This window comes from Mya arenaria, chromosome 9 (genome assembly GCF_026914265.1).
Source record: "Mya arenaria isolate MELC-2E11 chromosome 9, ASM2691426v1".
In the NCBI taxonomy this organism is placed as follows: Eukaryota; Metazoa; Mollusca; class Bivalvia; order Myida; family Myidae; genus Mya; species Mya arenaria.
In genome coordinates, this window is record NC_069130.1 from 71,016,715 (window position 1) to 71,160,893 (window position 144,179).

General features: G+C 33.5%; 2 protein-coding genes across 4 annotated transcripts; one reads left to right on the forward strand and one right to left on the reverse strand.

Annotated features, from left to right (window-relative positions):
* Window positions 1-32,766: 32,766 nt before the first annotated feature.
* On the forward strand, window positions 32,767-46,722 carry LOC128203186 (blue-sensitive opsin-like). 2 transcript variants are annotated; one of them, XM_052904485.1, is made up of 6 exons: window positions 32,767-32,998; window positions 38,772-38,913; window positions 41,012-41,227; window positions 41,526-41,671; window positions 43,273-43,756; window positions 45,670-46,722. In XM_052904485.1, the coding sequence occupies exons 1-5, from the start codon at window positions 32,903-32,905 to the stop codon at window positions 43,441-43,443; spliced, it is 771 nt and encodes a 256-aa protein (XP_052760445.1). In that variant the 5' UTR covers window positions 32,767-32,902; the 3' UTR covers window positions 43,444-43,756; window positions 45,670-46,722. The 2 variants fall into 2 exon arrangements, with proteins under 2 accessions (XP_052760445.1, XP_052760446.1); XM_052904486.1 differs by having other exon boundaries at window positions 41,526-41,570.
* Window positions 46,723-55,532: 8,810 nt separating this feature from the next.
* LOC128203208 (gonadotropin-releasing hormone receptor-like) lies at window positions 55,533-109,916 on the reverse strand. 2 transcript variants are annotated; one of them, XR_008255894.1, is made up of 8 exons: window positions 109,593-109,916; window positions 108,400-108,541; window positions 102,968-103,183; window positions 101,790-101,941; window positions 99,549-99,666; window positions 99,176-99,268; window positions 95,462-96,280; window positions 55,533-55,616 (listed from the first exon to the last, which is right to left on the reverse strand). XR_008255894.1 is itself a non-coding variant. In XM_052904517.1 (7 exons), the coding sequence occupies exons 1-7, from the start codon at window positions 109,677-109,679 to the stop codon at window positions 96,009-96,011; spliced, it is 1,080 nt and encodes a 359-aa protein (XP_052760477.1). In that variant the 5' UTR covers window positions 109,680-109,916; the 3' UTR covers window positions 95,013-96,008. The 2 variants fall into 2 exon arrangements, 1 of the variants encoding a protein (XP_052760477.1); XM_052904517.1 differs by lacking the exon at window positions 55,533-55,616 and having other exon boundaries at window positions 95,013-96,280.
* Between the last annotated feature and the right edge of the window lie 34,263 nt (window positions 109,917-144,179).

A 144,179-nucleotide genomic window follows, 5' to 3' on the forward strand; every position in this document is an offset into this window, starting at 1 on the left:
TAGGTGTATATACCCCATTCATTCATCTGTTTCACATACTTCCTAAAAATGGCACTACCAAATCAAGTACTTCAAATACAAATGTAAAGAATGTATGCTCTTTTACATGTATGATTAAACTAATAAACATTTACAAATTTACCACGTAATTATTTATTTCTGATAAATGAATAGTGTAATACGTTTTGAAGTGACGTCTTGAATGATCAGACTGTCTATGTCGACGGTTTTTGTTTTTGGTGATGTAAAACATCAAATTAGTAATTAAAATATAAATAGGATATCAATAAGAAAATAAATAAATTCGAATAGCGTGTCAAATAAAGCATGTTTGTGTTGCATACATAAATATTTCTATGGTATACCTTGTGATATCTGCTTTAAATTGTCATCAACGTATTTCGAAATGGAGACATGAGCGTTAGTAATGGCGAATGGGTTTTGCAACATCGGTGGCGGGAGAGGATGTGACGGCAATTGCGCTTTGTAACAATGGCGACGGGAGAGGAAGCAAAGGCCAAGGGCTTTGTAATAATGGTTAAGGGAGGGTTTGTGATCGCGAATGGGCTTTGTAACAATTGCGATTTTAGAGGATGTGACGGCGAATCAGGTTAGTAACAACGGCGATTGGATGAGTAGTTACGGTGAATTGGCTTTGTAACAATGAAGACGGTATGGGAAGTTACGGCGTTACTTGTGAGTAACAACGGCAACGAGAGGGGCATTTATAGCGAATGGGCTTTGTAACAATGGCAATGGGAGGCTGTCTAAGACAAATGGGCTTTTTATATTGGCGACGGGAGGGGAAGTGACGGCGAATTAGCTTTGTAACAATGAAAATGGGAGTTTTTAATAAAGCGAATCAGCTTTCTTGGAATTCAGACGGGTGGGAAAGTAACGGCGAATAGGCTTTGAACTAATGCCTAACTTTATCGGCTTTGTCAATTCTATGACGTTTTGAAAGGCACTGCTTAAACACATTTTACAATGCTTTCGAAACAAATCAAAAATGATAATACATGTGAAGCATAACTCCGTAGAGTTTAATAGCTTCCTACTTACGGTGTTATAGTTATTTGTTTGATATGGTCATTGCTTATAATTGCATAAAAATGGGCCCTCAAAATTCCAAAACTGTGATTTGAGATTGGATCAAAATACAGGATGTTGTCATAAACTACCAGTATATGAACTATTAATCATTTAAGCAATACAAACTCTCGTGGGTATTTTATCAGCTGGTTTTAATGGTGAAATGCATTAAGTTATTGTGAAAATTGGCTTGAAGCAATTTGTTTATCAAGAACGGTGTCATCAACTCAATGTTGTTAAGTGACCAGTTATTCCAGCTATTGACTTTTATAAACCCATTGTCTTAGTGTTCATTATTTATGGTTATAATGGTATTTTAATATTACTATACGAAGGATACAAATACTCCGGGAAATGAAGCCGAAAGTTCATTTGCATTTTTATCACACGCCGAGGCGGATTTACAAAGGACTTTTCGGAATTATGAGTGAACATGTATTGACACAATTATATTTCTTTTAAAAAGTTACCTGTGAATAATGACAAACAAGTTGAGAAAATGGAATACAACTACTGTTAAGCGATTAAACTAAAGTAGGAATGCAAATACTGTTTCAATTTTGAGAATATATGTATTTATAAGATTTTTTATTATCAATAAATCATTTTCCGAAAAAAAAATGAAAATCGAAGTTTCTGGCGTTAAATTTGATTTAGACAAGACTCTTATCAAGCACAAACGAGGACACAGACTGCATGATCTTTGTCATTTTGACGCTGATCAGGGCACCACATCGACCTTGAACATACAGAGGTCACCAGCTTGCTTTGAGGCCATTCTTGGGCTATACCAAACCGGAAGCCTGCATATTCCACTCTCAGTATGTCCCGGGGCATTTAAGGAAGAACTCGATTACTGGAGAATCGATATATCAGAACTTTCAGAATGTTGTTCCTTTCGGTAAGTATATATAAAAGACCTTTACTGTCTAGCGTTTAACATGATTTTGATCATTTACACGTGATCATTTATCGAGACTTAAAAAGGACAATACGTTTATTATTAGCTTGGTTTCGAGAAAGTGAAATGTGTTTGATATTTCAATTATTGACACATTTGTGGATAATATAAACATGTGATCGGTTTCAGTTACTTTTCATTTCTGGAGAAGCAGCACACCAGGAGGAGCTTTCTTCAGCGGACGAACGTGTCAAATGATGAGACAAACAAGAAGATGTATAAAGGGTTGTTCTCGTTTCTGAATCAGACACAGAAAAAGAAAAAAGAACTCGAACCACCAGTTTTAAAATGCTTGCAATCTGTTGGACGAAATGTTTGGAGAGTGGTCAGTTTAAACACAAATACCTTTCCTGCTAAGGTAAGCTATAATCAATGGTCGAAGACAAAAAAATGTACGACGTACTAGATAATTTAAGAAGCTTCACCTACTTTAAATGAGGAAGGGTAAAAACAAGTAGCAGTTTGAAATTTTGAAATGAGCTGGTAGAAACACGTCCTTCTTGTTTTGTACATGTATGCTTGAATTTTATCATTTATATTTTATAGCTGTATTTTTATTGATTTTTATTGTAGAAACGGATAAAACAACTGCTTAAACTACAACATTCAATACAATGTAAACGGTTACTTTAATCTGATTTTTTATATGTATATATTATTTCGTAATAAGCTCTTACACAATTTGTACTATGTGTATAAGGTGTACTGCGGATTGGTGTTTTTGATGGTTATGGTGTCGATAGCAGCTCTTGCTCTAAGTACTGAACCAAGTTGGCGACGGAATGTATCTGACTGTGAGCTGCTGGAATACATGGAACATACAAGTAGGTTGTAACGTGTCCAGGGTAGAATCTGTTTTAATTGGATTGGATTTAAGTCACATACAATCTTCTTAATAAAAAATAATTTGAAACAAAATTGCTATTTATGTACATGCAGTGTGGCATAACTGTCGCTTTCATTGTAATATTACGTATAAACCATACCGTACAGTATCAAATAACACATACAAACTCATTTATATAGACTTGATCGAAATTGCAATAAAACTTACTCAATCATATTGGTTATATTTAGGTAGCAACCAGACTGATTTGCTGCGCACGCATCTCGGTAATCCTGATTGCAGTGGACATTCGAGGTTTTTATCAATCTTTGAACGCAATGATAGGACTTCCACTAACGTCTTAAAAACAGCTGCGAAATCCGCATTGATTGTGTCTTGGTGGAGTAAACAATTAGAAAATGGAGCAGATGATGAGGCAGACAACAGCGAACATAATACTGTAAGTGCAGAAGATAAAACCAAATTAAATCATACAAAAAGTATGTGGGATCGGGACAAGTTGTTTGGGTTTGCACGTTCAACAGAGCCAACAGAGGATACTACGGACATATCAACGCAGCAGGAACCTTTAATGAGAAAGAAAAGATTCGAGAGAGATACATATTTGCATGTCCCCGAAGCTGAAAGCGATACGTCCACGAGCGTTACACATGCGTACACAGCTTTAAACAATCTACTGTCCGAAACAAATAACACTTCTGGAAACCATTCAGAAGAATATCTAATAAAAAGCAGACAAATTCGAGCGACACACTCATCATCAAATCAAGCTAGGAACTTTTCCGATTCAATAACACCCACAACGTTTCATGAGCCGAATGATGGAACAGCACCTTTAAACAGCACGGTGGCAACTGCAAGTCTCCTGCGCGATTCAAATCCCAAGGAAGACATCATATTTACTGTTGAAAATGTTACGACAACAAAAAAGTTTCATCCTAATATTAATCCGAATTTGTCTTTTCGTGAGATACCTGGACAACCACAGGTACAAGACGTTGAAAGCATAGAGATCAGTAATGGAACACAATTGCAGATTCCTGTTATAACTGTTCCCATGTTATCTATCAAAATCCTTGAACTATTGGTCATCGTATTTTTCACCCTGGATTTGATATTACGACTGTTGTCCTGTCCATCCATTGTGCTTTACTTTTGCCGTTTTACAAATATCTTAGACGCATTTGCACTTTTGGCAAGCCTTGCATACTTCATGATCGTAGAACTATTTAGGCAGTATAAGTATACCGAAACCACGTGGTTATCAGTAATAAGCTACGTTCAGGTTTTTCGTGCATTCAGACTTTTTGGAATAGTAAAGAATCTTAAAACATGCAAGGTCCTGATATATTCACTCTCGAAAGGCGTACATGACATGGTTTTAATTGCACTTCTCTTGGGGGTTTGCATTGGTACGTTTGCTTGCCTTTTTTACTTCGCTGAATCTGGAAAGAGTGTTGGCTCTATACCGCATGCCTGGTACTGGGCCGTGATCACCATGACGACGGTAGGCTATGGTGATGTGACACCAACAACAGGTCTAGGACATTTCATAGCTGGTCTTTGTGCAATAACGGGTGTCGCATTGTTTGCCATCACTCTACCGCTTTTTGTAAACAATTTCATACTGTTCTATAAATACGCGTGTGTAAATGACCGTGCTGCTTATTTGTCTGATCGGTTCGATAATAGTAAAGTTGAACGTGCCGACCAGGATGAGACTGAAGACGTCGCAATTCACATATAGGCAGGAAATAAGTTATCATACCCCTATTAATATTGTGTGTTTATATAATGTCCATTTTAATGGGCATCATTAAGTAAATTTGACTTTAATTTAGCAAATGACAATGTATGTATTACCTTAAATACAAAGCGAGATTGTATTACAAATTACATATTGTTTTGCTATCTTAGAAGTATAGTACTATTGTTATTATTTTGCATTCGTTAACGTTTTCCTACGGGTCTTAGTGTGCGGCACATGGTTCGTTATAATCTACAACTTATGCTTGAAACGTTGTGTTTTTTTTTGGAATGCACTAAGCTGTCGAATTGAAATTTTCCAAAATTATTCAACGTTCCGAATGCAGAAGTGAACTAGATTTATAATTTAGTATTTTATTTCGCATTAGACATATACACAGCAAAAGGAGTACTTTTTCCCCGGTATATGTCAAATTTCCTAAACGATTTAGTAATATAAATACTGGTGAATTTTTTATAATCGTTCAGTTTTTGGTCAACACTTTTCTGTAAATAATAAGGTCAATTGAGTATAGTTGATGGGTCAAGCTATGATACATCACAAATATGAATACCGACTTATTCAATATGTCGAAGAAAGACGTACAACTTTAGAATCAGTCGGCTAATTTTACAACAGCATGTTATCTAAACAAATGAATAGTTTTACAATCTGTTTATTCCCATTTTGTTCAATTCATTACTTTACATTTTTTTGCCTCAAAAGATGGTCATGTTGTTTATGTTAATACATATTGTAGATTGTTGTTCACATAGGCAGATACTCACAAAATCGATGCCGCATAATACACAATATAAAGTAATAGTTCTATTGAGAATGTCGGACATCATTAAGTTAACGTTTTCTTATGTTAAAAGAAAGGGTACGCATATCGTTGTTATACATTGCGTATGTGATGAAATGAAAAGATAAGAAGCTTTGAATGCATATGTACACTGTGAAATATTCATGCCAGCTCTCAACTTTCTGGCAATTGTAATATAAAGGTAAACAATCTCCGTATACCTTAAATACTAGATTTTAATATGTTTTTGTTATTCAAACGTATAAGCTGTATTTTCTTATTCATTTACTTGAAACCAAAATTGTTTCACCAAGATCTATTGTCAATATAATCATGTACACATATTGGTATAAATAAATGCTAAAAAAAGGAATTAGATTTATTATTAAGGTTACATTTGTTTACAGTTGTTTGAAAGAAGTAGAAAATCACTGTGCTATTGTTTAATAGCTATGGAAGAAGCGCTTAGTGGTCTTTCATATGTCCACTTCATGCTTATAATGTTGTGTGTTTAAACGTGTATGTCGACAAACAATGACATAACGAAACGGCATGGTTGCATTATTATTAGGACAGCATTTTTATAATTGTGTTTCACATAACAGAAAAATGTTCACATAACATTTGTAGTACATTCCTTTCATTAGGTGTTAAAAAACAAAAAGTTGGAATCAAAGATGTTTCATCAAAACATGTTATCAATAAACAATATAATGTCAGCGTTAAGATTGTTATCAACAGCGTTGCTGACCATGCTATGCCTCTCTGGAACTGTGTCTGGAATTGTCATCTATGGAATTTATGCGTATTTTCTAAGTCATCGTCGAATAATGAGCGCTTTAAGAGGATATACCGATTTTCTCAGGATTTTCTCTTGATGCCGCGGTGGTTTATACCCCATTTGCAATGTCGTGTTTGTCGCTTAGTAGAAGTGCTTTTTTCAAGCATACACATATTACTAATGCAGTAAATAAACATTCCAGCAAATACCGCACTTCTGTTACCATTGGCCGCAACAAAGTAGATTGAAAAATGTGTATACAAATTGTGAATATACTAACTTTTATGAATCAGTAGGATGCGCTGTTTTTAGTAAGAATTTTGGACCAAAATAATACTGACAAACGATATGCGTGTGGATTGTTCGTACAGCGGACGAAACTAGCCGATGGTTCCATATCGATAGCTAACTGAAATATGTCAATGAAATATTAATCATATACATGAACAACTTTCTTTAAAACCTCAAGTTTCTTTATATATTTTAGCATCCTTTATTAAGCCGTTCCAATTGTGAACACTTGATAGCAGATTTTTATATCTAATATGATAATATACTACTTCTTTCAAAATAATAACAGTCTCCATATTTGTCCATATTTCAGTTTGAACACCCCTACGCCTTCAATGCTTTCAGCTTATTTTAAAAAATGGTCATATAGCAATTTTATTATCGGTCATTTATTTAACATACTAAGACACGGTACGTTGAAGAATGTATAACATGTCTGATCAAACAATCTCGCAGTTCAGTCTTAAAACCAACACATTCATATACATATCCATACACACATGGATGAATGGATGGAATAAATTATGTGGTTCTAAATCACTTTCATATTTTTCTCACATTCTGATTTTTCCATTGTTTCACAGACACATGCAACTATTTCTTGAGCTGAATTCAAAGTGTAGTTTACAGTATGTGAATATGCCAAAAGAACATTTCAATTAATATGATAATAAATGACAGATTTAAGAAGACTGTAGTAAGGTTTGAGAAAATAAAGAAAAACAAGACATAAGTCAATAATTAATATCTAATTATCCTACTTATAAAATTCAACCCTTATATCTTATGATGGTAAACAAGTTTATTTACATTTGGTATTATTAAGTGAATCTTTCTATTGATTTAACTTCGTGAAAACACAGTGGTAATTATTTTTTTATATTCACACATTGTCCTATAAGTTCCTTTAAGTTAAGTAAAAAAAACATTCGCACTAACGGACTAACATGTATAAACGAAACGGATCTGCTGTAATTTAAATAGAATAAACGTTATTGCAACAGACGTGTTCGAAGGTTCAACTATTCATACAAAAATTGACATTCAGTCACTCAAAACTGTTGCTTTGTGTAGTATGTATGGAGAACGCTCGATATAGACAACATGACAGGCATAAGGTTAGGTCATGCACTAATGCAATACACAACTCTCTGATGTTCTACATTCGGATATTGTAGACCAGTTTAAAATAAGTGTACGTACACTTCAAAAATACAAATATTGATCAGGCCCAAATAGCACGAACATGAGTAATTCTGTTTCAATTGAGAATAATAATATTTATGCAAAAAGCTCCAGAAACAAGCTCAGTAGCAAAAGTTTAAACATAAACCCGGTTTAGTGGCACTGGGCAAACGCCAAAAACATAGAACACAAAATCACAAACAAGAAACATAGAAGAACAGCACAAAATCCACAAACAGCACAGTACATACATACATACTATATATATATATATATATATATATATATATATATATATATATATATATATATATATATAAAATTGGTATGTTTATCAAGAATTGTTAGGTACCGCCTTGGAAAGGTCAGTAAAATGTAAATTTACTGGGGGTTTAAACCAGTTTATGTGCACAAACCTCACTCTTATCCCAACAATCCTAATTAAAGATAAAACGCAAAAGTAAATCTTTTCAAAGTATGCATTAACTTGAAGAAACTTATCAATAAAACAAATAATAATAAACGTATAGGTAAACCCCAAGTATTTCTATGATTAGAGACCCCAACTCTATCTGCAGACGGAGGGATACAATTCAGGGCACCTAATGCAAAAACTTTTCAAAAATACGATGCAGTCATTGTTTAAAAACAATAAACATCCCACACAGTTTGGCTTATAAAATAAAAGTTTTAAAATTGTGTGATCATAGAGTTTCATAATAAAAAGCATCATTGTACTAAGTCAATTTACTCTGATTAGAAATTCATTTTATTATTTTCGCGACATTTAAGTCCATGTTTTTGTTAACGTTGCTAAACAATCGAACTAGTTGGTTGTTATCGTGAAAACTAATACGGATTCGTTGACGATTTTGAAATTCATAATTTTGAACAAAAACTAACCGGTCTATGAGCTGGGAATCTCTCTTTTTCTTGAAAAACTATGCTGGCAGATCCAAGCAATAAATCAATTTGGGTATAACAGAATAATTCTTCATAGTTGCCTTGGTGATATAAGGCAACCGACGCAGATACACCTGCCGCCGCAGATACCACTGCCAAACGTGGAGGGAAAAAATTTGGAGGGTAATATCATTGATTTTGTAATTGACAGGTCCCATATTTTGCCCGCTCCATCTACAGAAAATGTTGTTCCAACCCACAGAATGTGGGTGTCACTTGGCGAGGCCGGGACAAGGGGAACTTACCATTACCGATATTACTAGTTAAGGTGATAAAGATTTGCATAGCTCAATAGAAACTGGTTGTGGTATGATGGTGTCTGGTCATTGTGGAACCATTCCCCTATTTGCAAATTTTGGTGATGGTGACATGGACATGTATAGGTGGTCGAATGACAATTTGTCTACACATGTACCAACACAATTGAAACGGTAAATGGGGGGGGGGAGTATGTAAATTTGGCCCTTTTGTAAATGGTGCAATAGAATTGAACAACATGTGCAAATGTCGGTATTGCCAATATCAATATAAGGCTCCATTGAGTCCAAACCAAAAAGTGACGAAAAAATCATTTTTTTACAATGGACGGATGTTTCGTTGGGTTTCATCCGCAACAACCGACCCTTTTGGGACAGAGGGAGAAATTTCAGATTTCAGAGCCGTTAACAATCAAGACATGATATCTATGTTAACAAATAAAAGCAATATTGAAGCACACCCAACTCACAATGTTGAGAAACGTTTTTTGTTTAGACTATTATTCATTTGAGGCAGACAACTCGACAAACGGTTTCCGCTTCGAATTTTATTTACAGTATAATGGTCAAAGGGAGGGTAGAGCTTCCAGATACCGAAAGTCCGCCATTGAGCGACCGGAAATTATCATGCAAAACTCAAAACTAAAATTCAAGTAGGCTGTGTAAATGATAAGCCTTTTAACAATTTACCATTTTGGCTTTGACCTTAAGGAACAACTCTGGAGATATTCGGTTAATACATCACCTATCGTACCCAGATGGAAAAGCGATCAATGATTTCATTAACCCAACGCTGACTTCGGAAAAATACACACAATTTTGAGGCTATTAACTTGTTTCAAAAGTTTGGACATAATTGCAAGTTGTTCAAATTGATCTTAAATCAGCATTTAGAATGATACCAGTGTCTCTGTCGTGCTTTTTCGGTATTTACACTTACCTGTTTTAATTTCGACATGGCTTTTGCCTTCGGGGTAAGCATTTGATGCTCGTTTTTTGAACTCTTTGCAAAATATATATTTTGTTGTATTAGATAGTGCTTGGGTTTGGTTGATTTTCTGAGGGCTACCGAACAAAATGGAATATGTCCAAAATATGCAAAATTCATCAGCGGGTTTAGTATTCTTGGGACTTCAACTTTGAAGTATTAAGATTTTTACTAGAAAAGATACAAGAAATTGGAATAAAGAATATAGTCATGCTAACAAAAGAAGCACAAAACTGTAAAAGAAATGGGGTCTCTAATTGATGCGTTAAATTGCTGTTGTCGTGCTGTTCGAATGGGCAGACCATTTGCAGGCGCCATTTGATCGACAAAACATGTGGTTTGTCAAAACATTACCATCATTTTAGAATCACCAGGGATTTGTCTGGTATCCCGGGCTTTTTACACTTCTGATGATCGAGTGCAACTGTTTACTTATAGCTTGGGTAATGCAATTCTTGGCTTAGGGGTGACATTTCAGTCTCATTGGTGGCAAGCCGTTTGGCATGCCCGCTTGGTTTTTGTTTGATATTACTGTCCTTGTGTAATTTTGTTTCAGGAAACATTTTTCAAAACAAAAATATCCGTTTCAACTGCGATAATATCACAGTGGAACACATTCTTAATAAATTCATATCAAAGTATAAAAAAATGTTATAAAACTAGTGATAAAAGTTTGAACATACTGTGTCGAATGCATTGCTCTTAAGTCGGTATAACAGTCTTATCCCGATTTGCCAACAAAAATCATATCCTTTTGTTAAGTGAGCACATATACATAAATTTTATAACATGTTGTGTTATAACACGTCATGCACACAAGATAAAAACTATAATATTATTTGATTACAGTATTACTACTCTACTTATTGAGCGTCAAACCTTATTATCGAAATATTGACACAACCGTAATATATGGTGTCCTGTGATAAAATAATCTTACTTTCTTAAACCTCTACTACGATGGGTGTTTGTTTAAACTCGTAACTGTTATATAGCTCACCAAAGGCTCACTTTATCACTTTTTTTCTAAACTCATGTATTCTATATTCCGTGTTAATTTGCCACGCACGTGCCAGATACTAAATATTCGATATGTTCACCATCCTAATGCGATAATGAACGATGACGCTAGAACATTCGTACTGTTAAAAATAGTACTAAAATAGTTTACAAAAGACACACCTGCTGCTGCACCGACCCGTGCTAGATGTGTGCATATTCTATAGATGTGGTGTAAATATGAAGATGTCATACTAGTAATAAACCAATAACATATCAATGTATAATTAACATAAACATTTGAGATGCACTGCTGTGCGCATGTGAGGGAAGCTATAGTGTAAAATAAAATAAAATGAATACAGCAATTAGGTTCAACGTTTTTTTAATATTTATGCGAAAAACTACAGAAACAAGCTCAGTAGCAAATAGTTTAAACATAAACCCGGTTTAATGGCACTGGGCAAACGCCAAAGACATAGAACATAAAAACAAAAAATCACAAACAAGAAACATGGAAGAACAAATGAAGTTTTACTTAATTTCGTTTTGCTTAAGAAAGAGGTTAAATTCGAGAAAAATTCAAATTTATCCCTGTCAAAAAAGAATGCGTTTTTGTAAAAGGATAAAATAGTAATACTTTTGAAGTCCCACAAAAAGTGTTGTGGACAATAAAATTAATCCGTTTTTGAGACATGACGTACGAAAATGGTGTTTTTGAGTCACGTATTGATTGGCATGGAACTTTGAAAAAAACAAATTATACAACCATGTGTCAATCAATCAAAGCATATTTTAATATATTGAACATAATACATGTATAATGGATTCGTTTGGTTTGGTTTGATGCCTTTCGAATATTACAAAGTGAAACAGTTGCTTGAAATGGTGTGACTGACATGTGATAGCTACACTCTTTCATAAAAGAAGGTTTGCATTCTGGTATCATTTTACATTAATAATAGAAAGCGCTTTTGTGAAATACGAGTATATAAATCAGTGAAGTTCAATTGATCATTAAATTGTAAATGATCACACTGATGGAAATTCACCAGGGAATTTAATACTAATGACAAATTATTTATATTACTTGGATAGGTTAAATTTAGAACAATTTGTACTATTGTAGACATATATCGGCTGAAGAATATATATATTATATACCTGTTAAGGGCAATGATTTTCGGTTCGGTTGTCTTGTAACAGTCACCACGTTGTATTTAATTATCTGTAAAATACTTTAAAACAGAATAGCGCTAACAACAATGCTTATGGGTGTTGGGTCAGACTAGGGTCTTTAAGAGAATTGTAAGGGGATTTATGGTTGAGTACTTATAAACTACTTTAAAATCAAAGCAGCTCCCGTTTCACATACCTCTCCAAAACGATAACACCTATAATCGCTGATAAACTAAATGATGATGCATGTGTGGTATGTCGGTGTTGTGTCTCTCGTTAAATGTCTGACAGCCTTTGACCTAGTGTCGTTATAGATGTCTGATTGCCTTTAACGTTGTGCTATTATAGTGGGTCATTGTTAAATCTCTGATAGTCTTTGACCATTATACAGAATTTTGGTTAAATGTCTAATGGCCTTTGACATTGTGCCATTATACAGTGTTTTTGTTAAATGTCTAATGGCCTCTGACCTTTTGCCATTATACAGTGTTTTTGTAAAATGTCTAATGACCTTCGACATTTTGCCATTATACTGTGTTTTTGTTAAATGTCTAATGACCTCTGACCTTTTGCCATTATACAGTGTTTTTGATAAATGTCTAATGGCCTCTGACCGTTTGCCATTATACAGTGTCTTTGTAAAATGTATAATGGCCTTTGACCTTGTGCCATTATACAGTGTGTTTTTTAAATGTCTAATGGCCGTTGACCTTGTGACATTATACAGGGTTTTTGTAAAATGTCGCATGGCCTTTGACCTTGTGCCATTATACAGGGCTTTTGTAAAATGTATCATGGCCGTTGACCGTGTGCCATTATACAGTGTTTTTGTTAAATGTCAAATGGCCTTTGACCTTGTGCCATTATATAGTGTTAGATCTCTGATAGTCTTTGACCATTATACAGTATTTTGGTTAAATGTCTAATGGCTTTTGACCTTGTGACATTATAGACGGTTTCTATCAAATGTATAATGGCCTTTGACCTTGTGCCATTATAGAGGTCATCGTTAAATGCATGCTTGTTACTGGGCTTGTACCTTTAGTTTTTATTTTAATATTTCAAAGTGCTCTAATCTTGTACGCATACTAGTATTTAATGCTTCAGTCATTTGATTCTTTTAATCGTATGTTGCTCGACCCAACTGTGTGTGTTTCTTCGGATTGAGCTCGTTAAATTATTGTTTTTAAAACATTATTGTTTGTAAAATACATTACGATCGTACACTGAAACAAAACATTATCCTCAATATATTAAGAAATATTCCAATGAAAACTCTTTTTTGACAGTGTAAAAAGAGTGCAACTTATTTCAACCTTTATGCAATGATCATATTATAGTGCAGTTTAATGCAGATCTACTCTAATAACGCTATTTGTTTGCCATTTCAGCTCATTCCATGATATTCTTGATATCAGTTTGTCATTGGACTTCAAACTAGTTAGCCATAATACTTCTTTACCAGTTAGCCACAATACTACTCTCCCAGTTATCCATTACACTAATACACCAGTTAGCCATTATACTACTTTACCAGTTAGCCATCATACTATTATACCAGCTAGCAATGAGACTATTATAATTAAGTAAGCTTTAAGATAACTATACCAGTTAGCATTTATACAAATATCCCTATTAACCATTTGACTACTGTACAAGTTAGCTATTAGACTAGTATTTCAGTTTGCCATTAGACTACTATACCAGTTAGCTGTTAGACTACTAAACCAGCATGACAGCAGACTACTATACCGTTAAGCCATAAGACTACTATAAACGTAAGCCATTATATTACTTAACGAGTTAGTCATAAGCCTAGTATACTAGTTAGCCATTATATTACTGTACCTGTCAGCCATTAGACTACTTTACCAGTTAGCCATTACACTAATTTACCAATTATTAATTATAAACTTATACTAGTTAGTCATAAGATTAATGTATCAGTTAGCCATGGTATTAATATACCAGTAAGCCATTAAACTACTTTACCAGTGAGTCATGAAACTACTACACAAGTAAATCATTAGACTACTCTACCAGTTAGCCATTAGACTAACATACTAGTTAGCCATTATATTATCATACCAGCAATGCATTTAAATACTTTACCAGTGAGCCATCATACTACTGTACCAGCCATTAGACAACCATACAAGTAAGTCATTAGAATAGTTACCAGCTATTAGACTTCTAGACCAGTTTGCCATTAGACTGCTATACCAGTTAGCCTTTATACTTTGGTAACAAATAGCCATTAGACCACTATACCAGTAAGCCATTAGACGTCTTAACCAGTTAGCCATCATACTACTGTACCGGTTACCAATTAGGTAAGTGAGTGGCTTATATGTAATAAACTTTCATTGCACTTAGGCAAGACAGAAACAATTCTATTTAGGTCTAAGCAAAGGCTGAAATCACAAGGTGGTCTCAATGCCACCTGTAAAGGAGTTCCCATTGTAGCTAAAAGTTCAGTAAAGTACCTTGGTGCAACTATTGATAACTGCTGATCTTTTGAAGACATGGCTATGTCAGTCATCAAAAAGGCTAATGCAAGACTCAAGTTTCTGTATAGAAAACGAGAATTCCTTAACGAACACACTAAACGGCTGCTAGTTATGTCCATTATTCAATGCCATTTTGATTTTGCGTCTACTGTCTGGCTTAATTCCATTACCCAGGACTTGCGAAACAAGCTACAGGTTACCCAGAACAAAATTATGAGGTTTATTTTGATTTAGATTTTAGATCCCATATTGGCAAGGAACAGTTCACCTCTTTAAACTGGTTACCCGTAGCAAAAAGAGTTGACTTTATAACACTCTGTCATGTTTTTAAAATACATACTAAAACAGCCCTTTTCTATATGATGGAACATTTTATTCCCGTAAGTACTGCACACAATTATAGTATTGGGTTTAGAGTGTCAGGTACGACCAATAGTGAAGATACATGTACTTTCGTTGATAGTTGACGCTATTCCTACCCAAAGGGCAACAGTTTTGGTAAAAAGTCATTTGCCTACCGTGGGTGTTCATTATGGAACAATTTACCACACGATTTAAGAAAGATCAAAACCTTGAATAAGTTTAAGTCCTCTATTAAGACACACTTGTTGGACTAGGACTGTTCCTCTTTTATTCCAATATCAGTTTTGTAATCATGTCTTAGATAGATTTATCAGAGTACATACTCTTATGTTTTTCATTATAAAGCAAATTTTATGTAAGAGTCCATAGATTGTTGTTGTTTTTTTAATATATAACTTGTACTACTGTGATATATTTATGTGATAACCATGTCTTTCAAGCTTGTGCTATTTGCTGAAAGTATTATATCTATTAGTTATTTTACCTATGAATCATAAAAGTGGTATAATATTTCATTTTATAATGCTCTAAAATGTCTTCCTATGTCAACCAATTAATATAAAAAGGACCACAATGGAAATAAGGGATTTATAATCTCTTGTTTGTGTTATCCTTAGCAATATAATGTGGTTTTAACATGGATGCATTTATTTATTTGTATTTTTATCATGTATTTAAATGCCATGTTGTGTACATTGTATTTCTGAAATAAATCTATCTATCTAACCATACGAGTTCGCCATTGGATTAGTATATCAGTTCTTACCATACGATTGCCTAGTAAAAAACTAAACCTGATTTTTCATGTCTATAAACAGCAGTAGTCGGATAATTTAAAATTAAATCTGTATTATAGAACTGCCTGTAATATTAATAGCTGCTCTCAATCTAGGATCGACTTGTAATCCGATATAATAATAATGAAAATGAAATATGATAATATCGAAATTTTCTGCAACCAATTACAGTTACAGTTATTCTGAGATTTGTCCCACACACAGTGCTCCAAAAAACAAAGAAATACCAGAAGCAAGGGTAAGCTAAACATGAAGACAATCAGGAATTTGATAATGCGGAATGGCTTTCCTTAAGTAGGAAATAAGTTATTTTTTTGACGAAACAAATATGATAGTATATATTATTAATGTAGAAAACATGACGGTGAAATATTCACATACGATTGCCATGTGTACCATTTGAGACATGAATGTCCTCGTGATGTCTTATGTAATTTCTATGGCGAAGGAGGTCCTGTCCAGACTAAATGAGGAAAGGCACAATATATATAACGGACGTCATTGCGTGATTAGAGTTGTCTGAGTGTGAGACAATCGAATTATTATCGGAGGATGGGTTTCACATATCCTATGAGCCCAATATCAACATGGTAGATCCCTAACCAGAACGCCAATCTATTGACAACGATTTGGCAGAAGAACAAGAAAACGCGTGCCAAAATACCGAAACCAAACCTACAGTTACCATTACAGAAGTTGACCTTGTCTACCACTTCTGTGTACGTCAGCTGATCAAGCAGATCAAGGCAATTGGGTCTGGGGTGGCCGCATCCAGCCGTCAGAGACATACCGACAGCTACGCGAGATTCCAGGCAGTGGGCGGAGACAGGTGAAATCGGAAGTCAGTGCTCCGTTCCGGACACTGCGAACACGTCATTTCAAGATTGGAATCCACTAAATTTACCAAAACTAGTAATTGGTGCCTCAATGACCTGCCGATTGAACATTAAAGACGGTATTTGTTTGATATTATCCAAATGCTGAGCGTTATATCATATACAAGGTATTAAACAGCAGTAAAGCATGTATCGTTGTATATAAGCGGCTGTTAATTTGAATACTGAATACATGAAACGTGAAAACGACGTACCGTTTTTAAATATCCTAAGTATTGATGAAAAAGTAGGCTACGAGCTAGTGTAGCGAAGCATCATACCGACAGCTCTCCCATCAAACGTTACAATGCACAATTGAGCGACACGTTTAATACTAGAATACTAGAAGATTTCACTGCGTCGATGGAGACAAATTATTCCCTCCAGACAAAGAATTACTGTATGATGCAACAGATCTTGATTCATGTTTACGACGTCCGTATTGAATGTCTCTGAGACAACTCGGATTTAATGTTTGATGATCTAACCTCAGAAGCAATTCATCGAAATATAAAATATTAAGCAACTCATAGCAGATTATTATGATACAGAATAAGAAGCCTATTCATTACGGTAAAGAGCTCATTCAGTGCAACGAAACAAAATCGTCATACTTTTTTTTCTAATTAAGACCTGCGAAAATATAAACTATGACATCACATAAATTCGGAGCAAAGATAAATATTGTATAGTTACGATATAAGAAGAGCAATCGCAAATAAAAAGTTCTTATTTATTTTTAAACAGGTTATTAAATCTTGAAGGTGGACTTTCTTAGAAACAATATACCAACAAAACTATTGTAATCAGATACATAAAACAACATAATCTACTATTGACATAACCAAGTTTGATCAAGTTATCAACAAATATAAACATGGAGAAATTTCAGGGGGTGAAGCCGAATGAAACCATTGTTACTGGTATATTATAAACTGTCCTTATACTATTAATACTATGTGCGATAAGGAAAATCTTACTGCCACTCAATATAAGAGAAATATGTCATTGATGTATAAACTAATTGGATTCATTTATCAGAACGCCTTAAGCCGGCGCTTCCAAAATTTATTTACACTGTTCAGAACAGTTATTTAAAGGGTAGATACATAAGCGAGCTAAATCGATTTATATCAATATAATTTTAATAAAGAAGGAATAATAAAACCTGTCGACCAAACCAAAGCCTTTGATTGGCTTGTGTGGTTGTAGTTGGGAAAAGCCCAATCAAGTTTGGTATACATTTGAGGTCATACGTCATACTGATGTATTACAGCTCCGCAATAAAAACAAACGCGTTTGTGTCGGGGTATTTTATTCTGTCTCGCGCTCTTATGGAGCGTTCCCGCTCGAGCCTCGGATCTATATTCTGCAAGCAAAAGCCTTGGCAATCGTAATTCTAGAAGCATATGTATTGTTGTGAGTTAAGGCATATTTGAGTTTGAATCGGTACACAAATCTTCTAATCGCAACTGTTGTTTTTTCATTTGTAATTTTGAAAGGTTTTACAATTAAAGAGAAAATAATGACTTTGCCTTCAGCAATCCTAACATAGTATGAATAATTATTTACAAATGTAGTACAGTGTAAGCGAAAGCAATAATAACATTCACTCAGGTAAATCAATTGACACTTGTGCCATGTAATTGCTAATTACTGGGTGTGTTTGCAAGACAAAAACACATACAAATCGCATAAGTTTAGATTCTGGTCTTGGCATCATTTATGATAGTTACCTATTTCTGGAAGAGAGATACGTCGAAAACCTAAAAACAGATTATCGATTAGATCTGGGTCGACTTTCATTATGCAAACATTGGTTGGAATAGTATGCTAAGAGTGTTTTATTTTTCTTTATTTATGTAGAAAGAGACATCTATCCTTTGTTTCTTGCACTTTGGATGACAGTTGAAGTCACAATGACAAAATGATAACTTATAAATGTAGATCCCTTCCTATGATAGTTAACTCCTGCTCTCTCCACCGTTCAAGTTACAATTATGTTTCTGAGATAATAAGATATACCGCTTTTTTACGCTATATCATCCGTCTTTAACGTTGAAATCGGTAATCGTGTAATCCCATTGATGTCAACTAGAATTTTACGTCTTTCTGTAGTTCAAATATTCATGAAAAACAAAAAAAATCAACAATTCACTACATCTCTGAACTAGTTGCTTTTGTTTCCAATCAGAATATTTGATCAATGAAAAAAATATACATACTGGCAAATTGAACTTTACACACAATTTTCCGCTAAATTAAAACATTAAACTGGCTTGGAAGCTATATTTTATCAAATTGGTACTAAATATTCTGAAAACGATATAGTGGATATAAATATTGAATTTCTATAATACTATATATAGAGATTGTTAGAAGGGGAGCAGCCGGACGAGATGTGGGAGCGCAGTCAAAACGAGGCCTTTTTGAATTATAAAAACACTAATCTTAAATAAAGTTCGACTCTCAGAAAACACCAGAAAACAATTATATTACTTAACTTTGCTTTAAAATAATAAAAAGGAGAATGTTGTAAGTCAAATTAATCTATAAAACCTACACACCGGCCGAACAACACGTAGAACCATTTGTTTATTAAAATGAAAGATATATGTTTCGTAAACGGTTAATGAATTGTTCCGGCTGTTAGTGATGATTAATTTTGTCGGACAATGAACGGATGAACGGTTGTCCGGTTAGCGCTGTGGTTCGAATCCCGGATCGGGCGCATGTGAGTTTGGTTCGTGGTCACCAAGCCGGTGGTTTTCTCCGGGTTTTCCGGTTCCCCCCACAACACAAGATCACACTCTCGCGTAAAATCGTGCCAACGAGAGTGATTAATATAATGTTGCATCCATACTTACTTCTCTTTACATTATTCCATGGGTCCAATATGTATATGAACAACTACAGAAACAAGTACAGTAGACGTAAGTTTAAACATAAACCATGTTTAATGGCACCGGGTCAACGCCAAAGACATAGGACCCAAAAACAAACAATCATAAACTTGAAACATGGAACAACAGCACAAAACTCCACAAACAATACACTACATATATAATATATAAAAATATATGATGTTTATCAAGGATTGTTAAGTACCGCCTTGGAACGGTCAGTAAAATGTAAATTTACTGGGGGTTTAGACTAGTTTGTGTGCACAAACCTCACTCTTATCCCAACAATCCTGAATACATTAAAAATGTAAAAACGTAAATGGTAAGTCTTATCAAAGTATACATTAACTTAAGGAAACTTAATAATAAAACAACTAATAATACACTAATAGGTAAACCCAAAGTACTTGTATGATAAGGTATGACTATTACTGAAAACACAATAAAACAATAAAAAATGTATAAATGCAGTATAATATCCTTTCTAGATATAAAAACGAAATGAATCGAAAACTTTCGAACAGTCACTTTTATACAATGTATGTGGCAACATCGGAAGTCTAAACCTTGATACAGATAACTTTCAAAAACCTATCGCTGACTTCAACGCTTACCTCATTCGAAAACAGTGTTGAGAACATTAGTATAATATAGGAAAAAAGTAACTTAAGCAAAGGTCTATTGAAGCTATAGCCAGACTTTAACTTAAAACTAGGGACCACTTGGCGATATAAATGTTGGGCAATGAATGTCATCGCAAGGAGCCAAGATCAACATTGATTTTATCTTCACTTTTTTCGAATACTAGAAGACATGTAAAATAGCACCTTTATACCATTGGTTTAAATAAGTATTTAAAAGGTCATTGAGTTGATCAGTTAGTCGTTTTGGATGAAATATTTCAATTTAACTCATCTTTATAAGAGTCACTTTAGAAACACGGATGATTAATACAATTAACAATCAGAGATTTAAGACTGTAATTGTATCTTAAATGTCTGACATAAAGCTTACTGAAAAACTGAGAGAAGGTTTTTTACTCAGTGTATGATATTAAACCCCTTGTTTGACAATTCATCTGTCATTAATGTACTACGGGAACAAAACTCATCCACGTCCCCACATACTTTAGCGTATCGAACCAATTAAGGAATGAATTGCGGGGTTGATGTCATTATCGGGGTATGAACGCAATTGGGTTGGTCAAAGTGTGTGGAGTCCGAAGGATATATATTTACACCAATAGTTCATTATTTCATTCAAGAATGAAAAAAAATCTTTATTTCATTTAAGAATTTTTTTAGTTATCCTTTCTTACCCATTCTGTAAATAGAACAACCCGTAACAACAATTGTAACCGGAAACATTTTTTTCAAATGACGTCACAACAACGCGGGAAAAGATCAACCACTTAAAATCACTTTCAAACGTAAAATTGAAACACTTATGGCAACAAAACATTTAAAATATAATAAATTAACACTTTCTAAAATGTTGATTTATATTTTACCGGACATGCTGACATAATTCAAACAATAACAAGATCAATAGTTTTCATGTATATTGTTATGCAATGAATTGCGATCCGAACATATCCGAAGATGTTGCATTCATCGATTGATGAACGCAATTGCCGAAAGGCAGTTCATTTAAGGAATGGAAGTTGAGGTGTAAATATTTGCGAAATGAATACACCGTAAGATTGGGACATTGGATTATCGCCATCAAAAGACGGATAATTAACGATTTCAAAGTTAAAATCATCCCTCTTGTCATTACGTTTTTCTATTTGCCATCTGTGACTCCAAGTTGAAGATCTAGAAACGAAGCATTTTCATTGAAAGATGCATCTTCGCTTAATATTGTGTGTGGTATTTTACTGGAAATTATTGTTTATAAATACAATCGCTTCAATGTACGCCAACCATGCAAATATTGTCAAATGGGCTGGAACATGCCAATGTACATACTTCAGATTAACTTAAATCTAGTTATGCCTTAAGTCCCTACCGACATTCAACAAGTACAATCGTGCGAATGTTGAATGTTAACCCTACAGTCTGTCGATATTCTTGCTATTTAAAATGGCATAAACCTGTCAATAGAACATAACATTTAGTCATTTATATTATTCTACTGATTAAATAATTCGTTCTTGGTCGATTTTCCTGATGCAAAGATTGTTTCATAATTTATATTACATTTGTATTTCATATCGAGGCAAATCATACATGCTTAACACTTTTTTTATTTCTGTGCACCTTCTTTTCGAAGGAAAACAATTTAAACACCTTTTCAAAGAAAAAACATCAAAATTAATAGATGCACATTTGTACCCATAGCATTTAATGCTGATCTTGACAGTAACGTTTTTATAAAAGGAATTTCTGTTATAGTACTTGTCGACTTGGTTGCTGTAGGCGTAATTTATTTTTCGAAATTCTCCGTTAAAATACTAATATTTTTGGTTTATCGGACGTTAACGGTGTTCGATATCCTCTGTAGTAATACTTACAGGCTCGGCTTTTTGTGGGTTAGTGGTGTTCGACATATTCTGATACAATATGAATGAGAATCTGAAAGGTCAAATGTTTTAGCAAAACAAATGCAGATATTCATTGGATTTTAAACATTTTTCTTAGTTTTAGACTGTTTTTTATGATATATAGATATTCAGTCTTACTGTCTTACTGTTACTTACCAGTCTGTTTCGCTTGAAAACAGGTTTGTTTTCCAGGTAGATTGAATGCCACGTTAGTTTGTTGACAAATTTTGAGGCGTTGGTGGGATAAAAATAGATCAGATTATCTGTAAATTGTTATGTGAATTTTCCGGGAAGTTCGTTTTACGTATTACAACGACAAACAGTTCAAAATACATTTGAACGATGATAAACATTTTATTTATGTTCGAACAGTTGTTTTCGTCTGTAATTTGTTTGGTACGAAAGCAAATGTTCGAACATTCGATCAGCTTCAAGAAAATGTTCTTAAAAACGGGATTACCGGTAATATGGTAATAATCGGTGAGTGTTAATTTCCAAATATATATAATTTATTTAAATTCATTAAACATTTCTTCAAATTTTAAACATTTTTTGCCAACATTTTCTGGTTCAAAGTGAAGTGATCTGTTTTGATCAAGGGGAAGTTACGACAAAGGATTTTAAAAGTAGTTCTGGAAGTTGATATTTTCACTCCTTATTTTGCAGTGAAAATATCAAATTGTTATTTCACTGACAAAACCCCATATTTCATCGAAAAGCCTGAAAGAAATTCGGATATAAAACAGTCAACCCGGCTTTAGTGAGCGTTAATGGCTTTGGAAATCCTCTGTTATAATAACTTTAAAAGATATATTGGTTTATTGAGCGTTAACTATGTTGGAAATTACAGACTCAGGTAAAGTTGGGGATCCAATATTGCATCTTAATATGAAAAACTGCAACTTATAAAATGTTGTTTTATCCGTAAACGTTTAAGGCGTAGTTACAAACGAAAACAGTGTGAATATTATCCTTTGTTGATGATATTGATTTACAACGGTTCGTTAATTAACCGTTCGAGGATTTCGATGTAAATAATTTACCGAAGCGTATTTCATATCATAATAACTCTAATACATTCGGTAATAAGTTGTTGACCTTATGCAAAGAATAGTGTCTGTATTGTAAATGGGCGTATTGAGCCAAGCCTTTTCAATTTTTAGAAATAGTGTAAAAACAGAGTTGGTGATATATCCTTGTAGATTATGAGTTATAATGTGTTTATAATGTATTTTCATTGTTAGCAGAATGCTTGTTCCGGTTTAGACCGATTTCTCATACCATTGTTTGATCGAAAGGAAAATGACTTTGAATGAACAATCGCGTACTAGAGAGCGTGAAAATGCAGCCAAAATAATATGGGATGAAAATAAGCACACTGATTTCTATAATAGATTAATTGCAAAATAATATTTAGATAATATTATTCAGTCATGATTAAATAATGGAACGGATTTAAATTCTTGCATAGACAATTTATCAGATATCAATCATGATATTTTAATTAGGCACATGACAATACCATTTATGTAAAGGAAATTATACGGCTATTAAATATATATATCAATTTAAATTGATTGATAGTAATGCCGTTCAACACATTAAATAATACAAAATGTAGTTATGCATAAATAATATGTGATATTGCAGAACACACACTAGCTTACATGCATACAAGAAGTACAATCAAATGAGCCGCTTAAGTTTAAGCGTAACACCTAGCACATGCAACCATTACATCACAATTATCTAAGCAATCGTAAATATTTTTGCCGAGGAAAAAAACACGTACTAAAACTTGAGAGCATAGGGCATTGGCATAAATATGCTAAATTTGCCATAATTCCTTTTGCCATTTCTGTCTCATATAACGAGAACAGATATATAGCATGTTCAGTCATGTTTTCAGTCAATTAATTGTATAAGTTACATCGCTGTGGATAAGAACGTAAAACAACGTTTGCGATAGAATTTAGGATTTTTACACATAATGGGCGAACATTTGGACTGTTTCTGGTGATTTTCCAAAGGGAGGAGGACTCATTTTCATGCACAGCAATTTAAGTGCTAGGCTACCTACTTCACTCATTATATTCCCAAATAATATCACGTGTTACCGGTCGAGTTACGTTTTTGTTCAGTTATTCCTTCCATGCAACATTTCTACGGAAATATGGCATCATTTACATATGTTTTAAATAGCACAGCAGGTTATATTTTGTCAATAGTTTGAAAACCTTAGGTATTATCCAAACTGTTTATGAAATTTCAGAAATCGCATTAGTCAATTCAGAAATATCTATTTGGCTAAAATCCTGCACGGGAGCCGACATATCTGACCAAATAGATGAAGTTTTTGATAATCTATCACAGTTTCAATATCCGTCTTATTCAATGTGCACAGAAAAAAGTACAAACTTTAGAAGACTTTAATCGCACTGATCTTTTCTGTCTACCAATACACATGCTGAAATTAGTCGCTCTTAGTCTTAGTTTCACACACGCCGCGCGCATTGCTTCTGTAGCACATGTTTTTCCACATACTACACCCAAGTGCGTGTATTTATCAAGGGCGAAAACTAAATTCTGACCAAGTGAAAATGTTTGCTGAAGTGTTCTGGTAATTGTCCTTGACAGTTTACACACAATGACTGAGCATTTATTTGGGTTGAAAAAATATCGCCACCGTCTAGAGTAGTCCCAAAGTATGTCTATCATGTTATCCAATCCAGTTTTCAAAAAAAGACCATGTCGTCCGACACGAATTCCTTCGTTAAATCCATGATACATACGCAGAAGACAGAAAGTTTTTACGCTTCATATGCAAATCAAACTGTCTTAAGTTTAGGTAGATTATTAACAAGTAATAAAAAATGAAACCAATTGTCAACAATGTAGATATAACATAATTGGTAAATCATTTTACGAATATGGGTTCTACGTTCTATAGTGTTGATATTGATTGTTAAGATTGTTCGATTGCTGTTGATAAAATAATTAAAACAAGACACAAGAGCCCTGACTTAACAGGAAATGTTGCAGATTGTGTAATTTAATGCAAAGATTGTATTACGCCATATCTTTATAATATTTTAACTATATCTTTGACAGCCAGGCCAGCCCGATTCATGGCAGAAGGTGTTAATGTTATAATGTATAAGGGGGGGCAAACACTAGATAACATTATGGCTAAAGTACAATCTGGCATTAGAAGTATAATGTCAGTTATGTGAAAATCTATATACCGGAATGTTTAAACGTGTGTAAAAGATATATATAGTGTCAACTTCGAATTTCCTGGATAAATCACTAGGGATGAAACAAGGTGAACCACTTTCCCTACTCTTGTTTATCTATTTTATCAACGATATTAGAGATAGTTTGATTTTAATAACCACACTACTAAGGATATTGAAAGGCTGTCCTTTTATATGATACTCTTTGCTGATGGCTGATACTACAGATCCCCAAAGTCCATAGTCTCAGCTCATTTGTATAAACAATATTCACATAAGTTGGGTTTGAAAATCAATGTTAAAGAAGATAATAAAAAATGTGTTCTCCAGAAAAGGAAGACAAGAGAGGATTTTGTGTCGTTGAATAATGATTTCATAAAAATTGTTGACCTATTTACGGACTTAAATTTAGCTACAGTGGTACTCTCAGTGATACTGTTAAAGCACTCAGTGTGCAAGCTTTTAACATTGTCTTACCAAAACATTGAAAGCTGCTGATATGGGGGAACTTGGTCGATTCCAAACAGTTGTTCTTTGTATAAAGAGAGCTTAAATGTTGGGTTAAAGTTCTGAATTACTCGAACTCTTTAATTGTGCCAGTTTATTATAAAACTAACAACTTCTTAGTAAACGTAAATTTAAAACAGAGCTGGCTGGGTAAACGCGCTTAAAGGTCTAATTAATTAGTCTTTAATAATATTAGGTTAAATTAAAACAACTGTTTCTTATGCTAAAACAAAGAATACGTCTAGAAATAACAGTCAGGATATTGGAAATATTTCCAAATTTATATTAAATGCTATGACAAAACATACTTATGCTCTCGCTATTGATGTTTATTGATGTGATGCAATGTATTGCTTTATTTATTTGATTTGTATGTATTTTGTATATACCGCCAGATATAAATATGTTTGTATTTTTCTGTGGTTATCTATGTATATATTATAATGTTTGCGTTTGGCCAAAGGCATGTATCTGCTGATATTGCAAATAAACTTAAACTGAAACTGTTATACAAATATGTCAATTTCAAAACGCTCCCAAAATCTGCTAGAAAATCGTGTAATAAAAAAACTATTAAAATGGCTTTATGTATCTGTCGTTTAATTTAGTATTGAAGAACAATCAGAAGCTGATCGATACTATAGATACACATTGAAGAATGTTTAAACATTCGTTTTCTATTGTTTACAATACAATTCTCCGTTACCTTAATATCCTAATGCTGAAACAGTAAAAGGAACTTTTAATCTGGTAATAGAAAGCAGGCATCGATTGCCTTTAAAATAATCATAAATATTTCAAGAATTATGCATTAGATAAATTGATGACATTTCTGAGAGTAATCGATACTTTTTCAAATTGGCAATATCAAGCTTAATATTGTATTCAAACGACCTTATATCACTTTGCGAATCGTGACGCACTCGTAAAAATGCTGCATGTTCCATGTGATACAAATTTCATGATAAAAGGCATGCAATCAATGTAAATGGATGTTTGGCGATGACATGTGTCCTATCAACACTTGTGGTCGCAAGTTTAAAATATGACTTTTTCGCAAAAGCGTTGACATATCTTCATATCTGAGCGATCTTTCTGTTGCGTTGACAAACTGTCCAATATTTCCGCCAATAAATCTGAACATAAACCGTCGGTAAGATGAGATACTAACAAATGATAGAAACACGAACGAAAACATGCTCTTTATCGTTATTGCCTAATGGTGAATTTTACATGTAGCATTTTAAACTTGTTTAAAGATGCTGATAAATATCGTATGTTTTAGAAAATGACCCCTTGTACTTGTATTTATAACAATGAGCTATATTCGATTTAAAAAGTTAAAAAAAAAACTATTGTTTTTTTTTCTAAAATTAAGTTATTGTCCTTTCGTTCATTTAATATGCTCGTTATTTCCCAGAAAGAATTGCTGTACTGTTTAACATTTCACAATCAGAGAGTCATGTTTGCATGCGATATCTTATTTCAATGTTCCACTCTTCAATGGGGATTATTTCTTTTACAGGGATGCTTATTGTAGTTCTAGGTATATAACATCATTTTATAGGTACCTTTAGCTGTCTTTTCTCTTACGTCTCAAAGTACTTATGTTCTATGATAATCGATGTATAGCACACTGTTCCATTTTATTTTAAGGTATATAGCAAGTAGTGTATTTCCACACGGTAACAAAACACTTTTTCACTTTACTGTTTTCAATCGAAGCCCATAACCCGTTACTGAATACCGCATGATATTTGCATGATACATAGATCCTTAGGGGTACTCGTGAGACTATCGATAGGTTAAATTCTGATTTAGTATAATGTGTTTCGTTTATTTTCCAATGTGTTTGTCAATCTTATCAATTGTATATTTGTATTTCAACTGTGTTCCTATGTTTCCAGCATCGACTGCACCAGAATAAGCAACATGAACCCGTCCGATAAAATCTTCGTAATATGATATACGACATATGTAGATAATTGAACCCCTTAAAAACCTCTCAGAAATATGTGTATGATAACCACAAATCATGCTATCATGTCAAGATTTCTGATCAAATTCCATAGATTGTTTTACATATTTGTAGGTGGTTTTACGAGGAACCATACCGGTGTGCAGTTATCTGAAAATGTTTCTAACATCTACCTGTTCCAAGTTAATTTTCTTATCAAATGTATGTCGAATTAATGAGGAGCGCGTCTATATTAACCATAAGAAACAAAACTATCTTGAAATCTGAGAAAACCTCCAGACCATTTTATTATGTACCATAGCATTGTGTTAAAATTAATATGTCAATCAAGGGTTTTATAAAACCGCAGTGTATACAAAAGTAGATTCAAATTTCCAAATATGAGACGTATGTTGATGTAACAATTTATCTGTTAGTAGATGTCCAAGAAAGGTCGTGAGAATTTACAATAGTATTAACTTGTTGTAGACACAGTAGACACAAGTGCTTCTTTCGGTCATGTGTAATGCATTGATGATCCATTTCACCTATCCTTACGAGCACTCACATCAAGTAGATTATTAAACCTTTGACATATCATAGCCCCTAACAAAAAGGCTTTATTGTAGTATATGTCGTATACCCTTTGTTTATATTAAATATCGTTTGATAGTAAACTACACACAAGGACAAATGCCTAATAGGCACTTAATGAGAGACACACAAACTACAATATAAATGTATAACATAAACATTTGAATATGTTTATGAAACACTGTTTCGGTCACCGCCTTTGAGTGTACAGCGAAACAGACATTTTCAGACGTTTGTTTTATCTTTTACAATAGTTGCTCACACTGTTCGTACCTGCGACGGCCATGTTCAGCAGCAGAAAGTACAATCTGGACTTCTTCTTGTGTCTACAAATATACAAAATCACCGCGATGTTCAGGGTGATCGTCAAAATGGCAAACAGCCATGTCAAGACAAGGGATGCCTGACACCACTCCTAAACTATAAAGAACATGCACGGAATACAGAAGGGAACATAACCATATCTGCATTAAACATGCCCGAAACACGCAACGTCCGGAAACAAAAGCCGCTTAACCACCACTTATAAATACAAAGTTTCCAAAACCTCATTTATCAAAAAAAGAGCAAAAATCAAAGTGTTTACAATAATTGAAACAAGTCCCTTTACATCCGGTTAACGACAATGATCACGCAATTCATTCTTTTATTGCGAGTATTTTAGATGATTTTTATTTCGCACGATGTAAATCAAATGTTCTTTAAAATAGAACAGTAATAATTTCATATAAATTTCACGTCCCTAAAGGATCGTGTATGCACTGTTTATACCTTACTAGAATATGAATACCACTTTCTCCTAGAATTAACATGGTATAATTAACTAAGGGTTAAGTATATACCTAGGTATTATAGACAACATCCCTGTATAAATAAGATGCATTGTTAAATGCAGAAAATCGAATTATTTCAATTTCATCAAATTATCAGCAAAATCAAGAAACACTAATTATTTTAAAAAACACTTTGTTCATGTTTACTTTATAAACTATGATGTACATTAAGTTTGTGTGTTACAATATGTATCTTTGAGCGTTTTAAACAATATCAGAAACGCTGGAAACACTCATATTTTAATATTTAAAAAAAATTAAAGTTAAATATTAGAAAACTCATATCAAATCTCATTTTGAAGTAACCTTTTCATTTCGGATTGATCATCACAGGATCTCCAAAACCGATCTAATCTATATTTACCTTGAAGATAACTATCGTATACTACTTGTTAAAAGCACTTCATAACACTGGCATCCTCCGATCTTTATTTTGACAAACCCTCTGACACTCTGTTGTTGTTTGAGAAGAATTGGATTCAATCCAGATGCGGCGTTTCTTCCTATGATCACGTACTATTCGCACATTTCCTCTTTTCTTAAACATGACGATGTGTGCTGATATGTGTTCATAAAACTTTCAATTTTTTTCAATAATACTAATACCCGATTAAGCCATTTTACAATCTATACTATGCACTATTACAGTCAAACTGTCATGATACATCGTAAAAAGGATAATCATTTCGTTAAATGAAATATGTAGAAAATGATAGAAAAAATTGTGTGTTTTACACACCTGTTGAGGGACCGTCAACCGTTTTTCTTGTATGTGCGAACACACATGTGGCATGAAGTTACTCTGTGGTATCGGAAACGCCGCAGAACATACTGTTTATACTTACTCGGATCCTTTCTGTTACATTATTAGCCTTATTCAATTTAGACATCATTGCGATACTTTAAGCCGTATTAGAACACCAACTATGTAAGTGATGCATGTTCAAGAGGTAGAAGACAATATTGGCAGTGTTGTAGTTTCAGTTGATAGTATTTCTAGTAGCGTTGGGTACCGCGGTATTTGTACTATTCATACTATTTTATCTTTCAAGTACCGTAATGTCTGTACTTGCACTTTCATACTCACTCGGGGTGTTTTGCTTTAAAATGCCTAATCTAAACAACAAACACATCGTTAAAGTTGCATCTGCTATTATTATAAACAAAATAAGTGTCCCTTTTGAAGTCTCACTCAAGTGTATTTTAAAAAATGCATTTTAAATTTGGTCGTCATGAAAAGGAATTTTATTTTGAGATATTTGTATATTCCAATACAAGGAAAATGCATAAAACAAGTTATACGGTTAGACTTTAGGAGAGTGAATATAACACTTACATACTGAGATGAAACATTCATGAATCCTCCCCCAACTTACCCTACAACCGCGCGGCGTAAATAAGAAGAGTGAATACAAATTCAAGTACATTAGCATTGGGTATACATAAAGGATATGTTATCGTTAATATTTAGTCGTATATAAGTTTAAGATAAAAGCAATATGAGAACCAGCACCTTACATACTAATGTCTCTGTTAAAAGACCGCGGTAACAAATCAATTCGCCTTCAAGAACATAAGTATATTTATTGACATTTACCTAAATTTTACAATATCAACATCATACAAGTAAATTTGAATCTTAAGATCCACAAAAAACCTAATTGTATGACATAGGAGTTTTCGTGATTTTGGACAAATTGAACTGAAAGATAAGATAGTATACATCAATGTGTTACGTTAATACAATCATCGTCTAAAACATATTTAAATATATTTCACATAGTAAATATATAATTATGTTTGTTTTGGATTTGATGTCTTTTGAAGGTTACAAAGTGAAGCTGCTGCACTAGGACGGTGTTACAGAGTATAATAAAAATCATACTTTATCTTGAGAGAAAGCCACATGGTTTCATCATTATGCTACATTAATAATGTAGATTGCTTTGTGAAATGTGAGTATATAAAACAATCAAGTTCTACTACTGGTTAAACTTGATGTAATGACAGAGGTGACTCAACGTATATGGCTTATTGGTAATATGTGTGGCGAAAGAAGAACTCTTCAAATCTTATTCCGTAAGTGAAATATATCGGTTCAATAATATATATATTCATTATTTACAACAAATGCTGCGAAAGGTATTTAGTTTTGTTCAGTGGTCTAAAATGCCAGTCACAACATTGTATCGAACGCTGTCCAACGGACATTCTTAAAACCGACTGCCGCTCACATGAATTAGTATAGTTTTTTAAATATATTTTTATGCTTGCGTGGTATGTCTGTGTTGTATATACCGTTAAATGTCTGATGACCTGTCAGCTTGTGCCCTTAAGAGGGGCATGATTGAATGTTTGTCTAATTGTCTCGTTCCCGTTTTTAAACCCAACAGTGACTGTTTCCTGCTTTTGAACTCGTGAAATATAGCTTTAGATTGTCCTTCTTGATCAATATACTGCGAGCTTAAATAAATAATCAGCCTGTATGAACAACACATCATGTTTCAACAGCGTAAGAAACATGCAACTTCATTTCATCCCCCATGCAATCAATATAAAGGAGTAATGGTCTGTCAGTTCAATGCAGTTTTACTCCAATAACGTGCACTATCTGTTACAAAAATAGATCTTTGAACGTGTCCTAGTGAATGCATTCATAGGGACTATACAGCTTATTGGTAATATGAGTGGCGAAGAAAGAATTATTCACAATCTTTACCGTGAGTGAAATCTATCGGTTCAAGAATATATATATATATATATATATATATATATATATATATATATATATATATATATATATATATATATATATATATATATATATATAAATATATATATATATATATATATTGTTTACAACGTTTGTTAACAATGCTGTAAAGGATATTGAATGACGTTCAGTGGTCCAAAACGTCAGACACAGAATTGCATTCAACGCAATTAATTGCATTGAAAAAATAATACCGCTGACGTCAATGCTAACAATTCTTGTAATGCATTTTGACGCATGTGTGATATGTCTATGCTGTATTCCTCGTTAAATGTCTGATGACCTGTCACCTTGTGCCCTTTAAGACCGTTAAATGTGTGTCTACTAGGCTTGTCCATGAAGTCTCATTTCACTAATTCAAAGTGCTTTTAAGTAAATAATTTAATTTTCGTCAAATGTAAGTTGCTCAACCCAACGCTTGGGCGTTTTCTGCTATTGAACTCGTGAACTAGAGTTCCAGATTCTCATTCTGATTCAATATTCTGTGATCTAAAACAAAGAATTATCCTACACATCTTAAAAAAGTACTCTAAATGAAGAACACATATTGTTTCAACAGTGTGAGAAGCATGTTACTTCATTTCTTCCTCCATGCAATCGATTAAACAAGTTATGATCTTACAGCTTAATGCAGTTTTACTCTAATAACGCAAAATATCTCGTAAATAAGATGAAAGAACATATGTCCTCTTGCATGCATTCAATATTGCAGCACTTTACTGAAGCCAGATTGCCATTAGACAACTATACGTTTGCCTAGGAGAACTAAATCTGATTATTCATGTCTGCCATTCACAGTGGAAGGAATATCTAAGTGAACCTGTGTTATATAACGCTTGTAGAAAACAAGTTGTATTCAATTTCGGATTTAAAAAATTTCCTTCATTCGCTTTTAGTTTAAAAAAGTGATAAGTATGAATGTATCGAACATTTCCGAAAGTAATAATAATTATTCCAAGGTATTTCCGACACATATTGGACTAAACTACAAGGAAAAACCAGGAGCAAGGGTAAGCTCACTTATAAACATGTACATTATTCAGAAAAATAATACCAGTTGATATTTCTGGTTGTCTTTTATGCGCTGAGTCAGAAAAAAAACAGATAAGAAGGATGGCTTCAATTTTTAATATAAACATATTCAATACATAACTTACATTGATTTTTACTGTAATAAGTGACAGGTTAATTTGGGGACAGTGAGATCTTTGTTGGAAGCTGTTTCAACAAATTTCATCTAGCCTTTTCCCAACGTACACCTAAAGTTTCCCTTTGTATTGCATTTCTGTCTGTGGGTGCTGTCGCTTTCTTTATGCGTGAGGCCAGTCTTGACCTCCCCTTGTGAACAAACGAATGCTCACTGAACACTTCTTTTGTTTTGTTGTATCGCTGCCATTTGTTTTGGTTGGCTGTTTAGATATCCTGCATTCATTTCGTTAAGCTTGATGAAGGGAAAGACTCTTATTCGTGTCATTGGTCTAAAAGATAAAAATCCATTCCATATGATATATCGAAAATTGCAAAACATCGATTGACACGTCATACAATAAAAGTATACTGGTGTGCCGATTTTATCACAGATAATGGTTTAACAATTCAACTCTAAACGTGTAATACATCAATTTGTCACAGAAAACAAATCATTAATGATGGTAACCTTATAAATTTGTAAGCAGAAAAAACGAAAGTATAAAAACAGCAGTCTCGATGTGATTTTCAATGATTTTATCATTTTAGATGATGTTATAACTATGTAAAAAGAGCAATGGTATAGAAAAATATCAGTTGAGTTTTATGGGAACCTATATGTTTGGTTAACACTAAAACTAAGTCAAAGAATCTGCAGTCCTGACGGCAACCTAAATATGGAACTGCATACTATCTCTTCAAAAATCGGAGCTGCAACCTATCATTTTCTTTTCGTGCTCATATCTTTTAAAATCATTAAAATATTCGTTCCTAAATGCTTGTGCCTGTTGTGTTTAAACAAAACTTAAGTGTTTTATGCGATTTTCCCAAATTATAACCTCATTTTCCGCTAAATCCGAGCCAAAATGATAAATGGAACTGTAAGCTACCAGTCGGATTTCGTACATTTTGGAAACATTGCAGAAGTGTTCTCGAGAACGGTTAAAGTTTCAAGGAAATCATGGATATGCTAATACAAACTAGGTAGGTGGGCATATGATAGGCTATGTTAAAAATTAAAGAAACTATTATAATTAAATGTATTACCTTGATTTTCGGCTCGAGTCGAGCGTTTTGGTGACCCCATCTTGCACTGAAACCTACCATTTGGTCAAGTTGATTCCCCGCCGTGCAATTCAAAGTTAGCTGCCCAAACATTATAGTCGAGTGCTTTTTCTATTTCGATGAAGCGAAACTCGTCAGATTTCTTTTTAAACTTTAGAGAATTAACGCGGTTAAAAAAAACGACAGTAAAACGGACTAGACAAAGAGCCCGAAACACGCAACATCCGGAAACCAAAGCCGCTTAACAACCATTTATGAAACAAAGTTTCCAAAACTTATCTAATAGAAAAGAAGAGAAAAATCAAAAAATATTTTTTAGAATAATCAAATCAAGTCAGTTTCTGCTCCGATAATAGCACAAATCTATTCATTCCTTTATTGCGAGCAGTTTTAAATCAGTTATGTTTTAAACAATGTAAATCAAAATACTACAGTGAAACGGACTAGGTAAAGACTAAATATGGTATATATTTGATATGCGAAGAACACACCAAAAAATATTTCTGAAGGTACCGACACCATCTCAATCAATATACTTATAAACAAAATACCAACAGCATTTCATTATCCGATTAGTATAAACTTGAATATTATATTGACATAAACGAACATGATAAAGTTATCAAAACTTTTAAACATTGGAAATCCTCTGGTTTGAATGGAATCAATGCCGAACGCTTCCATTTTTGTGGAATTTCATAAAGGAAGACCTCCTGAAGGTAGTTAACAAAGTTTGCGCTAAGAACAAAACTGACCGCTTCTCACTTTAAGGGTATTATATCATTCATGTAAACACTATTCATGAAGATCTCTCACATTATTCACACCGATCACAACAGTTACTTAGAAGGGGGAGGGGAGTTGAAACATAAGAGAGTTAAAGGGATTTACAGGTCTTAGAGATGAATCGAAAGAAAATGGCATTATAAACGTTCTCAAACAAACCAAAGCCGTTAACTTTGACGAATTGGGTGGCTATTGGTGGAAAAAATTATATTCATTTTAGGTTTCATTTCAAAATGTAAATAAGCTCCAAACCTAAAAAGATCAGTTTTGTTTCCGGGTTTTAGTCTGTCAAGCCCTATTAAGTAGGGGTGACCGGTCGACCCTCTAGTCTTTACCCTCCATATCTTCAATTCGCCAGGAAACTCAACCTTAGAGCAGAAGTGGCACACTCTTCAGCATATATGTCAACCATAATTAGACTTTCAACATATATGTCAAACATAATTAGATCAAGCACCTTGGTTTAAACTAAATAAATAAAAAAACAATCGGTCTACATTAAATACAAAACAATATCAAATTTCCTATATTTCAAGATATATCGTCGACAAAACGTTTTAAATAAACTCTTAGAATGCACAGCTGGTATAGCATTTACCTCATTATAACTCATTCAAAAATACATTCTTGTATTAGCACTTCGAAATCAGAGCAAGGGCAAGTGATATTAGTTAAAACCGTATTATTTCAAGGCTTCTTTGTGAAAATTTAAATTGATCTGTTAACCAGAGAACTTCTCACAAATGATCTTAGGAATAAAAAGTCAATCTATATAAAACAAAAATAGAAAAGGATAGTTTTACCTCAAATTATACGATGAAAATTATTTTCTATGTAAATGCTCGGCACTAAAATATTTTATGACTGATACTCTGAAACAATCTCGTCCAATTAAAGGCTATTAGGGACTTGATTTTGTCCACTTATTGACTAATAATGGAACAACATGCATACATCGCTGTTCGTTTATCATTAATTAGCCACTAGCAGCAATACAATATTGTTCTTCGATCCATCGAAAAAGTGGAGTACAGAACAAGAACAATTTCTAGATGATCACGCTTTATTCAGAAAACAAAAAGAAAGTGCTATCAGAATTGATTGCAAATTAAACGGCAGTTACAAATGTCTTACAGACATTGAAGCAAACATGACATAATTGATTTCTGGCTTTTCTTTAGAGCTAAACAAGCGAACAAATATTCGAAATAATATTCTTTTAAAAACGACCACTACTTTGGGGAAGTCAAGAGTTGACAATAAAATTAAAAAACCTCGCTGAAAACCAGACATTTGCTATTTAAATGAATGCATCACACGACTTTCACTCAGCAAAATTTGAAAATGTGCACAAGAATTGTCTTTTATATTAGAAATATAATCACGTGCAAACCATTTGCAAAACAAATCATAGAACATATAGCAGCAACAAGCATGTATATATATATATATATATATATATATATATATATATATATATATATATATATATATATATATATATATATATATATATATATATATATATGCCATCGATATATTATTTTAGCTGTTATCTATTCATATATTGTAAATATTGAATACATTAAAACTCGAAGAAAATGAATACTAAGTGAAGTGATACATAGGGAAATTATGACAGGACGCTTTTCTGACGTCCTGTATCACGTCGAGTTCGGAATGTAAACGCGTATTCATCGAGACCGCGAATAAGGCGTGAAACCGGTCGTCAATAGAGCGTCCTATCGTTAATAAATAAAACAATGTCTCCTTTGCTATTTCAATGTTTCATCGCACCGCTTACAGCTTACTGAGACAAACACATTCTATCCGTTGCTATTTTGTTAGCGTTTTGCTTTCAATGGTTAGAATAGTATCTTCTTTCGGATATAACTCGCATTTTAGTTTGATTGAGAGCCCTAAAGTACAACAAGTATTCAATTCGACCTCAATATTGTAAGTAGTTAATAAATGCACATCGTCACGTCTGTGGCTGTGTGTTATCTTGTTACATCAATATGTACTAGCAACATATATTGTCTATAATTATGGGAAATTTATATCAAGGGAACTGTTTATAAATTAAGTTTCCTAATAATGGTATTTGATCACGAAACATCGCCAAAGAATGATATATGTATGTGATTTTAGTTATTGTGGCTTGTTTCTGCGAGTCTCCGTTTTCGTTATGGCCCGTGACAAACACGAAAGGATGACATTTTGCGTGTTGTTGTCTGACAGTACTGTCACGGCTTCACGATCCATATAACCAGAACAAAATAAAACACCGGATATTTGACGTTTATTTTTCAGATGCTAAGTATCGCAATCATTCCGATAGATTGATGCTTTCGAATTTATTTCCAATATACACTGATTATATATTATTGTTTTTGCCTTCTTTGTTTTATATTGATAATTTTAAAAGTGTTTTGGAACGACAATAATTCTGCATGAAAACAATACATTAACCAAATTTTACGAAGAAGCATTGCCTAGTTCATAATACAATCTGAACCTACCCCAATGGTGGTATCGTTTAAGTGATCTGCGAATGTTAGGGGACCCAACCCCATGGTGGTCTCCTACATATACTTTCGTGACACAACAAACTGTAAGAGCAAAGTGTCTTATTTGTGAAATAATGTGAAAGTTGTTGGACCTGAAAATGGTTATTTAAAGTTAATATTTTATATATGGTTTCCTTAAATACCATGTTATCTATTCATATAGATGTGGTGTGTACCACGTATTAATATTGGAAAATGCATGAGAGATGGGTAAACTATCATTAGTATGGAACATATTTATAGCCTTTAATGAGTCGGGTTATATTATCCGTCCATTTTTGTCAAATTTCTAATCAAGATCATGATTGAGGGCAAATTGCCAGTTATATTTCTATAAAATTTTCTAAATTATATAATGTTTTTTTCTTTTTTTTAATTAAGTAAAATCAAGGTGAATGCATGAAGGCTATTTGAGTTGTATATATGTTTAATCTTATACCGATATATTTTATAAATTCACTCAAACATACATGGGAGAATTATGTACTTTCTTAAAAGTAATATATCGTGGAATTAAGATCAGACTTTCTTTATTCTTAAAACTTCTTTTAGACTAAATTTGGAGCTGGATTGTCTTATTGTAGAACATATTTACGATTAAATTGTAAAAAAGTACTAAGAAATATTTGGGTCAAATTACCCCAGCCAATTATCGTTTTATTTTTATATAAATATATATTGAAGAATTTTATGAATAAATAAGTCATCCTATTTTTCTTATTATATCAAGCAAATTAAAACATAAGCATGCTTATTACCTTACACACTTTAACACAGAGGGTTATAATATGCCTAGGGTTAACAGCATTAAATAATTCACACCCTGACTATTAAAAAAAAACGTAGCATATAAAGTTATAATGTTTGAACACCTTTTTCTAACTTTTCCCATCTTTGGTCCCTACTAGTATGAATAGTATGTCATTTGTAAATGGAGCTTAGAAACAGTATGATTAAATGAGGATTGTTGCTGTTGTTGGCGTAACACATCAGGCATTTTATACAAAGATTATGTAAAATATGAAAAGTCGCTGGTCTTAACTTAATGTTTGTTTTTTTTTCTTTCGAATGTGCAATTTAAATGTCAAAAATGCATAAAAAAAGTTATGTTTTTGAACTCCTTGTCATTTTAAATCATTACATTTACCAAAATTTGTTGGCTTTGTTTTTCTAGGATTGGTTTCATGCATCCCTGGTCTTGGCGTGGCTGTTTGCCATTTTGACGATCACCCTGAACATCGCCGTGATTATGTGTATTTGTAGACAGAAGAAGATGTCTAGATTGTACTTTCTGCTGCTAAACATGGCCGTTGCAGGTAAGAATACTGTATCCTCCTATTGGATAATGATTAATTTGCCTATGAATTGTTATTGCATCTAAATTGGTTCATGGAAGATGATTGAAATATTGCATCAAACGCGTTTAGAAGTAATTAATATGAGTATATAATAATCAATGTATTTTTTAATTTAAACAATTGTTATGCAATATTGATGTTGTATTTTTATCGAAACTATGTTATGTTCATAAACAAGTTGATGCCTTAGGCCTGCTATGATAAAAAATATATTTCAGTCTGTGTTTGTATGACTGTAACTGCAATAATTTAAACTAAATTTCTTCAAAAGAGGCATTGATTGGAATATGTTATGATTTCAAACCAACTTGATAAATCAGATGAGGTTTTGTTATTGTATTGATATTCAGACAAATTTTCATAAAAGCCAAATTGTTTCGGATTCACAACGGGAAATGAAAAACATGACCAATCATTCAGGAAACCATTTGAAATATCATCTCACAACTTAACTGCATGCGTTAGATATTAATTGAGTCCATTGTGCAAACCCGAGATATTTGTTGTACTATACGTTCTCTGGAATGAAGTAAATGGCGATTTAACAGTAGGCAAATTTGTAAAAAGCAAGATTCAGTTTCTGTAGCAACAATTATTAACATCATTCAGCCAGCTTGCTGTTGCAGAGACATGCAGGAAATCGTAATTTCATAATATAATACAAATTTCGAATGCAAACCATGTGTTGTATTTAATATACGATAATAATGTTCAGAAAATGAATGTAGATATAAAAAATACGCCGGTTGATCTACTGTGTTAATAAACGCATGTTTTATGTGTGAAGAAATTTAAACATTAAAATGCAGACATGGCTTCATGTTGAGAAAATTGGTGGGACAGAACGGAGCAAAATAATTCTTGCACTTTGAGAAACACTTTTATTTCTCCAGTAAAATATATCCGGTAAAAAAATGCCACTTATATTGCTCAGTGAAAATATAATGATGTAGACAACCCCATACGTTTGACGTGCCATATCTCCCAAGTGTCAGTCTTGTGTCTGTCTGCATAGCCTTTATCGCCCGTAAGACTACCACGATAAACACATAGTATCAACGCAGTTTATCTAGCTTTCGTGACAGTTTAAATTATAGAACGAGTAAATAAATGATTTAAAAAACCGTAAAGGGGAATACAATTTAAGGCAATTCTCAGTGAATATGGTGAGTTTAACGTTTACTCGCTCCTTTTTGAGATACTATGGCTGCAACAGCTTAGTCAATAAAGTAATCATGGGAGAAGAAAAGTTTGTTGCTCGAACCCACAGCCGCTGGAATGCTAGATCGGTACCATGTTTAATTCAGCTTAATTGTTTTGCTGGTATACATACTCCTCCCTTGATAACCCTTACAATTTATCAAATGCAGGCACCGTAACCTTTTATAACAGACAAGTTAGCCTTGGTGGAAACCACATCTGGTCCGGGGTCGAACTCATAACCGCTGTGAGATTAGCACGGTTCTAACCGGGAGGCAGCTTTTTACCTCTATCCACAATACAGCTGTTCATTTCCATTTAATGTTATTTCTATGAAGTCTGCTTTTCTGTGAGTGAATTTCGCAATTGAGAATATTTCTCCTTTATAAAACCCCCCAGCAGGTTTAGAAATTCCGTGACTACAACGGAGATAAAAAGACGCATTCAGGAGATAAATAACGGATAGTCATTAAGGACACGGACTGGCTTGGCAAATTACCGAAACAACAAACCTCATACCGTTTTAAATGCATAACTTATGTGTAAAACTACAAAAACAAGCTCAGTAGCCGAAAGTTAAAATATATACCCCGTCTAATGGCACAGGGAAAACGCCAAGGACATAGAACATAAAATCAACAACAACAAAAACAAACAAGAAACATGGAACAACAGCACAAAACTCCGCAAACAGCACAGTGCATACATACCAAATAAAAACTAGATATGGTTATCAAGGATTGTTAGGTACCGCCTTTGAACGGGAATATAATGATAAACATATTTATCTGATCGGAATTGATACGGCGCTCTTCTCCAGTGAATGTTGCGATTGTGTTGTTTTTGTTTTCTACAGATTTATTGACGGGCATGTTCGACACAACTTTCAACGCAACAGAAAGGTCTCTCGGATATAAAAACATGACTTGGGCGTGGTTCGCTGGCATATACGGGTGCAAAATACAACGAACTGCTGCCAATGTCTTTAGCATTACATCAAACTTCATACTTGCGGCTACAAGCTTCGACAGGGCAATTGCCATCGCAAAACCCATGATTAATTTCAAACAAGGTACAGCATGTTGTAAGCATAATATTCACTTCATCGTTTTACTGTCTACATATATAAAAGTAGACACAATAACTAAACTATCATAAACCATTTAACGGCTTTTATACTGAAAACAGAATGTGTGCGATAGTTAAAAACAATCGTGAATTGTTTAAAAGTAAAATTGTAACTTATTTTTGAACATGTTCTTTATGACGGTTGGTTTAAGGAAGTTGATATCTCGTTACACTACTTTCTTCTACTCTTAAACCTCGTTAACAAAATTAATCAACCAGAATGACTTTTATGTGTGTTACAGGATTTGTTCTACAGAAGTGTCTGACAGCACTGTGTTGGGCATTCAGTACGTTGCTAAACATTCCAGTATTTCTCTCAATGCACTTAAAATCCGTATACAAAGCGTATCCTCTATGCGGCATCGACAACAATGTAATCACATTTAAAGTAGGTATCTGATATCATCTATTTGTATGTTTTTGTAAGGGAAATAGACCTTTTTGAAGTCGCAACTATCTGCAGCGGCCCGCAAATTAGTTCGAAGCCGGATGGCGTAGCACGACGGTTTAAATCATTCAAGGGGCCTGGGCCAACGACGTCAGAATAAAGTGTATTTCCGCTACTATTACATAGCACAAAACCTGGTGAAAAATGATAGATAATATATCATTGCAATTTACAGGAGCATTTGCATTGGGATTGGATATACGTACATACATATCAAAGAACTTAGGTTTTTTTATATCAATTATTCCGGTATCCTGTATTTCTTTTAGTTGAAACAAATCCTATATTAAACTTTTCTCTGGGGAAATCTTGCTCAATCATGAAAAGACTGTGTGGTTTTAATCGGATGTGAATGTCCTTACTGGTCGATCATGAATAGGATAACTTTTTGAATGTTTTGTTTGTGATATTTCTCATAATTCATACGCCGCTGAGTGAAATCATCTGGGTGTCGCCGGACCCCGCATATGTTAAAAAAGAGCCAATATGTGAATTTACTGGATAATACACTTTTTTCTACCGTCAAGGCCAACATTATCAAGGATTGTTAGATACCGACTTGGAACGGTCAGTAAAATGTAAATTTCCTGGGGGGTTTAAACTAGTTTAAGTGCACAAACACTTAATCCCAACAGTCATCAATAAAGAAATAACGCAAACGGTAAATCTTATCACTTATACTTATTATAAGTATGCATTAACTTGAGGAAACTTAAAAATACAACAAATAATAATTAACTTAGGTAGGCATATAGCTTAAATATTCCATCAGTAAAGGGTAAGTCTTCGTAGCACAGTGGATACAACACTGGACTGCAATTTTGGCGACACCGGTTCGAACCCGGTTTCCGGCCCGATTTCTTTTACATTTTGGTACTTTTTTCACAAGTATGATATCAAATAGTAAAGCATTTAATTAAATAATTGTCCTGACATTCGTTATAGAAAAACACATTTTTGGTGCCAATCTGGTGTATAGTCCCTTTAAATACAGACTAGTATGCAATACTTTCTGCTATGTTTGACAATATACCTTAAAAGCAATGACAACATCAGGGACAAGCCTAGTTGTCGAGAAGTCAAATTAACGACTGTTTAGAGGCAACAATGGTATATTACGGTCATTGTTTCACCAAATCCAGCCAAAGACATTAGTTTTCTGAAAGGTACCATCTCACTAATATAGTCAGAAGGGATCTTAAGTTGGTGTTTTCTTTGTGAAGTAATTCTATTTAAACATTGATCATTGATCTTATTTTATAAACTTTGGTTTTAGAAGACATTATCGACATTTTTTGAAAATATAGTAATGCTTTAAACCTGTTTCGGTTTAATAAGCCCGTTTCGGTAGAAGTATTTACTAAGGTTGACAATTTTATTATCATCACAGCAGTCATTTGATATTTATATGCGACAATACCATTGCAATAATCCAACATTGTTCATTATTGTTTAATATAAGGACAAAATTAAGATAAATACAAAACAACACATTTTGTAACAAATATTATTGCACATTTGAAATGAATGTGTTGCTTCAGGTGATGATGAATTACTTGTTTGTGTTCCAATACCTGCTCCCCCTCTCCGTAATTCTGGTCAGCTACGTGGTCCTCTTATACGCTCTAGCACGTCGGTCTGCAAGTTGCAAGCAAACAGGAAAGTTTTTCTTCATTCTTAATAAATCAAATTTGCAAAACGAACAGTTTTGATAACATTGTTCTTTTCTTTTTGGAGATATTTTAGGACGAGAACGAAGATGAGAAAGTCAGTTAAAATTAACCGATCATTTTGTAAATTTAACATGTCAATACATGTTGGGTACACTTTCATCCTAAATAAGTTTCCGATGCATTTCAATTGTCATTCGTCAATTGCCATGTAAGCTTGCATCTGCGAGATATTTAACAAAACGTTCCTTTTGATTCACAGATCCAAAAGCAAACGGGGTTTTAAGAGTGTTTAATGCCGGTTTGCCTCGATCCAAGAAGAGGAGTCTAAAACTGATGTGCGGGATCGTCGCAGGTACATTATTTTAGAGAGCATCCTTGTTAAACAATCCAACCTTGTATAGTGTCATCTTTCAGACCCTTAAATGTAGCATTGTACTTTCTTTACATAAGGCACCTATATGAAGATTCGTATGGTTTACATTCTTCTCATAAGGCACCTTTAATATAGATGTGTAAGGTATGTATTTTTCACATATAGCACCGTGAAATTACACCTGTATATATTACTCACATAAAGCACCGTTAGTATAGACTTGTATGATATCAATTCTTCACATACGGAACCAGTAATGTAGACTTGTATGATGAACAGTATTCACATAAAGCACGGTTAGTATTGACTTGTATAGTGTACTTTCTTCACAATAGACACCAATAGTGTAGACTCCTATGATGTATATTCCTCACATAAGATAACTGGTATGATATACATCTTTTAGATAAGACATCGGAAATGCAGAAATGGTGTACATTCTTCACATAAGACACATAAAATGTTGACTTGTATGGTATGCACCCCGCACACAAGACACTAAACATGTAGGCATGTTTATGTGTTTTTATCGGTTTATCTTCAAGAGCTGTAATGAAATTCTTGTAACTGTTGTCTAACATCTTTGCCAGAAGTGTGTAAATGTTGTGTGAATACATTTCCTTCGTTGTTGTGTCGTGTGTTTTTTTATACCAAGCGCTTTTTGTTGTAAAGCGTTTTCAGAAACGGAAAACAATATTAACGATAATTTTTATAAAGATTATAAGTATCCATCATGTGTTTCCGGTACGGATAGAAAAATCCGACCCGAGGCCACGTGCGTAAGCCGGTAACGAAGCTTGCCGAGTTACCGGCCACGCAGCGTGCCCGAGGGCCGGATTTTCCGATCCGGACCGGAAAAACATGATTGATATTTTTTCTTGCATATCTAAAATTATCAATTTGTGGAAAAAATGACGTTGAAAACGAACTTTTGTATAATTACACCAAAATCACGTGCGACGTTGTTTACTGACGTCATAGAGCGCAGTATTTTTCATAAACCATACAATAAATGAAATAAGAAGTGGCGCGTTGTTGCGCGTGATTTTTTCTAGCATACCTTAAAATTACATTTTTTTGTGAAGAAAATACAAAAAAAGCGCATTTTTGTACGTATCACCAAAAAGCGTGTGCGATGATGTTTACTGACATCATGATGCGCAGTAATTTGTATTCACTGCATACGTCAGTAAGTTCCTTCGATATCACGTCTTGTAAGGGTTATTTTTTTTGTTTTAAGGAATATTTTTGTAAAGTTAATGTGAATGGAACTCATCAATTTAAATCTCATAACTATGGTTACATTTAGTGTTTAATAAAAGGAATTGAAATTATTACGTCACAGCGCGTGACTCATCTGGCATGGGGGGATGCCAGATGGAGTTTTCCAGCACGGCTGAATTCACCAGAAATGCCTATCCGGTGTGCTAGAAAAAATAATCGCATTTGAATATTAAACCCTAACGTTTTGCAATTTTTCTTTCATATCTGTTTGAATACAAATATAACAACTGCGGATTTAATCCCTTTTAGAAAAATAAATTAATGAATTGAGTTGCATATTGTTGTTTGGATAAATCTTTGAATTTAGACATAATATATTTTGTTTGTAAAATTGAAAAAGATCTTTTTATGATTAATGCAAATGTACAGTTTATATTTGAAAAAGGTCTCTTGCAGTCTAGACACGCCTGTTGTTATGATCATAAATAAATTTTTCCTTAGTGATGTTAAATTGTTGGCAACAAAATAAATTCGCATACTTACACATAACGCGGATTTAAGGGTTTGTAATAATTGCAGTCATAAGCCTGTGTTCATTGATATGTTTTATACATTACTTATATTTTGATGTCAGATTAAACTCCTAACGATATTTTTTTCTACTACAGGTTTTGTCGCAGCCTGGACGCCATTTTTTACTCTCGTGTATATAGACTGCGAACATCCATCTGTGCAAGTTGGCGGTCTTATGTACTACTTAAACGGAATAATCAACCCCGTGGTATTCTTCATCTTTCACCGTACCAAGCCAGTCGGTTCGCCACCGAGCTTCTATTGCAATGGACAAGCAATGAGTTTAAACAGGATAACAAAAGAACCATTCCAAACATTGATAGCAAAGACTAATGTAAAGCAAAATGATAATAGTCTTTGACATCAGAACAGTTATTGTTTATGACTTGTTCGTGTTATCTTAAAAGTGTATGGAACTTGATGATACAACATTAAGGAATAATTCATTTCTAAATCGAGAGAATTTTGCAGCGAGCAACTACGTCGGGAACGAGCAACCAAGGAGCAAGTGATAAGATGGGACAAAACTTTGACATTGATAGATGACGAAAATATATTAATTGGGCACCATAAGGTGCCGTAGTTTTACGGGTGAATGAGATAATAACGTTGGCAGGGGCGAAATCATATTTTTAAATGTTACTATCTCTCTTTATATAAAATCATATCTTTTAAAGTTATTATATACATATTTGAGAAAGATTGAAACAGTTTATAAGCCTTCGAATTATGATAGTCGTGTTGCATTTGCATTTTTTTAAAGGTATCATAATTAGTGAGGAAATAATAAATTTGTTTTCAGCACTCATTATATTGTTTGAATCGCAATAGGATAAAGTCGTATAATGTAAACAACTCCATCTATTAAGTCAACTAAAACTCTGTGCCTTGTCAAAAGAAATGACTTGTTCTTGTGCAAGACGGAAATACATATAAAACGCATGCGTTTAGTTACAGGTCTTGGCATCCATACTGCTAGTAATTATATATTTCGAAGGGAGATACGTCGAAGACCTAGAATAGGGGTCTCGATTGGTTTGGTTAGAAAAGCTCAGTGGAACTGTTAATTTTGACACAAGAAGACATATTATAGTAATAATTGATGCTCTTTAACCGTTCAAGACACACCCATACCTCTGAAAAATAAGATAAAGAGCTAGTTTACGCAATAACATCTGTTTTTAATTTTGAAATCAGTAATCGTGAAATCTGATTAGAATCTTCCTTCTGTAGTTCAAATAGAGAAACAAAACAGAACAAACAAACTATCTATGAATGAGTGATCTTTGTGGCGTCAGTCTATATGTAACTACAGCAAACTGCTTCATTGCAAAACGTTAGGCAATTCACAAAACAATATATATAAACACGTTCAACTGTGGACAAAGCGAACATAAACAAACTGTTAAGGGTGCAAAACTTCAATAAAGTTATTCTCGAATATTCCAGATAACATATAGTGGATATATAAAAGTTCCATTTCTATAATCATTTATTGCTTGTAAAGTATTCCTCTATTATTATCGTCTTCTATCTTCTATCATCTGTAAAATGTTTAGAATACAACATTATGTTCAGTGGATTCGTTTTTTGTGAAGAACTTTTAACAAAGACTTATGTAATCCTCTAAAGCGTCATTAGGAAAGAATTGACAAACAAATCTTACGGGACATTTCGTTTCTCAACGAACAGCCGAAAACAAATCGTTGCATTTTCTTGAACAATAAATAAAAGAAGAACTTTGTCAGTCATCTCATTCTGTAAAATTATCACTCCGGCCTATTGTTAACAACGCAGCGTGTAGTTAAGGATATTGATTCGTTTAAAAGACGGCCTATAGTTCGGTCAGGCTATAAGTGATGATTCATCGGGCAGTGATCCGTTCCTTAAAAAGAACAAAACCACTGAAAAATACAAAATCGACTTTTTGGCGTTTTTATTTTTATTTGTTTATTTTTTACCCTAAAACTGTGAGACTATTTTACCGATGCATCCATATTGGCTATTTGCGGATCAAAGTCGCATAATTTCAAAACACTAGCTATATTTTCTTCGGTAGCTCATCGGAACCTCCCGCATTTGTTTAGAGAAATAGAATAAGGATTTAGCTCTATACTGTACAACCTGTACAGTTTATATATATATATATACCCGGAAGAGATCTTTACTATGTAATGTCTAGTATTATCTTCTCCATTCTTTACTAATTATGAATATTGATGATTTTAATTATACACAACACGCCATTTACAGGGAAGCTTTCAGATAAGGACCATATCTATAGACCTTTAGCTTGAACTTCAGGTCAATTGTATTTTATAATATATTATTAATACAAAGTTCACATTTAAATTTGAAATGTTATGCGATTCAATATATTTTTATCACCACCTGTCGGTTGCGCTGCCGTTCTCTGCTTTGTCGTCTTCCGGGGCATCGTATAGCCATTCCACTCCATAAAGGCGCCAAATAATGAGAGATATCCCGTATATTACTATGCTAGCGACTAAGATCAAACATGAAGCATTTGAATATCCTATATTTACCAAAAGTAATATTCAAAAATAAAAAGAAGACTTGTTTGAATTATTTCTACTTCATACGATTGCAGACATGTAGGAACATGGTACCTTGCCTCATCGTTCACACAGACGTCTCCTGCATCGTCGTACACCCCATAAAGGCCCCGTATGAGTTATTCGCTTGAGGGAAAAATAGTTTCGAACTTGTTTTCGTTTTTTTGCATGTTTGTATTTGTGACGATTGCATCTTTAAGCATTCTGGGGGTTAATAGTATGTCATCATTTTAAAATCAACTCATTTATATTTAAATTTTTAAGAATACTTTGTCATTTAGAGCTAATTACACCAATTCGGAAGTTACTACTCAATATAACACGATTTTGTTTCTCTTTTCTTTTTATTTGCACTTGACAGTGAATTAACGCAAGGTTATACCATCTAAGACGAGTTGGCTGCTTTCGATATTAATAGTTTTGAAGCTGAATGTTAAGTGATTTAAAAATAAAACGTGCTGAAAACGTCTTCCATTTGTTCACCACACGCTCATCCAGTTCTATTTTTCTTCCTTTTTTTAAACGATGTCTTTTGCTCGCGATTTTGTCCCCCAACAAAACTTAGATGCACTATTAAATGGCGTGCAACATTGACATCTGAGGGTTGGTTGGGTTGGTTGGTATGTTGCATCTGAAACAGCTGCGTTGGACGCTCCTGATGAACCGTCAATTTAGGGCCTAGATTGATCAACAACCTATGGATATACCGCGTGACACATGATACTAAGTTATTATAACGTCTTTTGATTCTTAAAACATGTCACAATTTGTCTTTGAATTAAGTACAAAAAAAATCATTCCAATTATCACAATAATGCTTTTACATACGTATTGTTGATAACAAACGCAAAGCATTTTATTACTTTCATTATTTAGTTATATTTAAACAAGTCAACGTGTTTAGCTATGGAATTTTTCCTTCAGCCACCAATTAACTGAGGTCCGTTTGGAAGCATTTTATTGTTACAATAAAACTGCTGATATGTTGTAAAGCTGTCTATATTACAGTATCAGCACATTCCCAGTAGAATGTATTTGCGCACCTTCGGGTTTAATGGGCGTTAATTATGTTATAAATCATACAGACTCGGGTAAGTGGGCGTAATTTGTTTTAAATTTCAATTTACTAAGATTGCTGTTTCTACGTTTTGGATGTTTATGTCGCATCGGAAGTACTTCCTGACTTGTTTTCCTGAGCGATGTCGTTTCTTTAGGAGAATATTTCTGGAAATATCTCAATTCATCATAAGACTCATTTTGTTTTTGAAAATTACTTTTAAGAAGAATAATAATGCTGAGAATAGTATGTGCGACATTATATTATGTACTTATTTACTTGTTACTTGTTACAAGTTTGGACATAGGTCATATCTTTAAGATTATGTGAATTTTCTCCTTGGTAATACAAATAATGGCAAATGGAATACATTCCCAAAATCCTCTTTGGAAACCGTTTTATTACAATAATGGTGGTACTTAGCAGTCGTTTAGTATGGTTATAAAGAATTTTAGAATACCGTGAATATTGAATATCGAAGACCTTTTAAACATTTGTTTACTGTTGATTCAACTGCTTACGTCAGTTTTCCTTAATATCAATTGAATATATGATGAATGAACAAAACAAAGAGAATCTTTTAATCTGGTAAAGGAAAAAGGCGTCATTTGCCTTTGAATAATAACATGCTTTATAGAAGCTTAATGAATTATTATCGAAATAATTACACATAAACATTTGATGATGATTCAAAGAACTTTTAATAATACAATATGTTCATTTTCTTCATTTCGTCTAATATATATATACTGCGACTTAGATAAAGATACGTATGGGGCTTGCAATTAATTATTTTTGCTTACTAGTACGTGCATTCATTTTCAGAGAATATAGAGAAAATCAGTTTTTGAAAATCCGGAAAATTATGCAATTTTATTAATAATGAGTAACTCTGCATTGTCTTTCTTTTTGCTGATTTTTTTGTGCATCTCATTTGAAGACCTCGTTGCCGTAACATCGAATTCAAATTATCAACTTACACCACATACTGATCATATCTATTTGACTCTTTAAAAGTGCTTTATCATTTACCATATCGTCTGTTGGTAGGAAAGTTCGAAAGGACTTCTTCGTTATCATGCCTGCATTCGTTGCTGTTTCATTTGAAGAAGAGCTCGTCGACGAATTGACTGGTTCTGTACGGTGAAAAAAAACAACAGAAAACCACTGGGTTTATTATTCCGTTTAAGTAGTACATAAGACCGCCAACTGGTAGAGACGGATGATTGTATCCAAATATACTTAAGTAAGATATTGTGAAGTAAGGTGTCCATGCCAAAACAAACCCTGCAATAGAACAGACAAAAGAATTAGATATGCGCGTGATCTACTTAAAAAGGTTGTTTTTAGAATGAAAATAATGTACAGTTTCCATTTTTTTAATTGACATTATAACCAATGAAGATGGAAACCGATGATCTTGTGATTCGGAAATGTGGCTATCCGAGTTATTGATACACTGACATAATCAATATCATTTCTACTTAGAATGATACATTGAAAAAACATTGTGGGCAAGCGTTTCATATTTGAACCCTTATTATAATTCACATGACGCATGGATTCGGTCAACCACTTTCTCTTTAACAATAAAGTGATTACATTTCATCAGTTCAATTGTTCAGTTGATTTTAGTCGTAACATGCAATATTCCTAAGATTATAACAGTTACAGGGACTCAGTCCGATACTCTTCAATTAAATTCATACTTGATACTTGAAGTTTTGACTGATTGGTTTGACCCTGGTTACGTTGTGTCATTTATGACCTTTCAAAGTGCAAAATTAGGTGGAAAAGGCCACGAATGAAAAAGGTTCAAACGGTCATGTTTCATCTAGTTTTGAGAGATGATCTCTTCAGGAGTAAAACATACATCCTTTGGGACATGTTTTGGAAAAAAAGACTTGACTAAATTCAACAAAAAAAGATTGAAACAGATTTTGGATAAAAAAGCACTTGCATTTTTAAAAAAAAAAGAATGTCGTGACGTGTTCGTGTGTCAAAATGTTTCATCCTACTAAATCAACAAATGAGTTTTTGACGAAATAATTTCAAGAAAAACTAGTGGATTTCACTCATTCCCTAGTTACAAAAGTCAACATTTATTTATATGAAATGAAGATATTTCCGAGATAATGCAATAAATTAAATAGAGACACTTCCGTGAAAATTCAATAAATAAAGACATTTCCGGGACAATGCGAATGCTTTGTTACTGGAATTCTGATAAAATCTCCGTTCCTTAAATGTCTTATAACTGCTTATTACATTAAGCAATGATTATATGTATAATGCTTGCTGAATATTGAACTTAAAAACAAATCTAAAACAAAATGAAAAATGAATAAAAAAATACTTTTGCACTGTGGAAGGCCCTTCATGCATCAGACTTGTCAATTTCCTTTTTTATTGTATTCTAAGTTTAATCAAAACATCAATAACTTTAGATTACATCAGTTATTCAAATGTTATTAGTAGTGTCAATTATTTATAATTGAATACCTGCAACAATGCCACACATAAGTTTCAGACTCCTTGTCTTTGTACGGGGCAAGCCGGCGTTGAAAACCCTCATCAAACCATTCCCACCGGAATCTGTGAGATTACAGAAAACATTATAAAAACCGATATCACTGTTGTTTTGATAAGTTTAAATCATCAGACATAAGTTACCTGGGAACCAGATCGATACAAGGTTCCTAGTTGATCTGTAACTATTTCCGGAAAAATCGTATCGTGTACATGTTTGAATTGAATTTTGCTTGACATAAGCGACCGCTTGAAATCATTACATTCTTGATTGCATAAAGTTAGTGATTTAAAGTGTGACCTTAAGTTTACTACACTTGAATACGTATCAGTACCGTTCTGCTTTTCACTTAGCATCCAATAATTAAATTTAAAAAAACTTGCCTCTTCTCCTGCTTGATGCCGACCGGCGGCCCGGTGCGCATAACAGGACCACATAACTTACCACAATTATCGCAAGGGGAAGTAGGTATTGGAACACCACCAGGTAGTGCGTCACAGTCTAAAACAATACTAATATATATATTAATTAGACATGCGTTAATTCTGATTTGCTGTACATCTTATCGGATTCTGTTTTAATTCTATTTGTGTTTGGTCGGCGGTATATTTGTTACGGGTCAGGGTATACTTGTTATTTTACGCAAATCAAATACATGTATAACATTTACACAAATACAACTAGTCCCAACTTAAACCAATTTCCAATGTCAAACAAAATAAGTCACCCGGATGTTAAGCCAATATAGAGTCATTCGTTTGACATTCCGAAAACTGCGTTTATTTATGTTCGCTAGAAATACCGCTTAAAGTTAACATTTGTTACGTTAATGGACTAAAAGCTGCACTCTCACAGATTGAACGTTTTTATACAACTTTTTTACTTTTTGTCTTGACACGAGCCAATTTTTGCGTAAATCCATGAAAACCAGTTAATATATAAGACTGCTGACAAAAAATTAGATCGCAGATTTTTATATCTAAGTTCAAAAATGATATTTTATGCATTTTTCTTAAACCGTTAGTAACGGTTTAAGCCATAAAACATTATTTTTAAACGGAAATATGCAAATCTGCGATCTGATTTTTTGTCAGCAATCTTATATTTTTGGTTTGCAGATATTTACGCAAAAATTTGCACTTTCCAAGACAAAAAATAAAAAAAAGTTGTCAAAACGTTCAATCTGTGAGAGTGCAGCTTTAAGCTTGAAACTTATTTTTTCATTGAAAACAATTATAATATGATTCTTAAACAAAGAGTATTTAAAGGAGAAATATTTTTCATTTTTCAAGCGGAAAAAAATGATAATGCCCCCTGTAAGAAATATTACACAGCTTGGTACAATTTCAATATAAAGAATAAATTGCTTTTTTGTTTAGAAAAATAGTTTTCCAATTTCATAGCTTCATTTAATACAAACTTTATTTTTCATTTAAAATACCATTATAATATAATTCTGGTTTTACAAAGTGGCCACATAATTGGTACAAGCCATAAAGTGGTCCTTAACCAGTACAGATTCAGAAAAACGTATATCTCCATGCAAAAACCTAAGGTGATATTTGCTTTTGGGACGAGTAAATGAAAATCTGTTAGCATCTTTATTTTTCAAATGTTAAACACAGGGCATCTCTCGAGTTTCTTAGATATTATAAAGGATGTCGCGGACGGACGCCATTTGTTTTGTATTTCTAACATTAATATAAACTTTTGGTTGGATTAATTTTAGAAAGCGACAAATTTAAGTTCCTTTAATGTGTTTCTGTTGAAACTAATTTTGTTGCCCCAGTGACGATTATTCATACGTATTGTTCAATCTTGTTCAGATCAATGTTTTCGATTGCATCGCGAAAACGTTGCAAAACCTGTGCTTTATTTCAACATGGATTCTGGTTAAATATTTGGACATTGGGTTTGTCCCTACTTGCATTAAGCCACGTGACCTTCTAAAAACCATGCAATATACTCACCCTGAAGCTGATCACATTCTCGTCAATGAAGCATAGAACATACGCCTTGTCCAAGAACACGGGTATCAAATACATTGCTATATACACAGGAATGCTCAATAATAAGCTGAATATCCAACAAAAGATTGCAAGAAACTTCTGTACAACAAAACCTGCAATGAATATGAAAAAAAAGATTACTTTAAATTAATCAAAATCTGAATTCAAGTACAACTATCCCAAATTCAGGTCAATATTTTTTATCTGTTTGGCCTTAGTTTAAATGATAGTTTATTGCATTGTAATAGAGAACGTGAAAAACACTATTTTCACATAACTCCTTAAATGGGCAGTGTTTTCTTTCATGCTTTACGATGAAATATGGGGTTTTAACAGTGAAATAACAACAGTGAAAATATCAATTTGATATTTTCACTGCAAAATAAGGAGTGAAAATATCAATTTTCAGAACTACTTTTAAAATCTTTTGTTGTTACATGTACTTGCCTTGGTCAAAACAGAACACTGGACTTCAGTAAATTATGTCAAAAAAGGTCAAAAAAATAAAGAAATATTTTATAAATTTAAATAAATATATAATTGGAAATTAACAACTTACCGTTTATTACCGGTTATCCCGTTTATCAAACATTTTACTGATCTTTGAAGCTGAATGTTCGAACATTTGCTTTCATTCCAAACAAATTACAGACAAAAACAACTGTTCGAACATAAATAAAATTTTATAGCATCGATCAAATGTATTTTGAACTGTTAACCGTTGTAGTACGTAAAATGGGCTTCCTGGAGAATTCACACAACAATTTATCGGATAGATCCGATATTTTTTACCCCACCCACATCCCAAAATGTGTCAACAAACTAGCGTGGCATTTACTCTTCTGGAAAACAAACATTTAAAAGCGATACAGACTGGTCTCTGACAGTAAGATGACTGTATATTAACTTACTATAAAAACACGCATATATGCAGTCTTAAAACTAAGAAGAATGGTTAAAATCCAATGAGTATCCACATTTGTTTTGCTAACACATTTGACCTTCCAAATTTTCATCCTATAAATAGCGGCGTAGTAATTTGGTTAAAATAAAAAGTGTTTTCATTATTTTTTGGAACATTTGTGCACTAATTATACTTCATTTTTTACTGTTCATAAAGCTTTGCAATAAAAAACGAGCGAATATTAAGCTATAAGAATGAATAGCAGAGAACTATTTCTCAGCAAACCGAAAGTAAAAAAGTTGACGCTATAATTATGCATGAGGGGCGCCCTACGGGTAGCGGCGTAAAGCCCACCCTTTTCAAAAAAGGGGGTAATTCAGAAATAAATAAAAAAACAAATAAAACTCCGAAAATAAGCATAAAAGAAACAGAAAATTTGTTTATTTCAGTGTAAGATCGTATTTAATTTCACTCGTGATCATGAAAAAACTACATTTTCACTCGTGGCTTCGCCACTCGTGAAAATATGTTTTTCTATGACACTCGTGAAATAAAATACGATCTTACACTGAAATAAACAAATATCCTCTATATATTCATTTTTTTACAACATTTACCTACAATATTTACCTACGTAAGAAATGTTACATAGTGTTGCAAATGGTAGCGTACGCGTAGAAAGTATACAGGTTTCATATTTAATACAAATATCCTAAACAAATGGCATGCACTGACAGTAGAACCATATACCTTGTTTGAAATTAATCAAAGGTTTGGCGATAACAAATGCCCTATCAAAACTTGTGGCTAGAAGTATGAAATTCGACGTCATCGCAAAGGCGGTAGCAGCCATCCGTTGTATTTTACATCCGTATAAGCCAGCGAACCACGCCCACGTCATATCCTCATGTCCGAGCGATCTTTCTATTGCGTTGACAAAAGTGTCAAATATTCCCGTCAATAAATCTGCAAAAACAAAGGCGTTATAATGACATGTTCTTTTATAGATATAAATGTACCAGAGCTATCGATTGAGTACTTATCGTTTTCATTGCGTAAAAACCACTTATCAGCTAATATAAAAATAAAATTTTCCTTGCTACGGGAGGAACGCGTCTTTGAATTCAGTGGGCCGCCTTAGCCTTGATCGACACTAACAGATTGAAGAGGTGGAAGGTTTGAATACTTATTCTAAAATAATATCGTTTCAATGCATGGACTTTATGATATGAAATAAAAATGACATAAAGTTTAAACAAAATTACTTTAAATAACAACAGTTAAACTGTCAGTTTATATTACAATGAAAGTTACGGAGACAAGTCCAGTAGTAGAAAAGACCTACCTGTTTATAAATAAAAGGCAAGAGCAATAATGACAGTGAACTAAACATATAAACACCACGTGCATAAAAGCATACAAGACAAACAAATTCTTTTAAAATAGCTTTATTAGGATTTCCGCCTTTGAGTGGTTCGTGAAACACGAGACCACTGGCACTCGAGTCTAATGGAGGCTTATAACCTATAACCTTACACATGTCCCGTCATATATCAATAATTATTATAACAAAATCGAATATTTCAGCTACAGCTGTACTATTATGGTTATTTTCATTGCGCTTGGATGGTTTTGTTCGAAAAATAAATAAATGTATTGGTTTACTATTTTTTGTTCAGATGTTAATGGTATATTCTACGGTTTATTTATTTTACGGATTTCAATCATATTATCAAATATTTCATTTGAACTATGTCCTTCAATCGATTTTGAATAAAGACCATTTGGAATAAAAATATAAAAAAACACTCAAGTGAGTTCCTTTATTAACGTATCTTATCGTTACATCATTGTAACTACTTGATAGTACAGAAACAATATAAATATCAAAGTAAAATAATGCATCTCCATTCTTCTTCTTTTTCTCAAATTATAGCTTTGTCATTCAGTTATCATAATATATTTTTGAACAATTGATTACAATCAATTGACATAATCATTAGTCAATCAGAGTTTGGCTGCCAAACGGTTTGAAATTGTATGCAAACAATTTCTTGAGCATATTTCCGGTCTGTGGTTCAATAAGTCGCTTCACTCTAACCCATACTAATTTAAATGGTATTTATATTACGGGTCTATGTTGGCATCTCAGACGTGTTTATTTGCAAGTATGTTTGTGTGACATGACCTTGATAAACAGGGGAATTATCATTCTCGAACATATTACTCTTAAAACATATAAGTGGACTTTTCTCCCTGTATAATCACAGTTGCTGGAATATATCAATATCTGGCTATCACTTAAGATCAACCTTTATCAGTGTTCAGCAACGTTATTGACTTCCCTGCCTAATGCTCTATTTCAGGCTGTTTGCCTGTTGTACTGTTTTGCAACAATTTTCATTTATTTTGCATCTCTACGTTTAAATCAAAGTTATGTTATGTATAATGTGTAAATAATTGCGCACGTAATAGGGTTAAGCAGAATTTTAGACTGACTTATGTTCATTTTGGTTTTCAAAAAGGTAACATTTCAGTAGGTACCGTTTTTTGCTAAACTCTCACATACGAAGGCAATTAGGACACTGTTCATCACTGTTTTGTTGATTTCCTCAAATGGTTGCATTGATACGGGGCGCTTTTGACTTAAGTTGATAACATATATTCACATTCGTCTGGTCGTTTGTATAGATATTATTTGACTTTTATATTGTATAACCTGCAAGGGATATATAGAATCTGTCACGAGACGCCATATAATACACACTTTTTTCAACGAGTTCAGAAAATATGTTAAGAAGCGAGCTTATGGTGAACTTACTAACTTATTTTCAGTACGAGTTGAATAAATGAGTGTATTATATGATGACAAGTGTCAGATTTTTTTATCACATGTTTTTTTCCAGTAATAAACGCAAAATGACCTACATATGTAACCTGCTCTAGTGATGAGCCGAATACCACAAAGCAATGCAGTTTCCCACGCTACATGCTTCGTAGAAGTGTAGTACCCGTAATAATTTTAAAACCACATGTAAATCCGATCATTTTCATTTTGTTTATAAGTACAGTTCATACTAAAATGATTTCTACTTAGAATAACAACAAAAACACTATATTTTGACGAAATTTGCTTTCTTTTAAATTGAGATATGTTTATGACGTAATTTCCAGTTTCAATACACTAAGTAACGACCGACTTTAAAAATGTGAATCAAGGCGAAAAACTACGCTTTACCCTAATAAATCTTCATCATCAATACAAAGTGAGAAATAAACGTATAACTTGCTAGAATATTAGCAATTAACAAATATTTTTTTTACAATTAATTTGTTTACAGGGAGTGATATATTTTCTGACCAATACAAAGAGAGCAATTTTATATTACACATGTGTAATACAGAAAAACACGTGATGACTATATTAAGCCGGAAACAAGGTATACCATGTGATGAAAGGATTTTGACGTGCACTCCTGCATTTTATAAGCGCAACGGCCTTTAACCAATGATATACGACGTTACCAATCTAAGATATTCTTTTATATGAACGTATGTAAACCGTTACATTTCTCTCAGCATAAATAATCAATCGTAGATTAAACTGCTAATTTTCAAAGGTTAAGAACATTATTTAAAACAAACGAATTCTGGCAAGCGAGCAAATTACAAATTATTGCTCGTGAGCCCTACTGTGGGCATACAGCATAATCTCTGAATCATTAACTATGTGTTCATGGAAAAATAATCCTTCCTGAGGTCGATCTTAAGCAAGGTGAAATGTGAATTAAACAAGTCGTTGACTTATGTTTTCCACAATAACAAGACTTGTATGAACGGGAAATAACATCATTGACTTTCCGTTTTCTCTATCGCAATAACTTTTAACTATAACTTGATTTCACAATAAGGTCACATGTGGATATCAAATATAAGGAAATTTAAGTATATTTACTGCTGTTTTCTGGCGACGGAGCTACGTTGTCAGCGGTAGAGACTAGGTGGGCTTGCAATTATTATTAAATTCTTAAAGTACTCATTGTATTATGTATAATTTGACTGTCAGTGTGACAATACTAGTGTCCTGCACTCAGAAAAGGTAAGCGTTAAGGTTGTAGTTGCTAGTGGACCTATACACTTTAAAGCTATTGACATTGATACTTTATTTAACTATCATGGATGTTTCAAGCATTGACCTTGTGCACAGTAGTTGCTAGGTTCCTACTGATAGTTCTTTAAACCTGATCCCGTTGATTTATCTTAATATATGGCATATTTCAGATTTATGGGGTTTCATGAAGGCGATAGCAACAGTATTTTTAAAAAAGAAGAAATCAAACCCTCCACAAATAAGTTAAGCGACAAATGCATTTGATACGAGTATGTTCTTCTGTTTTACAACGGAAACGAGATGTTTGAATTCTCAATGTGAAAATCGAGAAGCAATACAAGAATCTTAATAATAACTCACAAAATATAGACTGGGTCTCCCAAATTAAAGCCATTCTACAAACAGCCTTTTAGCTTTGCTATTTCTGGAGTATATTAATATTCGCGCATTCTGTCTTGTGGTCAGATGTGTATGTACCAGATTAAAGATACATCCAACATTGTATTTGTATAATGGAGAAAGGCATATGTTCAACATATATTCTTTTACAAGCTAAAACGTAGAAATATTTTAGCTAAAGTTGACATAACAATATTCATAGACAAGAAAGGGAATGCACATTGTGTGTTTTAAACGATATTTAAGATGAGTTTTGTTTCGATCAGTTTTTGCAATGTATAAATGGCATATGGCAGGCTCATATTCCTAGATAAATGTGTCAGAAATTCAAGTAGCTGTGTGATGTAACTTTATCTTATATGATTTATTTCTTAATAAAATTTATTGTTTTCTCTAACAAGGCTTTCAAAATAATCGAACGGATAAATTAGTTTGTAAATTATTTAATTAATTAAATAATTATTTAGTTTATTAATGTAATACCTTTAAATATATTCTCACATACATTTTTGTAAAACATAGCTAATTATATTTCTTATTATATTGAATAACGTAGTAGTACATTATATATTACAACAAATCTATTCATAATATATGAACGCATGTTAGTGCTAATTGTGATTGTGTTTACAACGATCAGCTCATCTTTACTAAAGTTAAATAATCATTATGTTCTGTTATGTTATTTTATGTTTTGTTCTGTTCCAACGTAAAGTTCTTACGTTTGACAGACGGTATAAAATGCAAATCATTTCACAGATGAGAACAATGACATCATGAATGATGACGTCATCACTTTACGCCCTTTGTGCATGCTCTTGTATAATTTATGTACAGTAATCATCTTCATTTATTTAGCCTACTGTTTTCATACCATATAAATGTTTATTAAAGATAACGTATTTCACAGAGAAACGAATATAGACTATATTTTACTGTTTGTAATATTTAGCTATTGCAGCTTTAACCCATTACTTATTTTGAACCTGGAAACCGTCTGATAAAGCTTTGTAACATTATAAACGGCGTATGCTGATACTCCTATCGCAGAGAAATATGTAAAGATAACTTCTATCGTTTGTTATGATCATGTTAAGATTTCCGAACAAATAATTTTAAACGTGTTTGATAGTTGTTTGACGATATAGTGGTTTTACGATGAGCCACTCCGATGTAATTTGGAATCGTTTATAAACCATATTTTTTTCAATATTGTATTTTCTCAAAATGTGCGTAGCTTTGACAATGAGTGCATGAACATTAACCATCAGGATCAACATACATTTTGAAAAACTGCAAAAAAGTTACTACTTAAGGTCAGCATAAATAAATAGCTTTATCAGCAATGCTAAAGACTACATATAAGTAGATTATAAATATTTCTTTATAAATCATAGAACCCTAAGAATAAAAAATGAATTTAATCAGGAAGCTGTTGTATTCCCTTTATTTGTATTCAATATCGTTTGATAAAAATGGAAACGCCTACATCAGAAGTTTCAATATCAAACAGGAACTCAACGAGAGACACTGGACACAAGAACAATAGTGCCATCACAACCAACACATCTGAAAAGTACAATGCAAAACGCCATTATACAACATTGGTATATAATATATACATTCAAGTCTATTTATTACACAATGTTGCCGTCACCGCCTTTAAATGTTTCGAGAAACAGAAGATTTCTGACGTTTGTTTTATCGTTTAGAAGTGTTCATCGCACTATTCGTACCTGCAACGGCCATGTTTAAAAGCAGAAAGTACAATCTAGACTTCTTTTTCTGTCTACAAATGCAAACAATCACTGCTGTGTTCAGGGTGATCGTCAAAATGGCAGGCAGTCATCCCAGGACAAGGGATGCCAGACACCACTACTAAAATAAAGAACATTCTGATTGGAGTTCAAGAAATATGTGTTTATGTTTATTACAGTACAAGACTCACTAACTGATTTGAAATCCATTTATAGACGATATAAAATACTATTGAAATATATTTAAAAGAGATATTTGAAAGAAGCTGCATATGTTTTTGTTCATGACAAAACTGGCATGTCAGAAATAAATTTCAATTTGTCTGTTTTGTGCGATAGATCATGCATACCCAGACGGAATACAGAAGAGAACATGACCATATCTGTATTCAATATGCCCGAAACATGCACCATCGGAGACAAAAGCCGCTTAACCAACGCTTATGTTTTAAACCAACGTTTTCAAACGCGTTTAATTAAAAAAAAGAACAAAATCAAAGAGTAGTTCTTTGAATAATAGGAACAAGTCAATTATTACTTGAACCTAGTCGGTCATCACATATTGTGAGCAGTTTTAAATGAGTTATGCTTCACAAAACAAAAACTGATTACAAATATTAAAACAAAATCTAAAATTCTATAGATGTGTTTTCAACATTGGTGTAGGTTTATACAAGTGACAGTTCAAACAGCTTAAATTTAATGATGATCTTGTTGATCACAATAAACACACGAGAGAGACACACACCGTCACAAGACAAAAAGTAGAGATTAAATATTTGTAATAGGGGATTAATCTATTTTACCATATAAAATAAATATATTTCATCAACACGATTTAGGTGTAAATTGAACCCAATAAAACTGTTTTTAATTTTTCATTTATCCGTTTTACAATATCGACAGTTGATATAATGTTTTCCTTACGTAACATTTCGTTTTGATGTTATATCATAAACAAGACCTAGAAACACATTTCGAAAAAGACTTAGTATCAAATAATATAAAATGTGATGTACATTTTGTTTGTGTATTAGATATGCAATGAACCAAAAAACACTTTGTATTAAATTTTATCTGTATTTGAAGATTTTCCTCCATTTGTTCAGTCAATATTACAGAATTATCACATGTCTATGAAAATGAACATACACACAGGCGGCCTTTGGTGTTGTTTTTATAATTGGTAACTAGGGTTACATTTAAGCATCAATGGACTAACCCTCGCTCCTTCTATTTCTACGTATCCTGTTCCATTAACTGTCTTCAAAACATTTTGAAAATGATTGAACACGTTGGAAATATTCATATTCGTTTATGTAAATACAAAATGTAATAACCCACACAACTTATAGCATCCTTCTTATATCGGATTGAAAAGGAACATGGTTTCCAAAGTCAAACTTAACTTTACTTGCAGAAATCTGTTCATATCACTGGCTCGGTCTGATTTTTATTTTCATAAACACTCTGTTGTTCTCAGACAAGTATGGGATGTATTCCAGAAGTGCCGTTTCTTTGTTGATTACTTACTGCACATGGCTTCTTCTTCTCTATAATATTACCATGTGCGCTCATAAAATGTCCCATGGCATTGATTTGACGGAGGATAATTCACTGTTTATCTCCGATTAAAGCTTTACAACAGATAAGTGCTTTATTACAGGTTAACTGTCAATATGAATAATACAACTGGATATTTGTTTCTATTTAATTTCACTGGTATGAATACGCTGTGTTTTTAACACAACTATTTAAGGAAAATGAACGATTCTTTTTATCTGATTTACCAATACATGCGTGATATAAAGATACTCATGTCTATAATATGTAAGGTTGTTCTCTTGAAAGTTGTATATATAACAAATATCTAAAATTGAATTTATTCTGGCTACGAAGTGTAAAGTGAACATACTTATCAGGTATATTCATTTATTTTCCTTCATTAACATATTTGTTTTTTGTTAAAACGATCTATCAATCTTCTACTAAGATCATCATTGCTGTTTTGGTTTCAAGTGCATGAAGAGAAGGACTGGTATGCTTAGCAATGTAATGAATGTCCTTAAGGTGGCCAGGAACTTGTGTACAGCAATTTGTGTACTTCTTTAAAACTGTCCTTAAATGTTGTGATATTAGTATCTTCAAATTATTCTACAATATTCAGCTGAACACTGAAGTACGTTTACAATGTACATTTTTTGCAGGTCAGTTTTTCTTAACTTTGTGTTAAGTGAAATACGTTCACATTTTATGAAAAACCTGCATAGATGTAAAAATTGTGCTGTAAACTTATATATAATAAATACCATTGAAGCAAACGTTATCTATGGTTAAACCTTGAAATATGCATGCACAAACTGACATTCATTCGCTGAACATTGAAAGTTGCTTGTATATTATATGGGGAATACCGAATGTTTCAATAAACTATCAATGGAATAACGATTGCACAACATGACCGGCGCAAGGTTGGTTCACGCAATATCGCAATAGATTACTCTCTAATGTTCTTGAAATCGGATATCGCAGACCTGTTTCAAAAAGTGTACGTTCAATTCAGATGACAAACATTGACTAGGCCCAAATATCAGGAAAATACTTAATCATATTTCAATTGAGAATAATGGTTAAATATCGTATAAACCGGAACAAACTATGACAGTTAATTTGATATATAGTATACACTAATAGACTTCTGTTGATATGTTGATATGTAAGTGTAGTGTTCTTTAAGAATGGAAGCTTATATGAACACATCCATGATGTTATATTGTCGACTTGTTATATAAATGCCTGACTAAATATAATATATGCATTTTGCTGTAGAATGAGTTTCCTTAAGTATATTAAAAAATATACTTATAAAAGATAGATGTCCCTTTGCAAAAATGTTTACAGTAACATTTTGGAATCGCCTTATACCGTAATGTGGACAATGAGTTCAGATATAGTCTAAGACATTGCTTTTCGTAGCTTTGAAATCACGTATTTATTTTTATAACGGATTGAAAAGTCACCTTTATTCCCAAAGTCAAACTAAACTTTACTTGTAAAAAGCAGTTCATAACACTGGCTTGGTCTACTTTCATAATCTCTCTGACACTCTGTTGTTCTCAGACAAGTATGGGATGTATTCCAGAAGTGCCGTTTCTTTGTTGATTACTTACTGCACATGGCTTCTTCTTCTCTATAATATTACAATAAGAGCTCATAAAATGTTCCGTAGTTTTGTCTTAAAGGGGGATAATTCACCATAAATCTCCGATTAAGCTAGTATACAACAGATAAGTGCTTTATTACAGGGAATCTGTCAATATAAATAATAAGACATGATATTCATTTCTATTTAATTCAACTGGTAGGAAAACGCTGTGATTTTACACAACTATTAATGGGACATGAATGATTCCTTTTTACTGATATTGAAAATACATTCGTGACATAATAATTTGGTATCTCATAGCCACGGTGCCGGCTTCGTATATTGACGTATATTTACAAGGAGTGTCGTTGTTAAATCATTGACCTCTTTTTTGATGTTGTCATCTTAGTGAGTATATTAACTATTGATTATTTGGAATTTTAATTTTCGGACTTCTTGAATGTTAATCACATTTTCAGACGAAAGAACAATATGTGTGAATTTACATAAGTTTTACTGATTCACCTTAACATATTAAATACTAAATTAACATTATTAGATGATATATTCAAAGGCAGCCACTAACTCATGTGCGGCGTTTATCGTGAACATTGTAAGGCAAATTCGGACATGTTTGTTATCACTAAAGACAATTAAAGACATTAGCTTTCTAAAACTAAATCAAGACTTCAATTTGTAATAACCCTCAATGACTTTGTGTGGACATGCTTTGCCTTTTTTTAATTATTATAACGAAAAGACTGTCAACGATGTGTTATGGCGCTCATAGTGATACAAAAATAATAATAGTAGTAGTAGTAGTAGTAGTAGTAGTAGTAGTAGTAGTAGTAGTAGTAGCAGTAGTAGTAGTAGTAGTAGTAGAAGTAGTAGTAGTAGTAGTAGTAGTAGTAGTAGTAGTAGTAATAGTAGTAGTAGTAGTAGTAGTAGTAGTAGTAGTAGTAGTAGTAGTAGTAGTAGTAGTAGTAGTAGTAGTAGTAGCAGCAGCAGCAGCAGCAGCAGCAGCAGCAGCAGTAGTAGTAGTAGTAGTAGCAGCAGCAGCAGCAGCAGCAGCAGCAGTAGCAGTAGCAGTGGCAGTGGCAGTGGCAGTGGTGGTGGTAGTAGTAGTAGTAGTAGTAGTAGTAGTAGTAGTAGTAGTAGTAGTAGTAGTAGTAGTAGTAGTAGTAGTAGTAGTACCAATTAAATGTTTTGTTTCTCAAACTTTGGCCGAGAGAAGAATTACGAAGGTAACTAATCCCAGTCGAATCTTCAAAAGTGAACAAGGAAGGGGCACAAGGCAAAGGCCTTAATGACAAAGAACTATCGACACAAACATGTTCGCATCACATACACACTATCATTTAGTGGCGAATGTGTCCTAATCTAAGCCTAATTATGGAACATATTTTAAATATTTGACAACAGTTTTTTTTTCTGTAATTTCATTGTAGCATTAATATTTAGTTGTCGTGAAAAACAAATCACATTTAAATAATGAGCTGTTTTGAGTAAAACAAAATAATTTATTGCACTAACAATATCCATCAGGCAGTTTTCGGCATTTCACCCATTAAGTTACATACAGTAACATTATTTTTCACTTGATAACAATCAATATACGAAAACAGTAGTTGAATATGAATATAATCAGACAAATGACCTACGAAGAAAAGACATATGTCTTGTGTTTAACATTTGCCTCACCAAGCCATATCCAGGCATTTCGCCCATTAACGTAATGGACGGTGTTTTGTAGACGCACCTTATATTTATGCTTAACATGACAACGTTTTTCTGTTTTTCCATCCGCAATTGCATAAGCATAAGCATAGATTTTGCCATACAAATTTAATATTTTTGTTTCTTCAACTTTGGCCGGGAAAAGACTGACTAAAGTAAAGCTATTTTATCCATAAAAATAAATTATATACTCATTGTTCTGGATGCTTATAACTTTTCTATCTCGTTTATATGTATGTTGAAGGAATTACTTTTTAAATAACAATTTAAGTTTTTGTCTCGTTTGACACGTCATGGTTTTACAATATACCGGGGCTTTTTTACCTAGTTTTTGAGCTTCCGCTTAATAAAAGCAATGGTTTTGATAAAAAATTAAACGTATATGCGAGGTCAACCCCAACCTCAAACTTATAACCCGTTTTTGCGTGCGGTACACTGACTAACCATGATGAACGTTTGTGTCCACTTATCAATTCAGGACCTAGTTTCCCTACTGTGTCCCTGTCAGGAATGTCTGTTACTTCATATAACAGTATTCTGACGTTTATGCAGGGGTTTCCTTCTTTAAAGTAGACCTAGCTTACGTTAGCGAGCAACACATCAAACTTTTCACCAGATTCTTTAAATATTATGTACCAGGTCAGTCCTAAATATAGAGTACAGCCCAAATTTCAAAGAAGCGACGCCGTCACGGATGTACCACCGTAAGTTCAACCACAAGTGTGACTTCTAGAAGGACTTAATCAAGTTGTACGTATTTTCGTTCCTAAAACTCGGCACAATTTGTATTTGTCATGTTTTATAAGAAAGAACATATTTCTCTATCTACTAATGGACTACTTTTAGAGAAAGGCTTCGTGTTAAATTACGCAATACATTTGCCAATGTGTTTTTTTTATTATTTCGTGTTGTCTGAACCATGCCAAGATGTTTTGAATGGAACGTTTCTCTAAGATATCATTCGAATGACGATGTCTCTGGGGGAATAATTTTAATTGTCAGAATATAATGGTTCCAGCGTATATACTAATATGAACAACTACAGTAACAAGCTCAGTAGCCAAAATCCTGTTTAATGGCAATGGGTAAACGCCAAAGACATAGAACACAAAAACAAAAAATCACAAACAAGAAACATGGAACAACAGCACAAAACTCCACAAACAGCACATATACTATATAAAAAAACAAGGATTATCAGAGATAGTTAGGTACCGCCTTGGAACGGTCAGTAAAATGAAAATTCGGTGGGGGTTTAAACCAGTTTAAGTGCACAAGCCTCACTCTTATCCCAACAGTCCTAAATAAAGATAAAACGCAAAAGGTAAATCTTATCAAAGTTTCCATTAACTTGAGGAAACTTAGCAATAAAACAAATAGTAATAAACTTATAGGTAAACCCCAAGTACTTCTATGATTAGAGATTCCAACTCTATCTGAAGACGGAGGTATACAATTCAGAGCACCTAATGCAAAAACTTTTCAAAGACACGATGCAGTCATTGTTTGAAACTATGAACATCACACACAGTCTGCCTTATAAAATAAAAGGTTTAAAAAAAGCGACTTGTATTAGCTAATCTTTCCTTGCAAATGATTTGAAAATGTAAAATATTTGAAGGAAATGAAGTCACATGCCAAAACACTCCGAGTCAGTTTTAGCCAAAAAAGGTTTTACATGATAACATGAATTAGCAAATTATTCTTAAAATCAAAGGACTGAAAGCTTAGTTATGTAAGGATGCAATATTTAACCCTATATTTTGTTTCAGGAATTCATTGAATTTTATTTTGATATGAAAAGACAGGGAATTAACATTAGTTATTCTGTCAAAAATTAACAGAGGGCATATAAGATAAACATTAGTGGTAATCATGTTAGTATGCAACCCACCCACTTCCTTGTGTTTAAGGGCTCTTTAAGGAGTAATTTTGAAAACCCTTAAAATTATAAACACAGATTAACATTACGAGATTTAACCTACGTAAAACATCATCCCACCTACCCCAATTCGCTGCCATTTTAAAGACTATGAATAAAAACATTTTATACTTGTCATTCTGTAAGATAGTGAATACATAATGTTCATTATGAGATGTGACAAATGTAAGCCATCATCGTACCTACCCCAATCAATGGCCATTTTAGAGAGTATGAATTTCCATATGTTATATTGTCAGACCTTAAAGGAGTGCATATATATTTAACATTATCACATATAACGTGTATAAGGGTTAAAGCCACCTCACCTGGTGGTATTAGTAGTAGTACGAGTAGTTGTAGTAGTAGTAGTAGTAGTAGTAGTAGTAGTAGTGGTAGTAGTAGTAGTAGTAGTAGTAGTAGTAGTAGTAGTAGTAGTAGTAGTAGTAGTAGTAGTAGTAGTAGTAGTAGTAGTAGTAGTAGTAGTAGTAGGAGTAGTAGTAGTAGTAGTAGTAGTAGTAGTAGTAGTAGTAGTAGTAGTAGCAGCAGCAGTAGTAGTAGTAGTAGTAGTAGTAGTAGTAGTAGTAGTAGTAGTAGTAGTAGTAGTAGTAGTAGTAGTAGTAGTAGTAGTACCTAACCTTGTCATTCTAATTATGGAAAAAAAAAAATATTTGACAACAATTTTTGTTCTGTAAATGCAGAGTAGTATTAATACTTAGTTGTCGTGAAAAACAAATCACATTTAAATAATGAGTTGTTTTGAGTAAAACAAAATAAGTTACAAAACTAACTATGCCCAAAAGGCAGTTTTCTTCATTTCACCCTTAAAGTCACATACAGTAAAACTATTTTTCACTTAATAAACAATCAATATACGTAGATAGTAGTTTAATATGAATATAGTCAGACAAATGACCTTTGAAAAAGACATATGTCTTGTGTTTAAACCATTGTCTCACCAAGCCATATCCAGGCATTTTGCCCATTGACTTTTTGGAAGGGTTTTTTTAAAACGACGAACCATATATTGATGGTTTACATGACAACCGTTTCTGTTTTTCCATCCGCAATTGCATTAGCAAAAGCTTAGATTTTGCCTTACCAATTTATTATTTTGTTTCTCAAATTTTGGCCGGAAATGTGTTGTCTGAACCATGTCAAGGTGTTTTGGATGGAACGTTTCTGAGAGACATCATTTAAATGAAGATGTACCTCGGTGAAGAATTTTCATTGTTAGAATATAACGATTCCAGCGTATATGTTTCAACCGCAAAATGTTCTTCCGATATCAGAAACATCACTTTCCAAGGAGAATATATTGCCAAACAGTGTTAAGTTTTAAAGTTAATCTTGACAAGCAAAAAATGGGTAATACCGTATTTAAAAAATAAGCAGATTTATGATTCATATTAAAAATGTTATTGATATGAAATAACTGTAAACTACCTTAGAGGTACATTGACCTTGCACTAACGTCATAGAAAACTTATAATGGCGTCTTATTTCCATTTATGTTATATTTACTACATAAATTCCATTCTTCTTATCACGGTGCACGAAAATATTATATTAACATTTGCTGTGTGCCATCATGACGTCACTCCTTGTTCTACCTTGATATTATTATATAGGCGGTATTTAATAAAGTTAAATGTTTTGTTTATAGTGCAAGTCATGTATCCTTAGTACCTTAAACAACTGTGAACTGACGTATTTTAACTAATGCCTTTTTCAAAAATAGTTCGCCTTAGAGTGTGTCTTATTTAATTGTGTATCACATACTCCTGCATATACATGTTAATAATGACCATGCATTGCTATACTTACTTTATTCATATTCATTTGGTCATACTTATAATGTCTGGACCAATTGTATTCGATTGGTGTGTTGTTAGTTTTTAAAATCGAATCCCTTTTGCATATAATTGGCGTTGTTTACGCATCAGTTACGATTGAAACCAAGACTTCACGTAGACTTATTAGCGCAGCCATTAAAAGGTCGATTTACAAATCACTCCCTGCAATCTCCTTTTATACTTAGCTAGTCACCATGCATGAAACCCTTCTTACAAGTTTACTTTACAACGCAACTACAAAATTAAAACAATTTAAAGGCACCAAGATTGTTTGTATATGCTTGAAATGTTAAGGCATGCCTTCCTTCATTTGTCGACATAAAGTTTAAGAAGAACAATCATGCAAATTTGTGATGTGAACGCTTCCGTCTGTTTCCAATCTTGCTCTTTTAAACGTCATTAACCAGTCGTTGCAAAAAGAACATTGCCATCACAATTGTTCTTCTGAACACATAATTGAATAATATTGTTAACAAACATTAATATAAAATAAAGTGGATTCATTTAAGTTCAATGGTATATACGCTGTTTTATGTTTATTATAAGAAGTAATATTAAGTATAAGCATGCTATCCATTGGCTATCAAAGTGTATGCTCGTATGCCTGCATGCAGTTTTAGCTAGTACAGGAAATGCAAGAAGTAATGAGCGAGTAAACACACTTAAAACCTGAGTGTTTCTATTTATTGTCCAAATCACACGGATAGTGAACGAAAATGGCGAGTGAGGTAACACATTCCGTGTCCCAAGGACAATAAACGAAATGGGCGAGTTGAGGTAACACGCTCCGTGTCCCAAGGACAATACACAAAAAGGGCGAGATGAAGTAACACGCGTCCTGTCCCAAGGACAGTACATGAAAAGGGCGAGTTGAGGTTACAAGCTCCGTGAGGTAAAGAGAAACATGTTTTTAATAACATATTTATCTTCATACAATGGCGATTGCCAAATTCGACAATTTGACGAAACTCTATTATTGTACGAGCATCGTATGAGTCTACCAATATTCGTTAGACTAGCTGCAAGTTTCGAAAGCATTTACAGAAAGATAAACAAGACACATCGAGAACATTTTCATATTATTATAACTGTGAAAAAAATACACTGTTTTGTAAAATTGTTACTTAAGGCGATCGAACCTCACATTATATCATACATCATCGCGCTTACGCCGTACAAAAATCGCAGTTTTACGCACCATTTTTTGTCAGGCCAGAACCTATACGCGTATGAACATTAATGACAATGCACAAAATTGCAATAAATGATTGTATCTTACAAAATCCCAACAATTTCGTGCATTTTCGTAATCACGTCGATTATATCTCTAATGCGATTTTCTTTTTTAACTTCTGGCTACTGGGCTTGTCCCGGTTCTTTCCATTGAGTTATTGAATCAATGTTAAAGTAACTCGATCATGAAATATCGTTGATTTGACACAAAACTTATGCTCACCGTTTTGACAAACATATGGAGGATTGGTTTTTCATCAATTATTGATTTATCACTACAGCTGCTGTTAAGCGATATTTTTGGCCTATGAAGTTTTGAGAAAATTGTGCAAATTGTGAGGGGTTTTTTATATTTTTTTTGTTGTTGATTTTTCTTCTCTTTTTTGGGCGGGGGTGGGGGGGGTCTACTGGTCCTTTGATATGTTTCTGATGATTACAGACTTGGGCTTAGTGGGCGTTAAAGGTGTTGGGAAACTTTTTTCATAATGTTTTGTTACTACGGTATAGCTTGCGTTAATGGTGTTGGCGAACCTCTGTTATCATAATACTTGGTTTTGGCAAGTGTTAATACTGTAGGAGAAGTTATGTTATAATGATTACAGACTCAGTTTTAGCTAGAGTTATTGGTGTTGGTGATGTTCAAATTATACTTACAAACGCGGGTTTAGCAGGCGTAAATGGTGTTGAAGATCTTGTTTATATGCTTACAGACTCGGTTATAGCAGGCGTTAATGGTGATGGGATATAGTGTTATATTGTGCAGTTTCATTTGTAGCTGGCGTAAATGGTGTTAGAGATCTTATTATTATTATTCCAGACTCGGCTTTAGTGGCGTTGATATTGTCGAGGTACCTCTATTATTTTACTGAGACCCAATTTGAGTGGCATGAATTGTGCTGCAGATTTTCTGTTTCTTAGAGGCTCGGTTTTTGTTAGCATTACTATCTCTGGAGGTCATATGTTTTAGATTTACTTATTGGTTTAAGTAGGTGTTAGAGATCTACTGTTATAATACTTAAAGACTCGGTTTGAATGGGCGTTAATGGAGTTGGAGATCCTCGATTATAAAATAAATAAACCGACTCTTTTTTAAGTGAGCGTTAATATTGTCAATGGACCTTTGTTTTATGTATATGATTATAGTTTTAGATTAGGCAGGCATTAATGGTGTTTGGGTACATAAATCCCAACAGTAGCGGTTTCAATGCTCTGAGATTGCCGCTTTGCAGTTTTGGATGCATTTTTGCACCCGAACGCTCCCTTTCTGAGAGGTTTTTGAGGTTTTCTCTGAGCGAAATTTTTATCTCATAGAAATTATTTTAGGAACTGTTCAGTTATGAGACCTTTTTTCTGACAAAGACGTTTAGGTGATGAGAATATTATCTTTAATAAATTAATCTATGTGCTTTTGTTTAGACGTACGTCATAGGTTTTTATTCAACATAATGTACGTTAAATGTTAATATCCAGTGATTGATGTAAATGTTCTCGCTGATAAATAAAATGTGTCGAAGACAATACGTTTCCCAGAACTGCTAGGAAAACCTAACAACAGCAATAATGTTGAAATGAAGATTTTGTTTATTATTCTTTATATTTAAATAATATAAATTAGTGAAAGAAATTGTTGCTTGACAAAGGCGTCAGGAAGCAATGTATCTGAGTTCAATATAAACGTTTTTGATATATGACACACGTTTATTCATTTGAATTTAAAAATAAAGAAAACCATTTGGTGATAATCCGGCAATATTTGTTATACAACTCATCATGCAAAACTTTAGTCTGAAATTTCGTCGACAATTTATTACATGTATATCTTCTTTCTTCCATATATTACTCGGTGTCCGAAACAACGAACTTAAATCAAACTTTTAAAACATATCGTAGATTTCTAAAGTACTCTCTCATTCATTTTTATCATTGAACTTTTTGTCACTTCGGCATGAATCCTTTTTGCATTCACTTTCGTTTTATGTCGTCGACCAACTGGTTCTTTACGACAAAGATAAATAAAACTGACTTTGTTGATTATTCCGTTTAAGTAGCACAAACGAACGCCGTAATGACGCAAGTTTGTTTCCAGAAAATTGACTTAAGTAAGATAGTTTAAAGTAAATTGTCCATTCCACTACAATACAAGTGACAATTGTATAACATTTCCGTGTGAATGCTACTTAAAAGCGATTTGTTTCTAGAATGAAAATATATCAGTCATTTTCCATCTTCTAAAATGACAATGTAACCGATGAAGATGAAAACTGATGATATTGTATTTCGGAAATGAGGCTCTTTGAATAATTGATGCAGTTACATAATCGGTATCAATTCAACTAAGAAGTATACATTGAATAGTATTAAAGAAAAGGTTTAAACATATATTTTTGAGTTTGACTATTGAAATCAATCTTAATTATAACTCACATGGCGTCTGTTGTAATTCAACTCTTTAAATTCAAAAATAAAGTTATTCTATATCATCCGTGAGTAATAGCACAGGGTTGCTTTTTCCAATGGATTACTTTGAATACCTCTGCTTATCAGCCCCCGGCAGGTGACAAAGCGGAGAAATGCTATGGCTGGGTTCATGTTAATTTTCAATAGATATGGCCTTGCCTGCTGAAACAAAAATTTTTTTTTATTTAATTGCTTTATCTTGTCATATTCTATGCTGTTATCATTCCCACTGTTACAGAGACTGAGTCCGGTAATTTTGATTAGATTTTTCCCAGGAACTTTAATATTTTTTTTCTGCTGGGCTTTTGTCTGTTGTGCCCACTATATTATCAATGCATCATTTACCTCACACTTGACAATCCCAATTATAGATCGACGTTTCAACTGAATCAATGCATCCATAACTTGAAAATATCATTGCCTTTACCGAAAAGTCATTGGAAATGAAATGCATTTATACAGCACGAAAACATGCTTTGTTTTGTTACTGATTCCTTTTAATAATGAATAATGTCAAGCATTGGTTATATCCAAATGTTCTAAAACTAGTTTAAACTATTCATAAAAATGAGAATGTCAAAAATTGAAGAAAACTGTGATGCCTACATACTGGCACGGGGCTCTGGAATCATAATTGTTGTGCTGTCAAATGTCTTGCTAATGAATGGCTTTAAGTCTTGCCTAGTTTGGCCTCCATAAAGACTAATCTGTTGTCTTAGAAATATTATGAATAGAAGCAGTTTTGTTTTGAAAAAGTATTCCAAGTGTATGTAAACCATACCTTTTGCAATTTATTTATTTTTTGACATTTGTAAAGAGAATTTCATTTTGAGACGAACATACAAGGAGTTATACTGTCTGTATTTAAGAAAGGGCATACAAAATAAACATTATGAGATGTATTTTTATATACCCCCATCCACTCCCTTGTGGTAGTGTTTTAAGGTTTATACTGTGAATCCTTAAAATAATTAATTAAAATTAACATTATGAGATGTAACAGGGGTAAGCCTTCATCCGACCTATCCCCAGTATCGGCTAATTTAAGGAGTATGAATAAACATATGTTATACTGGCAGGTCTGATAAGAGTGAATATGTATTTAACAGTATGATATGTAACATCCTTAAGCCACATCTCACCCACTCACATCGGTTCATCAAGGGTCTTTTTGGAAAAAATTATTAACAAAATTTATACTCTCAAATATAATTATGAGATGTTACATCCATAAGCCCTCTTACCCCACCCATCCCGTGTAGCGTTTGTCGTGGGCATTGTTTTGGGGAGCTTGCCATGTATACAACTACTAAACATATAGAGCTTGATATTAAATAGACCCGACTTTCTAGATCGTGCTTTGAATTGTCCATGTTGTAATTCGGAATGATGAACGATTCACAGAGCGACGTTAGGATTGGAAACTACGGGAAGGTAGCCAAGTATATAAATATGATCATGTAAAGTAATTAACAAACTTCATTGTCAAAACGCACTTAACGAGAAACAAACAACACCGCAATCGGCCAAATCGTGTAACAACAAAATGTTGGGATCACCACCTTGGAACAGTCAGTAAAAACAGGAGTTCACTTAGGGGTCTGGAGATACAGCATGAACGTATTTAATCTTAGTTCTAGTTCTATTTTATTACAACAACATTTTAAACTTGGTGTCCTACTAGTTAACACTCTTGTTTGTTCAGAGTATCCCATCACCAACACATTTTATCAAGCAAAATGTAGATATTATGAATAACGACGTAACAGTACACTCGTCCGCATAAAATTGCGATTAATCAAGCTTATTTAGTGACGACCTAGTTGAATCATCGCAAAAACAAACCCTCCTCAACATTAATATCGCAATTTTCACTCAGTTGTCTTTCAATACAGCAGGTCACAAACATTATTTGCAAAGGTGTATATCTTTACACGGAAGTCGTTGCAATATCAAATCTAATCAAGCTTTAAATCGATTTTTACAACCCTTTTTCCAAGCAATTTCTTGGCATAATTAACATTCAAACCACTATTACCAACAGGTGTTGGTCTTTTTACTCTTCCTCTATAGCTGTACGTTCTAAGCGTCCTTCGTCCCATGACACGTCGAACAAATTCGGAATGAAATGGACTATAGAATCCCAGAATATCTGAAGCATTGTAAACATATAAAATAAGTCAGCCAAATTGTTACAGTTTGGATAGCCATAAAATTAAAAATGTTTTGTTACAGACGAGCACATAGAGCTCCTACATAAGCATGCGAAAGATATTATGAGCGACGGGTGCTTTTTTCATCGAACTTGAGGTACGACTTTGTTGATAAGATTTTCAAATAACGCAAGTATTCTGAATATCATTGTAAATCAATTGGTGTTATAAAATTAATTCTTTAAACCCTTTTGAAAGGGGTATCCAGATATCACCATATACATGATGCATAGGTTGTGGAATCAATGATCAAACTAAATAAATTAATCATCACGGAAATGTTTGCATAGGTGATCCGAACCATGATACAACTCAACTTATAACCACATATATGTTTGCTTAGATTTATTGAACCATGATCAAACGAAGCAAATTACCATTTATAACTCTGCATTGATTGTCCAAACCATAATCTAACTCATCAAATCACCACATATATGATTGCATCGGTTGTCCAGACCATGATAGCAGTCTTTAAAATTAGAAAGTAGACTTATGGTCTAAGTGATTTCTAAGAGTACATATAGGAATATTGTATTCTACATACATATCACATACCCATCATTTGCTTATCAGTAAACTGTATAGGATACAGCAAGAGCATTTCCGAATTAAACATACAACACGGCGAACGCAAAGTTATAACCATTATCACTATACACATGTTGAAGATTAAAATAAACCAACAGGTTTAATAATGGGGTGATTATCCTTTGATTCCGAAATGCATAATAAAAGCAATCTTTCGTTCACTATGCCGGGTTCACAGTTTTTGAAATGACGTTAAAATGTTATCGTTCGTATAATATCATCGATTAAAATAATATTAATGAATCGTGTGAATAGAACACACATACGCCAATGTGTAAGGACGCGTCCTATAATAATATAATTATAAATTATTGCGAATGAGTTCTATTAGTTTAAGTAAGCGAAATTGCATGCCTGTGTGTCTGCAAGCTGCCGATCGTCGAGCACAAGCGAACAAGAGCTCCACGAAATTGTCAAAAGCAAAAGTAAAAAGTGTGATTCGTTTGCAGAAAAATACTTAATATTTATTGTAAGATAAGGAAATTATTTCAAAGACAATTAATTCTTACCTACTTTGCTTTTGCAAGAAAAGAGTAAAAGCCACAAACGACCTGTTTTTATAAATTTATCGCAGATGTGGACTCAATTTCGAATATTAATGACGTATTTTGCGAGCGGAAATCTATTTCTGTTTTGCGCCAATAATATCACTTATTTCTAACTATGAATAAGATGAATGTATATTTGTGTCTGCAATACATTTAGTGATTTAACGGTACGAACATTAATCAATGATTCGCCTAAAACATCGGATGATGATCGTACAATAAAACCACGTAAACAGTGCCAGCATGTGATCAGATTAGAGGGCAAATCAGACAGATACAATATATGTAATACACAGTAGATTTAACGGAAAACACATTGTGATTTCCTATGAAATATCGTTTTACAATATATGTAAAACCAACGTGGCTTTTGAGAATCATGTTGATGTGCTTATGATAATGACTTCAAGGTAATGATAAATTGGCAGAGGGTGAAACACATAATATTAGATTTTTGTCCGGAAAGTTCATATACATGCATACTTTCTATTATTACTGTGATTAAACAGACTAAAAAAGACTTTCATAAAAACTCATTGAACGATACTTGTTTACCACTATACGGTCAACGTTAAAACGTTAATATGAATACAACGTTTCAGCATTAATCTCCATTGCTTTGTTCAAATACAATATCCATATTTTACTTAACAAAAATCTTATTTGTTTCATTGTTACTGCTTGGTTTATTGGAAACTATAAAGTTTACATGTTAATGTAATGACATAGGTACGGCACAGAATACTCACATTTTCCTATTTTAACGCTGATCACAGTGTTTTTAATGAAGCAAATTTAGGAAATGGGCTTTATTTTAGATACGGTTTGAAGTGCATAAACACCGTGGCATAATGACAAAGGCTCATTAAAGTCACAATAAACAATTTCAACTAGCCAAATAATTTCAACTAGCCAAAATTATATTTTTTACATACTTAAACATCTATATTATGAAAACAATACATTGCCACAAACATAAAATGAGATTTGACAAAATTCAAAAATACCATTTACTGTATTATGAAACAAGTGAAGAATGTTCGCCCGGCGAAAATGTAAACAAAGACCAATTCTCGTTGAAAATTATAACTTCTTCGTAAGCTACAAACACAAAACCTGGTTCAAAGGTGCAGTGGCTCATTATATACACGTTGAAACCGGTATTCTTGTCGAGGGAAACAGTATACGACGAAAATGCTTCAAATGCGAATTATCGGTGTCTTCCTGAAACCCCCACTTTTCAAATTTTGATAAAAAAAAGTGGGTGTTTCAGGAATTTTGTTTTTTCCAATTAACACCTTCCTACGGCCTTAGGTCAAATTATAGCTATAGTCTGTTTCTTAGGATAATTTAATAAAACAAGACAAGTTTTTTTTATACATTTATATCATCTTTTTTTGGATAATTTAATGGATTTTATTTAATGTTAACTTATAAAAAATCTTCTTTTTTTACATTAAAACAGGCAATATAATTGAACATTAATAAATTAATTATAGTTTTCTTCTTTTTTTTCAACATTTAATGGGTTTTATTTAATATTTTAATGTTAACTTATAAAAATATGACATTTTTTACATTAAAACAGGCTTGAAAAAGTTTATTTATTGTTCAAGTCATTAAACACAGATTCATCTGCAGTACTCATCAGTCAATCAATCACTAATGATGAATCAGTCAGTCATTCACTTGAGGTGAAGAAGTTGCGATGCTGCGTCAGAGTATTCCATCGCCGTCATGTGTCCGTTTTCCAAACGTGTTTTCAGGGCTGCTAGTCTTTGCTCGAGCTGACGATACTTTCTTTTTTTGACTTGACGAACGCCCCCTGCCTGGTATTGAAGAACCCTAATGTAGCAAGCAGCTTCAATCCGCTGTAGTATGGAAATGATACCGAAGATGTTTGGATGGGCATGTCGTACGGCTTTCTTCAATTTACTGTGCCACCCTTCACAATGGTTTGTTGTCCTGGGACCCACAGTTGTATAATGATTCCAAATTGGCTTATCACCCTCAACCCACTGTTCTGTTACGTAGTCTGTGAAGGCAGTAACGCTCGTAGGAAGATCCTCCTCCGCTATGGCATCTAACGCTTGAAACCAAATGTCCTCTACCTCAGCTATTGGAACTAATGGCAACACCGATGCTCGTCTAACCAGTCGATGGATTGTGTCATTTTCCTTGTAGGCTGTAGAGAGTCCTAAAGCTTGAACTTTTCGCCAAACGCACTGTGTGTAATGAAAAAAGCAAGCTTTCACATTGGTGTCTGGAAAAACTCTCTGTGCGCCGTTACGGGAAGTCACCTCGTGGTCTAGAAATACAGTTTCAGGTTGAAGTTCAAAACCGTACTCCTCACATTTCTGTTTTAGTTGGCTGAAAAAATTCACGTAGACGTCAGTTGATTTTCCTGGGAGAAACGCGAATACTAGCGGATACATTTCACCGTCAATAAATCCATGTAACGTAAACAACTGGTGACATAAACTTGGGCACGTGTAAAATGTTCCGTCGGCGTAAATAGTGTTGGCTGCACACAGATGTTGTAGTCCAGTTCTAGTTGCGACGACGAGCATTTTGTTGGTTTCGTCGATGTTGATTTGAAGGAATTCGCCGCCTGCTGTTGTCTGTGTCCATTCTCCTTCTAACTGGATGTTAGCAGTTGACGTTGGAAGTACGGGACGAAGTTTACTCCGCTCTTTGTACAGTGCAGTCTTATACGTTTGGAACGTTGGTATATGTCTTGCCATTTGTTCTGTCTCTTCATCCCAATCTTTTCCGCGGATGTTGGCAATTTCTTCCTCGTAGATTGTTGGAATAGGGGTAAGTTCATCCCGACAACGTTTGCGAATATCTCCCATGATGTTTCTAATGTCATTGTCTACGTTATTGGGCGGGTGTGTGTGGTTGTCAGTATGTTTGGTTAATCTACCATCAACTGTTGTTGCCCTTGTTCCGCATCCTTGTTGACAACATGACCAATAAATACGATCAGGTTTACAGGATTTCATCTGAAGGGAAAAGTTTGTATACAGACAGAGGAAGGACACATATCATATTGTACTGACAGACGGACAAACATCAGAAAAAAGTATACTTACATTAAATCTAAATCCACTTATCAAAAGACTTTCACCACCTTTCTGATTATTAACAAATCGTATTTGTACTTGTGCATTAGCCATTATGTTACATGTATCCAGGATAATCGTGTACATAAATGAAACTAAATTATATCAGTATCAATTTATTTAAAAATTAATGGTCTTGTATCTTGTTTTTAATACATTAATTATTGCCTTTAATATACTCAAATAAATATTTCTTTGTTTAGATATTGCTCAGTTGAATTTATATGAAACATCAAAGTATTCAAAAAGATAAACAGTAAACTTAAATACCAATAAATTAACACTATTGATTGCAAACTGTTAATCTTATTTCTTTAATAACATCATCATCGTGTATCAATTATCAGTTTTAATTAAGAAAACTGCTTGCAAACTGTTAATCTTGTCTTTTTCAATGTATCAATTATCAGTTTTAAACTATAACTAATATATTTTAAAAAAAGATCAAAGAAACATAATTAATCTTAATTAATTGGTATAAACTGTTATACTTTGATATAATAATAATTAATTGGCAATTCTGATTATTTAATATCAATATTAATTTATGGTCCTAATAATATTAATGTATTTAGACATAATTGATCAAATCTTAAATTATAAATATTTTACATTTATTTCTCCTTATGCAGCAAATATTATACCAATAGGTAAAACAGACTATAGTCCGTAACCATGAGTTACATAAATTATAAGTGGGTGTTTCAGGAATTTGAAAAATACAAAGTGGGGGTTTCAGGAATATGGAAATTAGAAAGTGGGTGTTTTAGGAATAAACCGAATTATCACATGCGCTAGGCAGACATTGTTCTGTCAAAATGACGTAGTATCCGGCTCGCCTTAATCGATAAGCGAAAGCGGCCGAAGGGCGGGAACCACCGTAACACTCAACTCTTTACCGATGGTGCCCGTCGACATAAACTGGTATGCCTATGTACAACGATGCCTGCAACAAGCAGCATAACATAGATAGTAAATAAATATTGGGACAATTGTGAATCTAGAGCTATGCAAACTTGTTTAAGCCACCAGTAGACTCGTGTTTTATGAACTCATGTTCCAAGACGATAGTGCAATCACGTAACGGGAAAGATATTTTGATGCGCGTGTTATTTGTTTTAGATGGTTATATTTGTGCCTGTGTCGTTTATATGTTCTGTCCCTAGTTTATTGCTGTATGTACCCTTGGCTTTTTTCATTCTAGTTTATAAACTTAATTCAAGCGGTTACACATAAAAGTTTGATTGAATTGGTATTTAATCAACCGGCATTCTCATTAATAACAAACCATATTCCTACCTTGGAACAAAGTACAAAATATTAGAATTTTTATTCACAATTATTTATGTGTATGTATGCGATAGTAACATGTATATCATGGAAGTTATATCTTGTATGTATAACGTATGTTCATTGTGTAAAATGTCATGTTTTGTTTAAACGTGTGGCCGTAAGTTACTACTGGTTCAGTTCAAAATGTTTAAACGTTTAAATAAAACAAAATGATGTAATTTCTAATACAACATAACAACTACACGCTTTCTTGTAGGGTTCCTAGCACTGTGGCACTAAAATGAATATATACTTGAAATTTGTCCCTGTAACTGCAATTGTATTATCGAATCTTGGAATACATATAACATAACTATTGGCAACGACAAAGCTCTCAGCGAATTATTTCATTTTCACACTGTTACGTTTGATCTATACTGATGTGAAAAACTACTATACCCTATTATCCCAATTATCCTAATCGTTAAGTTCATTAATCTGAGGTTTGGTCGTAGTCGGTTATAAATTCGTACAGAAATATTTCGATAAATGTGCCAACCTTTTTCAAAGCATAGATTTAAAATCATTTGATGGACAGTTTACTACCCTTTAATTATAGTAATGGGTACCAAAACGTGACCAGAACATGTTTAAAAAGTGATGTTTGTATAGCATTATACCACATTTTAGAATGTAATGCTAACTTTGGAGTAGCTGATATAGAAACAAGTGAACTGAAATCAAACGAACTATAACATCAGGTACTAGATCGAATATAAGATGTCAAAAGGTGGATGAGCCCTGTGACGTTATTCCGCGGATGGAACATGTTTTCCTGAAGCAGGTAGAGCATTGAATAGATTCCTATGCAAATATTAACTGTAACAGAAACATAGTTCGAGAGAGATGCTAATACAAGCGTTTGCATTGACCTAGGTCAAATAATTATTGATAACGGTTTACAAACGCCTGATTTAACAGATGTTTGCGTTAAGATGTTGAATTATGTCGGGAATAAGTAAAACACATGATATGAAAACATATTTTATTTTTGCCGACAAAAAGCTGCATTTTTATTACACACATATGATACAGAACAATAGCAGCCAAAATCACCTTTTAATCGGGGAAATATGAATAAACACAATCCATGTAATTACAAATAAATTATATAAATTACAATATTCATACAGTACATGAAGGGCGGGAGGTAGGGTAAAAATATTAGACGACTGTCCCCGCGACTTAAATTCTAACAATGAATGTGAGCGCCAAATAAAGGGAATCAAGCGAAGAATTATCGAAAAGGATTTAAAGGTACTAGAGGTACAAGTGTTTACTCCCTTATAATTAAGATTTTTGAAGCAAATATTGAAATTATGTCGGGAATATTTAAAACACATGACATGAAAACATATTTTATTTTGGCCGACAAAAGGCTGCATAATTATTTCACACATATGATACAGAACAATAGCAGCCAAATCACCCAAAACAAAAACTCGTGAACGCTCTGCAATGAAAGTCACATCGAGCTGCGTATTCAGAAATCACGCTCAATGTTGCACCGGATATTGAATCTTAGTTCAAACATCTTTGCTGTTTGCTAACTCGCAATGTTTCTAATTACGCCAATATCTTTCAAGAATCTTAGAACATCTGAAGCGCTATGAACAATTTCGAATAGCATTGCAAACTTTATTTCTATACGTACGTTAGGTTTTTTTTCTAGCTGAACGGATTTGTTGCAGATGCACGGACTCTTAACAATACAGAAATGCATGCGTTTGTATTTATTTTTAAATATCAATAATGATATCATGAATGTTTTACTTTTTCTTCAATGTTGAGAAATCCTCGTTCCCAAACATGTTACGCGGAGTTTGTAGTTGGTAAACATTACAAAATCACCATCAAACGCATTCCATTTGATAACACTTAAAATGTTTCTTTATTGATGGGACTTTTTTGTCCTTATCGAAGCCTAAGATACATGGACAATCCCTCTAACAAAAAAAATAAATGCATTCCAACTTTTAAAGGAAAACGTCGACTTTTGTATCATTTCTCAATTTTACTTTCGGATTATTTTTTTTTTAAACCAGTCCTTTGTTAACACATTGAGATGTAACTATCATGCTAAACAACAAAAAAACATGATTTAGACTTAAAATATAAACCTGCACTGCGATGTTTCGACCGACAGTATTTGACTATTCTTTGATAATTTAATTATTATTCATTTGTATAATGAAATAAGTAAAAACTACTGGGACAAGTTCTATAGTCATATATTTCAAGCAAAAACCATGGTTTGACGCATAAAGCATGTGTCTATAAAAACTAAACGTGAGACACGCAACGTACAAACAACACAAACAGACTTTACGCGCATCAATACAGCTTTATGAACAAATGTAATTGAAACCGCCTTTGAATGGCCAGTAAAACACTTGTTCATTAAGGATTTAAACCCACAGTCTTACATTTTTCCCATCATTAATCAATAGTTTGAAAATTGAAAAAAGCCGATATGCTTTATCGAATCAAGGATCTCGGTTCATCCGTTGAGAGTTGTATTTGTAGATAATTGAGATAACCCATATCCCAATTTTAAATTTTCAACATTTGCATTATTGCAGATAAATAGTACTATAAAATAATGATTGAATGTGAAGTGCTTACAAAATATGTGCAGGATGTTTTTTAATACAAAATATTATATAAGACCTTGTTTAAACGGTTGTGTTATTTTTTAAAGTCAAATACAATGAGCATTCAAATTAATGGTTATTTGTGCATTCTAGTTTAGGTGAGGTTGTTATAAAGCATACTGTTGATCATTTTGTCAATCAAATGCTTGTTATTATTTTAAACTTTATTTTGTTTTATATTTCACAATTAAGTTTTCCTTTTCATTACTATTCTGCAATCTCAATGCAACTTTAGTAATTCCATGCCTAGATATGTAATAATACGCATCCGTCCTCGTGTTGATAAATGTCCATCTTTAACAATCGAAAGAAATTGTATTGGTAGATATTTCTGTCTGTTGTTTCACGTTATACGAAACATGTTTTTGTTTAAACCTTTTTTATGAATAGTTTAAACGTTGAATTAGAACATGAAGCTCGAAAATGCATGCATGGCATTTAAATTGCAAAATCATTGCGTGACGTAAACTTTGAAGCAGGAATATTGATTGTGTTCCCGTCTGTTAACGACTGCAAACGCCCACAATGGCGATAGACAATCATAGATATTTGCAAACTTTGCATTTAGTTTCACAGCTCATAAAGTCGTTGGTGAATTGAACAGGAAAGATTCTGACATTTAAATGTTTATCCCATGTACCTTACTTACACTTAGAACGTTAGAAGCATTCCTATCCTTGTTGCTGTACCGCCAAGTCCACTTTCAATTCGATATAGTTTTCAAACCATCACAGAAGAATTCCGTTTATTATATGTTCAATTAAGTTTCACAATCGGGTGTGTGTTTTCCTGTTATTTTTGACATGCCATTACCTGTGTTATTCAGGATATAATAACTTGCTTGTTGGGCTTTTATTATGCTGTCCGTCTTGCAAATGCTTATTATAATTGTTTATTATATTGCTCTATTTTATTGCCATTTTTAGTAGTACATTTACCCATGAGAAATGCTAGATCGGTATTTTCCAACCTCCTACACAAGTTTTACAAACAAGGATTGAATATAGCAACGCCAACCTCAATAATAAATAGAGGATATTTGTTTATTTCAGTGTAAGATCGTATTTTATTTCACGAGTGTCATAGAAAAACATATTTTCACGAGTGGCGAAGCCACGAGTGAAAATGTAGTTTTTTTATGATCACGAGTGAAATTAAATACGATCTTACACTGAAATAAACAAATTTTCTGTTTCTTTTATGCTTATTTTCGGAGTTTTATTTGTTTTTTATTTATTTCTGAATTACCCCCTTTTTTGAAAAGGGTGGGCTTTACGCCGCTACCCGTGGGGCGCCCCTCATTCATAATTATAGCTGTCAACTTTTTTACTTTCGGTTTGCTGAGAAATAGTTCTCTGCTATTCATTCTTATAGCTTAATATTCGCTCGTTTTTTATTGCAAAGCTTTATGAACAGTAAAAAATGAAGTATTATTAGTGCACAAATGTTCCAAAATTAATGGAAACACTTTTTATTTTAACCAAATTACTACGCCGCTATTTATAGAATGAAAATTTGGAAGGTCAAATGTGTTAGCAAAACAAATGTGGATACTCATTGGATTTTAACCATTCTTCTTAGTTTAAGACTGCATATACGCGTTTTTATAGTAAGTTAATATACAGTCATCTTACTGTCAGAGACCAGTCTGTTTCGCTTTAAAATGTTTGTTTTCCAGAAGAGTAAATGCCACGCTAGTTTGTTGACACATTTTGAGATGTGGGTGGGGTAAAAAATATCGGATCTATCTGTAAATTGTTGTGTGAATTCTCCAGGAAGCTCATTTTACGTACTACAACGGTTAACAGTTCAAAGTACATTTGATCGATGCTATAAAATTTTATTTATGTTCGAACAGTTGTTTTTGTCTGTAATTTGTTTGGAATGAAAGCAAATGTTCGAACATTCAGCTTCAAAGATCAGTAAAATGTTTGATAAACGGGATAACCGGTAATAAACGGTAAGTTGTTAATTTCCAATTATATATTCATTTAAATTTATAAAATATTTCTTTCTTTTTTTAAACCTTTTTTGACATAATTTACTGAAGTCCAGTGTTCTGTTTTGACCAAGGCAAGTACATGTAACAACAAAGGATTTTAAAAGTAGTTCTGAAAATTGATATTTTCACTCCTTATTTTGCAGTTATTTCACTGTTAAATCCCCATATTTCATCGTAAAGCATGAACCATTTACAAATTAAAATCACACATAACTGCCTTATTTAAGGGTCGACAGTTATGTTGTTAAACGTGAATGTCAACTGAATGTAATGAATAGTGTTCCTTATTTCTGTATGTGCCTTGAAATGTTTTGTAAGAAATGGACTATTTAAGCTCTCTGGCCATAACAAGTGAATTTGGAAAGCCAGAAAGTCAAAACAGTTTTAACTACATGTTTTTCATTTTTTAGTGTTGAGGAGCTGAACAATTTTTACACAGAAATATTTAATCAAAGAGTTGTTGAAGTTATGTTTGCATTTAAAAGGAAGAGTTTTTCATTATATAAATATGTTTTGTGCCAGAATAGTTCAGACTGCTACTTTGCGGCTAGTTAATGATAGCTTAAACAAGTATAAAACGCATTGAGAGTGAATGTAATATCAGTGAAAGAGTGAATGTAATATCAATAAAAATATAATATTATATTATTATTATTATTATTATTATTATTATTATTATTATTATTATTATTATTATTATATTAATAAAACAACAATAACATCACGTTCGTGATTAAAAAAATATAGGTCAAGAAACATGCTATTACCATAAGACACCATTTTCTGAGTAGCGTTTAAAATTTTGTAACGAACAATATTTCTATTCTTGTATTAATAATCGCTCTTAAATGCCAACTACCTTTCAATTGACTTCTCTTAAAATGCTATTTCGAAAATTAGCCAAGCCTTTTCAAGCTCATAATCTTGTAACGAAAGGCTTAAAGCGGAATTCTCAAAACAAATGTAATTTACATAAATAATTAAAGGACAGTTGTACAATACAACCACGAAACGTTCGCCAACAATCGATTCGATTAGTGTTTTTATCAATTAGTTACCAACTTTCGTCTACTTGGCTTAGATAATTAAGGAATATAATTAAAAGATATTTCCAAATCAAATACGTCAACCGTCAAACGAAGACATTGTAGTTTCATTAAAATCAGTTACATAACACATCAAGAAACTAATAAATCTCAATTATCATCTTAAGTGTTCGTAACATTTAAATTACCGTAGAACATTTTGGAGAAAATTAAATGATTTTATTAAGAGACCCATCAAAATCAAATGCATTCATTATTTTGTGTTGGGTTTAAGATAATTCATGTCTTGGAGCGAGACTACGAAAAACCTCAAGAATTATTTTTACATGTGAATTTGACTTGAACTTGTAGCAAAACGGCCGTAACGCGAAAGCCGGAAACTGGATAATTATATGTGTTTACTGCTTCAACGTTTACTGGTGGGAAATCCTTACCAACATGCGGAAATGTTTGTTAGTAGGAAATCCTTACCAAGAATGCTGACAATTTGCTAGTGGAAATCTTTACCAAGAATGCTGAAATGTTAATTAGTGGTAAATCCTTACCAAGAATGCTGAAATGATAACAAGTGGTAAATTCTTACCAAGAATGCTGAAATGTTTACTAGTGGAAAATCCTTAACAAGAATGCTTAAGTGTTTATTAGTGGAGAATCCTTACCAAAAATGCTGAAATGTTTACTTGTAGTAAATTCCTACCAAGAATGCTAAAATGTTTACTAGTGGGCAATCCTTACCAGGAATGCTGAAATGTTTACTAGTGGGAAATCCTTACCAAGATTGCTGAAATGTTTACTAATGGGAAATCCTCACCAAAATGCTGAATTGCTTGGAAATCCTTACCAAGAATGCTGAAATGTTTACCAGTGGGGGCAATCCTCACCAAAAGTGCTGAAATGTTTTCTAGTGGGAAATCCTTACCAAGAATGCTGAAACGTTTACTAGCGGGAAATCGTTACCAAGAATGGTAAAATGCTTACTAGTGGGAAATTCTCACCAAGAATGCTGAAATGTTTACTAGTGGGCAATTCTCACCAAGGATGCTGAAATGTTTACTAGTGGGAAATCCTTACCAAGATTGCTGAAATGTTTACTGGTGGGAAATCCTTACCAAGAATGCTGAAATGTTTACTAGTAGGAAATCCTTACCAAGAGTGCTGAAATGTTTACTAGTGGGAAATCCTTACAAAGAATGCTGAGATGTTTACTGGTGGAAAATCCTTACCAAGGATGCTGAAATGCGTACTAGTGGTTAATCCTTTCTAAAAATGCTGAAATGTTTACTAGTGAGAAATCCTTACCAAGAATGCTGAAATGTTTAGTAGTGGGAAATCCTTACAAAGAATGCTGAGATGTTTACTAGATGGAAAACCTCACCAAAATGCTGAAATGTTTACTGGTGGAAAATCCTTACCAAGGATGCTGAAATGTGTACTAGTGGTTAATCCTTTCTAAAAATACTGAAATGTTTACTAGTGGAAAAACCTTACCAAAAATGCTAAAAATGTTTACTATTGGGAAATCTTAACCAAGAATGCTGAAATGTTTACTAGTGGGAAATCCTTACCAAGAATGCTGAAATGTTTACTAGTGGGAAATCCTTACCAAGAATGCTGAAATGTTAACTAGTGGGAAATCCTTACCAAGATTGCTGAAATGTTAACTAGTGCAAAATCCTTACCAAGAGTGCTGAAATGTTTACTAGAAGTCAAACCTCACCAAGAATGGTAAAATGTTTACTAGTGGGAAATCCTTACCAAGAGTGCTGAAATGTTTAGTGGTGGGCAATCCTCACCAAGAATGCTAATTCTATTAATTATCGTTATTGTGACGTTAGAATCTTGGTACTGTATGAAGTGAACAGTCGTCTATAGTTATCAGTCTAACAAAACATAACATATTGTTTATTCGCCATAAAATGTTACCACATTCATAGCCAACTAAGAAATACATAGTTTTTGTATTGGAAGCCATATATAACAACAAATACATAAATAACAATGTATGTACTACCAAATGTGACATAATTTGTAGAATTATTCAACGATATAAAATAGTGACATATATGCACTTTATTTCAGACGGTGTTCTATTTCCTGTTTGGTAATGAATGAAGTTTGAATTGTCCGCCTTGCGTGTTATTTTACCGTTTAAATAAATAAAATGAAAATTAAGGTTAAAAATATGAATTAGTTAGATATCTGATGATATGTCCGAATTATTATCAAAGTGAAAAATAAACTTACCTCAGTTTGCAGGTGTTAAATTTGCTGAATAAAACAATCAGAATTAGTACAATTTCCAAGTGCATTCAACTGTCATAAGATCGGTCTTATATACGTTCATGTTGTGTTGAAGCAAACATCGATCATTTTTCTATAAATAAATATATACTGTAAAATGTCCCTATCATTCATTGGTTTATATTTCATCATCATTAATAAGATCAGGCCGCGTCCTTTTTATTTCTTGGTTTACAATATAACGCCTTTTTGTATTTTTTTGTGGGAAATCATTGTGGTACGATTTTTTATTTCCTTTATTTTTTGATAACGAAGAAATGTGACTGCTTAACCGTCTATTGTTTGTTTGTTTTATGTCAATGCCGTTTTTATAAATCATCTCGGTTTTACTGAACGAGGCGTGCGATTTGCTTTATTCCGTAGAAGGGTGATAACAATAACATATATATATGTTTAGACCAAGAAAAACAGTAATTTTATTTATTTTGTTGTGTGAGGTTATTTAAGATGAAAAAAAGAAGCGAAGAATCAAAAAGTAGTGTCCTAAAGCAGGACATAAATAATAATTGAAATACTAATTAGAGCTTGTTGTATCCGGACGGAAGCGATATGTTTTCTTGTTACATCAGTCTTCTCTCAAAATTTATGATTCGTCCAACACGTTGCCATAATCAATCTGCTTCATATAAGAAGTAAACATACTAATGACATCAAATTTTACCTACATGCGGTTAGGAAAAGTCTGTTTAATTTTGATTAAAAGTCACGAAAAAATGTAAATTCACAATGAACATGTTAAACAATGATCTGCGTGTTAATGTAAACAAAAAATAATATTATTTTATTGTTCCTTGTGGTTTAATGAATATTACACTTAACTTGGTTATATTTTTTACGATTAAATGTATGATTTGATTCTTATTAATAATAGACTGAAATGATTGTCTTGTTGATAGGCATAAAGTGTCATTGTATAGTTCGTGTAAGAACAATTTCATGTAAAATTCTTTGCTACTCATCAAAGCTGGTAGTTAAAGGAAATATTAATACATTTCTCTAATGTATATTTAACTTAAACATTTCAGATACAGTACAGTACTGTGCACATTTTCTGCCTGATATCGAAGTAAGGCAATAAATTAGGCTTTAAACAATGAGGTTCAACGTGTCTTTTTTAAGTTATTACTTCATTACATGTTGCTGGAGAATGAGTTTCCTTGGGTACATAAAGTCTTTATCCTTATAAAAGATAATTAAATGTCACTTTGCAAAAGAGTTAACAGTTACATTCTGAAATCACCTAACAGTGTTATGTAGAAAATCAGTTTAGATTTAGTCTAAGACATAACTTTTCGAAATTTTAGAATCACGTATTTATTTATATAGCACTTTCAAGCAATAATGTTACTAAACTATGCGTCACGTCAATACAACCAATGAACTTTTTAAATAAAAGGTATGATCATTTTGTTGTTTTATCGATGAGGTATTTCAAATGTTACAATTGAAACAGTTCTCTTAGATGTTGTGCCACAAGTGTAATAGTTATACTCTATCTCGAGAGAAGTGGTCGAGTTCCACTTTTATGCTACATAAATAATGCAGAGCGCGTTTGAAAAAAAATGAGTATATAAAGCAGTCATGTATAATTGATGGTCAACTTTTAAGCTTTTCTTCTGATGCAAAATCGCAAGGGAATTTAACGTACATAGCTTTCTAGTAACTTGTGTTGCGAAGATTGAACACCAAACTAATACTGTTGGTGATATACATTGGTTTTAGAATATATCTATTATTTACAACAGTTTCTGTGTTGAATGTCTTTGCTGTGTCTCTTGTCAAAGTGTTTTTGTCATTTGGCTTATGTGCTCGTAAACGGACTCAAGATTTAACGTGTCTTCTGGGTTTCGAATTAGTTTATGTTATCTCTTGATCATTTGATTGTCTTCTTATATAGTATATTTTGTCATTTTACTGTATTTCACTCGTACAACTAAGCATCTGATTTTCAATGGAGTTTAACATTCTGCGATTTTACATTGAAACAAGTCATTATTTTTATATCTCCAAAGAAATTCAGAACGTAAAGAAAGAAATCATGTCTCAACAGTGTAAGAAGCATGCAACTTATTTCTCCTATATACATTTATTAGATGCCAAAATGGACATTTTGAAATGACGTCTCTGTTCATTTTTTATAAGTGAAACCCTTTTTCATAAAGCTCTAACAAGCTCTAGACAACTGTCTGTACGTTAAGCATAGCCACAAACTGTCTCAATTCGAGTGATGCACTTGGCGTTTTAGTCGTTTGAGTATTATTCCCACAAAAATTATTTTAAAACACATAAACGGTTGATCCAGAATTACATAGACTTTTTTAATAATTCAAATATCGTTGCACATACAACATAGAAACTTCATATACATAACATATAACATTTCCGGTATAATTCCTGAAATTTTCAGAGCAAAACATTAAAAAAATCCCCGAATTACATTCCATTAACGACAGCTGGTTGAACCCGACCGGCGCAGTCCAATGACGTCAATGACATTGCGCTCATAAAGCGTCAAATGTTTTCGAAGTATTTCTCACCAACACTGTCACACTTTTCATGACGCGTAATCCACTGCGTATAAGCACTCGAAGACAACTCTCTAGAAAACGTGGATACAGCATTATGCACATTTAGTGTCAGGTTTGATCGGTCGTAATGATCCGGGTCATAAATTGTTCATCTTCCCGTGCATGTCTTCACATAAACGTTTTTGAATCACGCACACGTTTTTCTCTCTCGTTTTCACGTTACAATCGAGGGACCCATCTCGCACAAACGTTTTTGCATGTTTTAACAGTCCGTTAAAATCCTTCGCACACTTCCGTTCCACGCCCCGACGACGCTTGCTACATCACGGACTGTCAAACGGCGACCCCCTTTGATGCCGTTCTTCACCGAAGTCACTAACGTCGTGCCCCTCGTCTCCTTCCGTCCTCTTCCCTTATCGTCTTCTATGGAATCTCGCCCTTCTCTAAAACGTTGATGTCAGTTAAATACTAATGAACAGCACACAGCTTACTTCATTTTTGCCTCGGTTTTTCCCCAATCTAACGCAAAACATTAACACCTCTTGCTCTTCTTCAAAGTACGATGACGCCATGTTGTATCCAAGACTGTGCTTGTAATCAATCCAGACAATAACGACTTTTAAATGAAAATGACGTGTGAAATTTGAACAGTAAATTGGTATGACGTCAGCGTAATATGTGACGTAATTTGGCGGAAATTCATAGATAAATGTGGAAAGAAAAGCACGTTAGGAATGATAAACATTTCTTTTATAAACGTACATTTTAGACGGTGCGCCGACCGTGCGTTCCTTTATTTTTAAACCAGTAATTTTTCAATACTCGTTAAATTTACAGACCTAAAATTCTTATCGTCTCTGCATAACACTTTGAATAAGATATTCATGATTTTTTAAATGATTTAGACGAAAAATATAGAAAATATGTAAGAAGTCCACGTAATTCTGGATCGTAGTTTATACAAACTGCCATTTGTTTTACAAACATTATGAAAATCTACATTTATTCATTCATGTTAATCTTTTTTATGAATTTAGCATTAACACTTTCAATGTCTGTGATGATACCCAATACTGCATTTTAACTATCTTTTCGAAACTTAGTTTACGAGAAGTTTGAGATTTCGTCTGTAGTCGCGCGTGGCTCTGTCAATAATTTAGTTCTTTTAAAGTTAGATGCTTTATTAAATTCCGATGCGTTCGTCTTGATGAATTCAAACCCTCGAATGGTTGCCTATTTTTCTACGATCAGTGAGTCCTTCTCCTCTTGTCATTGCGATCTCATCAAAATAATTTCGCAACAAGGAAGTACTACATTTGTTTGTTCCTAAAACTCGGCACAGTTTTCATTTGTCAGATGGCAAGTACCTTACATAACCACTCAATTTATCAATATACAGATGTTGCTTTATGCCTGACATAACGCGAATTCTTGATAAATATGGACTTGTATATTAAACCTAGTCAAAGTGTCATTCCCAAACAAGTACTTCTGGAAACGTGTCTGCAAAACAGCTGTCTACAACCACGAAGTGAATGCATGGAAAGCGAGAATGGACACAAGCTCTGACTTTGATCTGTTTAAACAGATCCATCCGCATCTGTGCCTATCAAGTGGGTAGTCCGTCGCGAGAGCTAGTCCCGAGAGCCTCTCCCTCATGAAGCTGCTAGCATGTCTTTGCTGCCAGCGTTCCCCAGACCAGCCGATTGATTGTCGTTTATGCCATCGACAATGCAGCCATGAGCTCGAGCACTTGATGTTCGAGTGTTGCTCAAATAACAATAGCTATTCGCGACCTGGAGGCGATTAAAAGTTTGAGTGGACCGATGTATGACTTACTTAGTACGATATCGAGACAGTCCTTCATTATATACACACTTGGCAAAATCGACGAACATTTGATAAAGGTACTCGATGTACAGTTATACCCGGACTTCCTTATCAACTGTGCTAAATTATACAATGATGTGTTAAACTAAGACGCATTTAGATGCGTGCACTTCACCAATGACAATGCCACTCGACAAAATGAGCTAATCCTAAAACAGCTATTTCTATTTCGCTTTCGAAGAAATATTGCTTAAATTAATAGGAAACAGTCTATTGATTTTAGCCGATGCATTATCATTGTTCTTAATCATTTGTAAGATCAGACTTGTATGCAGCGGCTAAATTATAAATTATAAATGAGACCAACTTAATGCGTATAAAACAAACTTGTCGCAATTATGTTACTGTGACTTTCTATCATTACTATGTACTATCAAATTTGTTTTGTGTTTGTAAATATTCATGCTTATGTATGTATTACCATATACCATGTACATCTCCAGAAAATGGGGGAAATAAAGCTATATATATATTACGTAATGCAGCGTATTATTTTTATTATCCGTAACATCTGAAACATATCAAAATATTTATGTATGGAACATTTTCCGTCTGACGCTTGTTGCCTGATTGTGCCCTCAAGGAAGCTTTTCAATGTCAAAATTAAAGGATTCGCGATGATTTGTGGAAAAGCTGTCCAAACAGCACTTTCACAGGAGAATGTATTGCGAACATTGTTAAGTTTCCATGAGAAGCTCGGAAAAGAAAAATGGTTCGAGCATAGTTTGTTTTGAAATTTGGGCATCGTATCAAACATCTCAAACACACAAAACGAGACTTCGATGAATATTCCATGGACCTTATTATCATTTCATAACAACGGAATTCTATGTTTAGTCACAGAATACAATGACGTTATTAGACAGCATTAAAAACTTTTAAACTATTTTCATTTGGATAATGTCAATATGTTTATCTCACACCATAGACCGGAATATTGTTAACTACATACAAACTATGTCCTCTGCAAAATGACATTTTATTGATGTATTCTTGGAAACGTTATAGTATGCTGACTTACTCGTTCAATTAAGGTGTCTAGTACATTTTTTTAGAGTTAAAGTGTTCAGTTTGGTTTCACTAACTTCACTGTATGTCAATCATGTAATGTTGTCTAATGGGCTTGAAACGTGTCCATGCACTTACTTATCGAGCCATGCATTAAATCCCTAGCGACATTAACAAAAATACAATCGTGCAAATGTGTGAATATGAACGCCTCCCTCTGTTGCTATTCTTGATATTTTAAATGCCTGAACCAGTCAATTGGACACAACATATCGCCATAGGTATTATTCTGCTGAATAAAACATTGAAACTTGATCGGGTTTCCTACAGCAAAGAGTGTCTCATCATTTATAATACATTTCTCCTTGTAAAACTATAACTCAGAAAATCATAAAAGGTTCTTATTAGGCATAGTGTTTTAATTCTATGGTTTTCGTTACTTGCGACTTGTTTCGATGTACTTTCAAAGAAAAAAAACCACGTTATATAAGTTGTTTTATGTCGTATTTTGAAACATGGTCATTCATTTTGTTAATTAGCATTTTGATTCCGATGAACTAATGCACATGTTTAACTGACATTCATATTGAATGATTTTTTTCATAAATGTCGAGACACCTCGTAAGATATAGTAAAATAAATATACATGTAGTCTAAATATATCGCAGAAATGCCAATGACCCCGTACAAAGATGTTGACCAAATTAAGTGAGTTGCGTTTCGTTGGACGAGTCGAGGTACCGCTACCAACTCCACTCAACTAAACTCAGTATTATTTTACTATATCACAGTCTACATTTAAGTAAAAGCATGTGAAAACTCAATATAACTACATGTTAACACAGGTATAATGAGGTGGGTAAAAGCGGCTTTCGAACAGGTTTTGGAGTTCATCATTATACAAAAAGATATAATTAGTAAGGGGAATGTGATAATAAGACATAAAATAATACATACATTCCCGGTTAAAGTGGGTGTAGATCCTTTGCTTTAATATTTACACTTTCGGTTTTATTGGCGTTGGTGATCTCTGGTTGAATTCTAACACATTCGGAATAAGAGGGTGCTCATTATGGTTGATTTCTTCTGTTTTTATACTTCAGTTTCACTTTAAAAGTCATTTGTTTCGTAATAAATCTAATATGCATATCAGATGATTCAATTTCATTTCTACAATTTGTTCCTTTTCTTACATATCGACTTTTGCTTAACATAACTGCTATATGTGTGACATGAATGAGTATATATATAATATGCCTAATATGACTATATATATATATGAGGCCTGAAATTATTGATGTTGTTGATTAGCACTTGTATTCATTTAAAATAATATTATTTGTCCTTGAAAATCCTTGCCAAACCATTAATCATGATAATCTCTTTAATGTCCTACAATTGGCTTTGATTTTTTTGTTTTTGTATCCCATTTGAATTCCTCGTTGTCATATCAATGAATTTAAATAAACTTTCACCACATACTGATACTGATTAATTGACTCCCTTAAAGGGTCTTATCATTTAACTTATCGTCAATTGGTTGGAATGTTCGGAAGGACCTTGTTATCCTGCTTGCATTTGTTGCTGTTTCATTTGAAGAAGAGCTCGTCGAAGAATTGACTGGTTTTGTACGGTGAAAGATAAAGAAAACCACTGGGTTTATTATTCCGTTTAAGTAGTACAAAAGAACACCAACTTGCACAGATGGATGATTATATCCAGGAAATAGGCTTAAGTAAGATATTGTGAAGTAAGGTGTCCATGCCAAAACAAACCCTGAAAAAGAACAGACAAATATATTAGATATCCGTGTGCAGGATAAATTAAAACGTAGTGTATTTGAAAATATTGGGCAGTATTTATTTTCGTTAATGACATTTTAACTGATGAAGATGGAGATCGATGAGTTATGTTTAGAAAACGTGGCTCTTCTAGTGATTGATACACTGATAAATTCTATTTCAATTAAATTACAATGATACATTGAAAAGTATAAGGGAAACATTGTGGGCAAGCGTTTTATATTTGAACCTTACTTATTGCGGGCCGCTGCAGCGGCCCGGAATATTTAATACGTGGTGAGTAAAAGGTTTATGGAGACTTAAGAACTTGGTTGAAAATATGCGTCTCTTTTTTTCTAAAAAAATCAAGTACTTTTGAGCTGAAAATGTTGACACAGTCATTTTTTCCCCTTGAATACATGAGTTGTCGTTCTTACCATAATGATTGTCTCGTCATTAAATAATCGTGTTTCTTTTGACATTAATAATGTAGACACAGTCTATTTTTTCAGAGTTGTCTTTCGTACGTTTGTTTTCGGAACGTTTCTGGGCACATACTAAAGTGCTGACGAGTTAGCTGACGATATAGAAATAGAATAGATTTGCTGACCTATTGCTGACCATATAGACAAAGAAGAAAAAAAGTTTTGAAATAAAAGATTTTTTAAGACTTATTTTGTTTAATTTATTTTATATACTCCTTAAAGTGTACATAAAGACGGATGTTAGTGTATTTTTATTGAAAATGGCAGTTCATTGAAATGAATTGAGTAATTTTATTGTTTTTGCTGGTTTGGTGAAAAAATTTGAAGATATCACGGATTAAATAACTTTTTGGGGTGTTTCATTTACACTTGTTTTAACCAATTATTTTAATTGTAAATGCAGCTTTAAATGTTAGCCTCACATGTGGGAAACTATCTGCACTACATCAAAGAACAATCAAATGAATCTTGTTTGCTAATCCATTGTTGATCATTTTAAATGAAGTAGATTTCTCTTTAATCTGTTGTATTTTCGAAGTTGTTTTGTGGAAAACAAGGCAAACTGTTGCTAATGAAATGTTCATATGATGTGAAAAAATAAAGCATGAATCATTATAATAAATGGCGAAATAAGTGTAATCTTTTTATTTTCATTTATTATTTGTTCATTAACTTGTATAGTCCTTTAAGCCTCAAAGGCGTGTTGTCACATTTCGCACAAAGCCCCTCGGGGTGTTGAATTGTTGTATGGTCATTAAATTTCATGGTCCAGTGCATATAGATGACCAATTACTGCATCATTCAGAATTTAATGACCAATTTCTTAGCTGCATGTATGCTTTAGGGAAACTCGATGCTGCCGTATTGATAAGTTACTGACCAATTCCTCAGCTTACCAATGTAACATATATGAAAACTTGACTCTGATGCATTGTAAAGTTAGTGTCAATTTACATAGTGATTCAACTAATATGTTATTGAAACTTATTTTCAATATAAGTAACTAAATGTCCCGAGAATTGTTACTGAATATAAAAATGGGTACCAAAATAAAAAAAGTATTGTAACAGCTGTACTTGTGCAAGAACTGTTACTTTGGTTTGCCTTATTTATGTCTTTTCCCGAGTAAGCAAGCGACATATTGATTTAGTGCTGTCTGTCTGTCACAAAACTTTGTCCCCTGTAAAACTTATAGTTGTACTGAAACCTGGAAGAAGTGTTTAATATAAACTGTTTTTGTGCATAGACTAATGTTTTACCAAAATAGGTCTCTTTGAATTCCTTCATAGCCTTTACTCGACATCAGCCACCAACAACTTCAATATATTTACATGGTAGATCTGTTTGTGGGCCCGCTGTGATACTTTGTATCACAGTTTTTCTTGTTCTTTACTTAATGCGTGGTCTCAACCAATCACTCTTATTAACAACAAAGTGATTACATTTTATCAGTAAGTAATGGCACATGATTTCATATTTCAATAGATTATTTGTATATATCTGCTTATTACCTTCCGACAAGGGTCAAAGGGAAAGGAAGAGGCTTCATGTTTTTTGTTTTATTTATGACCTTGACTATTGAAACAAAGGAGTTCCTGACTTAGTCCGATACTCTTCAATTCATCCTAGATACTTGACGTTTTGACTGAGTGGCTTGTCTCTGTTTTCCTTATACTATTTAGGGCCTTCCTAAGTACAAAAGTAGCTGGGAAAAGCCAAACATACAAAAGGTTCAAACGGTAATGTTTCGTCTAGTTTTGAGGGTCAATGTCTTTCGGGAGTAAAACACACGTCCTTTGTGACATGTTTTGTGAAATAAAGGAGTTGACCAAATCTGACGAAAGAAGATTAATCATAGTTTTGATCAGAAAACATTTATATTGATTTTGGAAAAATCTGTATAATTGTGCTTGTGTTTCAAAATAACTCAGCCTACTTAATCAAGAATGTTGTATGGGTTTTTGACGAAATAATTTTCAATAATAAAATAGTAGATTCAATTCATTCTTGCTTATAAAACTGAAAGAATAGATGCCATAATCACACAGCCAAAAGAAATTGTTGATTGGGTAGTCTGAATATTTTTACACAAAAATATATTCGTTTTCAATAAAGACATGTTGGGAGAAATGGAAATGCTTTTTTTTATCGAACATTTGACACAATTGTTTTAACACGTTTTTAAGGCTTAATCGATTGCTTAACATTTGTTTTGGTCCTTTAAACGACTTTTGCACGGTGGAAGGCTCTCAATGCATCAATTACAACAGACATGCCACTATCATTTTAAAACGTTTTATTATTTCATTTTAATCAATACAGACATAACTTTAGATTACATCAGTTTTTCGCATACATATTAACTCAAACGTCATTAGTAGTGTCAATTATTTATACTGGAATACCTGCAACAATGCCACACATAAGTTTCAGACTCCTTGTCTTTGTACGGGGCATACCGGCGTTGAAAATCCTTAGTAAGCCATTCCCACTGGAATCTGTTCAATTAAAAACATCAGTTAAACAATATCACTGCTGTTTTAAAAAAAAATAATTGTGACATTTGTTACCCGGAATCCCAGATCGAGTACTATAAACATATAAGGACAAATCATACCATGTACATATACGAATGGAATTGTGCTCATGAGTTCATTGTATGCTTGATTGAATATATTTCGTTTTTTGAAAGTGTGACCATTCGGTTGCTGCACTTAAACAGCGTATCAATAGCGTTCTGCCATCCACTAATCTATCAATAATTAAAACAAAACTTGCCTCTTTTCCTGCATGATGCAGACCGGCGGCCCAAGGCGCATAACAGAACCACATAGCTTACCACAATTATCGAGAGGGGGAGTAGGTATTGGAACACCAGCAGGTAGTGCGTCACAGTCTAAACAATAATACATATACATGTAAATCAGACATGTGTTAATTCTGACTTGCTGTAAATCTTTCCGGATTCTGTTTTAATTTAAGTTGTGTTTGTTTGATGGTATATTCGTAACGGGTCATGCCATAGTTGTTAATTTACGCATATCCAATATAACTAACATCGTACACAAATCCAACTCGTCGAGACTTGAACCAATTGTCCATGTCAAATTATATATGTCACCTGGATCTTAAACCAAAATAGCAATATTTCAAAAATAGTTTAAAACGTTATTTATGAATATGCAGTGTCGATGTGATGGTAAAAGAGTAACAACTATATACTTGCTTATAATTTCAACAAGAAACTCATTCGATCGAAGCTCCGAGTTAATCTATTTTCGCTTGAAATAACGCTCAAAGTTTCACCCAATGGAGATATTTTATAATCTTTAAGGATTTGGTTCTTTGCTTAAAGGTATATTTCTTCTAATTGCAGGTTTATTTAGCGACATTTCACCGAGATTGTAAAAAATCTTAAAGCAGGAAATTAATACAATGGGGCAATCGAAATACTGTATACAGAAACGAGGCACAGTATAAGCTTATAAGCTTCCTTCTCAATTATGTCGTGAATATTTTGTTATGTGCATATATCACTTGGTCACTTTGCCTGTACTTCTGTTAGAAAACCTTTTATTAGTGATTATGCTCTAACCTTGTGTATTCCTCAAATGTACTTTATGAAATAAATATTGTTTAAACCAAATACTGTATACACACACACACAAATATATATATATTGAATTTGTTTTTGTACAAACATTACCGCCTATTATGTGGATACATTTTCTCCAATTTGATCGATTCTGTGAGAGGGAAATAGTGATGTTTTGATCACAAAGTAACCCTCAAAACTATAAAATGGAATGTGAACGCAACATATCGACAATCATGCCATTCATGACGTTCTTTTATAGTCATTCGATAAATCTCAGCTTCATTGGAAATCAAAACATTGGTATAATTATTTCAATTCGGTAATAATAAGATAACAAAGTAAGATCGAGTCATATCGGAATTTTGCGCGGTTGTGATGATTCCAAAAGCTGACAAGTTGAACATTTTACTATTCTCCCACGGAATGTTTTGATTGTATTCCACGAAAGACTTCGAATGACTGGCTTATGGTTAGGTATCACTTTTAAGGTATGTCTTTGCAGTCGAGAAATACTGAATATTTTAAAATGAAATTTTATTGTGAAAAGGTTATGCAACTGAATTAAAAATCAGTGTGATAAGTTTCATTATGTATGCCTATTTTAGGATCGTATCCACCATTCAACATGTTGATTGAAATCCATTGAATCGACAGTGTACTGTAAAAAAATATTTTGATTGAAAACAATTGTAATACAATTCTTAAATACGGGAGTAACGAAGTTGTCAAAAATTTGGTACGAGCAAAAAAGAGGTCTTTATCAGTACATGATTAGCAAAACTTACATCGCCATGCAAGAGAAAACGTAAGGTGATAGTAGCGCGTGGAACTAGGGATTTTTTTTCTTAAATATTAGGTAGAGGGCATTGAGAAACGGTAAGTTTCTATGGCGAGTATCACAATACGGTGGAATTTGAGGTATATTGTAAAATAAGTGTTTGAATTGTTCTACTGAGTCAGTCATTCAATAACAGTGAACTACATGCCCGTAAAATGATAGAACTAGGGATGTGTTGTACAAAGAAGTTTTAATATTGGGAAAAGAAAAAAAATATAGGGTATTTAAGATAATATCGTGGATGTCGTGGACGGAAAAATCAGGCGGACGTAGAATGGTTTGTATTTTTAACATAAATATGAACTTTTGGTTGGATTGTTTTACGAAAGCGACTTATTAAAGTCCTTACAATGTGCTTTTATTGAAACTAAATTTGTTTCTCCGTTGGCGATTGTTGATACTTCTTGTTGAATATTGATCTGATTCTGCCTTTTTGATTGCAGGGCAGTTGACAAAGGAGAAATGGTTGTATTAAGGTCTGTTTTAACAGGGACTTAAATGTTTGGCCATTGGGTTTGTCCCTACTTGCATTAAGCCTTTTATACATTCTTGTAACATTCTAAAGACCATGCAATATACTCACACTGAAGTTGATCACATTCTCGTCAATGAAGCATAGAACATAGGCCTTGTCCAAGAACACTGGTATCAAATACATCGCTAGATACACAGGAATGCTCAATAATAAGCTGAATATCCAACAAAAGATTGCCAGAAACTTCTGTACAACAAACCCTGCATGAATATAAGATTAATTGAATTTTATATTGCATATTTGTTATATGGCATAAGCAAGCGCTGATTGCATACAGAGTCCGTTTCCTTGGTTGACACCAGTACTGTTGTCTATCTTTAGAAGTTATTAGATACAATGATTTGCAATTAAACCCACTACCATTTGGGTAAGAGGCGCACATGTACTCCAATGCTACTTTCACTTTTGTGAAAGGCGGATACATTTACTACAATACTAATCTTACCGTTCTTACCGTACCAAATACCTTCTATGTCATGGGTGTATTCCTCTACCACTTAACTTTATATTAAGGTGGTGATCGAACCCACAATCTCATGAGTGGAAGGACCACATTTAACCCACTAGACCACTGTGATGGGTGTCGAGCCAACAACCTTTTATGTGAGAGGCGCATCCATATACCAAATTCTCACCCTTGTAAGGATCGAACACACAATTTCTTAGGTGATAGACGTACAACTATACTACAAGACAACTCGCATCCTGTTTATATTCGTAACCACAACCTTGTGTGTAAGAGCCATACACAATATTGAATCCGACCTACATTTCTTACAGAAAAGAATACTAAAACATGTTAAAAAGATTAAGAATCCAATTTACAGTCTTTAATCTAAAAGAAGTGGCGAGATTTGACTATGCTGTAACATTGATATTTTTAATTAATGTTCATTAAATACTTGATTACTTTAATCGAAATAAGAATTTAAGTACTATTGTCCTCATTGCAGGTTAAAATGATGGCATTGTATGGCCTTAATTTAAATGACAGTTAACTGAATTGTAACAGAAAACGTTAAATACACAGCGTTCACATAACTATTTAAATGAGCAGTGGTATATTCATAATATTTCAATATTTACCTGCAATATTTACCTACGCAAAAAAGAAAATAGGTTTACATTACGTTGCGAATTTTTAACACACGCGAAGAAATTATTTAGGTTTAATAAGATACAAACAACCTAACTAAAAGGCATGCACTGACTGCAAAACGATTTACCTTGTTTGAAATTAATCATAGGTTTGGCGATAACAAATGCCCTATCAAAACTAGTGGCTGCAAGTATGAAATTTGAAGTCATCGCAAAGGCGGTAGCAGCCATCCTTTGTATTTTACATCCGTATAAGCCAGCAAACCACGCCCACGTCATATCTTCATATCCGAGCGATCTTTCTGTTGCGTTGACAAAAGTGTCAAATATTCCCGTCAATAAATCTGAAAAACAAAGGCGTTATAATGACATGTTCATTTATAAATATTAATGCCACAATGTTATCTAATATGTTCATCATCGTTTTCAATGCTTAAGCGTAAATTACATTCGTCATTTAATGTAAAAAATTCACTTTTGCGATTCCTTGCTACGGGAGGAACGCGTCTTTGAAATTCAGTGGACCGCCAGAGCCTTCATCGGCCCTTAAAGGCTGACGAGATGGAAAGTTAAAAAAAAACGTGTTGTAAAATGTATCGTTTCATTGCATGGACTAAATGATATGAAATAAGGTTAAATTTAGTTTAAAAAAACATTCTAATTATCTACAAGTCTTAATACAAAAAAACCTACGCAGCATATCCCAGTAGTAAAATCACAAACGATAAACCCCGTTAATAGGCACATTGTTCGCAACAAAGACGGTGAACTAAACGTATAAACATCACGTGCATGCACACATCACCAACAGACCACACACTCTCTAAACAGTTTTATTGATATATGATTGATTCCCTTGGAGCGGTCCATGAAACACGAGATCACAGAAACTAGATTAAATTTTGATGACTATTACGCCACCCCTATCCCATAATTTTCCAATAATTGTAACGATATTGGAAATATCAGCCACCTCTTTATTTCTAAGCATTTTTAATTGCGCTCTGATGGTTTTGGTTCAAATTAATATGAATGTATTTTTTAGTATTTTTTGTACAGATGTTAATCCTACATTCTATGTTTTGTGCATTCACGGATTTAAATGATGGCTTCCTTTATTGATGGGTTCTCTTATGTTATATGAATGAATTCATCATAATATGTTTCATTTGAACAACGACCTACATTCGGTGTGGATAAAAAACCTTGCAAATAAATTATCTAGAAACCAACACCAGAGAATACATTTAATTTCCTATTTTAAAAATTTAAAATTAATGATTGTTTAGAACAGATATCTAAACTCTTCGGTCATAAAGTACTTCAAGTGAACATTGGTCGAACTAAATATCGTAATTGTATGTATTTTGGATACAGGTATGGCTGAATTTAAGCTACAAGGCTGCTGTCTTCTTTGGACTGCCAGGCCCAAAACATGCATGGCTGAATTAAGCTACAATGATGCTGCCATCTTTGGACTGGTAGTCCCATGAATGCATGGCTGAATTTAAACTACAATGATGCTGCCATCTTTGGACTGCCTGGTCCCATGAATGCATTGCTGAATATAAGCTACAATGATGCTGCCATCTTTGGACTGCCTGGTCCCATGAATGCATTGCTGAATTTATGCTACAATGATGCTGCCATCTTTGGACTGCCAGGTCCCATGAATGCATTGCTGAATTTAAGCTACAATGATGCTGCCATCTTCAATGGATTACAGTCATTTCCATCATCATTAGCCAGCCGAGATTTGGCTGACAAAACGGTTTGAAAGTGTATGCAATTAATTTGTTGAACAAATTTCCGGACTGTGATTCATTACAAACTGAAATGGTTTCAGATCACGGGCCTATATTGCCTCTTCAGAAGTGTAAATTTGCACCTATGTTTGTGTGGAATGACCTTGACGACCAGGGGTATAGTCAGCCAAGAACATGTAACCCTAAGAAAAACTAAGTGGCCTTTTCTCCAGGTGTATAAAAGGTTGCTGGATCATATCATTTACCGGCTATCTTTTAAGATCAACCTTTACCAGTGTTCAGCCTTTTCTTCCTTCTCCCTGGCCAGTTTCCGACTGTTTGCCTGTTGAACTTTTTTCAACAATTTTTAATTTTGCAACTCACCGTTAAAATCCAAGGTAATGTTTATTTTTCTGAATAAATGGCAGAAAGCAGAGAAAGTTTTGGTAAAGGAGAGGTTTACGGTAGAAATGGAAATGGACCTAGTATACAAAATCAACCTGTTAACATTGTTGATATATTTCACTGTCTTGGCTCTTTCAAGTATGCATCTAATACACCTACAGGCCAGGATTTACTCTCCGATCTGACATAAGGATTAAACCAATAGATGCAGGTCTCTAAACATTTCTGATCCCGTTGATATATCTCATAGTATAGTATAATTCAGATGTATGGGGTTTAGTGAAAACAAAGGTGATAGCGATTGTACCTAAAAGGAAATAGAACATCAAACGCTCCACAAATACGTATATCGAAAAGTACGAGTGTGTTCTTATGCTTAACAACGAAAACGAGATGTTTGGATTATCATTGTGATAATCGAGAAGCAATACAGGAATCAAAATAATAACTCACAAATGACAAACTAGGTCTGTAAAGCAAAAGCTATTCTACAAACAGCCTGTTATGCGAACGCGTTGCTACTTCCAGAGGATATTGATATTCGGGCATTCTGTCTTGTGTTCAGATGTGTTTGTATCAGATTGATTGCCTGCCATGAAGATGCATTAATCATTGTTTTTGTGTAACGAAATAAATGTAAGGTAAAAAATTCATCTAATAAAACATAGAAATATTTGAGCTAAATTCAGACTCTCTTCCAATAGTTTATACTAAACAAGGTTTAAAAAACATTATTCATAGACTAGAAAAAAAATAAACATTGTGTTATTTAAACGATATTTAAGAAGAGTTTTATAATATTTCAAATTATTTACTGTTTTACGAGAAGCTCTTATTCATAAATATTTGTTAGAAATATAGGATCTGACACGAGTTGTCATTTAATACAAGATTTTATTAAACGAGTTCATGAAATTTGTTAGTAAGCGAGCCTCTGGCGAGCTTACTAACAACTTTCATGGACGAGTTTAATAAAATTCTTGAATTAAATGACAACGAGTGTCAGATCTTTTTTATCACATGCTTAAAACGGTGTTTTTATTACCAATTAAGTTCCACTTTCTGAACCGATTGTTTGACAGCCAAAGTACTCAGAGTAGAATGTCAACGATGCGCCATATAAATAGTTCCAAATTAAAATGACAAAAGTAACTAGCAGTTATCAAGTTTTAAAAGCTGACAAAGCGCTTAACAAGTCACACATACAAAAGTGTGTAGTAAAATATCCAACAACATGAATAACGAACGAATTTAATCAAAAAAACCCAATAAGTACACAATTTGATGACGTCACACTCAGAGTACATGCATTTACGCGGTTTATTTGACCTACATCGGTCTGTCAAGTTTTCTGTGTGCACGGATTTAAAAGTTATTCGCTGTCGCTTTCTACGATGATTTTGCAGCGTTTTCTTGGTGTACATGGTGTTTCACAACATGCAGATGATAACGGCGAAGCCTTACTCTGTACTGCAAGGATGTTGCTGTTGAAAAAGTTAATTTCCACCAGGAATGTTTCCAAAGAACATGATGTTCTAGCCGCCATGGGATGTGTAAGGAGATGTTTGTGCTGCGGAATTCGTATTTGTGTTTTCGGTAACCGACAGCTGATTAAATTGGCAAGCAAATGGCATTGATTGCATATTGCTTGTGTTGGTCAAGATGGAGATGTTTGAAATGTTCTTGTGGTGTTTGTCACTATTGTGGCTGTATTTGTTGACTGACTGGATATTTCTGTGACTAGTAATCTGCATTATCTGGTTGGCGGAACATTGTTATCAGAAAGTTTGTGTAAAAGATGCTTTCTGGCACTATGATTCGTTAGCCATTTCTCTCCCGAAAGTCTTACAGCTTCATTATATTACGGTAAGTATTTGTTGGCATTTAAACCATTTTGTTTACATACAATGCGGAGGGATATCTAGGTTGCGTGTGATTAGTCTGACCAATCGAAATGTCTGATAGGTTATCTTACACATGTGTAAGATAAAAATATTCGTAATGGGTATATTACACGGAAAACAAGGGTAAGCATGTGATAAATTAATGTTATTATGTGATGAAATTCTGATTTCAAATATTTTGTTTTCTCTTTCTAGGCTTTTAGAATAAATAGATATAGATAAACATGTATAAATTGGCCTTTTAATATATTCTTCTTTACATTATTGTACAAATAGCTATGTTTTTAATCCTGTTGAATAGCATATTTTTAAATTATAAAAAAGCGAAATTATTCGCACTTTCTTAATACATGTGCTATTTGTGTTTGGACATCTATACTGAAGTAAACAATCATGTTTTCTGTTTTGTTATGTTATGTTCTGTTCTGTTCTGTTCTGTTCTGTAAGTATTATAGTACACAAATTCTTACTTTTGACAAACATGTTGAAAATGCAAACTATTTAATAGAAATAAGAATGACATCTTTAAATGAATGCTGACGTCATCACTTTACGCCCTTTGTACATGCTCATGTATAATTGATGTACCGTTATTATCTATATATATTAAGCCAGTTGTCTTTTTAAATCATACAAAAGTATATTTATGATAATGTGTTTCCCAGAGAGACGCATATTTACGATACTTGACTGACTTTATTGTTTAGCTATTGCAGCAATAACTCATTACTTATTATGAACCAGAATTACACAGGAACCCGTTTGATAAGGCTTTGTAACATTATGTATACGGCGTATCTTGATAATATTATCGCAGTGAAATATGTAACAATAAATTATATCGAATATTACGATCTTATTACGATTTCCAAACAAATTAAACAATCATTATTAACGTGTTTGATAGTAGTTTCACGAGATATGCACAACCATTCAAGTACGCAGTATTCTGGGAACGTTTAAAACACATATGCTTTCAAAATAGAATTCGCATATAGTTGTGCGCCGCTTTGATAATGAGTGCATGTATATTTACCAATGGAAACAAAATAAATTCTGAAAACCTTTTTCTAAGATTTTATAAAGGTCGAAATCATTGACAGTATTGTCGCCGTGTTTTGATACACTAAAACAAGTACAACGTTCGGTCAGAGTAATGCAAAAATCCATTCGGCAACGCTAATGAGTACACAAACGTGTATAAAATTATGAAATATTAATCATATACCTCTTTAAATAGGCTTGATTTAGGTAGCCGATGTATTGCCTTTGTTTTTATTCAATATCTTTTGATTCTCCTAACACATTGGAAACGCCTACATTACACGGTTCAATACCTACCAGGCACTAAAAGTACAACATTGGTGATATATACATTCAAGGCTATTTAATAAATAAATAGTATTTATTAAACAATGACACGGTAACCGCCTTTGAATGTACAGCAAAATAGGAGTTTCAAAATATTTGTTCTATCTTTTCAATAGTGATTTAATCTATTTGTACCTGCAACAGCCATGTTTAGCAGCAGAAAGTACAATCTAGACTTCTTCTTCTGTCTACAAATACACACAATCACTGCGATGTTTAGGGTGATCGTCAAAATGGCAAACATCCATGCCAAGACAAGGGTTGCCCAAAACCACTCCTAAAATATAAATTACTTACATGATTGGACGCTTTATGATTTAAGTTCAAACATATTGTGCTTATGTTTTCTTTAGTACAAAACAAGCTCACTAAATATACTTTTCAAATAAACATGATTTACTTTGATTACTATAGAAACATTATTTAAAAACATATTTGTAAAAGCTGGATATGTTTTTGTTTATGTAGCAAATGGCTTGTCAGAAATAAATTTCACTTTTGCATACAACATGCAAGTTTTGTGCGATTAATCACGAAACACAGACGGAATACAGAAGGGAAAATTACCATATCAGTATTTAATATGCCAGAGCACGCAACATTCGGAGACGAAAGCCGCTGACCCATAGCTTATGTTATTAAAACAACGTATCCAAAACGCCATTCATTAAGGTAGGAAGTTATTCTACGAGTAATCGAAACAAGTCAATTAGCACTTGAAATAAATCGGTCATCAGATATTGGGGGCAATTTCAAATGAGTTCTGCTTCACACGCTGTATATCAAAAGTGTTTAGATTGAAACAAAAAAATGATTTCAAAAACAAACAAAAAATATATAAAAATCTATATATGTGTCTATTTTACCAAAATAACAATTTGTCAACACGCACTGGAGGTAAATTGAACATTACAAAATGTTTTCAATTCTAATTTGCCATAAATTTTCTATGACAGAGAACAAACTTCTGAAGATGAAAATCTATAAAATATTGTCAATTGATATCACAATTACAGTTATTGATAAAACGTTTTCCTTCCGTTACATTTCGTGTTTTTGCAAAGTCATCATACACCAAATTTCCAAAAAATACTTGTTAACAATAAACACTATTAAATAGGATGTACATTTTGTCTGTGTATAATTAAACAATGAACCAAAAAGTTATTTTTTTTCACTAAACTTAATCGGTTTTTGAAGAAGAATTTCTTTAATAAATATTTCACTCAATCCTCATTTTTTTTATGAAAATGATCATTTACACAGCCGGCTTATAGTGTTGTTTTCAAAATTGATAACTAGTGTAATATGTTATTAAGATAACTTACCCTCGCTCCTTCTCTTTCTACGTATTTTGTTCCATTGAATATCTTCGAAACATTCTGAACATTATTAGACACGTAGGAAACATTCATATTTTATTATGTAAATACGTCAGATTAAATCTTGATAAAATCCAATAACATCACAACTTATTGTATCCTTATTTCGGATTGAAGTCCACATTATTTCAAAAGTCAATCTAACCTTCACTTGTAGAAAGCAGCTTATAACACTTGCTCACTCTAATCTTTATTTCAATAATCTCGCTGACACTGTGCTGCCCTCATACAAGTATTGGATTTATTTCAGAAATGCCGTTTCTTTGTTGATTACTTACTGCGCATGGCGTCTTCTTCTCTATAATAGTACGATAAGAGCTCATAAATAGACCCTTTGTTTCGACGGAGGATATGTTAACTGTAATTTTCCGATTCAGCTACAACAGATAAGCTGCTTCATACAGTTAAACCGTCAAAACAAATTATATAACAGGATGTATTTCCCTTTTATTCAAAGGTAAAAATACGCTGTGTGTTTCACACAACTATTTAAGTGACACTCGTAATCAAATCAATACATACCCATGTAAAATAAACATAAATTTACTAATTAATGCATTATTGGAAAATATTGATTGTTATTAACAATATTGAAACCGTGTTTTTAAAGATTCACTCTCACAAATTTACCATTTTTTTAACTTTTTGATTTTTTGTATTGTTTGCTTTTGTGCTGTTATTACCATGTCTATAGAACAAACTGTATAAGTCAATATGTACCAGTGTACTTGATCTTTAATTTTGAATAATTATGTATTCATCAGTATGACAATTCTACAAAAGAAAAGTCGCACAGAAGGTTAAACCATGTGTATTTTAAGATCGGAGGAAACGCTTCGGGAGATTGTAGAGGTAACCGAATTAAGTAAATCTGATCCTTACAGACGTAAAGTAATGTGTCCATGCCACAAATGTCTATGGTAAATGTAGAAGATGTCCGTGTTAATGCTAATTATGAACTACGCGTTTCCAGAATGAAGATATTGGGCATTTTCCATTTCCTTTTTTTTTCATTTTCCTAAATGACATTGTAACCTATGAAGATAAAAACCGATGATCGCGTGTTTCGGAAACGAGGCTGTTTGAGTGATTGATACAATAACATAATCGATATCAATTATTTTAAGAAGTAAACATTGAATACTTTTAAAGAAAGCATTATTTTGTGAACACTTTCAAATTCATTTTTTATTCTTTTACTTGACGCGTGTTGGCATTACACCATTGAATTAAACAATACAGTGATTGTATTAAATCCGTGTGGAAGAGCACTTGGATGCCTTTTTCCAATGGATTATTTTGAATACCTCTGTTTTTTAATTCATCCTAGATCATTGAATTATATTTGCCTGCTATGCTTGTATCTGTCGTGCTCACTGTATTATTGATGCATCGTTTGCCTCACACGCTGCGCTGCCATTTATAGATTGACTTTTAAATTGAGTCAAAGAAGCCATACTTTAAATAAAACCATATTAAAATGATCAAAAGTCATCTGAATATCAAGATTGCAAAGATTACCAAGAGCTTCAGTACAGCAAACCCTGCATCAATTGTGAATTTAAATATCTTTCTCGGCTATGGCCTTTGGTATCTAAGATTAAATTATTTGTTTTACTTAATCAGCACTTAATCAGCTGTACTTGACATTACTTTACTACAATACCAAATTGATTGTAGGGGCGATATGACATTCATAAAACTTCTCATGTCCTTTCCTGACTTAAGTCGCTTTCTTAATTTAATCATTTCTTTTGTTTTTTATGATATTTATCTTAAGAATTTCTTAAATGCATTGTTTTCATTGACGTTATTGAAAAAAAACGCACTTAAATGTTTAAAAAACTGTCACATTTCATTTAATATGACAATGACAATTTTAAGAAATCCACTTAAGTTAGGAAATTATTTAAGATGCTTTATGAGTATGACCCCTGAGGTATTTCATACTTATGCTATAGCAACAGATAAAGGTTTTATCTAAAATAATTTCAATATCTTATAAGTATTTTTTTATAATGTGACAAGTCCCATTCGTTTTTGTACCTTGCATGTGCAGTATGCACGATAAAGGATTTAAATTGTCTTCAATTCAAGTGTATTTGAGTTACGTTCAATGGCTGACACCATTAGAACAGTTGATAAACGGAGGTACGCTTAATACGACGGAAATCAACCTCTACTCGGGCAAGACCAACGCCTGCGTGGAAGTTTGATTAAAACGGGTATACGTCTGCATTGTTACAATGCATCAACTGTTTACTTAATACATTTATAGTCGTTATGCTCGATTCACAGAACGACGTCAGTAATGGAAACCACGGAAAGGTAGCCAGATATATAAATATGATCATGTCAAGAACCAACTCACAACTTAATTGTCATAACGCACTTAAGGAGAAGGAAGCAATAGCACAATATAACAAACACAGATTGCTAATGGCTAAATCGTGTATCCACTAAATGTTGTTATCGCCACCTTGGAACAGTCAGTGGAAACAGGAGTTCACTAAGGGTGAAGATACAGCATGAACGCTTTTAATCTTGGTTCTCTTTTATTACAATATTTAATTTAAACTTGCTGTCCTGCTAGTAAACACACATGTTTATTAAAAGAATTGCATCACCATTAGATTTTAGCAAGCAATTATATATATATTATTATGTGTCTGTTTTTCAATAACTGTGCAAGTAAATCCTAACAAAAATCAACAGAAATAGTATACAATATCGTTATTTTTATATTATACATCTGTTAGGCCACACCAAATTAATGTTTAGTTCCTCGGATTTTTGCCAAAAAAAATTGGAGCGAGCGAGCGAAAAAAAAAATGTCAGTTTTCATAAAAACCGAAGCGAGCGAAGAGCGAAAAATATATTTTTCCTTATATTCAATATAAATAAGAAAAATTGTTCAAAATAATTGCCCTTAAACCCATTTTAATGCCATCTTGAACTGAACCTCTAATGGACATTGGGAAAATGTCGGAATACATACTTTTTATTCATCCGTGTTTAGTACAAACATTATACGGATACATCTAATTTCTTATATAATTAAAACGTACTTTAATATGACATTCATTCATAATAATAAATAACCCTGCTTTAAGTAAAAAGTTTGAAACGACTTATATAAATCTACCTGCATCAGCTTAACATAATATGCAACTGTATTTAGACATAACTTAGGATTGATTTTGGATTTGTAAAAAATGATCACTTACACAATGGCATCATCAAACATCAGACTCCATATAACTTAGACTAAATTTTGTTTTTATTATCACAGGAAATGCAATGACATGTGCTTATTAAAACAAAAAGAAACAGGGTATTTTTCAGAGTACTTTTTTTGGTTATTTAGATGTTTTTATGCACCAGCCAATTGTATATACCCCCCCCCCCCTCAAGTCCGGTATAGCGGGGACTTTGACTTCCGGTCTCTCAAAACCCGGGTAAAATACCCGACCTGCAGGGACACACTGCTGGTAAATTCCCTGCCAAATGGCCCCGAAACCCTGAATACCTATGTGAGGCCCATTTCCGACAATTTTCAATATGAAGACAAAACCACATTCACAAGGCACTGCAGGGCCACCTGAAAGGTAAAAACACAGCCCATTGCCTCTGCTGTCCCCGGTTTACCCCTGGAACAAGGGCGAGGGGTGGGCGGGGCATTGGTTACTATTGACAAGCGCATTACAATCCCGAATTATGTTGCAAATAAAAACAAAATATAAGGTGATAAACTTAGGCTTACTTTTGTTGAGGTATATCCAGACCAGTGTTTATATCGCTACTTGTGAAAAGATATTTGTTCAAAACTGTTGCTTTGTCAGAATTGAATTTTTTGATCAAAAATGAGCTTGATACAATCATCAATTTGGACCAAACAATGACTCATGTTCCAGTTAAGTTGACCTGTGTCATCTTCAGCATCGTCGTAACGAGGTAAAATGTTGGTCCCTTGTATTATGACTTGAATAAAATAGTACTAAGTTGATCATTCCGATTTCATAATGGTTGCTTTAAATAATGATCCTTTAGTGTATGAGACGATCAACAATGACTTCAAGCATGCTCAAAACATTTATTGTCAAAAATAAGATTTAATTTCCAAACTTCGAGCCACATTGTTTATACCGGAAGCGGCCATTTTGATTGAATTTATTGAACCCATGCTAAACCGATCGATATACAGTATAAAAATACTACGCATCGGTAACTTCCCTTTACAAAAACAGGAAAACTAGCGTAGAAAAATTATACGTAATTATTTTTAGCCTTTTAATAAATTATTACCTGGGAAAAAAAATCTGCTTGGCGATCAAAATGGAGGTGCGGGCGCACAAAAAAATAAAAATATTTTTTTTACATTTTCAAAAAAAAAAGGAGCGGTAAATCCGCGAAACGAAATATCAATTTGGTGTGGCCTTATCTACAATTATAATTTTACATAGTCCTTCTACACCATTCTCCTTATTTCCTATACATAGCTTACTCCACCGGGGACAATTTACTGAAAGCCGCTGATGTCATACTCCTAGTGAGATGCCATACAGGGTTTTCATTCTATAGATTCGCCTGTGCAGTTGATGCTCTTTGTTCATAATTTGGTATATTTGGTATCAGACGACAATGACGAGGTAAGAGTGGTTTTTGTTTTTAAATAAGGCGAGTTTAAAAGGGAAAGTATACAAATTGTCGTCTTATTTCATGAACAGATTGAGTCAGGTTGATGTCATCTACCATCTAAATTACTAATGTTTGTAACAGTATTATCATCATATATGTTAAAAAAACTAATTCATTATGCAGCCCTGTTATGAACATGTACAGTTTGGGTTCAAAAAAAAAATTCAAATAATACTGATTAATATATCAATACATCCAACACTTTACTTTGAGAGAACAAAACAACATACAATGCTGAAATAACATATCTATAGCATATCTTTCCAATGATTTATATTAGGGTCACCTTTCTAAAACTCCATGCAATAAATTGAGGGAAGGCATTTGCTGTAACATATTTGATATCACCAATCATATATCATTTAATTTACATTAAACACTTATAAAAGGGATGTGTTATGGCAGTAGTTGTGATAGTGGTAGTAAATCTGACTGTTTAAGTTATTATAGTGTATGTTGTTGATGGTGGTGGTGGTGGTAGAACCAGCATATACCGGTATTTTGTTGCAGCCCTAGTCGAAGTTATAGTACATTAATAAGTAGTCAAATTATTTACTTTTATGAGATTCGATTTTCTTTAAATCATAAACGTTTGAAATTGATAACAACCTTTTAAAAGTATTATACCAATGCAAAACACACGCGTTGACGTATCATGAAATATAATTTATTCAAATGCCACTGGAGTATCCATGGCCGTCGACCTCGGTAAGAAAATCAGTCGTGTTAGGTTGTGGGACATATTGCACAGACAGAATGTAACGTTGGTTTGATGTATCATGTTGCTTAAATCTAAACATTAATCACTGCCACAAAATGCCACTGGATTATCCATGGCCGTCGACCTCGGTTGGAGAATCAGTCGTGTTAGGTTGTGGGGCATATTGCACAGCCAGAATGTAACGATGGTTTGATGTACCATGTTTCTGAAATCTAAACATAAATCACTGCCACAAGGGACTCCTGTTGAATGACCTTTCAGAAACACTATTAGTATTTTCATTTGTACAGTGGAGGACCGAACCTTCAATATCACTGTTGACAGTTCAGTGAGTAACCATAAGCCATCACGACCGAGTGTTAACCAACTTTTAAACGATATTACAACGGCTTGCAAATAAAATTAGCATTTCATTTTATTGTAGCGCTGTACTAGTGCTTTGTGCACAGTCAATTTGTAAACAGTAAATAGTTCACGGTGAATGTAATCATTGTGGCAGCCGACAATAAATCAAATCGAGATTGCTATTTTCATGCCAATAATTCTTCTCCCAAAATAACGTTCTTCAAGAATTGATTAACGATCATAATGAAAGACAACCCACGCGTCTAAAAGATATTGACAAGAAACGACGTTTTAATTGATGTTCCAAGCTTAATCTTCTTATCGCTCTTTTTGCAGAATTCGACATTGAACTAAGAGGCATACTGGGTTTATACTCTTTATATAATAAATGTTTATAAAATGAATCTTTGCGACCATTTAGGAATTCGCCATATAGAAAAAGGCATTCGTATATCAAAATAAGCAAAACATATGTGTCATTCTCGACATCATTGTTCATTTTGCATTTCGTTTTTTTTTTGACAATCGGGTAACATGGAATACCAAATTTAATACCCCTTGAAATAGATTTATACCTTTCCAAGCAACGTTTTGGCATAATTAACATTCAACTTTTGAATACAAACTATTTTGTGGTTGGTCTACTTTGAATGATTTTAACATGATTTTCTGCCAGCGTTTCATTGGTCAGACGACATTTTGCTATAGAATATAACATTTCAATTCTCAGGCATTGACAGCATTTCGAAATAGTCAGCCAAAACGTTCCAGTTAGGACTTCCATCACTTTAAATATATTGTAACGTATGAGCACAAAGCACCGCTACATTAGCGTGCAAATAACATTATACGGAATAGGTACAATCATGTTGATTTTAAATAAGATCGGCTTTGTTTAAAAAATAATTAACGCAGATTCGTTCCATTCTTAATGAGTGCATGTGAGTATCAATTGAAAACATTGTTGTGTACTAAAACATTTCTTCTAACCACATTGCACGGGGCATCATCAAATCACCGAATATATTATAAGGTTGTCCGAACCATGAATGAAACCAACAAATGACCACATTTATATTTGTATAGGTTATACAAACCATAATCAAACTCAACGGTTGCCACCATGATCAAACACTTAGACATTAGGTTGCCTATAGTAGATTGATTGATGATCTAAGTAATTTCAATGTGCGCATGATTAAAACTATCAATATAATACGTTAAACCGAATAATTACTCACAAACAAATAAAAACAATAATGTGAAGGATAAGGTCTCCTTTTGCAACAATTGTACAATGTTTTTGGTTTTATACGTGCATATCTTATACGCACCATTTTGCAATATGTTTTATTTGTTTGTGTAAGATCGAAGTCAGTGTAGTCACATAAAGCAATATTTTAACAAGATGAAACATATCTGATATTAGATATAGATTATATCTTGTATTTTTACGCCGTATTTCAATATTTGGATTGTACTTAACTCATTTTTCTCTATGTTTGCCTCATAACTTGCAAATATTCACCCATCCATCTGTTATCAGAAATTTAATATCATGGACTTTCATATTGTTCTACGCCTGGACGGAATATTTTATGCATACATGTATGCATCTTTGGGATAAGAATTCGCCGGCAATACAGCGAAAGATAAACAAAACTACATGATTGATTATACCATGTAGATAGTACAATGCCTGCGATTCTGTATGGACGCGTTTCCTTTAATAATCATGTATTGCAAATGTATTATTATACGTTAAATAAGCGGGTATATTTGCCTGGTTGCAGGCAAAGTCCATATATATATATATATATATATATATATATATATATATACTTAAACTCGCCAACTTATTGGGACTATAATCCTATCCATATTTATTGGGACCTACTAGATATAATAGTGATACAGGCGTCACTGTCCTATATACAGTATAGATTGACTGTTGGAATGCTATGTATATCAATATACATCAGAAAATCTTGAGACATAGGTACCTTTTTAGTGTCACCAACTTCTTGGGTCAGACCCATCATTTTACTGGGGCTTTAGACCCAATATGTTATATATAATATATAAAATGCATTAAGCTATTGGGTCGAATCGGTATGATTCCACGCTTATCTTTGACACTAGGGCTGAATGAATTTAAAATTTCAAAATGTATGGATTTAGATATAACATGTCTTACTTCTAGTAGACATGATGATCAGATCTGTTAACAAAATTGGATCAGGAACCAATTTCCAAATTGGCCCACCAAGAGGCTTAAGTCGTTTCCTGAAAGTGGGGACAGTTGGAGGCAATCAAAAACTGACAGCAAGACATTAGTTTTTTTTAACTGAATATTGTAAAAAGAACTTCTGGATATAAAGAAGTATGAACAATCAACCCTGTAACCAATTTGATATGTAAATAGTTTGGACCCCGTCGAGACAGCATCTGTAGTTGTTTCATCAGGATCCTATTTATTTGCTTTGAAGGTTTATATCACTTTGAAATATAAATAGGTAATTTTGCCTCCGACTTCTAGATAAAATAGAATGTTTGACAATATTGACAATATTGTCAGAAAAGAGCATCAAAATATTTTAGTGATAGTTCTATTATCAATTTTAATTATTACATAATGATTGTCCAATTTGTAGGGCTGTGGATCGCCGGTCAAGTGGCGATCCGATTCGATCCACGAGTCAGAGATGACGATTCACAGATCGAACCACGAATCATCAGCATTAATTAACGACCACATAAACACCTTACGAAAATCATTTTCTTTAAATTTGTGTTGTAAAATAATATCTATTTTGATATTTGTGTTATAGCTTTCATCATCTGTTCATCGAAATTCAGTTTGAAAACTAGATGGGTGTTGTTTTCGAGCATAGCGTCGAAAACAGATGTCTCCCCTAGCATATGTTTGACCTAAAGAATGGGAGACAACTTTGTCATGAAGTAAATTAGAGTAATGGTTCCTGTACAAAGCAATCCCTCTCATTGAACTTTATCATTCTATGAAGTTTTATCAAATTACATCCAATACTTTTCATGGTATGCTCCAAATAAGAAAAAGTAGCAAAGGGAAATAACTGTGTAATTAGGTAAAGTAGAGTTATGGCCCCTGCATAATGCATTTCCTCTCATTGAGCTTTACCATTCTATGAAGTTTTATAAAATTCCATCCAGTAATTGTCATAGTATGCTCTGGACAAAGTTTACACTATTTAACTATTGAACAAGGGGAGATAACTCTGCAACAAATTGGCTTAGAGTTATAACTCTTGCAGGATGCACAACTTTACATCGTCATCTATGTTGCAAGTTTCAATCAATTCCTTAAAGTAGTTTCTAAGTTATGCTCTGGACAAAGTACACTATAAAAATATTGAAAAGGGGGAGATAACTCTGCAACAAAATGGCCTAGAGTTATAACTCTTGCAAGGTGCACAACTTCACATCGCCATCTATCTATGTTCCAAGTTTCAATCAATTCCTTCAAGTAGTTTCCGAGTTCTGCTCCGGACAAAAAATTCCCAGAAGAATAAGAAGAAGAACTAGATAAGAAAAAGTAACAAAGGGACATAACTCTGTGATTATGTAATTAAGAGTTATGGCCCCTGAATAATGCATTTCCTCTCATTGAGCTTTACAATTGTATGAAGTTTTATAAAATTCCATCCAGTAGTTGTCATAGTATGCTCTGGACAAAGTTTACACTATTTAACTATTGAACAAGGGGAGATAACTTTGCAACAAAGTGGCCTAGAGTTATAACTCTTGCAGGATGCACAACTGCAGATCGCAATCTATTTATATTCCAAGTTTCCATCAATTCCTTCAAGTAGCTTCTGAGTTCTGCTCTGGACAAAGTACACCATTAAAAAATTGAAAAAGGGGAGATAACTCTGCAAAAAAAATGGTCTAGAGTTATAACTCTTGCAAGGGGCACAACTTCACATCGCCATCTAGCTATGTTCCAAGTTTCAATCAATTCCTTCAAGTAGTTTCCGAGTTCTGCCTCGGACAAAAAAATTCCCAGAAGACTAAGAATAATAAGAATAAGAATAAGAATAACTACAAATACAATATGTCTCCCCCTTTCAGAGAAGGGGAGACATAATAATAACAACACAGCAATGGAAAGATAGCAAATACTAGCAATACCCTTATGACTGTTCTTACTCAGTAGTTTCTTTCTCCTAGTGAATAGCTCACATACGAATCATTTAAGTCAAACGTTAATGCTGGCAAATTATTTATTTTACAAAGCGTGTGTGTATCAGTCCTGTCAACCAATAAGCCCGATTTATTTATTTATTATTTTATATCCATAAAATTATAATTAATTTCTTGTTCATTGTCATTCTGATTTAAGATTTAATTTCAAAACATGTTTTTGTGTTTTGAAAATTCATACAAGAATATCATCGAATCTTATATAATGACAAAGGTTCGTTGCTACCTATAGATTGATTCTTTACTTTCTGTTCAGAAATGAACAGTTTAAAATGGCAAGATAATGAACAAAAACGTTATACTTTGTATAACTTATATAATGTGCAAAAGATTGCGATCCACCGATCTCGGCAATGACGAATATCCGTACACGATTTTTAGGCCTGATTCACGGATATCCGAGTACTCGGATACTCGTAACAGCTCTACCAATTTGGATGATTGGGTTAATCAGTGCAGATAATTCGAATTATGTATACTTTTTATCATGTTTTATACGTTAATAATTGTTACTGTATTGGATAGGGTTAGTATTAATGAAGCTCGTTGTGTTAATAAATCGCTAAACAATAAACATAACTTTTTGTCATTATTATCAACACCTAACCTTAATACGTGTACCACAGTATTTAACCTTTTAATCAATGATGCCATTAAAAGCTTTAACAAACTAAGAAAATCCAGCGTTTTCAAACATTTTGTGGCCATTATACATGTATTTGAGCGTTGCAAATACCTACAGATGGAAACTTTGTGAGACACCGCCAGCTGTGAGAGTCCCAGCATCCAAACTATTTTGCATAAGAATTGACACATCCCATAATTCAATCAGTAATACCAAACCGGAACTGGAAGAGTTGTCAATTTAATCAAGTTCACTACTGTAACCATTATTTACCAGCAAACATTAACGAAACATTAACTCAATGTTAAGGAAATTTCGAAGTCCCTCTGTAACAGTCCCTAGGTCTTGAATGGACCGCTATTCTTGCACACAGTTTGGAGGTCTTAAGAACCTGTGTAAATTACATCGAATGATATCGAGGGATTACTGCCAGAAGGAGCTATGTGCTTCTGGCAGCAACCCCTCGATATACCGGTATAGTGGTATATCATAACAGCGGTAGTAACATTTGCTAGTATAATCGTGAACTTGCAGTTAGAATGAGGTAAAATATGAAAGAACCATTTTAAAAAAATAATTCGGTAATCACTTAACCTATTCATTAGTGATTGTAATCAGCCCCCAAAAAGTTCGTCGATTAATCAGTGGTCAAAGTTGACGATTAATCGACTAAAGTCAACTAAAAGGGACAGTATTAATGTTTGTGAGAAAAGTTGCAAAACTTCATTAGAACTAATGTTGTAAAGGTTAAATGACTACTATAATACTCTTTGATGCTTGATACAGTATTGTTATCCCCCGACACAAAAGTTGGGGGTATATAGGAGGATATAGAGAACTTATAGAAAAATACTTTCTTTCAATTAAAAACTAGTGATAAAAGTGCAGTATTTTTTTCGAAGGCAAAGACGCATGCCTTCTACAGTACTAATGAAGCATTTTCGGGTTTGGGCAAATTTCGTCAACGAATATTTGCGGCCGTCATCGTCAAGTCAGAGGGCTACTCGTCAACGATTCGTTGACTTTCTGATTAATCAGTACATCACTACTATTCATGCCTGAATTAATAGTGGGATTTTCCAATTTATTCCACGGAACAGTCTATTTTGATACAATAAGGACAAACTTTCCAAAGTGTTAAGATTTTTGATTTTTTTGGAAATTTCAGGTTGAGCAAACATAGTCCGCTTATCTGGGTCTACACCATTTGCCTATGTCTACTTTTGTCGACTTTAGGCATAAGTGCGTTAAAACAAAAGTGCAGATAGTTCCTTGAGCATTAGCCTTAAAATGGACTTTTCCATGCGATCTATAAAGACAAATTCAGTCTGAGATTTTGGGGGATTTTTTTGAGAAAAAAATATGAATAAATCTAATTTTTTTACAAAAAGTGAAACCCTGATCAGAGGGCTCCATCAGGAGCCCTCTGATCTGGTTTACACGTTTTTGCAAAGGACGCTGAAACTCGTCGCTAGGGCTGAATGGGCTAAGCGAGCACGTGTCACACTGACCGTCTACGCAGTTTCATTTTTTTTCAGGACACTAAACATTTTAATGGCTTAGCTCTACAATAAGCTGAAAAGCACAGGACTGCAGATCTAAAACGGCTGAAAAATGACGTTGTGTGGGAAAAGGACCTTATGGAGGGACACAATGTGCAAGATTTGACCAGACGCCTCGTTCTGCCCGGCGGCTGATCAAAGCCTGCACTTTTTGTCACATAGGACTGTATAGTCTAGTAGAAAAACATTTTATCACTCTGTGTGCAGTATAAACTATAAATATCAACATAAACGTGTGAAAGCAGCTGCTTTATGACGTACGTCATGGTTTGTTCCGCAATAAGGTCCTTTTCGCAGATGACGTCAAATGTTTTTGTCGCTATATTAAGAGGCTGCGGCCACACATAATTTTGCTTACGATAGTTTAACCCTGAACCCGCCGATAAAATTATCGTCTGCTTAATCCAAACTGCTTCAATCTAGGAAATTGTGGAAATATGTCTTGGTATCTGTGAAGTTGCATAGGGGCATTTTCAATGCATCTAAAAACAAGAAAAAATGTGTTTGTGAAACACGAATGCCCCCCAGGCGGCACTTTTGTAAAAAAAACTCAAAATTTCAAAGGAGCATAACTCCATCAAAATTGCAAACAGAGTTACAAACCTTGCACAGCTGGAAAGCTCGTCACAAGGAAGACACATGCCAAGTATTAAAGCTCTATGATCAATGATTGAAAAGTTATAGCCAAGGTTAAGTTTTCGGTTAAAGGGGCATAACTCCTTAAATATTGCAGACAGAGTTACAAATCTTGCACAGCTGGAAAGCTCTTGTCACAAGGAAGACACATGCCAAGTATGAAAGCTCTATGACCAATGGTTGAAAAGTTATAGCCAAGGTTAAGTTTTCGTGACACAGACAGACAAACAGACAGACAGGGCAAAACCTATATGCCCCCGAATCACAGATTCTGGGGGCATAAAAAGAGGTGGCGCCCACGTTTACAGGCCGTGTGACTATGATTGGAAGTCTTCTTACGTGAGCTAGCCCCTTGAAGTACGTAAGTTCGGCCACCTAAGCTATAGCTAGTTTGTTTATTTGCACATGCTCGTAAGCCATGTCACCCTGAAATAATTGACCTAAACATGGAACAAAATATCAATTATTTGTCTAAATAGATCTAATAGTGAAGAAAAAAAAGCTTCCGGTCGAGATATTATCAATAGAAAACATTATGAGCAAGTTTGGCGACACAAGGTTCTAAATTCTGGCCTATAAAGTGGTTATTAGGTTATTAGCAAATTGTTGACCACGCTCGTTCACAAAAGCTCACCCCGAGCTGTGCTCAGGTGAGCTAAAAAAATAAAATCGAGAAACGCATTATGGACGGATTTTCCGGGGCAAAAAGTAGGTCAAGGTCAATGTCACATGAAAGGGACTATCCAATGAAGCAACTGTCCAAATATGGAAGCAATCCATTGAAGGATAAAATAATTATAGCACTTTTACCAAAAGGTGGTCCTGTGCGGACGCCCGCCCGCCCGGACATCACTATTTTAATAGACGATTTTTTTCGTTGAAAAATCAGTCCAAAAATGTTTGCATGGGTCCTACTTTTTAAAGTCATCAGATGTGCGTTTCCTTAAGCTAGACTCTCAAAGTAAGAGGAAGTCAGAGGTAGATTTTAATCTTGCTTAAAAAGAAACGATCTAGCTTTTAGCAAAATGACCTTGCTTGCCTACGAAAGATTATTCCCCAACCTTTCCAAACCTAGGTGCTAGTTTTAAGCGGTCTGTAAACCTAGGTAGGGACTGGATTTCCTAGCCTCAAGAAACACACCTCCAAGTTAATAATACATAAAATTCAAATGATTTGGGAATAAATCAGACAAAGCTAAAATTTCATTTTAACTTTTATTCTTAAAGAACTCTTTTATGAACTAGAAAACGTGTCCATAGGACACAGATGCCCCCACTAGTGCTTTGTCAAAAATGCAGATTTTTCACTAAATCAAGGCCCATAACTCCGTAAAAATACATTTTAGCTGGCTAAAAATACTCAGGTGCACAAATTGACACCCTAAATAATACATCCATGCAGTTTTAAGTCACTACTACAAACGCTTTTAGAGTTATGGACGACACAAACTAAAAATGCCGCTTTTTCACTAAATCAAGGCCCATAACTCCGTAAATATAAATTTTGGCCGGATAAATACCCAGGTGCACAAGTTCATACCCTGAATAATACATCCATGAAATTTCAAGTCTGTACTACAAATACTTTTAGAGTTACGGATGACACAAACTAAAAATGCCGTTTTTTCACTAAATCAAGGCCCAAAACTCCGTAAATATAAATTTTGGCCGGATAAAAATACCCAGGTGCACAAGTTCACACCCTGAGTAATACATCCATGAAGTTCAAGTCTGCACTACAAAGGCTTTTAGAGTTACAGATGACACAAACTAAAAATGCCATTTTTTCACAAAATCAAGGCCCATAACTCCGTAAATATCAATTTTGGCCGGATGAAAATACCCAGGTGCGCAAGTTCCCACCCAGAGTATTACATCCATGAAGTTTCAAGTCTGAACTACTAACGGTTTTTGAGATACACGCGACACAAACTTTTCGGAACGTACAGACAGACGGAATGACAGACAGACAGACAGACAGACGGACGGACAAAGGCAAATCTATATGCCCCCCCTTTTTTAAGAGAGGGGGCATAAAAATACATGTTGTTCCATTTATACAACAAAAAGTAACAAAGAGCAAAGCTCGCCTAGAGCTAACTGTTTGAAATAAGTACATCCCCTCCATGTCTAGGTTTTTTTGCCCTGGAGTTAGGCCGGACAAAGCTAATTTTGCCTACTTTAACACATCAAGGGGAGATAACTCTGGTCAGGGTCATGTGACCCGTACCAAATTCACAGAGGCGAAAGTTTACAACATGGCCATTAATTTCTGAAAGTTTGATAAAGATTTGTTGAATAATAACAAAGAAGAATCCCGGACAGGGCTTATTTTGCCTACTTTAACACATCAAGGGGAGATAACTATGGTCTGTAGTGGACATGGTGTTTATTATATTAACATATGATAATAAATATCATGTCCACTACACTGCTCTGTTTGCAACATAAAATATTGTAGTCTGGATATTGTTCTACAAATTACAAGTATAATTCACAAACTATGAAAATGATCTAATAATATATGCATAGTAGGCAGAGTTTTTTTTACATGAACATTAAACAGGTAAAGGGTTAAAATTTGGATAAAACATATTTTCATCATTTTTAATTATGAAGTATCTATATTCAGCCTTCCATTGCATCTCCATTTCAAATATAAGCTCCCTACAGCAAATATTTCAACTATCAATCAGATTTAAACTAAAAATGACTCAGTTCAAATCCTGTGAAATTTGACTAAAATTATCAATTGTTTGAAACAGTATCTATGCAGAATCTATGTTCAGCATACAGGGCACTTCCATTTCAAATATGTGACGTCGTCTGAGAAAATGGGACCAATTGCGGAAAACATGGTGACATTATATATCAGCTGTTTTCACACATGTGTCGTTATTTTTTAGTTTAATCTTCACACACACACAGAGAGAAAATGTTTTCTCTACACGTCTATGGGTGACAAAAAGTGCAGACTTTGATCAGACGTCGCGCAGAATGAGCGGCGTCTGATCTAAGTTTGCATTTTTTGTCCCGCAATTGGTCCCATTTTTTCAAACGACGTCACATATAAGCTTCCTAGGGCAAATATTATTTCATGGAGCAACAGTGCATTACAACACTAACCCCAAAACCTTAACAGATTTCAGCCAAAAAGAATAAGTCCTATAGGCTATTACAGGTGTAATTATGAATAAAATTTAAAACTTAATTTCAATTAAGAAATGAACGCCTTCTCGCGTCTGTTCTCGGGTATATGAATACAACAGGTCGCGTGCAGAGTTCGTAAACCCCGAAGGGGTTTACATTAACTATGCATGCGACCTGTTGTATTCATATACCCGTTGAAATGTAGCGAGTAGGCGTTCATTTCTTATATTTATATTATCATTTATATTATTTCTAATTATATCAAAAGAATAATAGTCGATTTATTGGATGCCTCGAGCGATCACAGTAGCTCATCCTGAGCTTTGCTCAGGTGAGCTAAAACGCGTGACATGAAAAGTGTGACGGACAGACAGATGGACGGACAGACGGCTGGACAGACGGACTAAGACAGACGCCAGAGAAGTGATCGTTTAGTGTCACCTTCTGCCTACAGCAGGTGACACAAAAACCCTAGAACCATCAGTACTTCTGCCCCAGCTCCTGACACAACAAGGTTTTGTTATTATGGGCTATTACTCAATAATCGTCTTGAAGAGACAATTCAAAACTATAAGTCCCGTGCATGGAGGTCAACTCTCGTCTATTATTTCCCAAGACCATAAACATAATTCTGACAACAAAGCATCACAGAGTTATGGCTCTTGGTCAGATTAAAGCCCTTGTGATTGTAAACAGCTGTGTGAAGTTTCATTGCAGTAGCTTCAAGAACAAAGAAGTTATAGCCAAGGTTAAAGTTTTTCATGCCTACACCAACCATGACAATGACGACAACAACGACAATGCCAACTCCTATATACCCCTTCTCGAACTTGGTTTCTGGGGGTATAAAAATAAGCATCAACTACAGACCATGATCATCTATAACACCACATAAGGTAGTCCTTAGCTGAATGCGTTTCAATTAATGGTACTGACTAGATTAAAGATCACGGTGGCGATGACCTATTGATCGAGTTATTCAAGTTACGGTATTGAGCAGAAATGTTTGAGTGCACAGGCATTCTATATATCAGATAACTGTGACATTGACATTGATTTGGTCCCTAATTAAGTGTTGCCTTGGTGCCCGATAACATAACCTTCAAATTAAAGATAGCTACTGGTAGTATTTGAGATTGGTGACCCAACAATGTATTATACATTTTTTTATATATTCCATGAGAACTCTGAATAATTGTTGGGTCATAAAACAATTGACCCAACAATGTAATATATATATAACTTGCAAAACTCCAAGAATTTTTGGGTCATAATTTTTTAATCCATGGTTGCCCTAAGCTGAATAGTATTAAAGTTATTGAGCGGACAAGAATGGCTAACAGACAAAAAGACAATGTATTATACATTTTTTTATATATTCCATGAGAACTCTGAATAATTGTTGGGTCATAAAAAAATTAACCCAACAATGTAATATATATATAACTTGCAAAACCCTAAGAATTGTTGGGTCATAAATTTTTAATCCATGGTTGCCCTAAGCTGAATAGTATTAAAGTTATTGAGCGGACAAGAATGGCTGACAGACAAACAGACAGAGGGATGGACAAGCGGAAGATGCGCCATAACAAAATACAACCAAAGTTTCTTTGGGCATATAAAAAGAAATGATTAACAAGAGCTGTCACAGTCACATGACACATGCCCCAAAAGGACTGGGTCTAGCATGAAGGCACTTTTTCACAATTGTGCATGCAATAGGGGTTGGGAGTGCCCATTTACGCACTAATGTCAAAGGTGAAGGTTTGTGATTTTTTAAGATTTAACTTACTGACCTACTTTATGACCTGGCTCCACCCTTGATTGAACTTGATCAAGATATTATCAAGAAATAATCCTGAGCTAGTTTCAGGAAGATTGGGTAAAAAATGTGGCCCTTAAAGCCTAAATAGGATTTTTCAAAGATTTGACCTACTGACCTACTTTTTGACCTGGCCCAACCCATGGTCAAACTCGATTGAGATATCATCAAACAAATATTCTGACTGAATATCAGGAAGATTGGGCAAAAAATTGGGCTCCTACAGGGTAAACAGGATTTTTCGAAGATTTGACCTACTGACCTATTTTTTGACCTTGCCCCATCCATGACTGAACTCGATCAAGACATCATCAAGAAAAACATCCTGAGCAAGTTTTTGGCCCGAGGTCTGACCAAAACTGTCACTTTTGTTTTGGCTTAAAGGGATTCAAAAGAGTTCCTATCCAATTTTGTCTACTATATATGATCATTTTCATCAGGTTTTGCAAAAAAATTAATGACCCAACAGTTCTTAGGGTTTTGTAAGTAGTATATATTACATTGTTGTGTCAATTCCATTTGGTTAGCACTGCCTGATACTTCACTAGTCTTGGTCTGAGATTAAACTGTCTCACTAGTCTTGGCCTGTGAGTAAACTGTCTCAATGGTCATGGTCTCTATGGGAACAGGACTTGTATGAAAACAATTTATGACCCAACAGGTATTCATGTATAATATGTTGTTGGATCACTGATCTCCATTACAGCTTGTAGCTTTCTTAGCTTTAAAGGTAACCTTAAGGGGCATCTAGGCAACATTGTTGGTTAATTCGGAACCATATTAACTGTCACTTTTGTTTTGGCTTAAAGGGACTCTTTTTGGGCCCCTAGCCAATTTTGTCTACTATATATCATCACTTTCACCAGGTTTTGCGAGAAAATTTATGACCCAACAATTCTAAGGGTTTTGCAAGTAATATATATAACATTGTTGGGTCAACTGTTTCCATCTGGTCAGCACTGCACTGCCTGCTGCCTCATTAGTCCAGGTCTAAGATTAAAATGTCCCACCAGTCCTGGTTTGAGAGTTAATTGTCTTACAAGCCTTGGTCTGAAGTTCAAACTACATTGTTTAGTGAACAGGGGTGCCAGGGGGCAAAGCCCCCGAAAGCTCCTGGGTTTAAATGGAAATCAAGACTCAAAATGCAATCTCCTGCTACCTTTTGAACTGTCAAGTGTTATGTATTCAGTTCACAGTTGGGACTTTTCAATCAAATGAATGAAATAACCATTTTGGTAGAAGCTGATAATGATTATCAGCTTCTGTTCGAACGTTTTCTCCATTCACACAAGACTATTCCAAAGTCTTAACACTTTACTCCTAGGCCTGCAACAATACAGGTACTTCTCGGTTCGGTTCAGTTTCGATTATTACCCTCTCGGTTATCGATTATTCGGTTCGGAAATAGGGAACACAAGATAATTATAGAAACACTTTAAAACAACTCATTTACTTGCCAATATTCATCTAATAAGACTAATATATACATCTGTCAACTGTATCAACTATCAAGTTATGCTGCAAGCCTTCTTGAAGAAGCCGAAATGCTTCCAAAGTGCCGATTTTAAAGCAGCCAGTGGATCGCACAATTCAGACATTTTTACCTAACAACGGTAGGCAGAATATTATCGGCAAGCTGATTGGTCCAAATAAGCGGTATAGTCTAATGGGCCGTCATGGCCGTAAATTGACGCACCGAACCGAAATTTTGCGGCGCCAAACCGAAAATCGAACCGAGAAAAAAGAATCGAAAATAACCGAACTTCGGTGAACCGTTGCAGTCCTATTTACTTCATACATTAATTTTAGATCATCACTTCATTTTCTATAAATTTGTATTGTTTACAAATTTATAGAAAATGAAGTTAAAAAAAAAGAGCACAAAATGAACTTGAAAAAAATGATGGTCTGAATACCTTTAAAAACATCATGGGAAATGGAGCATTTTGCTCTATAGGAGCACATACTCTAATTTCATTTAAATTTTCAACCACTTTAAGTTTCAAAGGTTTCAATAGGTGCACTGTGCTTGTGTGGAGGAAGGGTGAAGTCTGAGCATGCAAGAATAAGAGACCTGGTCCAAATTTCATAAACAATATCCGACTCAAGCTTATGTGAAAACTGTATTTGAGCTGAGAAAAAAACATAATTTGTTTTTGACACTTGCCCACTAATTCTTAATGTGTTTTAGAAACATATTGAGAATGAGTGGGCAAGTGTCCAAAACATTTTTTTTTATTTTTTTTGGACACTTGCCCAAAATCCGGAATTCTGGAATTTTGTCACCCCTGAGTGAAACAAGCAGAGCAGACCCAGATCTTTAGGAGCTGCCTGATCTGGGTCTACTCTGTTTGCAAGGGCGTGAAAACACGTGATAAACAGGTAAATGGTTGAGAAAGGTGCTAATGAAATTTTCACATGATGTCACATCGTCACCTTAAGTCCACAAAAATGTTACTCCTTCAAAAATGCGAGGGCGTTACATCTTTGTGGAATTATAAATGCGACAGCATGTTGTTATAAAATAGGCACAAGTGGCTAAAACTGCTTCTGGATAAGAGTGGGTGTATCCTTGAAATGTTCTCGAGATATTTTTATCCAGTTTTGAAATACTTTAAAATATGATTTAATAAAATGGAAAGCTTTCGTAACACTGACACGATACTACCAGGAAACACGCTGATTAAACCCGGAAGTGGTACTGTGGCCGTATCTGCGATGCCCATATATTAGACATTCCCCCTGTTCTAGGAATCCAAACATCCGGTTGCGATTCTAATAAGTGGTCAAACATAGGAATAGATTGAGAAATGGATATTTTAGAACATGCAATACACACCTTATCTTAAGCTCTGATTAATTATACACAATTGCTAGTCAGGACTCGTCAGGATTTGTCAGTGCTTTACAAACATCTTTCACAACCAGACAGCAGTGTTTGGAAAATTTAAACACATACACACTTGTTGACAGTTGTTAGATAATACTTAGTGACGACAAACTTGCTTTGCCTATGTGTTATTTTTGGTTGTCTTCGTCTGCTTTCGGATTATACACTGACGAGCAATGAAAACGCAACAAAGAATATATGCTTCAATATCTTTTGAATGCAAACATATACACATCTCTTAAGGTCGTCATTTCATCTAGCAAAGTGTTAAGATTTAATGCCTGCAGAAAAAGAAAATTTAAACAAGGCATTGCCTGAGAGACGGGTGTGCAAGATGTGGTACCCAGAGCAACACAGTTACCACGCCTGTGTCAAGCTGACTGTAACTTCAATACGATGGCTACGGCGCAACACGACAATTTGCAAAGCCGATGACAACTTCCACCGTAGTCCCTAAGTCTTCTTGACACAGTTTCCAATGTTTTGGTTTACCACCGTGTCCTGACCAAGTCTTCTGTCGTCGATTGGGCTGCAAGGAATCGATTACGTTAGCGTTGGTAGACATTCTGTCTTGACGGCGTTGCACGCTGTGTACCTTGTCATGGACAGTCTGAAACGGAGCCCGTGACGTTATACCGTTCAATTTGAAGACTGACTTTTCGATTGTTTTATCGTGTCATTGCCTATTTCTTAGAGATTTGCTATTTCAGGTGATTTTCATAAAGTAAATCAACGCACACGTGCAATAAAAGTAAAAACGAATTTTAAAAACGTCGCTAAGAAAGCGTGCGCGTCGCGGACGTTGAATACGCCAGAAGTCCGGCCGTAGTCAGTCATGGTTGATTTCAGAAAACAAAACCCATTTCAGGGAGTAGCATAGGTAACTAATATGAAATATGTCTTGGTCTGTTGTCTACGAAAATGCACGTTTTGTAGTTACACTCAAAAATACTTGTTGCATTTTCATTGCTCGTCAGTGTACCCACTCCCCTATTGTATGTTGATTGTTAACTCATATCAGAATGTCAACCAGCTTGGATCCGAATGGGACGTCCAATTACTCGGCGTCTCATTTGGATTCAAGTTGTATGCTTATGAAGTGATACGATGATGTACAGGAAAGAAATAAAAAAATAAACCATTATTTAGCATTTAAGAAACAGATTTTTAGGGAAGGAGCATTAAACTTCATAGAAAGTAATATTTAGAAAGTTTTCTTGCACTAGAATGCCTGATTTTTTTTCCTGGGATCTATACTGGCTGACATAGGAGTTATTCTATGAATTAAATTATTTTGAGTTACATGTTAATGTTCACATCTACCCAATAACTGATAGAGACACATTCTAACGCATCTAGAGAATGTAGAATGTGATATTTAAAAACACGATGAAACATGGAAACTTTGCTCCTAAGGAGCAAATTCTCCATTTTACATCATATTTTCAAAGCTATTCACAAGCAAAAAAAAAAAAATTGAATTATTTATAGAAAATGATGTCATCATCTATATAATAGTACATCAACTAAACGGTTAAGGTGTTATATTGCTACGTTAAGGTTTGTTGTTACTGTGTATGGAAAAAAATAAGTATAACATATACCAATAACGATAGCTTTTCCACTTTATTGTGATGTCCCAATATATTGCAATATTGGGTCAAAATATATAATATAATATACAAATATACACGAAACACGGTGCGTGTATATTTGGCGACCCAACAGTGAAATTGCGACCCAATAAATGTGTTTAGGAATACAGGTTGCAATCACGTATTTGACCCTGCAGATACATTTAAAACAAACAATTATGTTGGGTCCTTATATGTTGGGTCTTTGACCCAATATTGAGGTATGCCCCAATAAATACACCGTGGACCCAATAATTCGGGTGTAAATATAAACAGGGCCCCAATATTTTAGAGGTTTTAAAACTATATATATATATATATATATATATATATATATATATATATATATATATATATATATATATATATATATAACGTTATATTTTAACGAGGGGGTATGTTGGAATCGGCAAAGGTAGAAAGTGTGATCAGTTTTGCAGACAAATGTATTAATAAACAGATGGTATTTTTAGGCAAACAATTTCACAGATGACTTATTCTTAGTACTTACTCGAGCTTATTTGTTTTTGCCAAAAATAACAACATAAAAATGTCTGTTAGTTTCCATAATCATTGTTTGATGATCGAACAATAAAACCACAAAAATAGTGCCAACATTCGATCAGAATGTAGTGCCAAAAATGAAGTGGCCAGATCTCTTTTGCTCCGATAATTAAGGAACATTACATGTAAACTACAAGTCAAAAATATATTATTTCATAATATAATATTTTTACTATATATCTTACCAAACGCATTTATGATGGATAACTAAAATATGATTTCCTTTAAACTTTAAGTGGCTGTTGAGAATCATTTGATGTCCTGATGATAATTACTTCTAAGGAATTAAGATGACGCAGGAAGTATGACAGACTTATATCATTTTACTTTTACATAATGTGCGATGGTTGTCCGGAACGTTAGTACACATACATCGTATTTGTTTGTTTTTTTTTTATGTTGTAACTGTGAGTTCATTAAACCCTGGTAAAGAAAAATAACTGCTAGTCTTAAACGGTACTTATATACCACTACACGGACCACGTCAGATAACGTCAATCTCCATACAATGTCTTAGCCTTGATTATCCAGTGCTGTATCTAGATGTTGTTGTTTTCAAATAAGTTATACAAATTTTATTATATATGTTTTGCGTAATTCATTTATGCGTGCAATACCTCTGTGATTATTGGTATTATATTTATCTCCCTTCTTTTACACAGGAACAGTTATAGACTTTGTCCATGTAGTCGGAAATCCACCAGAAGTTATATTAAACATTTGTCTACAGTTGTTTTATACCATATTTTAAATGTTTCGGCTTCATTAGTCCACCAATGGCTTAATCTGCGTTGAGTTCCTTTTAAATACCTTAAATAATTCCAAATCATGTTCTTAATTAGTTAAATATTAAGTCCGATATATCACCAACATTCTCGTTAGGTCTGCCATTTTCGTGTTGCTGGTTTTCATCGCGGAAACTGCTTAAAAGCAAACGTTTGAAATGGTCATACCGCATGTCTGATGCAACAACGGAATGGTCTACAACACATGTGTTTGATAATTTTATTTTGTTTGTTCAGAAGCCTTGTTGTGTTTACATTATCGTGTTGGTTGCGTTCTCGCCTTCACAGGTTTTTTTCTGCTTGACATGTTCATTAGATTGTAGTTGACTTTTACAAAATTAAAACAATCATTAATACATTTTGATCGTTTTGTTGGCTTTTTAAACATTATCAAACCATGCTTTTGTAATATGTTTCTTTTTAATAGGATTTCGAAACCATAAATTGAAATTCCTGTAATTATGGTATCAAGACCTAAACACTCATAAAGCATCATGCTTTCCAACTCGTTGAACAAGTTCTCGGTAATAATATCACAAAGAATAAATCCGCATGTCTGAGCGTTGTTGTTATTTAAACAGTTTTTGATTTACATAATTACCTTCATGTTGGTGCATAACATCTTTGGTAGACTTCATATTCATCGATTTTGGCATGTGGCAGCACTCTTCTAAATGTAGAACTGAATTGCTCCTCATTTGGCAATAGTTTTTGGACAAACGAAAATATTCAACAACGCTTCATCCATTAAACATGTAAAGGGCATCAAGATCGTCCGTTTGTAATTGACATCAATATATTTGACGTAAAGCTTATAAGTATCGCCCTGTTTTATTTACAGTTATTTCAAAAGATATTCTTCATTTTTATAACTAATAAAAAACACTCAGCATATTCATGGAACTTTGGTACACTATCTTTATGAGGAGTACATCTTCACAACCAATTCTAGCGTTGATGCCACCTGTAATTTCATATATCATCACATAAGATGACCTTGTAAACCGGAAATGAAGCCATGAAGCTTTTCAAATGTTGCTCTAATCTTTCAATCCTTTCTAGATTTTACTTATCGTTCTTAGGCAATAAACCACATCATTTTGTAGTATACATGTATTATGTGTATTATGTCTAATATTTGAGACATTATCTTCAGAATACTTTAACTTTTGGCTATAATAATTTACTTTTGCTTTGGCAGCATTAAAAACAATTATCTCACGCCAAGAGTGCCCTTCAGTTTTGCAATTTCTGTCTGCTGAGACAGCCGCATGCTTCTTCAACCTTTTCTGCGACGATGATTGAAATGCATATTCCCTGTGAATTACTTTTTTATGATAATAATGATTTACGATGACAACAACACAGTTTTAACAGAATTAACATACTTACGTCATTTGTTGTGACGCATATAAATAAAATAGGGGTTGAAATATAGTATAACTTATATAAACCAATGATAAATCCATCATAGCATACCCTGCATATCTTGTCATGAATTGGACAACAATCATACAGTTCTTAAACAGGGTATTAACTGTGTCATTTTTGACAAGATAGAAATCAAGGATCATTCTTTTTTTATGATAAATTGAAATGGTCTCTTACCTTATGCTTTTGTTTTACTCACGGATAATGTCTTCCATAATTTATAAATTGTTTACAAAATTTAATATAAAAATATTTATATATCTATCAATCTATTGAAGAAAACATCTTAGAGTACAATAATCATAGAAAAGAACTATGATAACTGTAATGGTCCTTGATTTTTGATTGACTGAGCGTACAAAACGACTTACATAAAAATCATTTTTACCATAGAAATTGTAACGTTGTAAATGGGCTAGCATTCGTCAATGAAACAGTTTTTGGAATTATTTGGTATGATAAATTGTTAAAATAGAAATCTTACATCCTCTGCACTTTCACAGGTACAGTAGTACTTATACACTTTACCTGAGACAAAGAAGCTGTTAAACGAATCATTTAGCAGTCACAAACGTATACACTTGAGCAGTGTTTCACTTTACGAAAACCACGTCTTAGTTTGAATTATCCGAATAAATGGTTTGGATGTTTATTCCGAACGTTAAACGTGAAAGTGCTTGCGTGGCATTCAAAATGCAAATCCGAGACTGTTGATTACGTTTCCGTCTGTTTCCCACCTTTGCATTTAACTTTACAGCTCATTAACAGCCATTGCAAAAACAGGCCATGAAATAGTCTAGCATCCCAACACATCATTAGTTGGTGAAAATGTATTATTCAAGCTTAAAAACATACACGAGGGCTGTTCGTAAAGTTCATAGACAGGCTTTGTATTTTTAAATGTTGATATATTTTCTTAAAGAATCGCCTATTTCGATTTTTTTAAACACAAATTATGTAGATATCGCCATATAACATTTCCGGTAACATTGCCAATGAATATCAACGCTATTTAATCAGAACAAGTATGTGTTGAAACGATCGGACAACACCACTGCAGTCCAATACATCAACAAACAAGGGGTACAGAATGTCTGTGTCTACAAACATGGGTTCTATGGTACTTTGCATTAAAGAAAATGACATTGAAAGTAGCACATGTAGCGGGGAAACAAAACACTTTGGCAAATCTGTTTATCAGACAATAACGAGGGATTCAGAGTGGTCAATGAAACAAATGTCCTAATTTTGGGGTCGTCTAATGACGGATCTTTTTCTCACAAAGACGAACAAGAAAGCGCCACTGTCTTCCACTGATCTCTCATCCAGAGGCTTATGCATTGGATGCCATATCAATAATATGGCAGACCTCGTTTGCTTATGCGTTCCCACCAATTCCAATAATATTGAGTTCTGTCTTATATATAGCAGTGTCATTCGAGTCTGATTCTTATTTCTCCAAACTGGCACAGGCAGTATTGGTTTCCATGTCTGTTTCAAATTTTAATAGAAAAATACCATTGCAAGTAGACCTAGTGTCTTATGCCAATACTATATTGTTAAACCCCGATCATCAGTCATTAAACCTGACTGCATGACTCATATCAACAGTCGGCGTGAAGCAGAGGGCTTTTCAGAAAATGCTATAATTTGCTGAGAGCTTCATGGTGAAAAGGCACATAAAAAGATTATAGATCTAAATTCCCATTATCTTATAGTTGGTGTAGTCAAAAAATTTCAACAGGATGTAGTTTACAGATCAATTGCAGGATATAGAAAAAAAATGATGTCGTCTGCGTTGCCCCCAGTTGATAAAGTTCCTGTATGTCAACACCGATATATCATTAGAATTGTAAGAGGCGTTTTCAATGAACTTCCACCAACAAAGACAGTTGTGCCTGATTTTCTTCTCGTTTCAGGTTCACTGAATGAAGTTCTAATTTAACCCCCGAGGGAAGCTTCCTTGAGATATCTGATTTGGAAAACAGTCAGTTAAAATCCAGAAAAAATATGACATTTTAAGACAGGCAGACTAGAATCAATTTAAATTCCAAGTTTTCGGGAGAACAAAATATTAGATCCAAAACAATGTTTAAACATTTTATTTGAGAATGAAAGACAAATATAGAAACAAGTCTGGCAAAGACGTAACTCAGTTGTTTTTAGCAACAACAAATCAATTTCGACCTGTTTTAACACAGACAAGTCCAAATTTGATACTTAATAATAATAATAATAATAATAATAATAATAATAATAATAATAATAATAATAATAAAAATAGTTATAGTAATAATTGTATTTCATAAAAATAACACATTAAGTTACATAAGTATATTGTTTACAAGATGGTCTTCAATGGATTCTACAAACATATAAGTATACATTTCTCATTTAAACAAAAACAAACAAGGCGACATTAAACAACAACATATACACTGTTCAAAATTATGAAAGACAAAAATAAATCGCATTTAAACAAACAATTTAAACAGACAATCATTCTCTTAAGTCATTGCTTTGTCATAAGGTGTTTTTTTAAATTGTGATTTTAATGCAAATAAAAGTGATGATCCTCGAAAAAGTATAGTATTCGATACAAATTTAGCAAAATACGTAAATGATTTATTACCATAGTTAGTTTTGTAGCAAAGGGAACTTAAATCATTTTGTTTGGCAGGCCACAACGATTAGTTTATGTTATTGGGAAATGAATTTACTTAATTTAAGTATTCAGGCATGAGACCATGCAAAGAATTGTAGATAATAGGTCCAACATTATGTTTACATCTCTCAACAAACGATAACCAGCCTTATTCCTTGAACAATGGACTGAATCACATTTTAACAGATTTTCTTAAAAAAAAAATTGCACATTTATTCTGAATAATATATAATTTACATGTGTGTGAGTTTATACATCTGCTCCATATAGAACAACAATTGTCCATTGTGGATAACATATACGCACTGTAAAAAAGTTTTTGCATGTCATAGCCCAAGAGGTAATTAATTTGTTTTAAAGTGCTATTTTAGAATTCAGTTTCTACAAACATTTAAAACTTGCTTTTGCTAGAAGTTTGGGTCTTTCATATGAAGATTACAAAGGTACGCTGGTTGGTCAAGGGAATCCTTATTTGTTAAACATTACTTAAAAACTGATAACATTGATTTCGTGAATGTGTGAATCTAGCGACAAAAAGTCGCCAATCTTTTTCGGCGGGTTGCTGAGGGAGTACATTGATATTAACTGTGTTATAATGTGAACATATTGTTAATGGATTGGACTTGATGTAGGAGAACCACGCAAGTTCACCATAGTTCTCTACCAAATGAAATGGGTCAGAAGTACAGGGTACTTTCGTGAACTATTAAAAGATATTTGATGTATACAATATACATCTCTCTCTCTCTCTCTCTCTCTCTCTCTCTCTCTCTCTCTCTCTCTCTCTCTCTCTCTCTCTTACCGGTTAGTGATTGCTACACACAAGTATTTTTTCACAAATAAGGTACCTTCTAATTACATTACAATATGCAATAAACAAACGACGTGAACACTTGAAGGTGTTTGTTTTGACAATCTCAGGCACAATTTCATCTACGCCGTTCATCTTCTTATTTCTGATTTCTCTGATCAAAAGCAAACAGCTTTGAAGCGTAACATAAACTCAACTTAAATACACTAAAAGTAACAACATGCCTGTATTTTATATTCTCAAACAAGTATACATTCCTCTAACAATCAAATGTTGGAAAAAATGTGTGTTTTTTTAAATATTATATTCGTTTTAAATATTAACTTCTACATCATGTGTCAACTGTGATACAACAAATGCAGGAAGGTGAATAAGTGATACATTGACCGACGGTTGATTTTTACGCATTTATGTTTATAAAGAATTCCGCTTGAAAAATAAGCCAGAACACATAATACAAAAAAGTTAACATATTTCCAGAAATATTTCTTTAAATATCAACTTCATTATAGAATATGTAATTCATATCTGATTACTATGCACCCTTTTCTTAAACGTCAACCATATGAATCATATCAAAACAACGTCCTTTCCTTTATAAAGGAATAATCAAGATTTGCTTTGTAAGCAAGATAATGATGCTTATATTTGTTCAAAGAAAAAAGCAAATTAATGTGAACCTATGACTTGCTTTAACGTTGACATATATTGATAATGATATATTGTGGCATGTGCGTTCTGTCTGTGGCGTTTATACGCATTGTGTCTCGTGTTCACTAAATTTAAGGCTTTAGTTGTGTGCCTTTCAAAAGGGTCTTTGCTGAATGTTAGGCCAACGTATTGTGCCGTTCAACAGGATCTTTATTCAATGTTAGACAAACAGGCAGGCAGGCAAGCATAACCAAAAAAACAGTCTTTAATATGCTTCAAGTTCCAGCACCTATGAAACGTATTTTTGATAAGACACAAATTGTGATGCGTTAATTAAAAGAGTACCTCAGGTTACTGTCCTTGTCCCTGTAATGTCCATTTGACATACTGGAAATCGCAATATCCTAGTACGTAACAAAGGTAGGTTTTATAAAGGAATTGTGATAAGACACAAACTGCTTTCATAATAATGACTTGTTAATAGATTGATTAACGATCATAATGAATGACTTTTCAAGAGTCTGAAAGTACTTCTTCATATTTATGCAGTCTGAACACAGAGAAATAGTTAATAACATGGCACGACGTTCTTATTAATGTACCAAACTTAATCTTCTTATTGCTCATTTTGCAGAACTCGACCTCAAAGAACTATGATGCATACTATGTGTTATATATGATAAAAGCAAGGTAATTATTTTCACATTTAATTTAAAATATATTTCAAATGGCAAGTGAGGGACAACTCTGATGATTAACACCTAACGAATAAGACTTTCTTAAGTTTGTCTAAAATGCCTTTTATAATTATAAAACATAAATTATTAATTTTAATAATACATAATTTTAGCAGATGTTGAATTTTGAATGTCATACATGTTTCCTTTGTCGCGATGCATATTTCAATGCTACTAACAATTTATGCTTATATTTGTACTGAATGCTACAGCAAGACAGGATAAGATCGTACGGCAGTAATATGATGCACAAAGCTGTTTTGATATTTTGGTAGAAAACGTTTCCAGTAATCAAAAACTACTGAAGGAAACTTTGTATATATATATATATATTATGCGAATTGATGGCATCCGACTACATATAATGTTTCAAACATGTATTGCTATAACTCCCTTTAAACCCATATAGTTCCACTTGTGTGCTTATTTCACAGTCATTATGTAAATTCTAGGAGATTTTTGGTATAAAAGTGACGAATACTCAAAAGACTATGTTACTGTGAGTATTCCTGCTAGATAGCAAATATGTTTGTTAGAAAGATAAGATCACCATAAGTTACAATCAGATAAGTCTGTAGATTTTATGAATTACGACGCAATAGTACACCCGACGTCCGCATATATTTCGATGAAACAAGGTTGAAGCGGCCGATTTAAATCAACGTAAAACAAACCTGAAATATTGAGTGTAGGATAAGCCGTGTGGTTAAGGTTCTTGGTCTCTCAAAATGTGCAGAACACATTTGCAAATCGCGATTTTAATGTCCACTGTTTTGCACTACGTATTTTGACATTCCAGCAGGTATCAAACAATCCTTGCAAAGGTGTTTATCTTTACACGGAAGTTAATGAATTTGAACTCTAATTGTAGTCATAATATATGTGTAAACCTCAATTACTAACTATTTACAGCTGTGGGTCTATTTTGCTCGTTCTATACATGAATTTCTGCTCGCATTTGACTGGCTAGAAGATAGTCCGTCCGGATAACGTCCGTCGATTTCCCCGATATGTCACCTTCGGTGTGAAATGGACGGTAAAATGTCTGAATTTCTGAAGCATTATAAACATCTTCAAGCAGTCAGCCAAAACGATCTTTTTGGGACAGTCATCACATGTTACATTCGAGCACATGGCGCCAATACATAAGCGTGCGACGAATAAAAAAAAACATTTTGATTTTATTTAAGTACGATTTCGTTTATAATATTTTCAAATAACGCACATGCATTACATACTTTCTTAGTGCATGTCCGTATTCTGTCATTGTAAATATTGTATTTTTAAACCATATTGAACGGGGCAATCCCACACTTTATGTTTGCACAGGTTGTCCGAACCGTGATCACAGTCCTCAAATCATCACATGTATGTTTACTTAGCATGTTCGCACCGTGATAAATTTCAAATATTCACCTCATATATGTGCACATAGGTTGTTTGAACCAAATATATGTTTTGATAGAAAGTCGAAATCATGACAGAAATTAACAAACCCCACCTTATATGTCTGCATAGGTTATTTGACCGATGATTAACTTCAACATATCACCACATATATGTCAGCATAGGTGGTCTGGAACATGATTGAAATTAATAAATAAATAAATATTTTTTGCATTTTTTTAATCATGATCGAACTAAACGAATCACCGCATTTATATAGTATGCATGTATGTATGCAAATGTTTTTGACTGATGATCAAACGCAGCCGATTTTCACTTGTTGTTTTACATAGGTTGCCCAAACTATGATCAAACTCAACGGCTTTGTGAACCATGATCAAACTTTAAGACATATGAATGCCTATAACAGACAGAATTACGATCTCAGTAAGGTCAAAGTGCTCATTGTGTATAAAGACATCAAAAGATTCATTAAACCAAGTAACCACTCAAAAAACCAATACTTATAAGGATATAGATAATGAGGCCTGCTTCTGCAAAAAATGTACGAAGCTTTTGAAATGTTATCCAGGCGTTTTGAATGCAAGTACATAAAACAATAATTTAACAAGTTGAAACATATCTGATATTAAATATTAGCTTAAAGTCTGTATTTTAACGCCGTATTTCAATATTTGTATCGTACTTTACTCCTTTTTACCAAATTGTTGCTTCATAATTTGTAAAAAATCACCCATCTATCTGATATCAGTCATCTAATGCCATGAACTTTAATATTGTTCTGATGGGACGGAATATTTTATGCATACATTTATGTATCGTTTGAATAAAAACTCGCCGGCAATACAGCAAAAGATAAACAATACTACAGGATTAAGTATACCATGTGAATAATACATGGCCTGTGAAACTGTATGGACGCATCCCTGTTTAATTATCATTTTTTGCAAATGTGTTTAATTAAGTTCAGTAAGATATATTTGTCTGAGTGCCTGGAAGGTGCCTTTCAACAAGCAAGAACGTACAAAAAACCATGAAACTGACAAGGATAACCGAGGTGTATGTGAGAAACGGCAAAAGGTAAAAAGTGGGATCCGTTTTGCAGGCAGATGTATGAATAAACAGATGGTATTATAAGCAAATCTTTTCACAGATGATTAATTCTTATCTTTCAACTGTTTTGCTTTTGTCAAAAACAAGGACAAAAATCCCACAAACATGACTGTTAGTTACCATGCTCATTGTTTGATGATCGAACAAGAAAGCCACGAAGGTAATGCCAACATTCGATCAGAATATAGTGCAAATCATGAAAATGCTTTTGCTCCGAGTATTACGAAACATAACTGAAATATACCTTCCCATCAAACTTCACTGGCCATAAGAGGTTAAAAAACAACTCGAAAATTTATGAAGGTAAGGATGTTTCCTTTTTATGAAATTCATTCCTTCAGTTAAAACAAAAATACAATCCTAAGAAATTAGGCATTGATTCTTCCAATTGAATGATGTTTTTTAAATGCATTGTTGTTGTTTTTGTTGTTGTTGTTGTTGTTGTTTCATAATAATATCAAAACACGGAAACCACAAGTCAAAAACATGTTATTTTAAAACATTATATTTTTTATTATTTATCTAACTCAACGTATTTATAATTTATAATAGTAATCTAAATTATGATTTCATTAGAATGTTATGTGGCTTTTGAGAATGTCCTGATCATAATTACTTCTAAGTTATTAAGATGACACAGGAAGTGGGACAGACTTCTACGGTTTTAATCTACATAATGTACGATGGTTGTTCGGAAAGTTAATGCACATACATCGTATTCGATTTTTTATGATATTGAGCCCTATTTAAGAAGAATATTGTAAAAAAAATAATCGTTAGTCCTACATATCAAACGGTACCACTATACGGACCATGTCAGATAACGTTAATTTCAATACAATGTTTAAGCATTGATTCTCCAGTGCTTTATCTACATGTTACTGTTTTCAAATCAATTATATATATTTTATTGCAGACACAGCTGATTTGTTTTATAGTTGGTGATTGGGATATTCAGTTTACATATTAAAGTGGTAATATCCTTCTTTTTAAATCAAACGTACTCCAAAACTCATATTTCAAGGCTGATTACCAAATTATAATTGATTATAACTAATTGTGAGATTATAACCATGCAAACACTAGTTTAAGCAACCAGTAGACACTATATATATATATATATATATATATATATATATATATATATATATATATATATATATATATATATATATATATATATATATATATATATATATATATATATATATTGCTTATTCCATCTCTTTTCTTTGACACAGGAATAGAAATATATTTTGTTCATGAAACTTGAAATTCACCAGAGGAATATATTATATTTAATAGTTGACTACAGTTGTTTTATACCATATTTTACATGTTTCGGCTTTATAAGTCCACCAACGGCTTAATCTGCTTTGAGTTCTTTTTAAATAATTTCAGTGTCTGTTATTTATTATTTAATTATTAAGTTCGATATATCATCAAGATTTTCATAAGGTCTGCAATTTTCGTGTTGCTGGTTTTCATCGCGGAAACTGCTTGAGAACAAACGTTTGAAATAGTCATTACACGTGTCTGATGCAACAACAGTGTTGTCTACAACACATATGTTAAATGATTTACTGTTTTGTTCCGAACATTCTTAGATAACTTATGTTTTGTTGTAGCCTGTTGGTTTCGCTCTCGCCTGCAAAGTTATTTTTTCTGCTTGACATATTCATTAAATTGTTATTTACTTTTACAAAATTAAATCAGTCGAAAATACTTTCTGGTCTTTTCATTGGCCATTGAACACTCATTTTCAAACAAGCTTTCGTAAAATGTTTCTTTTAAAGAGAATTTTAAAACCATAAATTGAAATTCCTGTAGTATGGTATCGAGATCTGAACGCTCATAAAGCATCATGCTTTCCAACTTGTTGAACCAGTCCTCGGCAATAGTATTACAAAGAATAACTTAGCATGTCTGAGCGTTGTTGTCATTTAAACAATACACATGTTTTGGATTTACATAATTAACTTCATGTTGGTGCATAATATGTCTGATAAATTTTATTTTTCATCGATTTTGGCATGTGGCAACTC

Excerpts from the sequence above, each read along its gene's own strand:
- LOC128203186 (XM_052904485.1), top strand. The coding sequence starts at position 32,903 with ATGAATGTATCGAACATTTCCGAAAGTAATAATAATTATTCCAAGGTA. Across the intron at positions 32,999-38,771 it reads AGGAAAAACCAGGAGCAAGG|GATTGGTTTCATGCATCCCT; the intron begins GTAAGCTCACTT and ends TTGTTTTTCTAG. Across the intron at positions 41,672-43,272 it reads ACAATGTAATCACATTTAAA|GTGATGATGAATTACTTGTT; the intron begins GTAGGTATCTGA and ends GTGTTGCTTCAG.
- LOC128203208 (XM_052904517.1), bottom strand. The coding sequence starts at position 109,679 with ATGAATGTTTCCTACGTGTCTAATAATGTTCAGAATGTTTCGAAGATA. Across the intron at positions 99,667-101,789 it reads AGAATGTGATCAACTTCAGT|ACTGTGACGCACTACCTGCT; the intron begins GTGAGTATATTG and ends ATTATTGTTTAG. Across the intron at positions 96,281-99,175 it reads TATGTGTGGCATTGTTGCAG|GGTTTGTTTTGGCATGGACA; the intron begins GTATTCCAGTAT and ends GTTCTTTTTCAG.